General features: G+C 42.4%; 3 protein-coding genes across 3 annotated transcripts; 1 reads left to right on the top strand and 2 right to left on the bottom strand.

The window, feature by feature from the left end:
* The first annotated feature begins 6,623 nt into the window (after positions 1–6,623).
* LOC147897493 (G-type lectin S-receptor-like serine/threonine-protein kinase At1g34300) lies at positions 6,624–42,832 on the top strand. Its single transcript, XM_087380030.1, has 4 exons — positions 6,624–6,755; positions 6,839–6,957; positions 8,599–8,695; positions 40,094–42,832. Exons 1-4 carry the CDS (start codon positions 6,624–6,626, stop codon positions 42,830–42,832), a joined length of 3,087 nt encoding a protein of 1,028 aa, XP_087236156.1.
* A 16,349-nt stretch (positions 42,833–59,181) lies between these two features.
* On the bottom strand, positions 59,182–60,218 carry LOC147897492 (uncharacterized). The gene is made up of 3 exons (XM_087380797.1): positions 59,979–60,218; positions 59,782–59,860; positions 59,182–59,600 (listed from the first exon to the last, which is right to left on the bottom strand). The coding sequence occupies exons 1-3, from the start codon at positions 60,131–60,133 to the stop codon at positions 59,532–59,534; spliced, it is 303 nt and encodes a 100-aa protein (XP_087236923.1). The 5' UTR covers positions 60,134–60,218; the 3' UTR covers positions 59,182–59,531.
* A 13,700-nt stretch (positions 60,219–73,918) lies between these two features.
* LOC147897491 (RAD3-like DNA-binding helicase protein) lies at positions 73,919–115,051 on the bottom strand. Its single transcript, XM_087380419.1, has 9 exons — positions 114,853–115,051; positions 114,143–114,730; positions 99,525–99,613; positions 77,067–77,417; positions 76,590–76,910; positions 76,250–76,504; positions 75,829–76,050; positions 75,045–75,585; positions 73,919–74,882 (listed from the first exon to the last, which is right to left on the bottom strand). The coding sequence occupies exons 1-9, from the start codon at positions 114,968–114,970 to the stop codon at positions 74,680–74,682; spliced, it is 2,688 nt and encodes an 895-aa protein (XP_087236545.1). The 5' UTR covers positions 114,971–115,051; the 3' UTR covers positions 73,919–74,679.
* Between the last annotated feature and the right edge of the window lie 29,128 nt (positions 115,052–144,179).

The following is a 144,179-nucleotide window of genomic DNA, read 5'->3' as shown; positions in this document are numbered from 1 at the left end:
TGCACGATACATGTTTCCTCGACATCGATCACACAGACATTTGATTTTTTGCTCCAACCACATTTCGCGATGGTGGATACGGAGGGATTCATCCTCACTGGAGCTGCTTGTTGAAGATGGAGACATCCTACAAACAAACAACCCACCAAATTTGCTCTTCTTCAAATGCTTAAAAACTCTGTGTCGCATCTATCTTCGTGTCTATCGTCGCGTCTAATGTCGCGTCTACCTGCACATCTAAATGCCCGTCTATTCAGTGTATTTAAATGCGCCTGTAGATGTGCTAATAGACGCGACTATAGACGCATTTACTCTGTGTGTTCAGACACGACTATAGACGCGCTAATAGACGCGACTATATCCGCGACTTTTAAACCTGCTTTTCGGCGCACCGCTCGCTTTGCTTTTCTTTTGACTACTTAAACTTCGCGAGCGGCTTTCTTCCTTCTTTATTAGCAGTTCTATAGATTCGAAGCTTAAGAGAGAGCCTCCCATACACAGTTCCAAGCTTTCACTCAAGACAAAGGGACCGTACCTACACAGCTTGCTTCCAAGCCTAAAGAAGAGGAGGAGTACGAACAAGGAGAAGAAACAAGTTTGAAAAAGAAAGATACTTCCATACCTTTTTCCAAGTAAGTCCTTTTGAAGTTGTTCTTGCTTGCTCTTTCCAGTTTTGTACTTTTTCGCATCCACAAAACGCAGCATCTAGGTATGAGCGACACGTTCTTTTGTCGGGCGAAACGTCCTTTTCCACTTTTGAGTATTCTCGACTGTCGGAGCGCATGTATACAGGCGTCTGAGGGCACGTCTAAATGCGCATCTACAGGCACGTCTATACGCGCGCGTCTGGCTTGTTACAGACACACACAGACGCGTATATAGACGCTCAAACAGACGATCTGTTAAACGGTGTTTTAAACGAATTGTTAGACGTGCTTTTAGACGCGTTGTTAGATGGATGTTTGGACGGACTGTTAGACGCGATGGTAAACGCGCTTTTTAACGCACTATTAGACGGATGTTTTGACGGACTGATAGACGTGCTTTTACTTGAACTGTTAAATGCTCTGTTAGATGCGTTTATAGACGCGAAGATTAGACGGGTGTATAGACGCGCTCTGACAGAGCCTCTTTTTTTTTTTTTTCCCTTTCTTCTCAGCTCCCAAAGTAATAGATTTGTTTATTTTTTTCTAGTTTAACATGTGGGGAGGAAGTGCTTCTAGCTCACCTGATCCGCGTGAATCGATATGGAAGGATTTATATAATATTTTAGGGCACCCTCCTAGTCCTGCGGAGTTATACGAGTACATGATGGGTACCCTTAACACTCCTCAGGAGTCGGCAGTACAGACTCCGAGCCACCCCACACCGCCTGAGATCACCCCAGCGGAGTCCGCACAGCCGTCTTATGCCCCGTCTTATGCCCCTTCCCCCGTACCGTCTTATGCCCCTTCCCCCATGCCGTCTTATGTCCCTTCTGCCATCCCGTCTTATGCCCCTTCCCCCATGCCTTCAGGAGGTCCTTCTGCCTCAGCGAGCCATCGACGTACTCCCCAGCCGTCGAGACTCGGTTCTCCAGCTACGAGTGGTCAGCGTAGTCCCGCGCAGTTCCCAGCTACGAGTGGCCAGCGTACGAGCTCGACACGACAGGGTGGCAGGTGTAGTAGCAGGGAGAGCGGTGGCGGATGCATGGCACAGTGCTTTGGGCCATGTGGCGGTGAGGCCGAGGATGATGATTCCGATGATTTAGACGTGCCTCTGGGTGATGGTACGATTTATTATGACATCACCCAGACAGGAGGCATCTTGATGGATGCACGGGGGAAGGATATAATGGCCTTCATGCGCTCTGTAATTGCTAACAATTATAGAGATTGCTTTATCCACTATAAAGACCACCCAAAGAGGTTGGCTGATGAGACCCTCGCTACTGTTCGCTCTAGGTATCCTAACCCCCCCAATCGCCAGTTCACAGATAAATGGGGGAAGTCAAAGATTGTTACGATACTTAGCAATAAAAGATCTTCCCTTAAGAGGCAGGCACTAGCGGAGCTTGCCAGACTTGAGGCAGGTCAACCTCCAAGGGGCCCGCCCCACACCGCTCAGAAGCGTGAGTGGAAGAAGGCAATGAAGTCAGCGAGGGAGGAGCCCAGTCTGCAGCATGTGGAGGCACGGAGGATCCAGATGGAGGAGTATGGGAGCGCGCATTTTGGAGCAGGGGGTGTTGAATCATGGGAGGCCCAATTTGTAAGTATCGATCTCAAATTATATTGCTTATGTAGTTTATTAGGAGGTTGGTTGTTTCTTTGTACTAATCCCTCCACAAAGTGTATCGCGGTCATGCAGCTTGAGATCGTGGGCAGATACCCTACTCCAGTGGAGACAACCTACCACTGCCACCATCGCAGAGGAGATACATGGAGGCACTTCTATGATGACGGGTTGATTACTGAGGAGCAGTATACCCAAGCGACTGGACAGGCCCCCCAGGTATTTGAAAGTAATTAAATAATGCCAAAATTATAAGTAAAGATTTGATTTTTCATACATTGATATATGTTGTCCCTTGTTTACAGGGTGCCCCTGCACAAGACGACGAGGAAGACGAGGAAGGAGGTGCAGAAGGGAGCGCAGAAGGCAGCGCGGAAGGGAGCGTGGAAGGCAGCGAGGATTAGTCGTAGAAGTAGCACTTGCTACTATTCTTTTTTGTACTTAAAGCCATTGGCTTGGCTTGTGCCTCTTGTATATAGACTCCTCTTATTTTTTGTACTTGAAGCCACATGACATGGCTTAGCTTCCTTATTTTTTGTACTTGGAGCCACATGACGTGGCTTAGCTTCGTGCTATATGTATATACAAGCACTTTTTGAGCTTTCAATTTTATTGCGTTTTGGAGTTGTAATATTTTATTTGGAATTGTAATTAAAATGAGGTTGGCTGTAAGAATTGAATTACAGAATGTGGATATGGGATTCTTGTAACTATATAGCATACACAACATACACAATATTCTATAAAATTTAAATTAAAAAAAAAGGCGCGTCTATCAGTGCATTTACAAACGCGTTTATATTCGCGTCTGTCTGTTCAATTTGCGTCTATACGTGCGTCTATCAAATCGTTTACATGCGCGTCTATTTACGCGTGTATGAGCGCGTCTATACGCGCGTAATTCTGATATATAGACGCGCTAATAGACACGGGTCTCCTGACACGCAAATAGACGCGCAAATAGACGCACCCATAAGTTTTTTATTTAGTTCATGAAACGCGTCTGTGCGCGCGTCTATGGGTGCTTTGTCTTGTTGTGCAAGATGATCCATCACGTCACCCAAAAAATGCAACATGTACATGAACTTAAAGTTTGCAACCAATTTAAACACTCTTGTATTCTCCTCTTGTAAGCATACCAAAAGCGACTTATACATTTCACAAATCTTGGAAATTACCTTAAATCTACACAACCATCTCATCTTTTGTATCTTTTCCATCCTCAAGCTTGGACAATCAAGATGATTAGCCAACTCTGCCAATCTAGATGATCTTTTAGAGCTTTTCTTAAGAATTCCAGTAACTTCATTCAACACACAATCCACATGTTGTGCATCAGAATTTTGTTTAAAAGTGTCAAAAACACATAAGTGAGTTCAGTGTGCCACACAATGTATCGATGTCATGAAAGGACTCCTTCTCTTCAACAATGCAGCCAATCCATTTGTAGAAACAATCATTACAGATGCACCATCGGACCCAAAGCTGACCATTTTTCTCTCATCTATACCATATTCTCTAAAGAATTTTATAATTACAATTTCCAAGCCCCTAGCTATCCTATCATGTATTTCAAGCAAACCTAAGAAAGAAACCCGAGGCTCATGATCGTAGATGTAAGTGGCATACACAATGAGATTCTCCATGACTGAAATATCCGTAGACTCATCAACTAAGAGACCAAAAAACAGTGATTTGTTCAGCCTCTCTATTGTTGTGTGCAAGATAGACTCACTAATATAAGTGGCAAATGTTGCTACTGCTTTTTCATTATGATATAACTCTCGGGGCACTAATACACTTCCACACATATGCAATAAATCCAAAATTGCAGGAAATTTCAGAAATGCCATATCTTCCTTCGCAACATGATAAGAAGCTCGAAATAAATTCAAAATTCCAGCATCAACATCCCCTAATTGCCATTGGATACCTTCATGGAGGGCTTTTTTCCCATAGTTTTGTGAGTATGATGCCCACTTGTGCTGTTTTGAAGCGGCATGACATCGTATCGCACTAAGCTGAATATTCACCGATCCAATAGTGCCAAATTCACTACGACATTTTCTCATTTTTTGGCATGTTGTACAAAAAATATGCCCAAGCTTTTTGTCAAAGAATGCCCATTCAAAAGAAATAGCCCAAGAATCATTCCAAGCCAAACAAGCATTTTTAATTCTTAAGACATCATTTTCTTCACCCAGTCCTGGTATCTCTTCTAGATCTGAGTCACATGTCACATGAGATGATGATGCTACATCAGACAAGGATTTTCTCACACTCTTTCTTTTCACAGGAGGGATTAATTTGGTCATTCCAGGAAAAGCAAAAAGAGTTGTTTGTCTTTGAGTTATGGTTGGGTGTAAATCTGTAAAATATTGCAGTGCAATGACTACTTAGATGCTTGCAAAATTCAGGTCAAACAACAAGCAGTTGAAAGTTGAATCAATAATTCTACATTTATTATTTAGCATAAAGTTCATGCAGGTCAAAGAATAGATTCAAGCTCTCAAAAAAAACAAATGCAGTAATCAGGTTGCAGTTGCAATCATATGAGGTAAAAAGGAAGCAAAGATGGCCTAAGAAAACAATAGACCTGATACTAAGGAAAAAAACATCATAATAAGTACAAAAAACTTGCCTGGCAACTGACTAGAACTCCGACTGAAGCTTTATGAGAAAGAAGGAGCTGCCCCAAAGCAACCGTCACTGCACAAACAAAAGACAACACATAAGAAACCCCCTTTTAGAGAAACCAAAAGAAAGTAGTCGGAAGAATTTATAGTACTTGTATATCCAATAATGCAAAAACAGCATTACAAAGCTAAAGTATAGCAAACACATGTTTTATTAGATGTCTCTATGGAAAGACCAACTGATGCTTTTGTAACGACCATCAGATATCTCCAAAAAGACCAATAGAGATATGTATCCAAAAAGAAACCAGCAAAATTATGATATGGTAGAAGGTAGTCTCAGTAGCCTGATAATCAAGAGCATAACTCCACCTATGACATATAAAGTGTGGGTTGCATAAAGTCTAAAGACTAGTCCAAAGACAAAGGAGGTGCAAGATCGCCAGCTCAATTGAGGGAGTTGTTTTGCATCAAAAATTCAACAGTAAAAATGGCCGCTCCTCCAAGGATGAGCAGAGTATTTTTGAGAACTTGACAAGTTTCTAGACTCACAAGAGTTAAACAATGGAGAGAGGAAATTTGCAGGGTAATAAAATAAATTTTATGGCTGCTCCATCACTGTATCTCCACAGTCCATGATCCATTGTCCTCTTCTTCTCTCTTGTTCTTATTTGTACTCCACCCTTGTGCATGCATTCATGCTTGCCTTGTAATCTCTAGACACTCTATGTCGCCTCACGTTTCGTCTTTCCTTTCGCTGTCAACCATCCCCTACCTTCATCATTGCCAAATTCTAGCTGGCTTATCTTCTTCATACCCATCATGGACAGCATTCCCAATACATGGCACATCCGAAGGCAAGCCATCAGAATCCACAAGGGTTTTGTCATACTGGTTGGGCAAGTAGAAGACAAAGGATTTATACAAGCTATACCTTAAAATATCACTTGATGATATTGGCATAGAAAAGAAAAGCTAAATTCATCCCACTTGTGATAGCCAATATTGCATTGCATTGCCCAAGAATCTTGGGAACGTTCCAAGCGTAAACACTCCCTGCTTTATGTTTCTACATTACAAAAAGATAAGCTTTTATGCAACATCTCCTTCATATCCAAGACAACTTAAGAGAGGGAGTGATACGCATGTCTCTAATAAGTCAAACTCATCACAACCATTTTCCACTCAAGGGGGATTGGGATGTAAAAATACTCATGATGACTTGGATAAGATTGTGGGTTTGGATAAGACACTCATGAGTTTTCTATGCAAGTGCTTGTGGTCTCTGAGTGTTTGGAATTTAAGGAGCTGCTTGTCAATGGAACATATGTCTATGCTTCTTACTATGAATTTGAAAACTAGCATTTTCAATAGACATATCTATACTTCAGTCTTGCAGCCTGCATTAAAGAATAGGAACAGAAAAGGGGGGTGCTATCGTCCTAGAAACGAATTCCAAGGCTTGAAATCTCGCATAAGATATAGGTCAATGATGCATCCATTTTCGCAAATTCCACATGAACTGTCAGGCAAATAGAAAAATCAAACTACAGCGTTCCATCGTGTTAGATATACAAAGTGGAGGAATAGTAAGCAAGCATAGTAACAAACATTTAATCTGATGAGCAATTGCATTATTGCTCATGCAGATCCAAAGACACATACATTCTTGAGCTAGATTTCGAACCGTTCAATGCTTCCTTCCCTAAGCTAACCATGCCGTCTTCCATTGGGAATGGAGTACAGTTCCTTAATCATCACTTGTCCTCGAGGCTCTTCCATGACGAGTACCCTGAGAGCATGCAGCCTTTATTCGACTTTTTACGAATGCACAAGTATCAGGGACAGGTAACTGTCACTCGCTTGTAGCTAGGTAGTTGCAAATTCATGTTTTGTCAATACTGAGCTAATTACTTCATTTCTGTGGACAGACACTCATGGTCAATGAAAGAATCCCAACTCTACAGAAGCTTCGTGTAGCCCTATTGAAAGCAAAAGAGCAGTTGCTTAAACTTCCAAGCAACGCTCCATTTGAAGAATTCGGCCACAGGTATGTTGTTGGCATCCCGATTCAATGCACCTAATATTTGGTTGCAATATCTGCCATGAAAATAACGCTCTAATCCAAATCATCTGCATATTCTTAGACTGCAAGAACTGGTCTTGGAGAAACCTCCCCCTCCCTCCCTCCCTCCTCCCCCTCCCCTCTCCTGCCCTCCCCCTCCCCCTCCTCACTCCGTCCTCCCCCTCCCTCCCTCCTCCACTCCTGCTCCTCCTGCCCTCCCCCTCCCTCCCTCCTCCATGCCTGCTCCTCCTCCCCTCCCCCTCCCCTCCTCCTCCACCGTTGCTCCTCCTCCCCCTCCCTCCTGCTCCTCCCTCCTCCCTCCCTCCTCCATGCCTACTCCTCCTCACCCTCCACACCTGTTGGTCTGCCCCCCTTTCCTTCTCTTCAACTATTGGTCCTCCCTCCCCCATTCCTCCTCCTCCTCGCCCTCCGTCTTCCTGCGTGTTGCTCCTTCAAGCCTGCATCTCCACACCTTCTCCTTCTCTACACTCCTTTCTACAGTCATGGCACCATTCGACGACGTCTCCAACAAGTACCAAGTTCACTTAGAGTTGGAGGCTGAATATGCAAGCACACGTAGTCTAGGATTTAGAGGAGCTTCCAAAATCCACAGTCTTCATTCACAAGGAAAGAAGAATCTCGACCTTTGGGTAGAAGGATCATTGTATCCTTTAGATCTTGCCAACGAAAAGAGCCCTCCTTTCCATACAGTGCATGAGCTAGTTCAGTTTGTTGGAAATGGATATGCGGGGTCACTTGGTTATTGCAATCGGTTAAACAATGCTCAGTCAATGGCTATGCAAGCAAGTGAGATGTGCAGAGCCCGAGCAGAGATGCTAGCACATTTAGGAAATAGCACGATTGTGGCAATGCATAACTCTATGTAGGATCTTCAAAGGGAGAACCAGGATCTTCGTGACAAAGCCAAAGCATTGGACTTGGAGCAAAATGCATTGGACTTGGAGCAACATAAATTAGAAGAGTCACTCTGTAAGCTAGCTGAGTCCAAAAAAGACTTGGAAAGATCTATATACAATCAAGTTCGACGAGCCATAGAGAAGGAATGAGAGAATGCAGAAGAACGAGTGCAAAAGAAATACCTTTGGGATTGAAGGAGAGAAAAAGAAGGTACTTACATAACATGGATGCATTGGCACCGACTGGTGGTGCTAGATGGCCCAAAACTCCGAAACGGCACTGGAAACGCTGGAATCGGACCTTCGAAAACTTGAAAACGGCCAAAAAAGGCCGAAAAACGCGATTTGCAAAAAAACACAATTTGGTACCTTTGAAGACCCCAAGAACGGCACTGGAAACGCTGGAATCGGACATCCGGAGACCCGGAAACGGCCAAAAAACGCGATTTGCAAAAAAACGCGATTTGGTACCTTTGAAATCTGCCGAAAAACGCGATTTGCAAAAAAACGCGATTTGGTACCTTTGAAGATTTCAAAGGTACCAAATCGCGTTTTTTTGCAAATAGCGTTTTTCGGCCTTTTTTGGCCATTTTCGGGTCTCCGGATGTCCGATTCCAGAATCTTCAAAGGTACCAAATCGCGTTTTTTTGCAAATCGCGTTTTTCGACCTTTTTTTGCCGTTTTCGGGTCTCCGGATGTCCGATTCCAGCGTTTCCAGTGCACTTCAAATCTTCAAAGGTACCAAATCGCCTTTTTCTGCAAATCGCGCTTTTCGGCCTTTTTTGGCCGTTTTCGCATCTGCGAATGTCCGATTCCAGCATTTCCAGTGCCGTTCTTGGGATTTCGGGCCATTTGAGACGCGTCTGCGGTGTCAGAATCACCAAATTCTGCACAAAAAATAAATTTTTTAAAGATTCAAATTAGATCACCTCATTAATGTGACATGCTTCTACGAACATATAGTACTATTTCTTTTTCTTATTTTCATCTTCTTTTATTGAATTTTCAATGTTACGTTGGCCCACTCCTGATTGGTTGAGAGCCTATTTTCTCTCTCTTCTAAAAGGCCCCAAAATGAGCTCCATTTTTTCCTAATGGGTGGTGGTGTCACTCGCAGCAATGCATTGCATGAGATGTTCGACTAGTTTTTTATATGTTTACTAGGAAGGACTTTGAAGTCTGAAAAGGCAAAGGCATCAGAACTTGCAAAAGCAGTTCAAATTGTATCAAAGAATAGAAGGCATAGTGCTTGGAAAGCGTCCATAGGAAGTCGAGGAGTCGCACATTGGTTGCAAGCTAGAGTGAGAGAAGGGAGCAGATGGGTCCAACCACCAACAAAAGCTATGGTGTAATTGTATACAAATATGAAATAAATATATTTCTTATTTTGACCACAATTTGTGTACTCACTCTTTAATATCTTGCTTATTTTTACCACAATTTTTATACTCACAACATTGGGAAAAGTGGGGACATGGTGAAGGAGGGGGGAGAGAAGGGAGGGGCATGGGATGGGGGGTAGGGCGAGGGCGATGGGTGTGGGCAGGGCAAGTAGGGGGAGGGCAAGGAGGGGGAGGACGACGAGGGTTGGGAGGGGGTTGGAGAGGTTAGGGCGAGGACATACTTAAAACAAATAATAAAGGCATGTAGTCATGTATCCATTGAAATAAGGTCATCTATGAGAATCACCATCGATTTCTCCCACCTAATCATCCTAGATATGTTGCCCCTTGGAATGAAGTTCTCGCACAATCACTCACCGTGGGAGATTGAATGAGAATTTGGGATGGTTCCATGACTCCTCCACCACTTGGCATGAGCCGGTAAGGGTTTGTAACTATTGTGTGCTATATTGGCTGGAAATAAAGATTGCCTGCTAACACTTTATTTTGTTTAGATACTCCATTTTTTATCGTTTACCATATTGGTCCCACCTCAAGATCAATCACTTGCTTGATCCCATGCATATCTTCAAGAATGTGGCATCTACCATTTGGGAGCATTTGAATGGGACACGAGATTCCGTAAGCATAAGGGAGGATCTACATACCATAGGGAGGATGCGTGAAGCTTGGCCACAAGAGAGACCAAATGAGTGTGTTTTTTTACCTCGTGCACCATGGAGGTTATCAAACCTAGAGATGGCGGTGGTGAAGCGCACTATTACTACAATTCATACTCCCACTGGATGCATGAGGTGTTTGAAGGGAGCCTTTACAAAGAGTAAGAAAAGAGGTGTAGAGCAATTATATGGCTTGAAATCTCATGATTGGCACAAGATGCTCCAAGTAAGTATTTTATGTGCATAATATCTTTTTCCTTTCAAATTTGTGAGTGAATAATTATAAGCAACTAATCAACCACCTCCTCGTGGGTTTAGTTCATACTACCTACTAGCATTTCACGTAGTGCATTGAAGGACCTCGTGGGTTTAGTTCATACTACCTACTAGCATTTCACGTAGTGCATTGAAGGACGTGAAAGATTGTATTTACAAGATGGGTGAGCTTGTGAGGTACTTTACATGATACAAAATATGATGCGTATCAATGCTCCATGCAAGGTGTTCATATTGCTAATATGGTGTACTTTTTCATTTCTAGGTATGTGAGCTCAAAGGAAATAGATCCCACCATGCTTGAGAATGCTCGAGTTATGTCAGTGGAGGTGGTTTGTTTAGTGGAGGAGACATTTCCACGTTCTATTCTCATAAGCCAACTACATCTTATAGTGCATTTGGTGGATGAGATTGCTATATGCGGTACTATACATGCACGATGGTTGTTCTTCCTCGAGCGCTTCATGAAGACCTTGAAGGGCTTCGTGAGACAAAATGCAAGACTCGAAAGTAGCATGGCCGAGGGTTGGCTGGTACAAGAGTCACTTGTATATATTTCTGAGTTTCTTGTTGATGTGGATAGCTCTCTCCCACGACTATGGAGAGATGATGAAGACCTAAGGATGACCTCTATTGTGCCTCAAGGGAAAGGATGCAACAAAGTAATAGACACAGAGTTGCATAATAGTATCAACCTCTATTGCGTGCTTAATATAGTGATGTGATGAAAAGATGTGTAACAAGATATGAGGATGCAAAGGCAAGAAGACAAGAAGAAAGGGCCCTCTTTCGTACACACCATGGATATCATGTGCCATACCCTCAGTATCTAAGAGCACTTCCAAAGGATATTCATGTGGATTGGCTACTTGATGAAATGGAGAATGCAAAGAAAGACGAGGGGATGCATTTCACAATGGAAGAATGGGAGTATGCTAGGGGATGCATGAGCAAGGTCGGTATATAGAATGTTATGCATAAGTTAGGAGCTTTCAATAATTTAGATTGCTTATTTAATTGATTTTTTCTTGGTGTAGTGCACTATGTTCAATGCTATATGGTGTGAGGGCAAGCATTTTCAAACACAACAGATTGATGATAAGAGAAACACACAAGATTGCAGCACCATTGCTAGCTTTGAGGGAGCCAATGGAGCCATGGATGATTATTGTGGCATTATCCAAGATATTATTAAGCTTGACTTTCGATGCTTCTTTGTATATGTTTTGGATGTAAAGTGGTTTAAGGACGTGGTGGAAAGAGGCCCTAATGCAACAATCAAATGCCATGCAAGTGGCTTTGTAACTATTGACTCCACAAAGTTTTGGCAAAGTAGGAAGGACACACTAGTACTACCGTAACAATGTGAACAGGTACTGTGCACACATATGAAAATACTCGCTTTTAAATATTTGATGCAAGGAAAATAACATGATTGTATTTGTGTTTGAATTAGGTTGTCTATTAACCAATGGTGGATAATAATAGATGGTGGCATGTCATACCTATTATGCCACGTTCCAAAGTGACATATAATACATTTACTAATATGGAGCATATGGAGGATGATCATGGCCATGGACATGATGATGACCGTGATACGAGAGAGGAGGATGATCATGAGATAGGAGATACAGATATTGAGGCCATTACCCATGAGGACGAGCCTACCATTGGTGATGCTGATTTCAATGAGCACATGAGTAGCACAAGTAGTAGTGGGTTGAATGTATTTGTAGATCTAAACACTTGTTTGGATTTTGAAGTAGATAGTTTGGCAAGGGTTGATCTCATTGAGGATGAGATTAAACCATAGCCCATCATTGATATTGGCAAAACTATTTTACATATTGTCTCATTCTCCTCACCTCACTTAATTCTTGTATATGTGGGCTTGCAAAAAAGCATTGATGTTTTTGTTAAAATTATGTGCTTTGGTAATCATGGGCAATGTTTGGAAAGCAATGATGTACACCAAAATCTCACTTTCTGTATTCTCTGTTTTGCATCTAAATACGCGTCTAAATATGCATCTAATTCTCAGTGTAAACGTGCTAATAGACGCACTAATGCACATGCAAATAGACGCGCTAATAAATGCAATGTTAGACGGGCCCATATTTTCTCAGTGTAGATGCGCAAATAGACGTGTTAATACACGTGCAAATAGACGAGCTGTTAGACGTGCGATTAGACACACCCGTAACTTCTCTATTCAAATAACGCCTATAGATGCGCTCGCTATTTTGCGCATCTACCAAGCACGTCTATAGTTGCTTTGTGTTGTTGTGTGAATGTTCGATCCAAAGGCATTGATAGTAGCCAGGCAGTGTACCAAAATGACTTTGTCGACATTCCAAGTAATGTTGGAGTATCCGATAGCAGGCGATAATGCCTTGCACTTCAGTAGCTTCGAAGGACCTCGAGGAGAAAATTTGCTGTGAAAGACCACGATATGCTCTACGACTTTGCCAAGGTAATGGGCCAAAGAATGATCTCGCCCAAATGTGCCGCGAACATTACCTCGTCGAGATGAGAATTCATCAAGCTCAAATGCATCTTGCAACAATTCAACAAACATTAGAAGATCGACAAAACAAATTATACTGAAAGAATAAATAATATTGTTTGAACTTACCAGTACAATGTCGTCGGATTCTATCCCTTCCTCATTTGCAATGTTGACAGAACAAGGTGCTATGTGATGTTCCATTTGGGAGGTGGATGCTTTCTCCTGACTCGTGTTGGAGGTGGAAGCTTTTGCATGAGAGGGTTGTGCTTCGTATACGGACATGTCTACATCCCTCATTGAAACCAGCGTCGTCAAGAGAAAGTCTTCCATTGTCTAGTCTTTGGTACCTAAAATCCCAGGATCTTTGACGCTTGTGTCAACATTGAACCCCGATAGGACTCTGAGTGCCTCATCCTCTCGTAGTCCAAAAAGAATCTCTATGTCATGGAGGAATGCGTACTCTTCTCCATCCATGATGAGGGGGGACAAGGACCATAAATCTGAGTCTGGGTCAACAGTCTCCGATGCATATTCTTGCTCTATTGGGGGCTCTTAAAGTAGGCTCAATGCTTGAGCTACTTCCATCTCCTCTATTGGATCGTCAAGACTCTCTTCCATGTAGATGTCTGAGTTTAGGTGACCAGATCAGCAGTTCTACTAGAGGAGGTGCTAGACAATGAGGCTTCTTCCTCTAAATTTCCTTCTTCGAGAAGGAAGATGAATGTCATCTCCCATGAAAGGAATTTGGTGCCTGTATTTCCTGTGATCCCTGTGTCTAGGATGTCTTGAACTTCAACTGTCCTAAACCCTTCGTCTGTAAGGTTGTCACAAAAGTGGGCCAAGCGCTTTACAAACTTGGGTTCCTCTACGAACAGATACTTTATGTAATCTATGGGAACCCATCTCTTTGAAGTGTGGTCAAGTGTATAGGCAAAATTTGAGAAATTATCTTGCATGTAAAGGATGAGATTTGAGAAGTCAACTTGGCTTGCATATATGTACCTAGGATATATGTACCTAGGACATCTAAATTCCTATCAAACACTAAAAATAGCTCTTCCTCACGATCTGCAAATGCAGTTCATGAGATGAAGTCACAGAGTGCAGTTCTAGCTGAATCGATGGCAAATAGCAGTTGATGGAGGGAGTAACTTCCGAGGATCGGAGTTTTTATGGCTCTCCAAATGTGAGTGAGAATGTGATGTAAAAAGGGCGCTTACTCCTTAATATATATCAAAACCCTTAAAATTAAAATTAATCATAAAGTCCTCAAATTTTTTGAAAAATATTTACCATGAACTGAAAGGAGAAAATATTAAAAGAAATAACATTTTAATTTAATTGTCCATCATCTTTTGAAGCAATAACTAGGATTTAACAGACAAACCATTAAATGCTGCACTAGTCAAACACATTGTTAGCAATCTTCAAAGTTGTAGGAGGAATGAAATTGGCACTATGCATGCACTTCTCCACATGGCGACTGATCTTACCACCATTTAAGGTAAAGTAGAAGGACTCTGACATGATGTCCTCCATGACCAATAGGTGTTCTCACACATCCCTTAGATCCATTGCAATGTGACATTCACATTCTTGACATCTCCCTCTTCAACATCAATAGACAAACTTACCCCCATATTGTCTTCATCATTAGAGTCAAGGGGAAGCCACCGGCCATTTCTTTTCTTCCAGCGCCTGTACTGAAAACCTAAATACAACATTTGGCATGACAAATGGTATCCAATAACCACATTATCTTTGCATGCATGATATTGAAACACATCACCCTTTTGGTCGCCTAACCTGGTTCCCCAATTCATCCCAAGTAAATTTTCAAGAGCATTTTCATCTACACGCTTGCAGGATCACATAGTTTTTGTTCTATGCATATGTATATTCTAAAATAAAGAAGCAAAAATGTGCAGAGGCATAAACCAAGATAACTTTGCCCATTTGGATCCAAATGTAAACTTCATGGCCATGCCCACATCCTTTGCAATCTTGTCCTTGTACGATTGCAATGTCCTCGAGTCCACATTGCTGCAATCCATGTCTTGAAGTTGTAGTGGTGCAATGGTTTGCAGACGGCCATAGCTTGATGATGTTGTTGGAGTGATGTATGTTGCATTATACCAATACACATTCTTCATTTGCAAGGAGGCCAACTTCTCATGAATTGCAGTGAACTTGCCTATGAATGATTCAACAAGTTCCCACTCCTCGAGGTCCAAAGGGAAAACATCTTCCACCATGAATAAGAGCTCTTAGAGACCAAACACAAAATTTCCAAATGGACTCATTACACTTACAAGTGAAAAGGTACATAGATAGAAAGTCTCACAGTGTGATGGTATCCTAGATTGATTGAATGATGGAGGAAGCCGCATATCTAATTTTCCCATGTAAACATGTTGCACTTTTGCAAGCCATCCTTTCTTCTCAAACTTGAACTTCAAGATGCGCCCCTTCCACTCATGCAAGATGTCACATCTCTTGCTCTTGGGAAGCTTTTGTGGACCTTTGGCCGATCCTTTCATCACTATCTAGTCATTTATGCTATAGGTGTAATGGACCCACTCATCCAATGCATTTCTAGTGTTGTGGAAGACACAAGAGGCCACAGCATTGCGTGCTCTTGTAGCCTTTCTCCTCACCATGCTTGCAGAGGTTGCAACAGTAAGAATGGGACTCCTACACAAGGCAATGAAGCTCCAACAGAGGCACAAAAGAGGTAGAAGGAGAGGGACAGAGCAGCAGCAATAGAGGCACATGAGAGGGAGAAGAAGAGGGACAGAGTAGCTCCAACAGAGGCACAAAAGAGGGAGAAGGAGAGGAACAGAGGAGCAACAACAAAGGCACAGGAGAGGGACAGAGCAATAGCAAACAGAGGCATAGGAGAGGGAGAAGGAGAGGGATAGAGCAGCTCCAACAGAGGCACAGGAGAGGGAGAGGGGAGAGAGAGAAAGAGAGAGAGAGAGAGGAGCTGCAGCAAGCAGGCTAGAGCAAGAGGGAGCAAAGAAAGAGGGGGAAGAGGGAAAATGCATGGAATTTGGTTCAAATCTGAGTGATTTGGTAGGCTAGACCAGAATAGTGGGGGGCAAAGGCCCTAGAAAGAGGGAGGGGAGAAGAAAATTTCACCATTTGGACCCTACCATCCCATTGAATGTAGCTTTGGGCTCATGTGGGGGAGGTGCACCTGGTAGGAGGGTCAAACATGGGTTAAGAGGGGAGGGATGGTTTGGGTGGTCCTTAGTGTAAGGGGAGCAACCAATAGGGGCTCTCTGTAGGCCTACCCACCCTCCACCTCAACATACCATTGCCCCACACCTTTTAGCACTCTCATTGGTACACCTCAAATCACTCTCTAATCCCTTGAAATTAGGAAACACTAATTGGAGGCCCTTTTGAGACCCCAATTCTCCCCTAATGGTTTAATGTTGCACCAAGATTTACATCTTTTCTTTCAAATTTTGGAAGAATATTTATCCCTCCTTAAATAAGAACATGGGCTTTATTATGTAGCTTTGTGTTCAGAATTGGGCACACCATTGCTCTTTATAATGATTTATTATGTGGAATCAAATCGAAAGGACTATGACTACATCAAGAAGACTCCATTTGGTAGAATGGACTTAATTTGGTTGTTTCCCTATGTGGATACAAAGTCTCTTTACATTTCAGTCACTTCTGAGAAGAACGTTTATGATATCATTTTCATGCATTCCATGGAAGGAAGCTAGTAGACCCTTCTACTATCATCTCACACACATTTTCATAACTTATAAGCTAGTTTATATCTCCCATAACTTATAAGCTAGTATGTTTTACCAATATGCATCTAGCTCTCCCTTAAAGATTCATGTTTCATGTTTATGAGTTAACCCCAGGGAGGCAAAGCTACATTAATGTTGTGAATGGGGAGTCCGAGCTGGATGCCGCATCATGAGACAAGGCCACAAAATTAGTGTCATCAAGGAGGAGTTCAAGGACACCACATGAGTCTTTATCAAGGAGGCTCACAATTACTATTAGAAAGACCTTATTAAGATTACCAAGAGGGTCATTGTTTGCTTAGGTATAGCCATTTTTTGTGAGGCTCAAAGACTTTTCCATATATAGGTATCTTGCATGACCCATAACTTATGCATTGCTCAATGGAATTCGAAAAACTTTGTTTTCAAGTTGTAGTTACATTCCAAACTTAAACATGAGAGCAAAAAATTATGGAATAAGGATTTTGAACGAGAGTGTTAAAGCATTACAAGTGCTATGTTGCATGTGAAGCATACATCATGAAGACTATAGGATATAGCAATTTATTCAAAAACATCAAAATTTTGTTCTATCGATACATGCACCAAGTAATCATTCAAAAGTACACTATGTGAGCTTCTCCTCAACCCAAGGACCAGGCATGGGTTAACAGGTCTCCAATGTTGTGCTAAAGCGATGCATAAACATTTGAGGGCATGCTCCATAACTTTTTTTCAATTTGTTGAAAATCAAAATGGATTGAAAATTTGGAATTCAAACTAATGGGACTACTGCATGGTGCTCTTAAATAGTTGTTGGTATTGGTATCTAAATTCACCCTAAAGTGGAAGAAGTAAAAAAATTGTAATTTCTACACATGCAAAGATCTAATTTTAATAAACCCAATACTATTATTGTTTCTTTTTCCATGAACCTCCTTGCTATATGGCTCATAAGCATGCCAAAGGTCATTGCATTTCATAATACATAGCATCAAACCCAATAGCGTGCCCTTTGGCCTAGGTGTTTTGAAGCATTTTAGGCCACATTGCACTTGTTTGGGATATCCAATTCTAGTGACATGTATTACTAGAGGGGGGGAAACCAACATTTGAAATTTTTGCTACTCCCACGAATTTCAAATTTTCACACCTCCCGCCCATCAAATATTGGAAGATTAAGTACCTACAACCTACCCCTGCCCTGCAGACTCCATGCAACCTGCACTCACCTTGACGTGACCTTGTGTAGACTTTGGTTTACCATTGTCTTCTTTCTGGTAAGTTGTCTTCTATTCTTTGCTTGCCTCACCAACTAGCTTCTCTTGGTCTATTCTAGACTGATTGTGGCCATGGCGTCAATAGCAACATTCAGCTTGCCATGGCTTACAAGAGAAACAGATAGAGGCTGCGAGACTCTCATGAATTTTAAATTTTCACACCTCCTGCCCATCAAATCTTGGAAGATTAAGTACCTACAACCTGCCCCTGCCCTGCAAACTCCATGCAACCCACACTTACCTTGACGTGACCTTGTGCAGACTTTGGTTTGCCATTGTCTTCTTTCAGGTAAGTTGTCTTCTATTCTTTGCTTGCCTCACCAACTAACTTCTCTGGGTCTATTCTGGACTGATCGTGGCCATGGAATCAATAGCAACATGCAGCTCGCCATGGCTTGCAAGAGAAGCAGACAGAGGCTGCAAGACAGGAAACTTGAAAAGCTAGGTCAAGGCACAAGGAACAGATTGTGGGTCTCGGGGGGGTCACTCATCATATGTAACCCTATCACGTGAGTTCAACAGAAGGATATTTTTTATTTCTAAAATTTACAGAAATAAGTATACATAAGGGACTATTTAAAATAGTTTTGGAAAAAATTTACAGATTTGTATAGAAAAGGGGTACATTTTATTAATGAAAAATTTACAGATAAGGGATTTTAGAAATATGCCTTGAACGCACGTGGTATAGAGGGTTTATACATAGTGACCCCCCTGAGTTGTGGGTCGAGAAAAGCGTTGGCATGGTATTGAAACAACAACAAAAGACACCCTTGCAACATCTGCAAAGGAGTTTTCGAAGGGATAGTCGCTCGCAGTGCTAGGTCCGACAAGAGTCGGGCCAGGAGTAGACACAGGAGTAGGCCCTTGAGGTGTTGCCTGAGTGGAATCGAAGTCATCTGGAGAGTAGAGATCATGATGTCTCCTCCTACGAGGGTTTCTGTACTCGTCGGACGTGCGACGTGATCTCATGTCTAATTTGGAGGGATTTGACAAACATAGACACAAACACGAAGATAAAAAATAAAAAACAAAAAACAAGAGCGGGTAAGAAGCGGATAGACAATTCATGCTCTTCAGCGATTATGTACTCGCAATCCACGAAGGCCTCCACACAATCCATTATGTCCTTTACACAATCATATTTGAGGCTCCACCGGTCATGGCAATCTCTCTACAACCTTCAGAGATCTCGTAGGTTGTGTCGTGTTCCTCAGTCCCCCTTGCTCTACTATCCTTCGGCTTGGATCCCACCCAAGCGCACGCACCACCACATTGTACTGTGACACCAAAAATTGATATTTTTAACTTGGCATTGATATTGTTTTTGTCTATGTTTGATAAGAGTTTGACTATCCAGTGATAGCCTAGCAACTCTCACTTATTTCTATTTTCTATGATATTGTATGGGATGGAGAGGATGAGTGGAATGGCTCATTGTAAATACCATAGGTATGAATTATAAATACCTTGGTATGGGGTGAGAGTTATTTGTGTATGGGATATTATGGAGTTTTTTAGAAAATAGGAAGAGTGAGTCATAAAAAGAGGTGGGCTCATGTCCATGTGTACCAATAATATAAGAGAGGCCACATGCCAAGCGTGTGGAAGGCATGTGGAGGAGTGTGAAGTCAAGAGGAATCCTTCTAGAACTCCTATGTGGAATAAGGAGGATGTGGACATGTGGAAAAGAGAGGGTCCCTATGGGCTCCATGTGAGGAGACTCTTGACTTTCTTAATATTTTAAGAGTCTTGAGCATCTTTTGATGGGACACATGGCAAGAGTAGCCAAAAAGGACATGGATGGTGACATACGTGCTTAGGTGATTGATGGGGAAAGGAATCTACAGGCAGCAATTGTAAATGGGTGAAGGAGGGTAACAAAATCTCTATAAAAGGAGCCCTCCTCTCCCTTGTTCATCGGAATCTCTTCCACCATCGGGCCTTATCACTACAAGGCATAGGCCATTTTCCGACGGAAATACCGACGCTTTTTACATTAAAAAAATTTTTTTTCACGGGCGCAAAGGTCGCTATAAAAGTCGTTAAAATCGTCGAAAAAGGAGCGTCACTATATAGCGACGCTGTTAATCGTCGCTATATAGCGACGATGCAAACGTCACTATATAGCGACTCTGTTAATCGTCGCTATATAGCGACACTGGTAAACGTCGCTATATAGCGACGATTAACAGAAGTAAAAAAAAAGGGTTAGTGGGGCTAAACAGGGCTTCCTTTTGGCCCTGTTTAGCCCCACTAATCCTTTTTTTTTTTTTGTAATTACAAAAAAAAGTTTTTTATAACAAAATTTCCCTTGCTTGCAGGGTGATACAAAATTGTTCTTGTGAACGATGAGGAAGAAATGCATATACATATACAACTGTGTTTGTAACAAAATTACCCTATGAAAGGGCGATGCAAAATTGCTCTAACGAGCGGATATACAAAATGCTACTACCACTACTAATCCGAATCCGAATCCGAATCGTCTTGTTGGCCTGTTCCTTGGTCCTCGACACCTGCGTCTTCTCCCTCGTCCCCGACACCTACGTCTTCTCCCTCGTCCTCGGCACCTGCGTCCGATCCTTGCCCCTGTTGATCGCTCGTCTCTGATGATGGGACGCTTGAGCTTTGACCCTAAGAGTGAACCATATAAATCGAAAATTAGATTGGAACTTAAATTAAAAAGTGAGATTACAAGTAGGAGTAAACTTATACCGTGCGAGCAGCCACCTCAGCCCAATCGACTGTCGCTCCCATTGCCTCTTGCTCAATGAACCACGGCTTTGTTCCTATCCGAAATGCGTGCCGTGTCTCTGCATCCGTAGGAAGACGACCCATCACAGCTTGCTGTGGATCCAATTTACGAGAGTTAGAGTTAGCTAAGTGCATGTAATATGTAAGTAAAACAAATAGAACAATACATTAAATGGGAAGAAGTAGACTTACCATGGTTGCCTCGAACGCATACCGTCCGCCTGCACCAAAGTGCGAAGTACCTACGACGTCCAGTCGTCTCTTCGCAGCCCTCCTCTGACCCTCGAACATTTCGGGATGGTCCCTATGTTGCTTCTTGAAGTACTTCCAATCAGCTTTGTCTGCCCAGCTGGGTTTAGCCAACCCCTTTGTAATGGAAGTACGCATGGTTGATATGCGATGCTTTAGGACCAAACCCATGCGCTCGAGCATATAATTGTTATTAAACTCCACATTTGGCGGATTAGGATATCTTTGTTTTAACTCATCGATCACCGCCTGCTTCTTTTTTGGGCATCTTGATACCGCCAATCGATATTTATGCCGCTCTTGAAGTGATGACTCATCAACCGCCTCATGGCGGCCATCACTGCTTTGCCCTTTTTGTCTTCTATTATCTCTCCGACAGATGTGATTTGATAGGAGAGATCCCCTGATGAGTAAGGGGGACTGACGGTAGCAGAGTCTGAAGGAGTGGAAGCTACGCGACGGCTTCCGGATCGAGGAGTAGCTGTGGGAGTAGGAGAGGGAAAGGGACCTGACTGATACTGTGTCTCCGGACCAAGTGGAGACCTAAAGGAGCGTGAGTGTGCTGACTCGTCTACATCTCCTGAGTCAGCACAACATGAGCCGCCCATCCTACTCTTCCTTCCCTTGCGGGAGGCATGCGCAGGTGATGATCCCGCGATCGAAGGGGCGCGAGGGGATGGCTGGGCAGTACGTCCACCCGTCGGTGTAGGGGAAGGAATTGCGGAGGTCCTCTGAGAGAGCAGAGAGAAGAATCTCGCTGCCTCCTCATCGCTCATCTGCGCTACAAACTCGTCGGGAGTCCCGACAAAGCCATGCACGGCTAGCAAAGGAGTCCCCTGAGGGGTAGTCGCAGTGCTACACGGAAGAGGGGTCGGACCAGGGGTAGTCGCAGTGCTAGGACCGAGAGGAGTCGGACCAGGGATAGTCCTCGGGGTAGTCGCCTGAGAGGAATCAAAGTCCTCTGGAGCATATAGATCGTGAGCTCTCCTCCTGCGAGGCTGTCCGTACTCGTCCGATGAGCGACGTGATCCCATGTCTAACATAGACACAAACACGAAAACAGAAACAAAAAACAAACATGAGCATTCTCATAGGCATAGGCATAGGCATAGGCAAGAAGAAAGAAGAGGGAAAGGAAAGAAGAGGGAAAGGAAAGAAGAGGGAAAGGAAAGAGGGAAAGAAGAGGGAAAGATAAGATGTAAAGAAGATGTAAAGGATAAGAGCTTATGCGGAAAAAGAGAAAGAGCTTATGCGGAAACTCATTCTCTATTTCCGCATAAGCTCCTTCTCTTTTTCCGCATGAGCTTATGCTTATGCTCATGGGTGAGCATGAGCTTATGCTCATGTTTCCGCATATGCTCACGCAAAAGAGAAAGAGAAGAAGCTTATGCGGAAAAAGAGAAGGAGCTTATGCGGAAACTCATTCTCTATTTTCGCATAAGCTCCTTCTCTTTTTCCGCATGAGCTTATGCTTATGCTCATGCGGAAATAGAGAAGGAGCTTATGCGGAAAGAGAGAAGGAGCTTATGCGGAAAGAGAGAATGAGAGAAGCATAAGCTTCTCTCATTCTCCATTTCCGCATAAGCATATGCAGAAACTTACGCATAAGCTCATGCTTATGCTCATGCGGAAATAGAGAATGATCTTATGCTCATGCGGAAATAGAGAAGGAGCTTATGCGGAAAAAGAGAATGAGAGAAGCATAAGCTTCTCTCATTCTCTATTTCCGCATAAGCTTATGCGGAAACTTACGCATAAGCTCATGCTCATGCATGAGCATAAGCATGAGCTTATGCTTATGCTTATGCTTAAGCATAAGCATAAGCATAAGCTCATGCTTATGCTCATGCGGAAATAGAGAATGAGCTTATGCTCATGCGGAAATAGAGACTTATGCGGAAAAAGAGAAGGAGCTTATGCGGAAAAAGAGAATGAGAGAAGCATAAGCTTCTCTCATTCTCTATTTCCGCATAAGCTTATGCAGAAACTTGCGCATAAGCTCATGCTCATGCATGAGCATAAGCATGAGCTTATGCTTATGCTTATGCTTAAGCATAAGCATAAGCATAAGCTCATGCTTATGCTCATGCGGAAATAGAGAAGGAGCTTATGCGGAAAGAGAGAAGGAGCTTATGCGGAAAAAGAGAATGAGAGAAGCATAAGCTTCTCTCATTCCCTATTTCCGCATAAGCTTATGCAGATACTTACGCATAAGCTCATGCTCATGCATGAGCATAAGCATGAGCTTATGCTTATGCTTATGCTCATGCAGAAATAGAGAATGAGCTTATGCTCATGCGGAAATAGAGAAGAAGCTTATGCGGAAAAAGAGAAGGAGCTTATGCGGAAAAAGAGAATGAGAGAAGCATAAGCTTCTCTCATTCTCTATTTTCGCATAAGCTTATGCGGAAACTTGCGCATAAGCTCATGCTCATGCGGAAATAGAGAAGGAGCTTATGCGGAAAGAGAGAAGGAGCTTATGCGGAAAGAGAGAATGAGAGAAGCATAAGCTTCTCTCATTCTCTATTTCCGCATAAGCTTATGCGAAAACTTACGCATAAGCTCATGCTCATGAGGAAATAGAGAATGAGCTTATGCTCATGCGGAAATAGAGAAGGAGCTTATGCGGAAAAAGAGAATGAGAGAAGCATAAGCTTCTCTCATTCTCTATTTTCGCATAAGCTTATGCGGAAACTTGCACATAAGCTCATGCTCATGCATGAGCATAAGCATGAGCTTATGCTTATGCTTATGCTCATGCGGAAATAGAGAAGGAGCTTATGCGGAAAGAGAGAAGGAGCTTATGCGGAAACTTACGCATAAGCTCATGCTCATGCATGAGCATAAGCATGAGCTTATGCTTATGCTTATGCTTAAGCATAAGCATAAGCATAAGCTCATGCTTATGCTCATGCGGAAATAGAGAATGAGCTTATGCTCATGCGGAAATAGAGAAGGAGCTTATGCGGAAACTTACGCATAAGCTCATGCTCATGCGGAAATAGAGAATGAGCTTATGCTCATGCGGAAATAGAGAAGGAGCTTATGCGGAAAAAGAGAATGAGAGAAGCATAAGCTTCTCTCATTTTCTATTTCCACATAAGCTTATGCGGAAACTTACGCATAAGCTCATGCTCATGCAGAAATAGAGAATGAGCTTATGCTCATGCGGAAATAGAGAAGAAGCTTATGCGGAAAAAGAGAATGAGAGAAGCATAAGCTTCTCTCATTCTCTATTTCCACATAAGCTTATGCGAAAACTTGCGCATAAGCTCATGCTCATGCAGAAATAGAGAAGGAGCTTATGCGGAAAGAGAGAAGGAGCTTATGCGGAAAAAGAGAATGAGAGAAGCATAAGCTTCTCTCATTCTCTATTTCCGCATAAGCTTATGTGGAAACTTACGCATAAGCTCATGCTCATGCATGAGCATAAGCATGAGCTTATGCTTATGCTTATGCTCATGCATGAGCATAAGCATGAGCTTATGCTTATGCTTATGCTCATGCGGAAATAGAGAATGAGCTTATGCTCATGCGGAAATAGAGAAGAAGCTTATGCGGAAAAAGAGAAGGAGCTTATGCGGAAAAAGAGAATGAGAGAAGCATAAGCTTCTCTCATTCTCTATTTCCGCATAAGCTTATGCGGAAACTTGCGCATAAGCTCATGCTCATGCATGAGCATAAGCTCATGCTTATGCTCATGCGGAAATAGAGAAGGAGCTTATGCGGAAAGAGAGAAGGAGCTTATGCGGAAAAAGAGAATGAGAGAAGCATAAGCTTCTCTCATTCTCTATTTCCGCATAAGCTTATGCGGAAACTTACGCATAAGCTCATGCTCATGCATGAGTATAGCATGAGCTTATGCTTATGCTTATGCTTAAGCATAAGCATAAGCATAAGCTCATGCTTATGCTCATGCGGAAATAGAGAATGATCTTATGCTCATGCGAAAATAGAGAAGGAGCTTATGCGGAAAAAGAGAATGAGAGAAGCATAAGCTTCTCTCATTCTCTATTTCCGCATAAGCTTATGCGGAAACTTACGCATAAGCTCATGCTCATGCATGAGCATAAGCATGAGTTTATGCTCATGCTTATGCTTAAGCATAAGCATAAGCATAAGCTCATGCTTATGCTGATGCGGAAATAGAGAAGGAGCTTATGCTCATGTGGAAAAAGAGCTTATGCGAATGAGAGAAGGGGGAAATAGAGAAGGGGGAATGAGAGAAGCATAAGCATAAGAGAATAAGAGGGAAAGGAAATAGAGAATAAGAGGGAAAGGAAAGAGAGAAGAGAAAAGAGAGAGGGGGAAAGAGAGAAGGGGGAAAGAGAGAATAAGAGAAGAGGGAAAAAAGAGAAGGGGGAAGAGAGGGTTCCTACGCCCATCACTGCAGCTAGCGCTTAAGGCACTAGCTGCAGGCCAATGCAAATAACAAAAATATTAAATGGAAAGAAGAGGAAGCACTTACCTGTAAAAGTATGTCCCGCTCGGTGTAGTGGACTGGCCCCACAAAAGAGAGAGTATGTCCCGCTCGGTGTAGTGGACTGGCCCTACAAAAGAGAGAAAACAACCCATTTTTTGAAATAAGATGTTAGTGGAAAGAGGAGATCACAAAAGCAACTTCTTGAAAGGAGACAAGGAAAGAGAAGATTGAGGAGACAAGGAAAGGAGGAGATTAAGGAGACAAGGAGAAAGAGAAGGAAGAGAAATACAAGAAGAAGAGGTGAGTTTCTTTCTTTCTTTCTTGAAATTTCATTTTTTGTTTCAATCCTTTCAAATCAAGCATGAAAACTAGTTTAAAACTTTAGCAATACAAGTAGAAACACTCACAAAACCAAAGCTAACAAACAAACAACCTACATTGTTGAAACAAACTCACCTCTTGAAGAACTTTCTTTCTGGAAACCAGAGAGGGAAAAAGGAGAGAGAGGGAGTACAAGAGGTAGGAGAAGGGTGAGGAGTGGGAAATAGAGTAGGAGGTTGCTTGGAATAGATGGGAGGTCGTCGAAAATAGGTGGGAGGAGATTTTGGGTTGCTTACTTGAGAGATTAGGAATGGCTTGAGCAAAACGCCGCGCGTTTCGGGGTTTCGGGTTTTAACCCACAGCGTTGCTATATAGCGACGCTCTTTCGTCGCTATATAGCGACGTTTTTAATTTAAAGCGTCGCTATATAGCGACATTTTAAATTAAAAACGTCGCTATATAGCGACGGAACATAGCGTCGCTATATAGCGACGGAACAGAGCGTCGCTATATAGCGACGGAACAGAGCGTCGCTATATAGCGACGCTTACTATTTATTTTTTTGTATGGCCTCTTGTGAAGCTCAAACATGCTATGCTTATAATTGTCAATATCTCCTCTTACTATATAGGATTTTTTGTTTCAATCCTTACTATATAGTGACGTCATTCTTTTTATATGGCCTCAAGAGAAGCTCAAATTAAACATGCTATGCTCATAATTGTCAATATCTCCTCTTCATGCTTATGTTTTGGTTTTATAAGTGTAGATGGAAGGGACGAGTGGAAGCTCATCCGATGATGCGCCAATGCCCGGGAGCACGAAGTGGCTTACGGAGAGGTTATATTGTCATTGCACTCATTGCAAGCGAGAAGTATGACATCAACGTCGTATTATCATGCGCCACTTGCGGATGTATGGGGAGGAGCCGGAACCAGTACCCCCCGTTGGTGTTGCACATGTTGATGGATCATCGGTAAGTCAAAGCTATTTAAGTTCGCAATCTTATTGTATACCCGGAAATAGAAGATCTTCTATTTACACGAATGAGCTTATGACAGGATGACGAGGGTGACGAGGGTACACATATACCTTCTCACTTTCAACAAGACTATAGTCTCCCGGATGACGATGAGGGTATGGTCGACATGATGGATTCCATTTTTAGGGGCACTACATCCCACGTACACATGATGTCAGAGTCTGAGGTGAAAATGCGAGAGTTGCAATCAACACAATTGTATGGGGGTGCTAGGATGTCTAAACTATGTGCTTGTCTCTCAATCTTGAATCTACAAGTACAGTATGGGTGGTCGGATACAAGTGTCTCGGCCTTAATGAGGTTAGCCCTTGCATTAATTTGACTCATTATTTGGATATTGTTTGTTTTGAGAATCATCATTTGGATAGTGTCTTTGTCATAGGTTGCTCCAAAAGATGTTGCCTGCACCAAATACCATGCCCGCATCAAGAGATGAAGCGAAAAAGATGCTAACAATGGTGGGTATGGATTATGATACCATCCATGCTTGCCGTAATGATTGTATTCTCTTTCCTCGTGAGCATGGTAATTTGGCTAGTTGTCCAAAGTGTGGGGAACAACGATATAGAGATGACTTGTAGGGTGAGAGGATACCGGTAAAGGTCTTAAGACACTTTCCCATCATTGCAAGAATACAACACATGTTTCGATGCAAATCCATAGCGGAGTTGATGACATGGCATGCATCTCATCAGTCCACTGATCACACATTGAGGATTCCCGCAGATTGTGCAGCTTGGAAGCACATAGATAATCAGTGGCTGGACTTTGCGAGAGAGCCACGCAACTTACATCTTGGGCTAGCCATGGACGGCGTGAATCCTTTCGGGTTACGCTCGACATCTTGGTCGACATGGCCCATAGTCGTGGTGAATTACAATATCCCACCATGGCTAACAATAAAAAAGGGACACCTCATGCTTGCACTACTTGTGCCAGGAAAGTACAAGGCAAAAAACATGGACGTGTATATGGCACCTTTGATAGAGGAGTTACATATATTATGGATAGGAGTGCAGGTCTTTGATATTTCCAGAGCTCCTAGGCATACCAATGATATTTTGGTCAGGGGTATCTTAATGTGGACCATGCATGACTACCCAGGATATGGAGAGTGCGCAGGTACGTGGTTATGCCTTTACATGTACAATGAGGGATTATGCTTTTTTTACTCTCTTTTGCACGCATGTCTTGTACTAACATATTCATGCACGCGTGCATAAAGTACAGTGCATTATGGTCATATGGACGACATTTTTGCGTGGAACGCATCGATTCAAAGAGAATCACGTATGATTGTGGAGTCATGGCTAACTTCACACAAGATAGCCGAGCAAGTGCTTCGAATACCAATCTTCTCTCCTCACAGTTGGATTATTGTGGAACCATACGCGACATCTATGAAATTGATTTCAGACGATTTACTATTTTCATTCTTGATGTAAAATGGTTTAGAACTACTTACAACGGTCCCCATGCGACAGTGAGAAAAGATAGTAGCGGTCTCTTTGCAATAGACTCCACCAAACATTGGACCGATGAAAGTGATACTTTTGTTCTTCCCGAGCACTGTGAGCATGTGCATACTAATGATTTAATTAGTCGAAGCTTTCGTTTTTTAAGTCCATTGATATATATATAATTGACGACATTTGGCACGTGATTTTTCATCTTCAATATAGGTGGTTTTTCATCCGGATCGTTCTGATCCAAGATGGTGGTACGTGATCCAAGTTGCACCACGAAGTAAGCAGATTTTTGAAGATCGAGATGTGGATATGGAGATGCCACTACCAATGCCGGATCCAATTGATGAATCTAGCGAAGAAGATGTAGATCACCATATGAGGCAAGAGGAAGATGCGCATAATGACATCGCACGGGAGGAGGATGGAGATCACGATATTGACGAGGAAGACAACAATCATCAAGATCAATCACCACACTTAAGCTTAATTGAAGAAGATGATCAAATACTTTTAGGTGAACGTACGATACTAGAGTACGATGATGAAGTACGATGATGATATAGGAGATCAACTCAGTATAGAGTTGGAGATAGACTTGCTTGGCGCCTTAGACTTGGCTGAAACAGTTGATGTAAATGCTCTTATTTGATTTTTCTCATCTCAAACTTGGACATGAATATATGAGCTTCAAAGGCTTGATGTACATGCTCTCATTTTTTAATTCTCTATGAGCTCAAACATGTATGAAAATTTAAAAAATTTTGTCATTGGAAAAAAATAATTTTTAAGGCCTAAAAAAAAAAAAAACCTCTCTGTAAAACGTCGCTATAATATATTGTCTCAGTGTCGCTATATAGCGACTTTTACTAACGTCGCTATATAGCGACGTTTAGCAAAAGTCGCTATATAGCGATGATTTACGACACCCGATTTTTATACCGACGATTAACGCTAAGCAGGCGCTAATCGTCGGTACGTAAACATCACAATAGGATGCGTGTGTAGTAGTGTATGTTGCTGTAGTTCTAGTCTCCCCAAGCCTCTTCCATGAGCCTTCTCTTCCTCTTGTAGATATTCTCTTATGTAGACTCTTGAGTCCTTCTCTCTCTAGTTTATTCTCTCTCTATGAGTAGTCTTGGAGCTTCCGCTCCCTCTTGTATGTATGAAACGTATGTATGAAACCTCTTCTTCTCCCTTGTGTTTGTAGTGTTGAGGTGGATTCTCACTCTATTTGTAATGAAGGTCACTTCAGGTTCTCTGTCTCTTGAGTGTCTCTTCCCTTTTTTTTCTTTCAAAGCCTTAAAAGTTCTTTCTATTCGGCTGCTCACTGTGCACACATGGTCCATTTGTTTCCCGAGCCACTATGCAAACTTCTTCCCCTCTTCTAGATGAAATCTATGAGGGGTGGATCGTTGATGAAGGTGGAGTCTTGAGGAAGCATCCTGCTCAGGCGAAATTAGCCTGGGTGGAGGGTAGTTTTCATGATAGTTTGACCCCCTGTTAGTGTTTTGCTCATCACTTTCTACTCGATAGTCCAATTGTAATGAAATTTATATCAACGCGAAGCTCTCTTCAAGGCGCATGTTGCTATATAATCAGATCTTGAATCAGATACTGCTGCAAAAAGTTATGAGTCTCTGTGTTTGATAGTCTGTTTTCATGATAGTTTTTACCCCCTTCCAGTAAACTGTCCATATCTCTTCAACCGTCTGTCTGTTTTCAATGAAACTTATATCAGCGCGAAGCCCATCTCAAGTGCATCTCTTTGTGTACTTAAATCTTTGATATCATGTCTCTACTGAAAGTTATAGGCCTCTATGTCTAATGACAGTTTGTAGAGTGTTTTGAGCTAAGTATAAAGGTGTCTATGAAGGAGGTGCAATGTTTTCTCGGAATCTACCCATCCGACCTAATCAGCCCCTTCAAACTCCTAGATATATATCAGTTCATGTCATGTTGAGCCGCAAGATCTTCTTTCAACAACGTATCGCTCTTCTCTTTGGTGTAGACTGGCTCGCTGAGATTATGGCCTCTGCTGATCCTTTCCTTCTCCCTATGCTTGACTACAACATCACTTGGGATGTTACCATCTTCATTCTCATCTAAGGAAGCAAAGTATGGTGTGGTATCTTGGCATAAAAGCTTCTTTCTAATGTCTCATTCTCAATGATAAGTATCTTTGGCAGTCAGTTCGAATGCTGCAGGAAGTGAAGAGGTGCGTGAAGTTTTTTACCCCCAACTTCATGTCACATCTTTTGGTGGAGACGCCGGGTACGTTTGGTATTGGATTCATCCCACCTTACTAAACGGTCTCAGGTGTACTTGATTGCATGTTATGCCTAGAAGAGGCATGTGTTTGTATGAGATAAAGAAGACGCCTAAAAGAACTCCGTTAGAAGAGATTGCAACCCGTTTAAGAGACTTGAAGATTGTGAAGGTGATGCTCAAGCTATTCGCACAGTCACCATGATCATATCCTTTATGTTTGCATTGTTGAATATGTTGGTGAATCGACAATGCCGGCAGCAGGCACAATGATAAATTGGGGATTGATCCATGCACTGGCAGCTTGGTGTGAAGAAGAGTTGAGTCTTTGGGTAGTTTTTGACTATAACAGTGGAGTGGTGATTCTTAATGCTTTCGACTTCTTTTGCTATGCAAATGATGAAGATTACAATATCTTGAAGCTTTTATGTGCACTTCCTATTGTGAGAAGGGTGATTCTAGAATGCATGTATACACAATGTTTTCATGGTGCTGGTTGGTTACTTATTTTTGAAGATTTTGTTGAGGATCACATTGTGGAGGGTTTTCAACAAGTGGTTATGCATAATAAGTTGGTCTTGGTATACTAAGGCTCTGTGGGATCTTGTTCGGATCTTGTTTGGGATATTATTTGGATCTTGGTGTTTCCTTTTTGTGTTTCATCATGATGAAGATTCCAGTGTTTCGAGGGACCCAAGGGGAAGACCCGAAGTCTTATCTTCGGGATTTTGTTCGAGGATGCCAGCTTTCTGGATGGTCCATGAAGGATCGGGCGGAGATTTTGCCTGATTTTCTTGAAGGCGTAGCCTTGAGTTGGCATGAGACCTTGCCGGACTCTACCAAGGAGGACTGGGACCAAGTGGTGGCAGCAATGAAGCAGAGATTTGGGGCAGTGGAGTCGCCAAATGCTTTGATGTTGCAATTGGACCGGTTCTATCAAGGAGAGGGTGAGTTGGTCTCTGCGTTGGCAATCCGATATGAAACTTTATGGACAAAGTCTGAAAGGACAGCTTTGCGAGCTGTGGCATCGGCATCATTGGCCCCTCAAAGTCTCTCAGGGATGGAGCACTTAAAGATGAGCAAATTTGTTATGGCTTTGGAGCCTCGTCTTTGTTCAAAGGTAATGAGTAAAGATCCAACAACATACATGGAGGCGCTTCGCATTGCGACCAAGAAAGAAGCTTCTCTTAAGATCGAATCCTCTTTTGTGTCTTCAACAGCTTCAACTTCTAAGGTGGAGGTAATGGGCACTCCTCAGGTACCAAAGTCCTCTGAGTTAGATCATAATATCTCCCAATTGATGGCAGAGTTTGCTGATTTGAAATTGCATTTGGTTAATGCACGACAACCTAGAGCACCAAAGAGTGAAGATAGGCCTCGAGATAGGAGTGGGGTCACTTGCTATGAATGTAATGAAAAAGGTCACTATCGCCCCGAGTGTCCTAGATTGAGAAAGAAAGAAGAAAAACAAGTATCCTTGCTAAAAGCTTCTTCAGGGGATGAGGAAAGAGAGGTAATGATGGCTAAACGGGGGCATGGTAAACCAAAAGAAGAAGAAGAAAGCAAGGAAGAAGTAGATGAGGAACATCAGGAAGAGGAACACCGTAGTAAGAAAAAGAAGGCATCTCGAAGGAGAATTAGCCAGTCAGACTTTCCTTTAGGACAAGGAATTGGAAGCTATGACTTGTTGTCCGACCTTAAAGAAAAGGAAGCTCATATCACCTTTGGTCAATTACTTGCTTTGTCTCCAAAACTACGGAAGGAATGGGGAAAACTAGCAAGCACAAGGGTGTCAAAGAAGAAAAAGAAGAAAAGTGTCAATCCTGTTGTTCAAAAGGTAGATATAGATGTTGGTGATGATGTACCTGTGGTTGATGTGATCATTGATGGTCAAGTGATTTCTAATGTGTACATTGATGGAGGTGCATCGATTAATGTCATGAGTGAGAAGACCATGATAGATGCTGATTTAAAATACTCTAGTACTACCTCTCCTTATCGCATCAAATTGGTTGACAACACTAGGGTTAAGACCTTGGGAGTTGTGAAGAATATAGAAGTGGATGTATGTGGAATTTTTGTGCCGACTACTTTTCAGGTGATCCCTACCAAGCCAGATGCACGTGCCTATCCATTGATTTTGGGAAGGCCTTGGCTACGCAAGGTGAAGGCTGTTCAAAAGTGGGATACTGGAGAATTGATTTTGCAGGGAAATGATAAGAAGGTGCGCTACAACATCAGAAGCCGCAAAAAGGAAGTTGTCAAGGAGGAGTCTTCAACATCAGAGAGTTCAAGCTCTGACTTAACCGATGAAGAAGAAGAGACAGGGTGTAGCTCCGAGGAGTCCAACTCAGAGGGTGAGGTGGAAGGAGTGGCCTTTGGTCTTTTTCTTGGTGCTGATCGGGATGAGTCAGGAAGGAACAAGGTGGTGGTGCAAGAAGATCCTGTAGAGACACTTCATGTGGAGGATGTGGAGCACATTAAACGACGCCAACGCAATGAAGAGCTTCTTGGTGATTCTCTATCAGGTAGTGAGAAGCTCCAGTACTTAGATATGCTACTTAGATATGCTAGATGATTTTCCATGTCTCTTTGCAACAAGCTATTCACAGGTTCGGCCAGTCTCTCTTGTGGAGCACAAGATTGAGTTAAAGCCAGAAAGCAAGCCAGTTGTGCAACGCTTAAGGCGATTGGGGGTGATCCAAGCTGAGGCACTAAAGAAAGAGGTAACACAACTACTTGAGGTGGGATTCATCTTTCCTGTTGATGATTCAGAATGGATATCTCCTGTAGTTGTCACACCAAAGAAAGGAAATAAGTGGCGAGTTTGTGTGGACTTTCGTCCTTTGAATGCATGCACTAAGAGGGATCATTTTCCTTTGCCATTCCAAGATGAAATACTAGACCAAGTAGCAGGGCATGAGATGTATTCTGTATGTGATGGGTATTCTGGGTACTTTCAAATTCGTATTCGGGCAGAAGATCAAAAGAAAACATCATTTGTCACACCTTGGGGAGTTTTTGCTTACAGAGTGATGCCTTTTGGGTTGACCAATGCACCAGCTACATTTCAAAGGTTCATGGGTCAAGTTCTTGAGCCTTACTTGGGAAAGTTCATAAGGGTGTTTTTGGATGATTTTTGCATTTATTCTCGGCGCATAGATCACATGGAGAAGTTAAAGATGGCCTTAGCTAGGATTGATGAAGCAAAAGGGTATCTAAATCCTAGCAAGTGTCATTTGGCTCAAACAAAAGTAGTCTTGTTGGGGCATATTGTGTCTAAAGAAGGCTTGCAAATGGATCCTGACAAGGTTCAAGAAATCATGGCATTGCCAAGTCCTGAGAGTGTCACTGGTGTTCGCAGAATTCTAGGAAAGAGCAAGTATTATCAACGCTTTTGTGATGATTTCACAGAGATAGTGCATCCCATGAACTTGTTGACAAGAAAAGGAGTTTCTTTCCAATGGGGTGTGGAGCAACAAGAGTCTTTCCAGCTACTTAAGGAGGCCATGAGTGAGGGCCCAATATTGAAGCCCCCTGATTGGTCTCAAGACTTTTATGTAAATCCAAGTGTATCTTTGCATTCAATTGGTGCTGTATTGCTACAAAAAGGAGAGGCAGGTAGAATGCAACCCATCTATTATGCCAGCCGACAGCTTACAGATGTGGAAACAAGGTATGAAGAAATAGAGCAGCAAGCTCTCTCTTTGGTGTTTTCTGTCAGAAAGTTTCGCTCCTATTTATTACCTCGACCATTTTTCTTCCTTACCTCTCAGTCTGTATTAGCATATCTAGTTCGCAAGCCTAATCCTGGGGGGAGATTTGCAAAATGGTTGTCAGAGCTTCAAGAGTTCTCTTTCTCTTTTGTCACTGAAAATACCACTAGCACCACTATGGCAGATTTGCTCACAGGATGGGAGGATCTAGGAGAAGAAGAGAAATGTAAGGAGAACATTAAAGATGAAAGGGATACACCACCAACAGCTTTTGTTTTGTATTTTGATGGGGCTTTTAGTCCTTCATGCCAACAAGGAGCCGGGGGGATAGTCTTGATGAATCCTAAAGGTCAAGAGGTATGGGCAAGAGGACAAGAGCTTCCAGGTATCACAACTAACAATGCAGCTGAGTATAATGCTTTGATTCTTGGTTTGGAGGGTTGTCTTCAAAGTCAAGTTAAAGAATTAGAAGTAAGAGGAGATTCTCAGCTTATTATAAAGCAAATGCAAGGGCATTACAAGACAAGAAGTCCTCATTTGAAGGAGCTTAATCAAAAGGCTATGGCACAATGTAGTCGGTTTGATTTTTGCAAGTTTGTTCATATAAACAAAAAAGAAAATCAAAGGGCAGATGAGTCAACTAAAGCCATTGTAGTGCCAGACCCGGGGGTGGTTTCTTGGGTAGACATTGGATGGCCAAAACTACAAGATGTTCAGCAATATGTGGAAGAAGGCATGTTTCATCGAGGGTTAACACCACAATGGAAGCAGAGATTGGTTACTTTTGGCCATGACTCCATAAGGATGTATATGAATGTCACGAATGGAACCTATCAGCTTGAGGATGTTGATGGCATGGTGATACCCGAATGCACCAATGAGTATCGCCTTAAATTCTTCTATGCTCGACCACCTTGAGGGCCAGCAGACCCTCTCTGTACTAGAGAGGATCTGCTGGGGGGGGAAAGATGTGACACCAAAAGTTGATATTTTTAACTTGGCATTGATATTATTTTTCTCTATGTTTGATAAGAGTTTGAGTATCCAGTGATAGCCTAGTAACTCTCACTTATTTCTATTTTCTATGATATTGTATGGGATGGAGAGGATGAGTGGAATGGCTCATTGTAAATACCATAGGTATGAATTATAAATACCTTGGTATGGGGTGAGAGTTATTTGTGTATGGGATATTATGGAGTTTTTTAGAAAATAGGAAGAGTGAGTCATATAAAGAGGTGGGCTCATGTCCATGTGTTCCAATAATATAAGAGAGGCCACATGCCAAGTGTGGAGGAGTGTGAAGTCAAGAGGAATCCTTCTAGAACTCTTATGTGGAATAAGGAGGATGTGGACATGTGGAAAAGAGAGGGTCCCTATGGGCTCCATGTGAGGAGACTCTTCACTTTCTCAATATTTTAAGAGTCTTGAGCATCTTTTGATGGGACACATGGCAAGAGTAGGCCAAAAAGGACATGGATGGTGACATACGTGCTTAGGTGATTGATGGGGAAAGGAATCTACATGCAGCAATTATAAATGGGTGAAGGAGGGTAACAAAATCTCTATAAAAGGAGCCCTCCTCTCCCTTGTTCATCAGAATCTCTTCCACCATCGGGCCTTATGTTGCTGTAGTTCTAGTCTCCCCAAGCCTCTTCCATGAGCCTTCTCTTCCTCTTGTAGATATTCTCTTATGTAGACTCTTGAGTCCTTCTCTCTCTAGTTTATTCTCTCTCTATGAGTAGTCTTGGAGCTTCCGCTCCCTCTTGTATGTATAAAACCTCTTCTTCTCCCTTGTGTTTGTAGTGTTGAGGTGGATTCTCACTCTATTTGTAATGAAGGTCACTTCAGGTTCTCTGTCTCTTGAGTGTCTCTTCCCTTTTCTTTCTTTCAAAGCCTTAAAAGTTCTTTTTATTCGGCTGCTCACTGTGCACACATGGTCCATTTGTTTCCCGAGCCACTATGCAAACTTCTTCCCCTCTTCTAGGCAAAATCTATGAGGGGTGGATCGTTGATGAAGGTGGAGTCTTGAGGGAGCATCCTGCTCAGGCGAAATTAGCCTGGGTGGAGGGTAGTTTTCATGACAGTTTGACCCCCTGTTAGTGTTTTGCTCATAACTTTCTACTCGATAGTCCGATTGTAATGAAATTTATATCAGCACGAAGCTCTCTTCAAGGCGCATGTTCTTATGTAATCAGATCTTGAATCAAATACTGTTGCAAAAAGTTATGAGTCTCTGTGTTTGACAATCTGTTTTCATGATAGTTTTTATCCCCTTCCAGTAAACTGTCCATATCTCTTCAACCGTCTGTCTGTTTTCAATGAAACTTATATCAGCGCGAAGCCCATCTCAAGGCGCATCTCTTTGTGTACTTAAATCTTTGATATCATGTCTCTACTGAAAGTTATAGGCCTCTGTGTCTAATGATAGTTTGTAGAGTGTTTTGAGCTAAGTATAAAGGTGTCTATGAAGGAGGTGCAATGTTTCCTCGGAATCTACCCATCCGACCTAAGCAGCCCCTTCAAACTCCTAGATATATATCAGTTCATGTCATGTTGAGCCGCAAGATCTTCTTTCAACAACGTATCGCTCTTTTCTTTGGTGCAGACTGGCTCGCTGAGATTATGGCCTCTGCTGATCCTTTCCTTCTCCCTATGCTTGACTACAACATCACTTGGGATGTTACCATCTTCATTCTCATCTAAGGAAGCAAAGTATGGTGTGGTATCTTGGCATAAAAGCTTCTTTCTAATGTCTCATTCTCAATGATAAGTATCTTTGGCAGTCAGTTCGAATGCTGCAGGAAGTGAAGAGGTGCGTGAAGTTTTTTACCCCCAACTTCATGTCACAGTACTTCACCCAGTCGCTCTCTGGTGCAATCTTCTCTTTTACATGGGCTAGAAGAGAAGCTATGTCTATAATCCCTATGACATGGAAAATCAAGTTGGGGTTTAGGGAGGACACCCGTGGGTGAGGGGGTGGTTGTTCCATTTAGAATCTATTTGAAAAAAAAAAGAACCAAATACAGCTAAGAAGCATGTGAAAAAAGAATCGAATACGACTAAGGAGAAGGAAATAATCATAAGCATAGGCAAATGCATATGAGGGAAAGCATTTGAGAGAAGGTCAACAGAAACCATATGCTTATGCTTTTGTATGAGCATATGAGCATATGCTCATGCATAAGCATAAGCATAGGCAAATGCATATGCTTATGAAAAGCAGAGAAGAAGAGAGGAAAAAAGAGAAAGAGAGAGGAGAATAGTATTTTCATTCTGATGTAAAATGGTTTAGAACTATTTACAATGGCCCCCATGCGACAATGAGGAAAGACAGTAGTGGTTTCTTTGCAATAGACTCCACCAAACTTTGGACCGATGAAAGTGATACTTTTGTTCTTCTCGAGCATTGTGAGCAGGTGCATACTAATGAGTTAATTAATCGAAGCATTTGTTTTTAAAGATCCATTGGTACATGTACTTAAGCATAATTTCATATATATAATTGATGGCATTTGGCACCCATCTTCAATATAGGTGATTTTTCATCCGAAACATTTTGATCCAAGATGGTGGTATGTGATCCAAGTTGCACCACGAAGTAAGCAAATTTTTGAAGATAGAGATGTGAATATGGAGATGCCACTACAAATGCCAGATCCAATTGATCCAGATGGATCTAGCAAAGAAGATGAAGATCACAATATGAGCCAAGAGGAAGATGCACATAATGACATCATACAGGAGGAAGATGGAGATCACGATATTGAGAAAGAAGATGACAATCATCAAGAATCACTCGACTTTATTGAAGAAGATGATTAAGTCTTAGGTGAACGTATGATGCCAAAGTATGATGATGATATAGGAGATCAACTCAGTATAGAATTGGAGATAGACTTGTTTAGCACGCTAGACTTGACTCAAGATGAAGCCATTGATGTAAATGCTCTTCATTGATTTTTTTCATCTCAAACTTGGACATGAATATATGAGCTTCAAACTTGATGTACATGCTCTTGTACTTTTATTCTTTCAAAGGATCAAACATGTATGAAAAGGGAAAAAAAATTGTCATTGGAAAAACTATCTTTAAAGGTCAGTATGGAAAAAAACACTCTCTGTAAAATGGCGCTATAGGAAACTATCTCAGTGTCGCTATATAACAACCTTCTACAAGTCTGGCAAGTGTCGCTATATAGGGACTCTGTATAGACGTCGCTATATAGTGACACTTGCCTAGAGTCACTATATAGCGACACTTGACTAAACCCCCTTCGTTTACTAATGATTAGTATCCCACGCACGCTAAATGTCGATGCTTAAGCATCAGAATAGGGTCCGTACGTAATAATGTATTGTCTCTATCATAGATTTTACTAAAAATTATATATTTCAAGAACAAGATGGCATATAAAGTGCTCACTAGTACAACAAGCAGATAACCATTCTTGTGCATATCACGTACAGTCATTTGCTTGATTCTTCTACGCTTGATGCCAATCTGCTTGCTGACTCACAACTTATAAGAGTCCAGGTTAGTGCAACACACATACCATTTCTACATTTCAAATGATAGGAAACATGATACCTTATTTGTGCAGCATGCTTTTCGATTGCATTGGGAATGGCTGAAAAAGGAAAATCCCTATGCAAAAAATATAAAACAACATTGGGTGTGGTCAAATGGTGCTGCCTCTCAATTTAAATCAGCCCGTGGATTTTATCTCAAGGTTCAAATCATTAACCGGTCTAGGCAAAATGTGAAATTTCTTTGGGTCTAACCATGGCAAGGGTGAACATGATGGATGCATTGCTGTTATTAAGCAAGCTCTGTTTAAACTATTAGGGGAGAAATGGGGTCTCAAAAGGCCCTCCAATTAGTGTTTCTTAATTTCAAGGGATTTGAGAGGGATTTGAGGTGTACCAATGAGAGTGTTGAAAGGTGTGGCGCAATGGACCATGTTAGTCTCAAGATTATCCCCAATACTCCTTAGGGAACTCCCCCCAAATTGAAAAAGTGGAAGGGTAGCTTTGGTGGAGGTGATAGAGAGCTCGGTACAATTGCTGGTTTCACATTTGTGAAATATTCAGTACAAGCTGATTGATTTCTCAAGTACAAGTACGCGTAGTACAATTGCTGGTTTGTGAGATATTTAGTAGAAGCTGATTTATTTCTCACGTAGAAATGCGAGTAACTAGTTCAATTGCTGGTTTGCGAGGTACCTAGTAGCTGTACAATTGTGAGATATCTTAGTAGAAGCTGATTAATTTCTCATGTTAACGTGAGATCGATGGATCATCCACCCCAAGAATGTGCTAAGATAATATATACAAATAATTTAATAGCCACAAAGCTTAATTGAAGCTGGCCATAACAATGTTTTGGAGTTGCAATGGACGATCAATCTTTGGTCCCTTCACTCCTATGAGAGAGCAAAGCAAACAACCTGAGCAGACGAAGCGAGCTAGCTACTGTAAAGTGTAGCTTCCTGAGCAGACGACGCAATCTAGCTACTGTAGAATCTAGATTGAGGCTTGCAAAGAGGTTTTAGCTACAGATCGGATAGCTTGGATTGTCTTGCAGGCGGCAGCGATTAATTTAGTAGCACACTTGCTGGTTTGTGAGATGTTTAGTAGACGCTGATTAATATCTCAAATACAAGCGCCATTAGTACACTAGCTGATTAATTTTTCAAGCTCGACTTGAGATCGATAGATGATCCACCTCGAAACTGTGATACAAATAATCACAAAGTAGCTTCAATGTTGAAGCTGGCGACATATAGCAACGTTTTGCAACGATGGTAGTTGCATTAATGGACAAGATCAATCTTTGGTGGCTTCAGTGCTCTGAGAGAGCAAACAAACTGAGCAGACGAAGCGGCTAGGTAGCTACAGTAGAATCTGGCGCATTGAGGTTTGCAAAGGGGTACGGAGTAGACGAAGCGAGCTATAGCCACTGTGAAATCTAGATTGAGGATTGCAAAGAGGTTTAGCTACAGATCATCGGTTGATGTCTCGGATAATCTTGCAGGGCGGCAGGGATTTGTCGTTGTTGCCTTGCACATCCGTAGATCTTCACGCCGATTCTTCAAAGTGCGCATGTGGACAATCCATACGCGACGCAGCAAGCTGCATCAGATCCATCGACCATTGCCGGCACTCGCTATCAACGTACACGACGCAAGGAATCGCCACCCCAGGCCGGCAGCCCCGCTCTTTCGCAACTTGAGACGCTCCCAACTTCTCTTTGTAGATTTGCTGTGGTTCCAATGCCAATGCCATTGACCATCGCCTGCAAGACCGTGCTGGCGATGGCTGCAGCTGCACCTTCCAGCTATGGCAGTAGCCCCTCCCTCCTCCTCCTCCTCCTCCTCCTCCTCCTCCTCCATACCCACAGCCTTTGCAGCTTGCCTTCCCCTCCCTCCTCCTCCTCCTCTCCTGATGCCTCCTCCTGGATCCACCTTCACCTCCTCAACCTCTCCCTTCACCTCACCAATGCCTCCCATCACCCTCAGCACGCAGCTTCTGCTTCGGATACTCTCCACCCCGACCACTTCCTTCTCCCCGGTGCTATGCTCCAGACCCGTTCCCCTCTCGGCACCTCATACTTCCTCGTTCAGGAGGCCGGTGGTCTCGCTCTCTACGCACAATTGGGCTCCTTGTTACGCCCTTACTGGACGTGGGGATACTATGGATCTACCGATCTCTGGTCTGTTACCCATACTTGTCAGTACGCCACGTACTTGCATTTCCATCGAAACGGGTCGGTGATGCTCGTCCAGAATGAGTCCCTCGTCTCTATTCATACCTCAGTAGACCTGTGCAACTCTTCCAGGTCACAAAGCCTCGATCGCTCAAGACCTTTTAAGACGTTCAGTACTCAGAACTTTCCGAGACGCGTAAAGCTCAGAGAGGATGGTACTCTGATTGGAACATACTGGAACGAAACCCAGAACAGCTGGAGGACTGATTACAATTTTCTAGGCTCTACAAGCACTTGCGTCCCGGACACTTGTGGATGGTATGGACTATGTCACACTAATGGGACGGCCAAGCCGTATTGCACCTGTCCCGCTCAATTCACGTTCGTGAACGAGTCTGACCACAGCAAAGGCTGCTACCATATTGCTGCAGGATTTGAGCACAACCACTGCGAGCAGGAGGACGGGTATACTCTAGCTGAGCTACCACTTGGTGCAACCTACTTCTCGAACGCATTCCTCCCTCCTGATCAGAGCATGTCAAGCCCGGGCGATTGTCTTAGGCTATGCATGTCAAGCTGTAACTGCACGTCGGCATTCTTTGATCACATGACTCAATCCTGCCATCTTGTCCGCGAGAAAACCGCCACGATCCATGTGACGTCTAGATTAAATCTTCGAGGTTTTATCAAGATTCGAAATGCTGTCATGGTCGATCAACCCAGCTCGGGCTCCAAATTGCTATGCAACCAAAAGTGCCATGTGAAATCGACATTAAATCTTCGAGGTTTTATCAAGGTTCGAAATTCTGTCTCGGTGGATCAACCCCCCAGCTCGGGCTCCAAATCGCTATGCAGCCAAAAGTGCCAGATCGTACTTTGTACTCTACTGGCTGTTCTAGTGATCATGGCCGTAGTTTTGTGCATGGTAATATGGTGCAAGGCTAGATCACCCAAAGAGCAACCCCACGACAACGAGGATGACTCGTTTCTCTTGAAGCTCTCCGGTGTTCCCATGCGCTTCTCCTACAAGGACTTGCAGAAAGCCACATCGAACTTCAGCCACAAGGTCGGAAGCGGTGGATGTGCGACGGTGTATAGGGGGGTCCTTCCAGGACGTCGCACTGTAATAGCCGTGAAGCAGCTTGAGTGCAGGGGGTCACAGGCGCGCAACGATTTTCGTGCCGAAGTAGCTACTATTTGCAGTGTCCACCATTACAACCTGGTTCGACTAGTAGGCTTCTGCTCGCAGGGTCCCCATCGGCTTCTTGTCTATGAATTCATGTCAAATGGCTCCCTCGACAAGTGGTTGTTCAGAGGAACGAGCAAGGAGCGTACCCTTCTACAATGGAGCGTCCGATTCAACATTGCATTGGGTGCAGCTCAAGGACTCGCTTACCTGCACGATAAGTGCAAAAAGAGGATCTGTCATCTTGACGTAAAACCAGAGAACATTCTACTGGATGAAAAATTTGTTGCAAAACTTTCAGATTTCGGTCTCTCCACGTTCTTGCTCAGAGATCAGACTGCTGCTCATGTGACCAAAGCTAGAGGAACACCAGGGTATCTAGCACCTGAATTCGTCCTGGAGTCATCGATGACGGATAAATGCGACGTTTACAGCTTCGGAGCAGTTCTGCTCGAGATAGTCGGGGGCCGAAGAAACTACGACCCGTCACAGCCAGGCACGAAAGCCCACTTTCCGAAGTGGGCTTTCACCAGATGGGAGGAAGACAAACTGGCCGAGATAGTGGATCAGGAATTACGTGGGCGATACGATGAGAAAGAAGCAGAAAGAATGGTCACGGTAGCGTTCTGGTGTATGCAAGAGAATCCAGCATCGAGGCCAGCAATGGTGAAGGTAGTGCAGATGCTGGAAGGTCTTGTAGAGATTCCAAAACCTCCTTCGCCCATGCATCTCACTCTGGGAGCTCCGGCTGAGAGCGGAGACCTGGTAGAACCACCCGTAGAGGATGTATGGCAATGGCAATACTGCAGGTGGTTGAATCAAGTAACGAATGGTGGTGCACCCTTGTTTGAAACACCAGCACCGAGGATCTCAGAGCGCCCTCTTTTCGAGGAGGAGGATCAGAGGCATTCGGCGTCATGAAACGCTATTGCAAACGGTGTTGACAATGCCAATACGAGGGACGAGTTCACAATTGAGAGTTCTAGATGCGCAATCGGGCCGAAGGACGTTCGTGGATGCCTACAATCTTTCTTGGTCTGATCAGCAACGATTTGCACAAATACTTCTTCTGCATGCCCAATTTTGTTTATGCCTCTCAAAGGAGCCCCTTTCGAACCTCCTCGTTGCAAAAGCTTGAATATGAAGGATGACTATGCTTTCTGGTGCTTATACGCAAAGACGCAGCTACACAAGAATAAATAAGTTCAGTGACTCTTGGATATGTTCCCCATATCCAAGGTCATGGTTGATAGTTGTACAGAAATTATTGTGCATTATGGAAATGCAGTTTCAAATGCCGGATCCCCAACCGCCTCTTTCATATTATGCAATTTCCTACAATCATCTCTCATCTTAGTACCTCTATTAAGAAGAGGTGAGTGAGCCATGTTTTGGCCAATTGCATATTATGCAATTTCCTACAATCATCTCTCTTCTTAGTACCTCTCTATTAAGGAGAGGTCACTCAGCGATGCTTGGCCATGCATACCTCGCTTCAGGTTTACATTTTTTGAGCCACCTTGGCTAATGTTTCATGTTTTTAAGAAGATTATTATCAAGGTTATGAAGTATCCAATGTGTAACTTATGGAGCCTCCATTCTTCCTTTTTCTCCTCGCTCTCTTGAAGCCATGAACTAGCTCTCACGAAGCCACTTGACAATATAGTGGTATTGACTTATATTCATCCACATGGAATTTGTGGTAGAGGTCTCCAAAACTACTACTTCCAAGCACACATTGTGAGCACATGAACTTTGACTCTTATATCTCTAGTGTGGGCAACAAGCACACTTAAAAGATTTCCATTCCCATGAGCCTTTAGTTTACTCCACTTAGTATCACAGTGCTTGAATCCTATATGTAGACATCTGGTTTTCTCTAACTACTTGGTCTGAATGCACTCATACCCTGATTGCATTGAAACATTTTGCTAGTTTTTTCAATTCCTTTTATCCACAGGGTACATGAGGGGTGCCTACATGGTAAATTTTATGGTTAAAAATACTGCTAGACCTCTCATCCATTACAATCTAGTTTTGCACTAGATATAGCATAATTAGTGAGGGGTCTAAGAGAATTTCTTTTTTAAAATAATTTATAGAGGTACATATTGGCACCCCATGCAACCTACAAGTTTTAAAACTCTTCAAATTAGAATAAAAGTAACATTTCAATTTAAACCAAAAATGCTGCAGTATTTTTCTATGAAATACTCAATTCAATGGTGCAGTCTATACCTTTTTTGTTTGACTTCTTATGACCATTGGGGGCATCGAGGATGGGATCTCTCCTCGCCGCTCTCCTCGCCGGTGGATCTTGGCTACCTTGCATTTAGATGCTAGTTTTCTCTATGCTTGAAGTAAAGACGGATGATTGCTTGATGCCTACCTAAAACTCTTCTTCAAACATCGAGTACTTATGTATTGCATTGTCAATTGCTTGTAAACTAGCCAAGATGCCTCCATTGTTAGAATTATCATTATATTCTATGTAGTGGCCAATGTAATGTAATAAGTGGGTTAGGGGCACTTTCCCCTCTTAGAGGTTTTTCCCCCTAACCACGGTCTAATCTCTAACTATGGTTAGTGATTAGATAGGGTTTTGTCACTTAGACAAAATGCTCATCTCTTTCATTGTACTTCACTTCAGTTCAGTACACTTCGGGGAGTGAACTACGTTAAGCTTACTCTCTCCATTTTGCTCACTCTTGCTCTTGCTTTCTTTCTTTCTCACATTTGGTATTAGGGCAGCTCTCCTTCCCAGACCTGCTCCATTTCCCAAAAAGAGATTTTACTTGGTCAGTTTGCTGTGTTTTATGAGATTATAGATCTAGCAAAAATGACTCAGAACAACCCCAATGAGGTGTTCGGAGTCCTCACGCAAGAGGATAAGTTGGATGGCACCAACTACTCCTTGTAATGTTTTATGGTTCGTAACATCTTGATTGGCAGACATCTTTGGGATTATTTCAATGGAGATGAAGCAAGAACAGATACAATGGCCACACCTCTTACTCCTACAGTTGGAGGCAGGACTAGAGGTCAAAATGTAGCACAAGTAGTTGGAGCTGCCGCTCCAGGAGCTCCCACAACAAAGCAAAAAAGATGGGATTCTAGAGATGCACAAGCTCTATCAGTGATTTCTCTCTTTGTCAAGAGGTTCATTATACCTCACATTTGTTCATGCAAGACATCAAAGGTAGCTTGGGAGATACTAGAGAGTATGTTTGCAATAAGAAATGATGCCAGAGTTTCCTTTTTGAAGTGAGAACTTTCTCATACGCATATGGATGAGGGAGATTCCACGAATTTTCACCTCACTAAGCTTCAAGATTTGAGGGAACAACTACTAAATATTGATGAAGTCATTCCAGATTCAAAGATGATTACCCCACCACTCTAAATTCTCTTCCTGAGTCCTATCTCACTTTCCACACCTCGCTGAATTTGTCATTGAGGGGGGGCAGCAATCCTCTCTTTTTTCACGAGTTGGTAGTACTTCTATTGCAGGAGGAGAAGACACGAAGAAATATGGCAACCCGGGTTGGCGAGCATGCCATGCTTTCCAAGTTCAAGCCCAAGGGCAAAGGGCAGCAAAAGCAACATGCCAATCAACCACACATCAACATAAACCTGATTTAGGGTAGCCCTCTTATAAGGCTAAAGGTGATGCAGATAAGTAGAAAAAGAAGGGCATTTGTCACTATTGCAAGAAGCCGGGTCATCAAATTGGAGAATGCAAGAAGCGCATAGCTAAAGAGAAGAAAAGGGATTCCGGTATGGCTGTATCAGATGCATCAGCTCCTCATTCTCATGATGGGGGAGATATTTCAGCCAAGTTTGTGAAAGAGCACTATGCCTTTCTGTCTTGCACTTTAGATCTTTTAGTGGGACATAGTTCAAATGCTACAACTACTAATGATGATGACCCATATGCTTTTTTGACTTGTAGCTATGATCCTTCAAAGGATGCATGCTCTCTCAGTGTCAATGAGACACTATATACTTGGTATTTTGACAATGGTGCTTCAAAGCACATCACTTCCAAGAAGAGTCTTTTTGTATCTCTGCATCCTCCACCTACCAAAAAGAAGGTGACTTGTGCAAATAATTCTTCTTATTCAGTGTGTGGAGTGGGACATTATTCTCACATCCATTAATGGCACAAATTTCAAAATTTCAGATGTACTCTATGTGCCACGCATAAAGAAGAATTTGCTTTCAATGTCCTCTCTCAATAGAGGAGGATTTCAAGATGTTTTTTATGATGTTGTCTGGCACTTTGTATCGGGGTCTTTTTCAACTTGATCTATATGAAAAAAGATCCAATCTTGCATTATCAGTAAGCACTGCCACTATTGCGATGAAGAATGCGGAGTTATGGCATGCCAGGTATGGGCACATGAGCTATAAGCTTAATGACACTTCAGAGGCATGATATGGTTGATGCATTGCCTCCTTTAGATCACCTCCTCCTCATGCATGTGAGGGTTGCATCCTTGGCAAGATGCATAGACTTCCTTTCAAGAAGAATGGTGCAATAAAAGCTACACGAAAATTACAGCTTATTCACAGTGATGTTTGCGGTCCCATAAGGACACCTGCTTTTGGGGGTTATCTTTATTTTGTTACATTCATAGATGACTTCACAAACTACACTTGGATCTATGGTCTCAAGGCAAAATCAGAAGTGTTTATGCATTTCAAACACTTTGTGGCTATGGTTGAGAATGGGACAGGACTCAAGGTGCAGAGTACACTTCGCACATATCAAGGGGGAGAATTTATGTCTCATGAATTTGAGGCATTTTTTAAGGAGAGAGGTATCACGCATCAGCTTACAGTGAGGCTTACACCTCAACAGAATGGCAAAGTTGAGCAGAAGAATCGCACTGCTATGGAGATGGATAAATGCATGCTTACAAGTAAGAAGTTGCCTCATAGGTTTTGGCTTGAAGGCCTCATGCGTGCAAACTATATTTTGAATCAGGCTCCCACAAAGGCTTTAAAGACAATCACTCCCTATAAGGCATGGCATGGGAGAAAGCCTTTAGTGGACCATTTTAGAGTTTTTGGTTGTGTTGCATATGCCCACGTGCCTATGGAGTTTCGACACAAGTTGCCAGATAAGGCACTTAAATGCATTTTTGTGGGATATAGTTCACAAAGCAAAGGCTATCATCTCTACAATCTTGCTACACGCAAGATTTTTTTGAGTAGAGATGTTATATTCTCTGAAAATTCAGCACATACACATGCTAAATTTCATATTCCAGCTTCTCCAGATGATGTGTTTGAGGGGATTCTTCCCACAGCATTTGGTTTTTTCGCTGAAAATCAGAATTTACAGCAACCTCCTCTTGATCCACATGCCCCGATTCAGCCATCGGCTGATTTTGTACCTCCATAAGGTGTGGATGAAGTTGTCAGGCAAGAGATTCAAGAGATATACACAGCCAAAACAATCCCGAATTGGTTGCTACAGACTCTCAGGGAGAGTAGGCTTGAAGCCCCATTGCCTAGCAAGACTCGTAGTGTAAGACACCCATGGGGGGCTCTTTCAGTTGAGACAGCTTATGCAGGGACTCTTCTTGATGACGAGGAGCCTGACTCTTTTGAAGCAAAGGATAATGTGCATTGGATGCATGCCATGCATAATGAGTTGCAGTCCATAGAAAAAAATCAAACTTGGGATGTTGTGGATTTGCCACCAGGTAAGCATGCCATTGGTACCAAGTGGGTTTTCAAGGTAAAAAGGAAGCCAGATGGGTCTATTGACAGGTACAAGGCAAGGCTGGTTGCCAAAGGCTATGCACAAAACTGGGCATAGATTATGAGGAGACTTTTACTCCTACATCCCGTATATGACCACCATATAGTCAGTTATTGTAATGGCTGCAAATTTTGTTTGGAATGACCATTAGTTGGACATAAAAATAGCTTTCCTTAATGGGGATGTGCAGGAAAAGATTTATGTCAAGCAACCTCTTGGATTTGACTTTTTGGCAATGCACTTCAGGTTTGGTTTGCAAGCTTAGCAAAGCTTTATATGGGCTTAAACAAGCCCCACGTGCATGGTATACCAAGATAGATGCATTCCTGGCAAGTAAGGGATTACACAATAGTCCCACAAAAAGCACCCTCTACATCAACAAGGATGGGGGGGATATTTTGGTCATCATTCTTTATGTAGATGACATGCTGCTCACAAAGTCAAATGAGGATATAATTGCAGATTTCGAAGCTGAGTTGAAAGACGAATTTGACATGACAGATTTGGGCATGTTAAATTTTTATTTGGGGATCCAGTTTATACAAGACAAGCGTGGCATCGTTATGTCTCAATCCAAGTATGTGCAAAAGCTCTTGGATAGGTTCAACATGCATGATTGTAAGCCTATTGCCACTCCCATGGAGCCGGGGCTGAAGCTTACTATGTATGATGCAGGTGAATCAGTGGATGTCACACTTTACAGCCAGGCTATCGGATGCCTCATCTACTTGTGCGATACACGGCCCGATATTCAGTATGTAGTATCTTAGGTGAGCAGATATATGCATAGCCCAAAGACAACACATTGGCAAGCTATAAAATGCATCTTCAGATATTTGCAAGGCACAAAGTCTTTTGGCTTGATGTTTTCCAGGGGAGGTGACTTGCAGATGCATGCTTATAGTGATTCAAATCGGGTTGGAGACTATGATACCAGGCAGTCCACTAGTGGTAATTGTTTCTTTTTGGGCAACGCTTGCATTTCTTGGATGAGCAAGAAGCAATCTACAGTGGCTACTTCCTCATGTGAAACTGAGTACAGGGCAACTCTCACAGCAACAGTTGAGTGTGTTTGGCTGCGACCTTTGTTTCGCTGATCTTCGTCTCATATTGGAGGGTCCTTCTACAATTCTCACTGATAGTCAGAGTGCTATTGTAGTGGCAAAGAATCCTATGTTTCATGCTCGCACGAAGCACATTGAGGTTCATTATCATTATGTTAGACAGAAGCTACATGTAGGGGAGATCAGTATAATCTATGTGTCAACACATGACAATGTTGTAGACATCTTCACCAAAGCACTTCCACGTGAGAAGTTTGAGGCATTTCGCAGTGCCTTAAACTTATCTCCTTTTGGTGATTGATCACTACCTTGTACACCACATTAGCACTGCAGGGGAGTGTTAGAATTATTATTATATTCTAGGAAGTGGCCAATGTAATGTAATAAGTGGGTTAGGGGCACTTTTCCCTCTTAGAGGTTTTTCCCCCTAACCACAGTCTAATCTCTAACTACAATTAGTGATTAGATAGGGTTTTGTCACTTAGACAAAACCCTCATCTCTTTCATTGTACTTCACTTCAGTTCAGTACACTTTGGAGAGTGAATTACGTTCAGCTCACTCTCTCCAGTTTGCTCACTCTTGCTCTTGCTTTCGTTCTTTCTCACATCCATGTCGATGATGCTAGTGTCATCGAAGCAAGAACTCTCATTAATCTTTAGATCGGTGTCGTTCGTTCCAAACTTTCAATGACAATTGTTTCTCATTTGGCAAAGTGCCTCATTCTCTTGCAGACTGATAGCCTCTAAAATGCCATACTCACCTTCTATTGCTAGGGGATCAAACAATGCAAAGTGTGGCCTCTATGCTAAAACATAATTTGTGAATCATAGATGGAAGAAGGCTCAGCACGATTTGGGCATGCTAATAAGATGATGTCACTTCAATCCTCTCTTACTGAAGATTAACTCCTTGTTTTTTTGGCTTGATCTCTAGGTTGATGGTAGATGGTATGGAAGTAGACGTTCCCTCATTCGCCTTACTGGGATCCTCCTCCAATTTTGAGGATATGCTGCATATAGCCAAGGCTACATCTCTCTCTAACAATTAAAGAGGGGCAATGGAGGTATCTCTTAGGGGTACAAACTCCACACAAACTCTTCCTTGAGGGCTCAAGGGATCTTTTCTAGGGCTTTTTCAATAACTTTATTAAAGTTACATATAGGATCACAAAGTATAATACATTAGGAACACATTCACACGAACAAAATGGTGAAGGGAATTTGCTATTTAGATATAGTTTCCTATTAACAATGGGTAGTAAGCAATGTTTGGCCATTCATGCCTCACTCCAACTTTTCCTTTTTTGGCTTTTCATTTTTGGAGCCAACTTGGCTATTTTTCCAAGTTCTTCATTTTAAGAATAATATTATTATCAAGGGTTATGAAGCTTCCATGTTTCGGCATCCCAGCCTCAATTCTCCTCTTTTGGAGCTCTCATAAAATTGCAATGGAGAAAAGTACCAAATGGAAACATGGGAAACATTGGCTTCGTGAGAGCTCCAACTTCCTTTATTTTTGCTTTGCTACTTTTTGTTTGTTTTATGTAAGTAATAGTTTTGATGCTTTTTGTGCTAGCATTTAGGGGCGCTAACTTATACTGATTCAAATCAAATTCAAGGTCTTGCAAGCTACAACTTGCAATGATGTTCGGCTCTTTAGCCCCTTAACCTTGGTATTCATCACCACAGGGAAAAAATCTCTCCAAGTCACCCGTTTGTCTATTAGCCTCCTAAAGGCCTATCTTTCACAATGCATATGAGTAAGCATCCACCTTGTCTCAAAGAACCCACACCCATCTTATCTAAAACAATGCACTACAATCAACCTTTCTGTTAGTTATGCGACACTAGTAGGATAGTATTTGCTACTTAGTTGTAAGCTCCTTGTCTCAAACATGATCATAAGGGAAGATCGAAAGCCAATTTAAGCTAGTTAATTCACTATGTCCGTTAAGGAGGAAAGCTATGAAGCATTCCCATGCTCAACCATTTCTAGCCATGATTGTGCTAAGCATTCTAGGACATTAGTGTAAGGGGGAATATAAAAACTACGCAACTCTATATTATGATGATGTGATACTAGAGAGAGAGAGAGAGAGAGAGAGAGAGAGAGAGAGAGAGAGAGAGAGAGAGAGAGAGAGGGAGGGAGGGAGGGAGGGAGGGAATATAAAAACTACACAACTCTATATTATGATGATACGAGAGAGAGAGAGAGAGAGAGATTCATTTGTGCACAAAGTCAACATGCCCTAGGAGACCAAAAGGTACTTATATTACATGAAAAAACAAGCTAGGCTTTGCCAATATTCATCCCCAACAAACTAAGGAAAAGAATAGATGCAACTACGGTAAAATTTCCAACCTCGTTGCCTAAGGAAGATCGCCTTTTTCATTGCCCAGGGAAGATCACCTTTTATATAAACCTTGATACTTTTGAACTACCTACCTTGGCAAATTGATTCCTTCTTCTAAGATGAACTAGAACACAATTACCAATTTTGTCAATGGCCTCTAAATAATTGCTATTCCAATTAGAAGACCTCCCATTCTAAGATTTATGCCCTGAACCTATTTATTCCTTCACATCCATGTCACCATCCTTCGCAGCAACCACTCTAATATGATCACATCCACGCTTTATCCTCATTGACTATAACATATGTACGAGATCAACTTGGACTCTACAAATCAAGGCCCTCAAATTAGTTCCCTTATCATTAGCGACTAGGGAGGGAGGGAGAGAGAGAGAGAGAGAGAGAGAGAGAGGGAGAGTAGTCCTCTTCACTTGAGGCAAAATAGTTCATTAATTCATAGCACATTCACTCCATTTAAAAAGTCATGCTTTTTTATATAAGAAGTCTAAGTTCATATATGCACCAAGGTCTTTAAACAAATCAAGATTCATGTTAACTAATACAAGGACGACATAACAAAAAATGAAAGAAAAGGGATATCTCCATCTTCGAATTGCAACTTATCACTGAAGATATCCCTTCAATATGAGCAAGGACATCCACTTACATTGGAGCCTTCACCTCTAGTATCAACTTTAAGTCCTCTTTTAGCATGCACATGTAAAAGGTTGATGTCCCTTAATGCCCAAAATGGCCCTCCTTTGGTGTAGTTGATTTACAAGAAGTAATTCTAAGTCATGGGCTATAGTATTCCCTAATTGGTGGCACAACGAACATCACAAGAGTGTATAATCGAGCACTTGCATATCTTTCTACATATGTTCCTTCTCCACTCCTACCATTTGGGCCTCTATAGGAAAGAGGTAGAGAAAGGGTGCTAGAGGGAAACCTTGTTGCCTGCACGCGTGATGAGCAAGTAGGCAGGGGCAAAGGAGGTAACAAATGGAGGAGGCAAGAGATTGGAGGCACAAAGCTAAAGGTGTACAAATGAGCCTTCTGTGTGCAAACTGTTTAGCCTTCTTATACCTACTGTGGTCCGCACATTTCACTGAGACTACATTTTAAGTGAAACTGGCCATGAGATGTACCATTTTTGCACACAGAGCTCATGTGTAACAAAGTGTACATGCAAACTGCTTCTTGTATTTATTGTGGTCAACACATGAAATGCACTTACTTGTGTGGCCAAACATATCATTAGTCTTTAGGTGACACTAGCCATGAGATGTGCCACTATTGCACATGAGCTCATGTATAACAGCCTTCTATGTGCAAACTATCTAGACTTCTTGTACGTACTATGATTCACATATTTCAATGAGACTTGTGTGGCCAAATATATCATTAGGTGGCATTGGCCATGACATGTGCCATTTTTGCACATGAGCTCATGTGGAACATTGTCTAGATTAAGACTTTATTCTTTGACTCCCAGACTGCCATACATTTACCATTCTTTCTCATCATTTAACATGCTCTAGATTAAGACTTTATTCTTTGACTCCCAAGCTGCCATACATTTACCATTCTTTCTCATCATTTATGTACACATTCAATCGCGATTTTTAAAATGTACACTTTCTCTCCCTCTAAAGTTTTGGTATTAGAACTCCTTCTTAGGTGTAGGATGACCTTTGTGTGTGTACGTGTGTGTGTGTCTGTGTGTGTGCGTGCGTGTGTACCCACCTTTGTAAGACTAGAATATGTCCAATTGTACAAATTCAGATTTTTGTTGTTTTGAAGTTCAAAATTGAAAATAAAAGAGAAAACGAAAGAGAAGAAAAATGAGCTAAGAAATTTTTTGAAAAACAAAACAAAGACATACCTAGCAAGCAAAGCAATCCTTATGTCATCATGAGTGCCTGACCACAAGCAACTATAAGGTTTGTAAAGACCCATCGTGTCTCTTGGGCGAAACTAGTACTTACTAAAATACGTCAATTAAACAAAAGGGAAAGATAACAAGAAACAAAGAAGAAAGGAAGAACGTAACTAATAAAGACCCACCGTGTCTCTTGGGCAAAACTAGTATTTACTAGAATACGTCAATTAAACAAAAGGGAAAGATAACAAGAAACAAAGAAGAAAGGAAGAACGTGACTAAGCAAAAATAAACAAACATATCAAGAAATGAAAGAGAGCAAAAATGAGGAGTAATCTCTCTCTCTCTCTCTCTCTCTCTCTCTCTCTCTCTCTCTCTCTCTCTCTTATATGTCATCTCTCTCTCTCTCTCTCATATATGCATGACAGAATGAATTAATTATTTAAAACATAAAAACTAAAGGCACACTTACACTTGTGTACCACTTCCTACAAGGATGGCCTTTGTGTCTAAAAGAAAAAGTAAATCTCATCCCTAGTTGTTATGTGCACAAAATCAATTCTCAACTAGGATACATTCCATGTGGCAGTTTCTAGAATTCATTTTCTATACAACTAGCATCCGCCTGAGTTTGTGGTTAAAAGTTGACTCTCAGGACCCAAGGAGCCTCACTTGTCTTGATCAATTGTAAGTTTGCAGATCATGCATACCTTCCCATTGACAACAGTTAGTGCAAATATGCTTAGCATATTAGGAGTATTCAGCAGTAAATTCAAAACTAAGATTCTGCAAGAAGAGGAGGGTTTGTAAGTTATATTTCCAAATTGTATCCCATAGAAGTGTTTGCTGCTTAAATTCGAGTCAAAACATTGCATCTAGGGCTAATTTCAGCCAGAATGAAGTGTTTTCCCGCACAACATTTCGACAACAAATCAGCATTAGTTTTGATACGCATTATACCAAGAAAATGAAGGGGAATATGTGTTGGATGTCACCTCCCCACCTAAGAGTCCCCCATACAAGGACAACATGATGGGGGAAGATGACCTCCAGAAGGGAAGGGCCTGAGAGACAGGGGACCATGTGGGCAGAGAAGAAGACTACCACAGGGGAGGAAGAGAAGCAGGGATGCAACATGGGCAGCATGCAGGCTGCCATGTGGGCACCAATGTGGCTGCTGCACAGGACCTGGAAGAGGCCGAGTTGCTGGCAACAGCAGCAGCACGTGAAGCAACATGTTTGGTGCTGCCCAGGCCTATTTGTAGGCAGAGCAGGTCGGCAGAGACTGTTGACTGGTTACAGTAGCAGGTACAGGTAGCAGGAGCGGTGACAGTCAGAGCTCAGCCATACAGGTGCAACATGGCCTAATTGGCTGGTCAGCAGGAGCACAGACTGGGTCCCCCGAGTCTGTGAGTCTGGTTGTCTACAGGAACAGACTAGTCGACCAGTCTGTGGGGCATTCCAGCCCTATAAAAGGGCCCCATTGTTGGGGGTCCAGGCATTCACTGGTGTCTCAGATTTGGGCTGCAGTTCCAGCAGCAGGGAGATCCAGCAATCCAGCAAAGAGTGCCTCCGTCTGGCACCTTACAAAACCTGTCGGCCTGCGTACTCTCCAAGAGCTTCAGTGAGCAGGCTGTAGTAATGCCTTTCTGGTACTAAGGGTCTACATCTAGGAAGCACACTGGCCGCTAGATGGTCAGTCGTTTCAGGTTATGTCCTTTTTCGAGCAATCAATTCTACATGTATCCAATATTGGCTGTTCTGTTCATCTGTGCATTGTTCATATATGCACTTGTGTCTACTTAAATAATTACTTCTGTGCACAAACTAAGGAAATTGTGTTTTTTCTGGGCATAGTCCTCTGCGAGATGCTGGCTACAGTCAGCAAAATCCATTTGTTATTATAACATGGTATCAGAGCCCCTAGGAAGACTCACAAGTGCATGCTTTCCGGAAGAGAGGAATTTTGCTTGAAAGGAAGTCAGAAGTGCAGAACTCGTGATCACGTAAGACATTAAGCATAGGAACCTTTGCAAAGAGTGACTAGATTCAAAAAGCGTGTGTGCCTTTGTCAAGTAGGGATTGCAGAGTTAGTACCAGTTGCATCTTTGGTGTAAGGTCTATTCCAGGATTTTCATTCCTTTGCATTCAAGGATGCCTCTTCCCAACATTGGAAAGGGAGGCAAACAGGATGGGGACGATTACCCAATCAAGAAAATGAAGCTACGGAGCCACATGGTGGCAATGAAGGTGTGGAGATTTTTGACAGATGAAGATGAAGCCCCACGACACAATCGATCCAATAGAAAAAGTAGAAAAACTAGCAGATCCACATGAGGTAAAGACTGAATGAAAAGAATGCTGAGGTGCTGTCATATGCAGTGATCCTGCACATTTAATTGGCAGATGCCTCGAAAGAAGCATGGGATAATTTGAAGAACCTATACGATACGAACAACTCTACAAGGTTTCTCAACTCTAGAATCAACTATTCACAATGACGATTGAGGAGGGAGGTGCCATGCACGACCACCCTGCGAGAGGCAGTCGTCGTCGGGGATTGGCTGAAAGCAGTAGGTCACACGATGAACCCAGTCCAGTGCCTATGCTCGTGTTGAATATGCTGCCAAAGAGTTTCAAAACTTTGTGACTACTGTTGCGACTTCAGATAGGTCAAGCCCTCACTTTTGGGGAGTTGGGGCAAAGATTTACAATGGAGAATGCGGCAAGGACAAGGCCTTTATTGCAAGCCCAACAAAAGAATGATGATAGCAAGTTTGAAGAAAACAGGACTCTTCTGGTGGTGGAGGCAAGAAGAAAAAGAATGCTTGTACTGTGATGAGCCTGGATACTATACAAGGGACTGCAGAGAGGTGGATCAAAAGCAGTCCAAGCAAGAGGAGTCAAAATCATCAACAAACACCCAGGCCCTAGAAGAGGATAGAGGTGCTGCTAACAGCAGCAGCATGTTAAGCAGCAGATTGGCACTGCTCAGGCCTTTTTGTAGACAGAGCATGTCGGCAGGGGCTGCTGACAGGTTGGCAGCAGCAGATATAGGTGGCAGAAGCAAAGGACAGAGCAGCAGTCTGCAACGACTGCAGACTGGATCAGCCATACATACCCTCCCCTGCATTCTCCCTCTTAATTTGGAGAGTTCATGCCCACGCTCTTTCAATGTGTTTTGATAATAAAGACAAACCATCATACACCCTACAAGTACATGTACTTCGTACAGAGCCATGCTAGATGACCCGCAATTAGGTGCTGCAAAATCAACTTCTAAAGGCTGATAAGCTAGGAGCCAAGGTAGTAAAGAAAAAGATGGAAGAAGTGGGGAGTGCCCTTGCACCATATAGTTGCCATTTTCAAAATATAAAAGCATGTGCACAGTCCAGCTAGAATGACAAGGGATTTTCAGCATGCTAATTGGATGAACAGCCATCATACTCTCTTTGATGATGTGATTGTTAGAAATTACCCACCCAACAGAGGGTATGCACAACGGAAGACTGATAGAATTGCCCAGAAGCTCACACAGTGTGGTGTGAGGTGTGGAATCACAAACTTCTTAACTTAATGTGCATAGAATAGATGTGCAGACTCATCAATAGACAATGAACCAGCCAGATAGAGAAACCACCAAAATAACATATTACAATACAAAAGAGATAGATCAAGAGTCCCACCAATGGTGTGGTCCTCTGATCTAACCACAAGGTCCTTCTCCTATCTACCGGTTATCTCTAGACTCGAGCCCGCATGCTCTCTCTCTCTTTTGTATTGTGTCCATAGCTTTGGACAGAAATATATTATTTTGGTGGTTTCTATATCTGGTTGGTTCATTGTCTATTGATGCATCTGCACATCTTCCCGTCCAAAGATCTTCTCCACCTTGCTGTCTGGAAACCAGCCTAGGTGGGCTGCCACTCAAGCTCAGTCTGCAGCTCCCTTCAGAGTCACCTTCACCTCCTGTGGATAGGCCCAAGGCTAGCCTGCTTGCTGCTCCTGTCTGCTGTCAGAAGGCTGCTCCAGATGATAAGATATGAGGGCACAAAGGCCCTCCTTATATAGGACACAAGGCCCTCCAGAACCAACCGACCAGCCAGCCCTAATTGGGCCGACTGGCTGGTCTGTAGCAGCCCTAACCAACCGACCAGATGGTTGGCTGGTTGGCTGCCTATCCAGCCCTATATAGGGCCCTTTGCTGGCCCTTTGTTCCATGCAGGGCCCAGCCCCTTTGGACTGTTTACCCCGCCACCTGCCAGCCCTGTTTGCAGGCCATAGACCTCCCCAATACCTGCTGCAACAGTGCGACTCCATGCTGCTACTGATCCGCATCCGCCCAGCGACCCTGGCGCACTCTGCACACCTTCTGTACAATGCCCTGCAGCAGCCCGTACTGATCCATACAGTGGCTGTACTCTTGCTGATGTCACCGCCACCTGTCCCAGATCTGCATCTCTACGCAGTTCTTGCTCCAGCCAATCCCCGCTGGCCACGTGGCATACCCGCAGTCCTTCTGCCCTCCATGGAGGCTGATAACTGCCTGGTATTGTCCTTGGCAGCCCCCTCTCCTTGTTTTTCTCTCTGGGTGTGTTGCCCACATGGTATCCAATCAAATGCCCATTTGGCAACCCTGACCCTAGGTCCACCTCCCCCACGCTCTCCTCATATGGGGGCTTACAGATGGGGAGGTGACCATTCCAACAGTGATACTCTTCTCACTCTCTCAGGAAGACGCACAGAAACCGCATATTTTGGAAAACTTTGGCAGCAGTGAGCTTCCAATGAATATATACAAAACCAAGGTTATGTTGGTTAAGCTTAAAAATGACCACCTGCTAGTACACTTGCATGGGAGCAGTCAAGTTGAGGCCATGTACACTCTTACATACAGGGTTGAGGTCTCTTCCAATCACATAGGACATAGATGTGTGGAAAAACAAATAGAGGCAGGCTGGCAGCAATACTGTGCCATCAAGAAGGCACGCAGATCAACAAACATATGGTGTTGGAGTCTAAAACAATATTTGTTTGACACACTTGTCACACCAGCCTGCTCTATGGGGCTTAAGTCTAGAGGCAGCCTCTTACAAGACAGCTGTAAACAGGTGGAAGGAATTCAAAAACAGTTCTTGACCACTTTTTGGGGGTATGAGAAAGCACTCCATTCTCCTCCTACAAACCAACATCCATCTTCGGAACAATTAGAGATGGAGAGAGTAGTCACATACATCCACAAAGTGTAAGGCATGCCAGATTCCTCACCATTTGGGAACATAGTTTCAAAAAAAGACAGAAAACAGTGCAGAATAGTCACGGTGGATGGTCATCCTCTGAAAACGCAACACAGTTGCGTTTTCAATCTGATGACACTTACAAGGTTGAAAAGCATCCCGCATGGCAGGGGCTAGCTACTATGACATCTCCGTCGACATTATCAGTGCCCAACGGTGGGTGTAGACATCGTATAAACATATGCTCTGACACATACATTGCACACAACCACACATACTCAAGCATCCATTTATACAAAGATCTCTGTACTGAGTTTCAGTCAGCACTCCAGAGGTGAACGGCAGACTCATCCATGACAAAGGCTAGCACTAAAGGAGAAAGCTGAGGCCTTGGAATGTGGCAATATTTATTGAGCCATTATCAACACAGATGCAGAGAGAGATGGTATCCATCTTGATAGAACTATGGGCAATGGCAGGTAACGGGGCAAGATTGGGAAAAATAGCCTCGTCTTCCTTGCACTCAAGGAGTGAGGAAAAGTGCTTCTAAAACATGCAGCGTACTCCCTTATACGAGGCGTCTTGTGCCACATCATAAGAGGGACACAACACCATTGCCCACTTTCTCTCGTCCAAGCTGTATGAATGCTATGCACACTTACATTGCCTTGGTCATGGACCAAACACACTCGAGCAATCAGGTTATGTTTTCACATCCTTGTAATCCTCTTTTCGATCCCATAGGTTGTATTCAACCTCTGATGAACTCGTAAATCATCATCATCATCATCATCATCTCTCTCTCTCTCTCTCTCTCTCTCTCTCTCTCTCTCAACCTGCCCAAATTCAGCTTGTAAAACCAGAGCGGGTAGTCGCAGTTTAACCTCATGATAGTCAACCACAAAATCAAAAAACATACCACACATAGCAAGGACTTGCTACATATCTATCTGAGAGAGAGAGAGAGAGAGAGGTTTGTCACATTGTGCTACATAGCAGTAAAGATCCGTTCGTAGTTGTCATAAGCTCATCAAATAATGTCTTGATCTTAGACTTTAACCCAAAAACTGAAACAAGCTAGCCAATTCGACGGAACATTGGGAAGTCAACCGGTCAAGCTAGAAAGTTCAGAGATGAGAATCTATTCCTCAATAGTAGCACAAGTTCCAAATACAAAACCAAACAAGGAATGTCATCGGGTTTTTTCAAGACAACCAACCCGACCCCTCAATTCAACCTACAGACGCGCGCACACGTCCCAATAAACATCCCGAACAAGTGAGAGTGCCAATGTCATCAATTGTCAATCATCAAGGGAAGTAATCGGCCCAATTGCGATAGTATGCGTCCCGCTGTCTCTTCTTCATAAACTTATTCCACTGCACATACGGGCGATAAGTAAAGAGACGACAACGTTGCTTCCCAAGCAGGAAAACTGTCACTCATTGCTAACATGTGCGCTCCAGGGGCATTGAAATTGACCCGTTGCTGTGCAAAAGGCAAGAAAGTGCAGGAAAGGACTATAGAACGGAAATAAAAATCCCGCTGAGGAGCGTGTACCAGGGGCTCATATTTGGTGTTGTTTTTCAGAGCCTGCTTGAAGCGGTGATTCTCGCACACCATAGCCCAGTCATGCCAACTACAATCAAAATCGTTTGTTAGAGGGACCCAGAACAGCCCAGAAGCTTGAAAAGCAACAAAATGGAAGAGGCAAGCTATGGAAGGAATGCAAAAGCGAAAAGGAGAAGATGGGTGACTTGATATGGTGGTTAGCTTGTTCCCAGTAGTAAGGGCAGGCAAAAGAGTAAGCAGAGAAGGCGACAGCTCCCCAAAAGATGGTGGAGAAGGACTCTTTGTCGGAGTGGGGGATTCCTGGGTCCCCAGTGTAAGCAGGTCCAAACATCTTCTCCATCACTTCACTGCCAAATGTATATGGATTGCTTCCTCTCCAGTCTCCTCTCTACTATCTAGCACCTGCAATTTCACAGAGGGCACATATATATATATATGCAGGGAATGGTCCTCCACAGGCCATTCACCCTTTGGAATATCACATCCCTTTCCTCCACTTGGAATAGAGATCTAAACATTAGACCTAATGTTCACAACCTCATATTGTAAACATTACACCTTCAGTTGTGAAAACATTTCACACTAATCTAAAAAATTCACACTAACATTAGACCTTCAGTTGCGAAAACAGTTCACAAAACATTTCACACTAATCTAAAAAATTCACACTAACATTAGACCTTCAGTTGCGAAAACAGCTCACTCTTATCTAAAAATTTCACACTAACATTAGACCTTCAGTTGTGAAAACATTTCACCTTAAGTTGTGAAAACACTAATCCAAAAATATCATCCTTGTCCCACCATCAAATCTATGGCACACAAATAGAGCTGAATTGCAAACAAGGATAGATTGTCACTTATGAAAGAGATGCCAAAGGTTCAAATCAGATAATGTTTCCCAATGTGATGAAAACAAAGTAATGAGCGTGCAAAAAGAGGCTTAGATGTTATGTAGCCTATTATTATCATGGCTCAATCATTCTGTGAAGTGTTGTCACCCTCTCTCTCCCATCAAAGAGGCATTTGATGATTCAAGTGGGGATGGCTCCCATGTGCATATAGATCTAGACACGAAAGCTACACAACTAGGAATCCACATAATGGCACTCCTTGCCACATCTCCCATAAGTTATACGTCCTAGATGTTAGTGTATCTGCATAATTCAAGAATGCCTTCCAAATACATAGACTACTGTGCCAAGCTATCAATCTAGGTTAACAAATGGCAAATGTTGAGCATGCAGTCCATGGTTGCAACTCTTCTTCCCTACCTATCCAATGGCCAGTTGAAATTCCTACCATTGATGTGATACAAAAGGCAAGCATAATGCTCTTTTCCTAAGTGCAAGGTCCTCTTGAATGATATTTTGCACAAAATTATTTCCTTGAGCAGCCCCACTATTTTGTCTAAAATAGAATTACATGGCTCTTAAATCTTCCACTTGAATGCATCCCCAAACTGATAGTTCCCAAGCCAAACCCTTAACAAGAATGTCAAGACAAATTGAGAGTCCAAATTTCACGTTTATATACCAAATTTAAGCTATCATACTATGTATTCAGTAGCACACCAAAGAGTGCATGAACATCACATCAATATACGATGGAAGGAAGGAAATACATAAGTGGGAAGGGGTATCTCACTTGCAAGACCCATCTTGATCTATCCTACTACGTATGCATCACCACACCAAACAATGCATGAACATCACATAAAGATACGATGGAAGGAAATACGTGTGAGAAGGGGTGTTTCACCGTCAAGACCCATCTTGAAAAACTCTACCCAATTAGACCCTCCTCAGGCTCATGTGCATGGTGGCCTCCATTTGGTCACAAGCTATATCGAGTTAGGGTTGAAGGTGGCAATGATTAGCTAGGACATGTGAACCTTTCTACTACATGTTGCAAGCCACACCACTAGATCAAAACCATAGGAGAGCAGATAACTCTTGTGCTCATGTTTGTTCTTATTTGTAAGGCTTTGCTAAGCACTTGTTGTAAAAAGGAGGGGGAGAGTCTCTAATATAGACTTAGGATCTTGAATTACCTTTGTTCTAGGGGAAAAACTCCCTATAATCAAGGATCTCATTCACTTATGCAAAGTTGACTATTAAAGTAAGCTTGGATAGTTTCATGTCACTCTTACCTTTTATATGGGTCCATCTCATGGTTGAGTCTAATTACATGTATTAATAGAGAATAGTGTTGATCATGTCCTACAAAACTATGAAGCTTTCTCAAGGGAATTCCTTGTCAATGACGAAGACTTGGTGTTATGCCTTGGTATAAAATTCCATACATGACTATAAGGGCATAGGGACAATTCCTAACCTTAACCCTAAGGCATGATGTATATAATTTTCCTTATGTTCATAACATATTTAGTGAATGTATATATTTTTTATTATGCTCATAATACATGCACTCCTCTCTCCCCCAGTTCCTCAATGATCCTAACTTTGTCTTTTATGTTGCTTGGCTACTTGATTGCTTGTCTTGAGGCCTTGGAAAAAAGGTGACATGACCACTAGTGTTCTTTATGTTTCACATCTAATAAACTTACAATATAGTGGCAATGCTTGATTTATATAGTCTTTATCCTCATTCTCTTAGATGAGGGCTATAGCAACCTCATGTATTTTGCAAGTATGGCATCACACTCTGATATTTTTTGTGTGGGAAGATGATTTTTTCATAGGATGAAAGGGTTTGACGCCTTCGACAACCCTCTACCACGATTTCCCCCCTTGAAATTCAGGAAATCCCTTTGTTTCCTCCACAACACAACATGGCCAAGCGCCGTCGCGATGATGGGGATCTTGAACTCAAAGTAGAGGGGAATAATTTCTTTAACAATCGCAATAATTTTGGCAACAATAATAACAATCAAGGCAAGCGCCTCCTAGGCAAACTCGAACTTCCCAAATATAATGGTAGGGGTGATTCAGCCCGATTCCTCCAGCATTTTGATGCCGCATGTCGAGCGGGTGGAGATCAACCTTCACCTTTGGGAACAAAGCCTAGAAAATAGGTCAAAGGGATGAGTGAAGAATGACAAAAAGAAATTTTGCCAAGATCAAAGACTAGTCGATCAAAAGGTGAGTGTGTGACTGGTTGCATATTGAACATTTCAAAGCTAAATATGTTATCTCTCTCCATGGATTGTGCAATTGAGTGGTAGAAGACTTCAAATGTGAAGGTGACTAGTATAGCTAAGAAGGAATCATTTGGTAGGTCTTGACATACAAGGGCGGCACTAACCAAAAGAATTAACAGCAGAACAGCAATGCTGATAGAGATACGTTGCAGCATAGTAATCTTTGTTTATATGATGTAGGGTCACGTTGATGTAGATGAAAGTACCTCCTACTGAGGGCTTAGCATCAAATATGTATGATAGAAATTTGCAAGTTGATCCATACTAGCATATGATGCATGTGTGCCTGATCTCTCAAGACCTATGAGGTTCAAGTTGGTGTCATAAATTGGTAAATCCCTTTTGGCAATCAAAGGTTGGAGTAGGTTCTCTCCCTACTCACTGATCTCATCTGGAGTCATGACTAGTATATCATCAGGTCAAATCTATGAGGGAAGATGTATGGCTTCATGCCAAAGGTCATCTACTGCTATGTAATAAAAGCTTACCCATGTACCACCAAGAGTGTCTGGCCATGAGAACACTATGAGTTGCCATTGTGGGGCTTATGCTTGAGCTTCTACTTTAAGGCTTATGTTGAGACTATCAATATGTAACACTGTAATACTCCCTCTCAAAACAAATTTTTTTGTAAGCATGATTCAACCAAGTCAATATGAGAAGAGTACTCAAGAAGTCTATGAACCAAGTCATGGTGGAAGCAAAGATGATGACACCTATTTGTCAAGAATATCCAAAAGTCTCTACAAGGTTGACATATGTGTAGGAACCAATGCCAAAGATAGTCAACAATCCATACTCTCATTGGCATCACTTGTACACCTAATGTATACCTTATCGTTATCCAACAAGGATGGGTACTCATTGAAATTTTTTTCAAGTAGGCTTGCATAGACCATACTTGAAAGTTTTTTTTTGCTTTCTCCTAGAAATGTTGTCTCAGTTGCAAATATGTTTTCCCCTAGAAATGTATTGTATCATAGGACCTTCTACAACATGGATTGATGGGGGCTAAAGGCCAATGGTATTGTGGTTATTAATTATCCCATGTCATTTGGACATGTTGAATCATGTAGGATGATGCTGTGATTTATAATTACCACATCTCATTTGCACACAATGGACCATGTACGAGGTCATTTTTTGCATTTAAGCATGATCCTCATGCATCATCCCTTGTAGGTTGATGCCCTTAAGAAGAGAATCTTCCTATATCATCCATATTTGGTACTGAGTAGTTGAAAGACATTAATGAGCCTTCCCATGGTGGGGAATGATTCCTTCTCAACCTACCACATTTTGAGGATTTAGGGGGCCCAAAAATCCACCCTTATAGTTCTCATATACAAAATGTTTGTAAAAATAGAACCTTTGCATCATTACAAGTGTAGAAATCATGTAAGACACAGAACTTGCTCATTTGTAGGTGTGCTTAATAAGGTGTTATTGGTTGTATCTTGAGGCAACTTTTGGGATTGAATCCCACACCATTCTACTCATGGGAATTGGATCTAATTACCCCCATCGAGATTGAGTTTCACTTGATAAAGCATGGGAATTGGATGCAAATACCCCCATCAAGATTGAGTTGCCCTTGCTAAAGCATGGTGCATATTCTTGACTCTTAGGTTGTTGCTTGACTCTACATCGAGTTTGCTACCTAGCTTATGTGAAGTCCGTTGTGTTGATGCAATCCTTGCATGTTGTGTAACTTTGTGTGGAGTGTGCTATCACCTAGTTGTGTTGTATTTATTTGTTTGCAGCTATTGTTGTTGGTGGTACAGTTGTGGGTTGGTCATTGTAGTCACCACTAGTGTTGTACAATAGCTTGCCCGTTGTGTGGCATGTTATCTATGCCAGGCACTTCCTATTCCCATGGAATGTAATCTCAAATTGTTAGCACTTAACAATTCTCTAGCTTTGGATCCTTTGTAGTACAAACAACTCATTGGCAGCATCATATACTTGACTATCACTAGGCCCGATATCTCAAACTAGTTGGTGTGCTCAATCCCAAAAAGACTCAATACACTATAGCAAAGATAGGACTCGGATACTCCATGGTACATGGAATTATGTACTACACCATGCTAAGACATTAAACCTACACTTCCATGGACACACTGACGCTAATCGGGACTGAAATTGTAAATGATAGAAGATCCAACAGTGGATATAGCTTAGTCTTAACTCTGTAAATGATAGAAGATCCAACAATGGATATAGCTTAGTCTTAACTCTGTAGCTTTTCCATGGCTATGCAAAAAGCAACGAATAGTGGCCTTGTTTTCCACTAAAGCAGAGTACAAAGGATCCACCAAAGCTACTTTTAAGCAATTTGAGTCAAATGACTTCTTTTGGGGCTTGAGATCCTTTTTGGAGACCTTATATTGCTCTATTCATCCAACTAGCAAAGAGCACAAGCTTCATGCCAGAACCAAACACATTGAAGTGCATTAGCACTTTAATTTGTGAAAAAATCTTCATTGAAGAGATTAACTTGGTTCCCTATCTGACACAAGAGTAGATCACATATATCTTCACACAATTTCGACAACTGCTTATTCTTTACCAATTGCAACTTAAGAGGGGGAAGTAATGGATACATTGTACAAGATGTACTTCCCTTATGTAGTCACTTTGCCCAACACATATTATGCTGATCTTTTTGCCTATGTTTTTCCACTCTTGGAAGCTAGCATATGCCCCAACTGAAATCACAAAAACATATCTTGGACATAGACCCTTTGCTCATGCAGTGCAATATAAGAGGGGGTTTAAAGGATAATCTAAATTGCACTCTTCCATAGAATAGCATAAATTGAACTCTTCCATATAAGAGGCTGTAATCACTAGGTGAGTGGATTTGGCGAGCGTAGTTGTCGGATACATTGGCTGGAGCGTAATTGCATGCAGATTTGACAAGAAGTGGAATGGGTGTCTATGCCACCAGTGCAGGTGTTGATGTATTTGTGTTAGGAGGGTTGAAGAGAGGTTGAAGATGTGTTAGTGTTTTAGGGACCGTCGTGTTTGGTCACATTGATTCCAAGAATATATGACTAACACTACATCTTGTGAGCATCTGCATGTCTAATGCAGTCTGTCCATTGAAGGGCTCCAGCTTGTTTAAGGTCCATGGACTTGCATGAGATATATTGGTGCACTTATCCCATGTTTCATCCATGTAGAATGAACAAAAGCATGACAAATGTCTAAACAAGGCTTGTGTGGGATCTTTGTTACTAAAACCCAATATGTAGTGTGTTGAACGACTTCCTTTAATGGTTTGGCAGTTCCATGCTTTAGACCTGTCAACATCACCAACCTTTACTTCTACGAAGAGCCTTTGTTTAGAATAATCTCCCATCTTCCATGCCAACCATTCCACAACATCGTGTGCATTTTGTAGCTTTGCACCATTTACATCCAATCGCTCACTGATTAGTGCACGCTTTATTACTACACCAGCGTTCTCCCTTGCCATGATAGCTTTCGAAAAAGTTCCACATCATCCAAATGCTAGTCAAAGAGCAATACCTAACATAACAAACAATAGATATATTGCATTTTAAAATATGCAATATCTTCAGCATGATGTAGAAAATAAGGAGATAGTGTCCAATGTCTTACCTTGCAACAAAGTAAAATGGGCCAGCGGCCTTGAACTAAGATGCTGCCCGCATCATGGTTGGCTACAATGAAGAAAACAAAGCATACAAGCTGTATGATCCCGTCAACCGCAAGGTCATTATCTCCAGAGATGTAATCTTTGATGAGGAATTAGAATGAAAAGCCTCAAACACACAGGAGATAGACACACCGATTTCACAATCATCTACAAAAAAGGTTGATGAAGGAGAGCAAGGATTGCCAAAAACACCCCAACAGAGCCACAACAGCTCAGACAATCTACTAGGGAAAGCAGACCAACAGCCAGATTAACATATGCTCAGAAAGGCAAAGCAATTCAGATTGAAACCACCAACTATGCTCTTATGACTACCATCATGGCTATAGAAGAGCCAATGTACTTCGAAGATGCAGTAGACAAGCCAGAATGGCAAACTGCCTATGAATGAAGAAATGGAAGCTTTGTACAAGAATAATACTTGGGAATTATGCGACCTTCCACCAGGAACGAAGGCCATAGCAAACAAATGGGTATACAAAGTGAAGTACAATCTAGATGGAAGTATTCAAAGATACAAAGCCAAATTAGTTGCAAAAGGATTTGCACAGCAATATGGTCAGCCTAGGATTGTCCCACGTGTGTAGGTAAATGTGCCGATGCAGACAAATCATCAATCAAAGGTCATGACGAAAATATATGAGCGAATTAGTGCAAAAAGAGGCCCACACAGAGGTGCAAATTAACGAGTGCTAGGGATGCTGAAATGGTATGCAATGGGCTGGAAAATGGGCCCATAGCATGGTGTTTTTGTGTATGAAACTGTAGTTCAAACGAGGTCCAGTTTGGGTCCCAAACGGGCGAGATACGAAGGATTAAAGTACGGATTAAATTTGCCCTTTTTTGTGTTGGGGAGGGGGGGTGTAGTGGGTCTCAATGGTGACTCACATGTCGTGGGGTAGTTGAAGATATGCCGACAGAGTCTCCACTCCCGGCTACTCCTTATGGGAGCAATGCATAGCACGAGTCGTCCGCAAGTGTCACTCAAGCGGCCTCCGGATTATTGCAATGTGGTTTCACGCGAGAAAGAGGAAAGGGGAAGAGGGGAGGGGAGAGAGAGGAGGGAGAAGGGGGGGAGGAGGAAGGGAAGAAGAAGAAGGGAGTGAAGGGGGATAGAGTGACAACCGCAAAGGCACTACAATGGAAACAAGAAAACACCCAAAACACTCTCTTGGAAGAGAAGAGGGAGCTTGTATTTAAACTTGTCCACCAAACAACACTGAAGAGCAAAGTCAACCATTTGGCCTTTTATACAAATCACCTTTTGAAGGGAGGGCCAACCCTAATCTCTTTATACCACTCTCCCTTCTCATTCTTTTACCATCCTCTTGGGCCCATCTAGCTCCAAGACACAACCCTGGCTCTACGGACTTGCCATTGTCCATCAAATCACATCACTTAACCAATGGTGGCGTATTGTTAACCAATCTAACTGAGGGAGAGTAACTGACACTCAGTGCAGTTACTCTAACCTAACTAATGGGGGTTACCCTAACGGAGTGTGGCTAACCACAGTTCGTTTAGTTGGAACTAAATAATCGTAGTTAGTTGAACTAACGATAGTTAGTCTACTAATTAAACTGTAGTTAGTATTAACCTAAGGTTAACTACAACTAACCATGAGTCCACTAACTTAAGTTGCATGTAAAACTAACCTAAGGTAATTCTAACCTAACCTAGGTTAGTACTAACCTAACTAGGGTTAGTTTGAGGGGGGTTTAGTGTAAACAAAATCGGGGGGGCGCTAGCGGCCGGCGATGGTTGAGTAGGAGGAGGGGGGGGAGGCTATCGCGGCCGAGGGGGAGGGCCAGAGGGGAGTGGGGAGGGGGGTGTAGAGAGGAGGTAGAGAGGTGGAGAGGAGGGATGGTGGAGAGGAGGCAGTGGTAAGAGAGGAGGAGAGGATGGTGGAGCAGGGAGAAGGGGGCGTGGCGGGAAGGAGGGGGAGTGGGCGAGGCACAGGGAGGCCCCCAACTGGGCCGTTCCGCCACCACGGGCAGGCGTGCCATCGTTGGCGGGTTGGTTGCACCGTCACTGGTGGTTTCACTACCGACGATTGGCTACACCGCCACCGCGTGCGGGTTGCCATGCAGAGCAAGGGCTTATGCCCTTAGTTAGATAGTGTAGGGAGAGTGGGGTGGGCAAGGAGTGAAGGGGGGGGTGGGGTGAAAAAAGGGGGGGGAAGGAAGGGGGGGGGTGGACAGGATGGAGAGAGGGGGGGGGGGGGGTTGGAAGGGAGAAAGGAAGGGGGGTTGGGGGGTGGGAGGGGAAAGGAAGGGGGGGCGGTAGGGGGTGGATCGGGGGGGGGGGGGGTGGTCAAAACTTGACGGACGGAAAACATTGATGAAAATTCAAAGAGAAGAGGAGATGGTCACCTACAACGCTGTCCAACTCTTTCTCGATGTAACAGGATTGTTGAGGGCAATTGGACGGTGGGTGGATGCCTAGGTTATCCCTACGAGAAGGGCTCAAAATAACTCAATGTGTGAGGATGGGAGTAGGGTGGTGGTCGATGAAGAGGGAGGAGGGTCTTGCGTAGGGCTCAGAATGGGAAAGAGGATGGAGGCTAGATGTGAAAGAAGAAGAATGAGGGGGTGGAGTGGGATTTTATAGGAATGGGTGTAGGGTTAGAGTCAACCCTAAACTCTTCTTGGGCCATAACTTTTCATGGTTAGCTCAGATCGCTCTTCTGTAAAAAGGTGAAACGTTCAAAATTGCAAGCTCTATGCATTCGTGTCCATTACCTAGCTATATTTGTTCTTCAAGTGGCTTCTTTTTAAGAAATAAAGAAAATTTCTTAAGGTAGTAACGCTTGGGGTTCATATGTTTGGCTAGAGTTGGAACAAATTTTACTCTACTTGCCCTTGAGTGTTATGTTTGTGAAAGTTCATACTAGATTATTTTTTACACATACTTGCATATGTTTACTCGTTACTTGAGATGCTAGTCTCCCCAACAACGGTGCCAAATGTTAGCTATTTCCCACAGCTTCTGCAGGAAGAGTAGGGTATTCTCAGTATGTAGGGTTCAGAGGATTTTTGTCACCTACAGATATATTGGTGTTGTCATTTGTAGTATAAGTGTAGCTTAGGACATCCAGTCGTATTCCGTTGAGAGACGTAGGCTTAAGTGTGGTAGGGAGGTTCAGGGTTTAGAAGAAGGTTCCAAGGTTTAGAAAGAGGTTCCAAAGTTTAGACGAGGTTCAAGGGTTAAAAGGAGGATCCAAGGTTTAGGGTAGAGTAAATGGTGGAGAACTCATCTCCCTTGTCAAGGGTTGAGCAACCAAGGGTTTAGCGAAAGCATAGGAGTGGGAGAGGAAGAAGGTTTAAGAGCATGGGGGGGAAAGGGAGAGAGGAGGAGGGAGGAGGAGGAGGAGGGAGGAGGGAGGAGGAGGAGGGAGGAGGACAAGGGAGGAGGACAGAGGAGGGGGAGAGGGAGAGAATGGGTTGCAAGGTTAAAGGAGAGGGGAGGAGGAGTTGCAAGGTTAGGACATGCTTTTGGGCGTGGAGCGCAAGGAAGCATGGACACTTGGAGATGATTTCTTGGAATACCAAAGTAGAACCCAACACAATGCCCCAAAGAGTGTGGGCTTCATTCCATTATGGGGTATTTATACAAGTTGGAGAGCTTCTATCTTTGCATGTAGGAATTGTAAAACATTCTCTCTCTACATGTAGAACTTACATATAGAAGTTGCATGTAGGAGTTGCATGTTGAACATGCATGTAGGAATCGCATGTAGGACTTGCATGTAGAAGTTGCATGTAGGAGTTGCATGTAGGAGTTGCATGTAAAACATGCATGTAGGAATCGCATGTACGACTTGCATGTAGAACATGCATATAGAAGTTGCAAGTAGAACTTGCATGTTGAGGATTCCTAAAAGAGATTCTTCTTACCCTTATGCAAGTACAATTGGAGCTTTGCCACTGCTACTCTACACACCCATTTTGTGCTACCTAAGTCCATGTTGGCACAAAGACAACACCAAGTAAGTGCAATCCCACAAAGAAACCAGGCGAATCTGTGTTTTCTCTATTGCATTCACTACATTCAGAACATCTCTCCGCACTGCTTTGCTGTAGCTCGAAGCATTCACAAGGCATTCCACATGCTCAATCACATGGCTTAGGCTTACAAGCTCTGGTATTGCCAAAGACAAGAAATTTTTCTTCCAAGAATGGTATTGTTACAAAAGTCTTCTTTTGCTTCCTTGTACAGCATGCAATGGGAGCTGTCAAAGGGCTCAAGACTATGAAAGCTTCTACTACAATCAACTATGAAAGCTTCTACCACAATCGACTATGAAAGCTTCTACTACAATCACCTTGAACGAATTCACAGTCATTCGAGGCAAAAACGTCTGTGTTTCATCTCCTATGGTATATGAATGATGGCAATTGACCTAAGATGAGCTTGTGACAAGCAAAATGACCATGTCTTTCCTCATGAATGGCACCCCCCAAACCTGTGCTAATTCTAGTCATGCCTCCACAACTGTTGAGATGGAGGCTTGCAAATCTCAAAAGGTTCTTTAAAGCTGAGTAAACTCGATTTATGCTTCAAGAACACTATGGCAATTAGCAACTTTTTGATTAGTCGTTGGAACTTGGAGCTGGTGCTATTGGCTACTTCTCAGGGGCAACGCCAAACAGAGTTCCAAGACCTTGAGCAAAACACTGTGCACCACATCTAGAGAAGGGACCTGCTTGAAGCTCCTCTGCTGAAGCTGTCACATGATACCAATGGTAATTCTTTGCTTGTTCTCTTGAGTGTGAAATTGGACACACATCCTATTTCGAATTTTCTCTTCTACTTGAGCCTTATTCGTGCAAAAATGAGCTTCTCTTTGTTGCTTCGTCTACTTCTATGTTGCAAAAACCAGTACGACTCTAGAGAGCTGCTCACTTAGTAAGCATGAAAGGTTCATGTTTTTTTTATGTAAATTGCTCACACACACCCGCAAACCCTAATGAGCTCTCATACATGTCAAAAATGCGACACAAGTATCATGCACCCACACCAACGTAACAAAGAGCTTCTTGGGCTTTGTCTATTATTTCTTTCAAGTATGCTACAACATGAAATGACTAAGTGTGCCTTATATACTCTAGCACATATTACACACACTACATGTAATCTACGAGGTGACGTGTCCCACTTATTTACACAGTACATGTAATTTACAACATAACATGTCCTACTTATTTCTCACAACTCGTGCTCTACCTTAACCTAGATGAGCTAGTGGATAGAGACATGTATCACCAACCCTCTCAACAATCGACCTCCATTGATAACCAAAATTTGCACCCCCGCTTTGAGAAAAGATGGATAAGGCCCTCTTTATAAGTGAATCAAGCATAGCATAAAGTCTTAAATGCTCTATAGAGCTCCGACGATATGATCACTAGCCCAATTAAAACCTAATGAACAAAGTGAGAGTCAACCCAATTAAATCAAAACAATTGCCCTTGTGAAAAGCAAAAGAGCAATCCTGAATTTCAGATTGATAAAATATATACCCATTGCACGAATAAGGAAATTGGGCACACATCCTATTTCGAATTTTCTCTTCTACTTGAGCCTTATTTGTGCAAGGACACTCATACCCCATTTTACTCATCCTAATATAACCTACCAAACTATCTTCCTAGCATCATCTTTAGCAAGAGTATTAAGTTATGTAGTAAGAAAGGAGGCATATCTCAAAACAATGCATGATGACATCACGATCGAGCAGTAAAACCCATCACAGTCAATCAACTAAGAAACTATATCTAAACCACTTTAGAACCAAGAGTAGAGAAAAGTATTTATTGACTCTCCCATCTAATCCCAAAAGAACTGCCATGCATGAAAGGCATACTCAACTCTCTAATCCAAAAGAATCTTATTGTTAAGTCCTTGCTAAAGTAAGATGAGCAAATTCTACTATAAGACTGATAAGTATGCCAACCTGACATCTCTCAATACTAACAGTGGAGTGATAGAACTCACTAATACCAAAGAGGACTAGTACCACATTTAAAAGTGATCACATACCACCTTGCATATGAGATGTTCGAATCTGTAACACTACATCTCAAAGGCCCTCCTTTGCAAACAGAGCATCCTAATAGAATAGGTGTGTGTTAAAACTACCACAAAGTGATCCAAAGTGGAGACCCTTGGAATAATGCAAATAGTGAAAGCTCTATCAATGCTAAATCATTGACATACAATTTATTAATACATGCATGGATCAATGTCTAGCTTTTGATTCGAGCAAGAAAATAAGAGCTAAGAAAGCATAGCATGAAAAGCATCAAATATCTACAAGTCTCTGTCACTGAACTGAAAAAGAAAAGCATTCCAAGTGGTTCTCTCAAGAGAGTGAAGGCCTCCTCTTCCTTATCTTCTCCCTCATTTTTAATTGAGGGCAAGTCCACCACGTTAAAGTCACTCCCAATAACCCAAGAAGACAAGTCCTCTATAATTAGGAACGTAGAGGTTGAAAAGATCAACCTTAAGTCCGCCAATCAAAAGTAAAATCCCATAAATCCATTAAAACCTCAATAACTCATGAAATGAGAATAGAAATAGACCCTAAGTGAGCATCAATTTTTAATTGAGTTACCTAGATTTGTGCAATATTATTGTATAAAAAGAACCAACTATGAGGACGTTTTACTTAATTGAGACCCACCTTTTGTTGACTCCCAATAAACATATATCGATGGTTTTGCTTTCGCACTTTGCACAAGATTGAGGCTTCCTTGGAGTTTGGTATAAGAAAATCCATTAAGTTTTCTTCAAATGATCCACTAAGTCTTGAGATGACAAATCAACCCTCTTTAAACAAGCTTGCCAAAGATAAACAACATAAGCAATTTAGTAGTGCTTATGCAAATGTATCAATATGGATTTCAAGATCTAATATTCAACTTGAACACTTAAACAATGACAACAAGGATGCAGCACTCAAAAGATCCAATACAAAGTTCATCATGACATGAAATGACAAAAAAACCTTTCCATGGACATCTTGAAACCAGCTTGCTGAAGATAAACAACATAAGCAATTTAGTGGTGCTTATGCAAATGCATGAATATGGATTTGAAGATCTAATATTCAACTTGAACGCTTAAACAATGATGACAAGGATGCAGCACTCTCACGATCCAATACACAGTTCTACATCTTGACATGGAAATGACAAAAAAAACCTTTCCATGGACATTTTACATTAAGTACAGCCTCAATCAGAGATGAAAACAGTACTTGCATAGCCAATTGAAGTTATGACCAAATAAATTGACAAAAGTCTAGCTCCTATATACATGCATAGCCAATTGCCTATAAGGCTGTGCCACATCAAGGCTACCGCCACATTTTGATCCCCAACTCACAGGTTTGCCATAAGCTTTTCACATGGATCAATTAGTTAGTGGGTTGTGTGAAACATCTTTACAAAGCCCAAACCACAAGTATTGATCTAGAATCATTGCCAAGTGACTCCAAGGTACCATAAGACGGTTGTAGGACCTCCTTACATGCTTGGAGTGAACAATCTCAATTTCCATCCGTGCATGTGGCATCAATTGGCATTATTCATCACTGACCTGGTTGTAGTCTACCAAGCTTTCTTACCTTTTTCTGCATGTTGCCTTGACCCACTTGTCAAATATGTTCAAATCTCCAATCAGTGAAACTAATTCGTAGGATTTCTTACATTTCTCCATAGGTTGCTTTGGTGCACAGTCGATAGTTGTGCAGCCATGGACACCACATCTGCTTTACCTACCCTAAGGTTGCTTTAGCTACAGCTGAGATGGCACGGCCAAGGGGTATAGTATTTTGGTTGGTATTCCACCAATTGAGAAGGATCCTTTGTGAAAAAACCCAAGAAACCTATAATTTGTTGGAAACATTATTCCAATTCACTATTCTTTGCCATCATCTTCTAATTCAATTTGTATTATAACAGTTCGTCTACAATTTGTATTATAACAGTTCATGTACAATCAGCGCAAACCTATGAGCACTGCTGATGGATTATTTCCCCATCCTGTTATGCTTGAAAAAGTGGTGCAATAGCTTGTGCACCTCCCCAAAGTTTCCTGTCACCTTAATCAATTGTTCTTTGATCCAACTAGGTAATTTGGAGGCTGGTCCTGATGTTGTTGAAGAGGAAGATGTGTAGCGAGCGTCCACCAGCAGAATCGAAGCATAGTCGTTCATATGCCTGATGGCCCTACCTGAAAAACGAATGATGAGCCTGGATCCCAGTAACTTCAAATAACATTAAAATGGGAATTATATAAGAAAAACGAGACATCATATTATTATCTGCATGAAATCATACGCATAAATTACACATTTTATGAAGGATGAATGAGACCAAACATAAGTTGAAGTACCTATAGACTGATTCACAGCTTTCATGCACAAGTTTTCATAGTAATCTCTTCCCCGATACCCACAGCAATGCAGGAGTTGCACCTCATTCTTTTGGACACAACCTGATGGTATAATAGACTTTACAGCAGATGCTGTAGACAACTGATCGATAAATTTCATGCGCTCTTTGAGCTCTGGATCTGAGGGACTTGGATATGGCAGACCAACCATTACCACACATCTCCCCATTCCATCACTGAAATTGATTCCCTCAGACATCTTCCCCCCTACAACACACAAAATAACAGCTCCAGTTTTGTCACCATTGGGACTAGCAGCACCCACGACAGTATCCTTATATTCCTGCAAGGTGAGCTCAACAGATGCGGCATCTCTGGGTTCCCTAAATACAATTTTCTTTCTCTGAAGCTTGTCAAGAATGCCTGAACTCTTCCAGGCAGTGTACAGCTGCTGTTCATAATCAAACGATGGCAAGAACACAACCACCCCTTCAGGAACAATCAAAGATACATTGAAAAGCAATCGTCCTAACTCTTCCATCTGCAAATCCCACAACACAGGAATAATTAAGCTACCAGCAGAAAGTTTACTTCATATCAAATCCCCAAAAAATCTATTCCTGGCATGGGGTACAGCTGCAAGAATCCTAGTTAGTTGGCAATTCCCGGCTGTGAGCAGAGTGGAAACAAGTCAATCTGTATAACCAGAAAGAAAGGCAAACTCGACCATGAAAAATGGCAGGAACATATGAACATAAGAATTTTAATACTAAATCTTAAATACCATTTCAGGCAAGCTTCTAGACTGGTAAGTAAAATCAAAAGTCCTTCCTGTGGGACCACGGGCAACAGCGATGGCCAAAACATTCTCTGGTGGAACAATATGCCCACATGAAAACACATGAATATGGGTCTCCTTGAGATGAGGGAATAATCGGTATCGAAGCTCTTCTATGGGTTGAAGTGTACCTCCTGCCAAGATGACAGCATGGGCCTGATCTATCACCTACATACACATTGTCAAGCCTTAATACAAACCCACTTCAGAAGAAGGTAAACTTCTTTAAGCATATGGAACGGTATTCCTTTCTTCCAACACACGTTACACACTTCCCCCAGTAAATGCTTGTTCAGAATTGCATAAGCATTGGCTAGCGTCGACCGCTCAATGACATACGCCATATATTTCCACACAAGACACTCACCTCTTGAAAGGCTCGCGCAGCATTGAGCATGACAAACTTAATATGAGGCTCATTTTGCCCTTCAAGGTCATTGAAAGAGTTATATGGAACAACAAGGACTCTACCATCAGTATCTGTATTCATTAATGCAAGAACCAGCTCAGCCAGAACATGGAAGCTTGTTATAGTACCACCTCCTACAAGAGAGCTGGTGGTGGTACCCATGTTCACAGAGTTTTCTTGCTGCAAAGAAGCCTTCTCGCCATAACTGCTCACCTGTCAAGAACAGAAAAAGGTAAATTATCTATTACTGAATTCCAGCCAAGAAAGACCAGAGAGAATGAAAATAAACTTGTCTAACCTTGTGCACAATATTGCTGGCTTTAATATATTGCCAAAGCTTGAACATGTTGATATTGTCAATATCTAAAGAAAAGAGGAAGTCATTGATGGTCATTATTTCCACCTGTTTATCCCCACTGATCCCAATTGCTCTGTAAGTACTCTTATCCCCACTGTCCCGGCTACACAGCCCAGCTGCATCTCCAGCAGCAGCAGAAAGACAATTTAAAAAAGCTTGGATAAGAATCAATAATGTCTCTATATAACGCCGATTTCCAGCACCAAGGTTCTCTTTAAACTTGTCCAGATATGCAGAGAGCACTGATTGCACTTGTCTAAGCTGTGATCATTGTACAAGTAAGGAATGATTAGACTTTTGTGTGGCATATCAAAATGTCTTCCAAGCTTTGTTTCTATGCTTCATACTGTGGGTCAAACAGCACGGGACAGCGTTTTCAAGCTAACTTCAGTAACAGCATTCAAAAGGCTGTCTTGCCTGTGATGCTGAAATTCGGTAGCTATGCATGTTGGTGATTGAATCCACCAAGTTATGTGCCTCATCAATGACCACAACACAACCTTTTAGTTTGACTCCAAGAGACTCGCGAGTAAGGCCATGCAGAAGTGACTGGTATGGTAGCACCACAAGATCTGCTGATGGCACCATTTTCCGTGAGCCATAGTATGGGCAGGTACCAAGATTTTTCCCCATGTGGACCATATCTTCTATATCTAAAACTTCTGATTCCCAAGCCTTCTCTTTGAACTTCCTCTGAAGGCCCTGCTTTTTCATCATGGGGCACCCTGCACTTTTCTTGCCACATCTCTTTTGTTTATTCGCTAAAACCTGCACCAAACTTTGTAAAATTGAAAGGCACTGAGCAATCAGTACATACTGGAAAACTTATCTTGCATTTCTGTGCAAACATTTACAGGAATAAACTAAAACAGACAAATTACACACACGCCTATGCGTGCATGCGTGCACGTGCACACACTCATATGTGAGGAATCAAGAAGATCTATATAGGTAGTGCATACTACCCTTTTCTTAAGAGAGGCGGAGCATTGCATGACTAGAGAATCAAGACCTTAAAATGAGGATACCACCAATCCTCAAACATTGCCAACAAGGGAACAATACTACAACATCTCATCGTGGACGATCAGTTCCATCAAGCTATCAAAACTTGGTTCATGGAGCTGGATAGCATACCTACGTCTGAGACTGATCTGTTCAAGGTCATAACCAAGCTGAAGAGAGTGCAAAAGGCACATTACTAGGACATGTAATCCCAAGAGTTTCACGGACGATTGAACAAGAGATCACATCATCCAAGAAGAGCCACAGCATCAGCTTGATGAAACCAAAGGCATCATCCTTGAAGCTGTTCAAGAGCTGAATTTATCAGCATTAGAAAAGCCTCGTACTGCCTGAGTCAACCCAAAGTCTCCCATCGAGCTCATAGACAAAGTCTTATCATTGTTCGCCAATAGAGAATACGATTGATACTTGATGCACCCAATCTGGCAACATTAGTATTGGATGAATCCCAACTATGCCAAAAAGGAGAAGGAAGAGGGACCAACTGCTCCGAGCAAGATTCATTTATGTTATGGGTCGTTGTGACTAGCTATTCCCTATTGGGTGCACTACAAGAAGCTCAATGCACAAATTGTACCCTAGATCCATTCCTATAACTTTTACGAACGACATTCTTGACCAAGTTGATGGCCATGGCATTTACTCATCATAGATGTATAACCAAACCTTAATTGTAGAAGAAGAGCAATCATAGATAGTCTTGTCACTGAGCGGGGTGTCTGTGCACGTCGTGTCACACTTTTTGTGCTAAAGAGTGCACTAGAGGTTCAAGTGGGAAGTTTTCGAGATTGCTTGATGGAGTTAATGACTATTTTCTTTCGTGCCTTTTGCGTTTACACAACCAAGGCAACCCATCTCGCATGCTTGAAGAAAGCCTTCCAAATATATCATGTCATGGACATATGTCAAATTCCACCAAGTGCGAGTTTAGTACATTCAAGGATTTTACTATGCCATACGATTTCCAAAGTCACCATCATGGCTAAGAGGTAATACACGCAATGTCAAAGCCAACATCATTATGGGCTTTATCGACTAAGGTCGTTTATGGACTTTATCAATTTTAACAAGCAATTTATTAAGGATCTTGTTGCAGTCATTGGACCTCCATACAAGGAACTTGCAAAAAACTTGATTCGAAAGAGCCAATGAATGAGACTAAGATTTTCAAGAACTCAAGAACTGAGCAATGCAGTTGCCAATATTGCAACAACCAAGGTCGGACATGATATTCCATGTCCATATAGGCTATGTAATTGAGACTATTCTTCCACGACTTAAAGGGGAGGTGGATTGCCTTATGTCTTATGCCAAGAGAAAATAGTTACCCGATTGTAACTATAGCACCACTGAGCATGGAGCCCTAGGAATGGTATACAATGTCCAAAAGTTTAGGCAATATATGCTAGGAGACCTGTAGTAATGTGAATTGTTAAACCTTGCTTTTGTTTGGTCAATCATTGTCGTCGTGACGTGAAAAGTGATGTAAAGTTTAATGTAACTCAACCCGAGGTTAATCGTGGTTAAGTCTAGTAATAGTTTGGCCGTGAGAAACTGGCTAGAGGAAGTGCAGAAGTCCCTAGGGGCAATTTCTAAGTGCACCCACTAGGTCCTAAGGGCAAGGCATAGGCATTTAAGAGGGGCTATAAAGTTGGTCCCAAGGACAACCAATGTTGTCCTTGGTATGGTGGTTAGGACTTTAATGAAGGGCCAAGTGGCATGCATGCAAAGCATGTGCTCCCCTCAACCTACCATCTCTCTCCCTCACCCTCCTGAAGCATTCCAGGGTCTGCAGAAGGAGCCTGGAACAAAATTCTCTGCCAGCTTTACAATTTGCTTGCCTTTTTTGCTATTGGTTGCTCGCCATCACACTTTTGTTGGATTCTACGTCCTTTTCTGCTGCTGCACGCAGATCGAGGGTATAGGCACGCATCCCTAGGTTGTTGTACAACTGCCATACAGATTGTACGAACAATTCGTACAGAGTGCACGAACTTTTGACACGACTCTCGAGGTGACTGAAAAAACTGCTAGACGTAGATCCCGAGCATAGTTACCAGCCGAAACGGAAACGGAAGAAACGGAAACGGAAGAAACGGAAGAAACGGAGTTTCCGGGCTCCGCCGAAACGGAAACGGAAGAAACGGCAATATGATACAATTTATGTATAAAAATTTATTTTTTATACATAATATAATTATCAATAGAGTGCAAATCATACATAATACAAATTACAATTATCTATACTTGAAGGCTGAAGCTTCAGGCTTCAGCCTTCAAGCATCAATGCATCATTCATGGTTCATGCCTCTATGATTCTAAATTCTTGAATGATGCTTCAATAATCTGAAATCAACATGTATCATGAGTCATGACTAACAAGTTTGGCATTACAAGAATCTGAAATTTAGAAGTTTGAAGTACTTAAAGTTTAAACTTAGCACACAAGTTGAAACTTGAAACTTGAAACTTGAAACTTGAAACTTGAAAGTATTCAATGTCCAGACTCCATAGACGATCATGATTCATGGTCCACAAATTTCATGATCATGATTCATGACTCATGACTCATGAGTCATGCAAGACTCAAAATAAAAGCACTCATGGATGATATAAAAAAACAGCAGGACTACTGATCATCTGCATCATCCATGGCCTCCTCGTCATCGTCATCCTCTGCGTCCTCAGATAAGTTCGAGGCATCTGTGTCACTGTCTGAAGAAGAATCGTCAACATCAGGATCAGGACCATCGGGTGCAACTGAAGTACTAGCACCATCTCCAGATGGTTGAGTGTATGATCGTGTGTGGTGTGCTGGTGCTGACAGCTCCTCATACAACATGGTGTATATGTCCAGCTCCTCCCGTGGGATATCTGGGATGACCTCCATCTTCTCCACGTCCACCTTGTCTACATTTACTTGGCGAGGTTCGGGGCAGCCGGCGGTGAACTCAAGGAGACGGAGGTTGCAATGACAAAACACCAACCGCTCCAATTGAGCCGTGCTCAATCTGTTCCTCTTCTTTGTGTGAAAGAGGGCCCAAGTGCTCCAGTTCCTCTCACAAGGACCGGAACTGCAGTCCTGTGAGAGAACACGTATAGCAAGGCGTTTCTGCCATAAGCCAATTAAGCCGAGATAAGTATCAGGAACTTGATAACTTTAAACATATTTGTAGTAGATAAAACTTCAAATTACTTAACGACTAAGCTCCAACTAGTGGCGTTGGAACTTGTCTCTTAGACTCTTACCAAAGTAGGAGTACAGTTGCCATATTTCTCCCACCAGGAGACAGGTTGCAACTGTGTCTCTCGGAGCCTAGCTGTAGGTCGACCAAAGGAGAGGCTATGATTGCGGAACAATAGAAGTTCATCCTCCAGTCTTCGTTGCATCTCCAAGTCACCACCCGTCCAATTTTGTAGATACTGTTGCATCCCCTCCTCCAACTCGTCATTCTCATATTGCTCTTGACTGCGCCAGAGCGGATGCAATACATGTGCCACCGCATGGATTGGGCGGTGGAACCAATTCCACCGCTTATTCCATATAGCACGGATGGACTCAACCCTAAATCATGCCACAAGAAATTAGAATGCATTATGCATGCAAAATTCATAGACTATAGATAATAGTAGTAAGTACATACATAATATATATCTGAAAATTCCAGGCTTCATGATAACAAATTGCCATTTAGTAACTGCAATAATTATACATATTACAAAAGTAAAAAGTCTTACTTATCAGGCGATAGGAAAGTGTTTCTGTTGAGGGCCTCTCCAATCTTGTCCATAAACTCGTACAAGAGCCCTAATGTGCTTCCCTCCATGTCTGTGATGCGAAGCACCGTGTAGATAGGATTAATCGATTTGATTAATGCCTCTGCCTCATTCCACCAAGACTCATCCATGATCATGCGAAAAAATTTGATAGACTTTGCTTGGCCTCTATCATCCCAATCTCCCCACTCCCGAGACACAACCGTGCGCAACAAGCCCTGGCGCACTCGCACAAGCCTCTCCACCACTATGAACATGTAAGCAAACCTTGTGGTTGGAGGTTTCAATAGCTCAAGGTCACTGTAAGCCCGATAGATGCTGAGGACTTTGGGTCTCTTCGTGACAAACTTCACGATACTGCGGGCTGTGGAGAAGATGGCATCAATCCAAGGTATCTTCCCTAGGTCCTCGATCAAAAGATCAAGGCAATGTGAGGCACAGGGTGTCCACACAATCTTAGGGAACTCATCTTCTAACATGGCACCCATTGACACACAATTGCTGCCATTATCTGTCACCACCTGCACCACATACTCAACACCTATCTCCATAATGGCTGCCCGTAAATGCTCCCAAATATACAGCCCTGTAATCACTGTACCTGCAGTGGAAGCATCTATGGCTCTCAAGAACATGGTTCCCTTGCAAGAAGATACTAAAATATTGTACACATTCCTCTTGCGTGCATCTGACCATCCATCGCATAAGAGTGTGCATCCATATTTTTTCCAAGTCTCTTTCAAGGGCTTCATTTGGTCTTCCACACATTCCCTCTCTCTTTTTAGCTCTCTTGTCCGCAAGGCCTCATATGTAGGCCCTTCCCATTCATACCCAATGCGGCTTACGGCTCTCATGGCCTTCCTCCATCGTGTAGTCTTCGCCACATGAAAGGGTATTGCACATTGTATGAAGAGCTTTGTGAGCTCACTAGTGGCCTCCTTCACTGCTTGCTTTTGCAAGCGTGCTTGAATGCTAGACCTTTGCAGTGATCCTCTTTTCCCCGCACTAGCATCCACACTAATTGATCCATGTGGCAAGGGTGTTCTTGTGGCACTAGGACCTGCGCTCGATGTAGTTGATGCCCCTCTACTTCTCTTTGCAGAACCCAATGTGCTGGCATCATCCAATGGCTCAGTGTCAGCAGCCTCTTCTTCATCTTGCAGCCCTTGTCCTCCACTTTTTGCAGCCAAGGCTGCCATACGCGCACGCTTCCATTCTGCTAGGCCACCTTTCACTGCAGTAGGCACGAACTCACAAGGTCCTACATCCTTGCAGGGAACACCTGCTAGATGGTCTTTCACCCGTGTGACAGACCCCGTCTTGCTTACGCCGCAATAGTTGCATCTCCACTTCTTGGAGCCACCGCCTCCTTTATAACTATCCAGGAGGGAGACATGGACCCAATAAGCATCTCTCGGCATTGCGGAGGATGGAGAGGTGAGAAGGAGGATGGAGAGGTCACAAGTGACTCGTGAGTCGTGAGAAAGGATGGGAGGTAGATTGTAGAAGGAGGATGGAGAGATAGAGGTAAAAGAGGATGGAGAGGATGGAGAGGTAGAAGTGAAGGAGAATGGAGAGGAGGAGGATGGAGAGGTAGAAGGTAAGATTAAAGAGAGGATGGAGAGAAGAAGGATGGAGGGATGGAGTCAGGAGAGCAGGCTGCCAAGGATGGAGAAGATGGAGCAAAGGATGAAGAGGATGGAGAGAGCTCAGAGACGGATGGAGGTGAGGGCAGGTCCAAGAGCAAAGGATGGGAATCGGGATGGAGAGAGCTTGAAGGATGCTGGAAGGAGGCGGATTCTGGAAGGAGGCGGCGAAAAACGGAGCAGGCCGCGGCGAAATCCGAAAGAAGAGAGAGAAAACCCGTTTTTAGGGTTTCTGAAAAAACGGCAGAAACGAAACGCCGTTTCTTGACGAAACGGCGTTTCCGTTTCGCCGTTTCCGTTTCCTGTCACGAAACGCACGTTTCGTGCAACTATGATCCCGAGGTGATCACAACAAGGCACAAATCCCGAGGCAGATCGTTCTTTCTGTACGAATTCTCCTTGCCATTTGAGGGAGATCTATAAACCCTAGCCTCTCCAGTTCTTTTCTTACCTTGCTTCCGCCTTCTATATGTTCTTTCTCCCTTCTCTCGGAGGCTGGAAGACACGTTGTGTGGATAAAAAGGAAAAATATTTTTCACTTGTTGCATGTTGCTGGGTGAGTGCATCGCTATGTACATAGCTAGTTGGTTGTGGAAATGAGCTGTGGGTGGCCTCATGATGGACTCCACACTGATGACATATTGTCTTGAGATGGAAGACGCTTCTACATGGACTTCTGGGAGATGATGAAAAGCAATGTGGGCGCATCAGGCACTTGAGCTTCATGGACTCGCGGTTATATGTGGCAATCAAATAATAAAAATTTGCTTGAAGGATATGTGCAAAGGTGGAGTGCCTAAGGTTGGATAAGGTGCACTAATTGCCTTAGTGTAAAGTTTGAAGGGAAGGGGGAGAGTGGTGAAAAAGCAAAAGGTGACGTGGCCATAATCAAAAAAGCATGCATGCAGGTGGCTACGTGATGAGGAAGAGAAAGCTCTCGACAACAAGCTGGCATGAACGTGAAGTAGGACGAGCTTGTGGAAGGATCGAGGGAGAGCAAGGAGCTTCTTATATAGGGGAGGCTCTTCTCGATAGAGGAGAGGCTAGAGGGAGCCAGACAAGGGGGGGGATCACGAGAGAGAGAGGCTCGTAGTGTGGAGGGAGTCGCAACTGCAAGGTGGGAGACTCCTGGAGGAGAAGCGTCGCCAATATACGTGCTGGAGAACAGGAGAAGCAGGGAGCTTCTGAGATAGGAGGGGATCTCGATTATGGATTGCTGGGGACTTCACGTGGCAAAAAGGTGAGCTCAGAGGCTGCTGGAGAAGTCGACTGTGGCTGGTGTGGGGAGCTTCTAGTTTTTGTGTGTGCTTCATGAGCAGGGGAGAAGCCACGAGATAGTATGAGCGCGTGAAGGCTCGCAGTAGATACACGACAAGCAGCTGCAGTCCCTCATACCTGCATGTGGTCTGTCGTTTGATAGTGGGAGGTCCATGCAAAATTGACGAACAGGTTTGGCCTGTTTTATGTACAAGAGAAGCCGGAGGTCGGTGTGCTCGGTGGAGCTGAAGGGAGGTTCTTCTCGATGAAGGTGACGGCCAGAAGGAGCTCAGAAGGAGCTTGAAGACCGGACGAGCTAGGGGTACACGACAGTGGGGAATCCCTCAACAGAGCTTGGTGAGGACAACAGGACTGTCGGGGGCTGATGGAAAAGGATTGAGAGCAAAAGAGTTGAGGGACTCGAAGTGATGAGCAATCAGTTTCAGGAGGTGGCGTCTCAATTTTAAAAGGCTGTTGGTATCACGTAAGGGAGTCTGTGAGCTAGTATGCTCTGTGAAAAGAAGTTGCGATGGCAGACTGCGTCAAGAGAAAATAACATTGATGAAGAAGACTTGTGAGAAGAGAAGCTGTGAGGTTACGAGGACTGTGTGGGCTAGGAGGACCTGAGACGACGGAGGTCGTTTGTTCTGCAAGCTGGGAGATCTTGAGACGGGGATAGTATCTTTGAGGAGGGACTCTTTTTGATAGAGCGAGGAAGCTTTTGGAGTGGCGACGCGATACAGAAAGAAGAGCTTGAGGGAAGGCCAACACTGAAAGAAGGAGATAACGAGACTTCACAGGGGGCTGTTGCCTTGGGTGGCATAGGTGAGGAGATGGGCTGGCTATGCATCGAGTGAACACACGGTTGCTCGGAGACTAAAGGCAGAAAGTCGTTTGGCTAAGCGGGTGTTTTATGGGCAGAATACCTCGGGTGCCAAAGAGTATGCTCCGAGAACAGTAGGAGAAGCTGCAGCCGGTGTAAGGAGCTTCTGGGGTGATGACAGAGGGTGCTGAACGAGAGCACGGGCTGGACAATCATGTATAGAAGCTGGAGTACCTTGGTCTAAGAAGGCATGAGCTACAACAAGAATGTGGTTGGGCTTGCATGAGATGAAAGAGGCCGAAGTCCTTGCTTGAGATGTCTTTTGTGTGGGCTTGTATGTGGGTGACTATGAGCTATTGCTTAGTAAAATGGCAGGCCGCATCCTTTCTGGTAGTTGATGTTGATCTCGGGAAGACATGATAGAATTTCTGACCGTGGCCATTTTGTGGGTTGATGTCTTGAAGAGTCAAGAAGATAGTCTTCATGTGCATTGTGGGTTGGATGCATTTGAAGCTGAATGTTTTCAGAGTTATTGAAGGAAGGAGTCCGCTTGTGTTGGGCTGTGTGGTCCACTGGGTTTTTGTTTGAGGTTGTCTGGTTCTGGAGAAAATGTATCCAAGTGTGAGTTGTATCAGGAGGACTATAGAGAGAAGAATGTTGAATGAATGCCTTTTGCCTTGTGATTGTGTTGTTCGGGTGTTTTAAACGTGGATGAGGGTGGCTGTGAAGGCGGGGTAGGCTCTACTGCTTTTGTCCATCCAACGTGCTGCTAGAAAATTGGCCAGGGGATAGGCGTGCGGAGATAGGGGAGGACTGAGCTCGCCCCTCTGCCACGAACAATGGGTATTTAGTTTTTGTCTTCCATTTGATTGTTATTTCTTCTTTTGAAGTTATCTGCAGTGTATTTCTTGTGCTTGGAGTCCTTTCTGGTCCCCACAGGCTTAAGCAAGCACTCAAAAGCAAAGGGTGTGCCTAGGAAAAAGCCGGAGGGCCAATGTGATGCATTTGAAAGCCTTGAGTCTGCTTTGAGCACAGTTTGCTAGTGCTTTGGATGCTTTGATGCCTTTCAGTTGGGTCAAGTCAAAAGTAGATGCCTAAAAGTGCCTTGCTAGTTGGATTCTAGTGGTGCACTGTGGAATAGATGCCCAAAAGATAGTCAGAGGAATTGCAAAGAGGAACGGTACAAGGGCGAGCCCCTGGCGTAGAGCATTTCCTTTCAGAAGCCTTAAATAAATACGGTGCCAAGGCATTTGGGACCAATGGGTATATTGTGTAGTGTTTTCACTGAGCGGGAGCATTCTAGCATCCCCATTGTTGTTGTTGAAGTTTATTTCTAAGTACTATTAAGTGGTTGAAGTGATTAAAGCTTGCATTGTGGCTACTTATGAGGTTTATGACTGAGTAGACGAGGATTACTACCCTTTGGATTATTGAAGGCCGGTTACAATCATACTCATTAGGAAATGTGTTTTAGAGCTCTTGAAACATCAAATGTTTCAAGCTCTAAAACATTTCAATGAAATCCTAAACGATAGGCTTTCTATTATAGATTATTGATTTCAAATTTACAATTTACAAAAAAGTAGTTTGTTTGGCATTTCAACTTTCTTTCTTTTTCTTTTCAAGGAGAGGACTAAATAGCTCTTAAGTATTTAAAAAACCCGCGAGAGCAAGATCAACGCAGAAATACATCATGCAAGCATTTAAAAAAACACCCTAGAAGGATGCAATAAAAAACTCCTCAGAGTACACAAGAAATAAAGAGGCTGAAAGTGCCATCTCAACCCTGCAATGGACTCCAAGAAAAACAAGAGCCCCTTAAAAGCTACTCGTGAGGTCCCCTGCAAGCTAGTCCAAATGGCCATCAACATATGAATAGTATCTATTCAAATAATGGCCTAAGTGTGAGCAGGGTGAACCTAGGATTCATCCAAGGGCTCTGTGTATCTGGCTCTCTAGATACACCATGCTGAAATACTCGCCAATATCTCCCGAGAAGAATCCACAAATGCATGCTCAAGCCTAAAGTGTCAGAAGGGAACATCATTCAAAGAGCATGACTCAACTAAATATCACCGTACGTATCGAGAGGGCCCAAGAAGAGTCATGTCTCTCATAAAAGACCTAAGGCCCTAAAGAGAGAGCCAAGCTACCGAGCTTCAAGCCATAAAGAAAGGAAATGGAGCAAGCATACTAAAAATCTTGGCAATCCCCTTCCAAATGATCCTTGCCTGTCTGCAATCCTTTAGACAATGATGAATAGACTCCACAACAGAATGGTATTGAGAACAAGTTAAGTCTACCTCGAACCTAAACCTCCACATGTTCACTACAATCCCTCCATGAATAGAAATCCAAAAAAAAAGAGTGATTTTTATATTCCTAAGAGATTTCCAAAGTCTCCTCCAAAAAAAATTTATGTAAATCAGTAGAAATCTGAAATTTCTCCCACTGAGGAGCTCTGAAGGGCCTCCATCCTCTACAACTAATTTGAAATTTCTTGGCATCACTGACTGTGTAACGAATGAAAAGAATGATCTTCTCTCAGTGCCTTGCATCAATCTGCTCCCAATCTCCAGGTTCCCGCTGTAAAACCTTTATGGGAACTCCTCCGTATAGCAAAATCCTCAATGATCCCAAAGAGAGAAGAAGTGGGTCTGGGTTTATGTACCATTGTGAATCTGAGCTGTGCCCCATATAACCTAAGATCCTGACAAACTACAAAGGAACTCCCAATAGGATATCATGAGTAGGTCTGGACAGCATGCCTTCTCTTTGAACATCGAAGATCAATGTATCCTCATCTGACTATTGTAGTGCTATAATTTGTATGGAAATACCTCTCCTTGTGAAAGCCCCCATCCAAGTAGAGCAAGAAACAAGCTTGTCATATGTGTCAGCCCAATCCATGGGTATGGTTGCATCAATTTGCTCAATTCCCCCTGCACTTCCTCTGAGGTGACGTACCAATTATACTTTACGATCCTCTAGAAATTTTGTGAAAGCTTCCCAAGATCCTGCTAAAGAGGCAAGGCCTCTCTCCCATCTAGACCACTACAATGCCAAGAGGTCTGCCATATTCATCAAGTATGCTATCATTCCACATGATCTTCCAGAGAGGAGGGGAGGATTCTCCGAAGAGTACTAAAGCTGGCCCAAGCTTTTAGGATAGTAGCCATAAGAGAAGAAGAGAAAGACCTGAGATGGGCTGAAGGAAGATCCATCTGATACTATCCATCCAATCTCCACCCAAAGAAGGCATACAAAACCATATGCAGCAAATAAATAAATTTTCCCATGGCTCTATCCCACACATAAGTCCCCTTACCATCCTCGTCACTAATCCAAAAGCCATTGGATGTGTGCACCTGCTGCAGTACAAAATAAATCCAAGGCAGCCCTAAAAGAAGTGAGAGTCTAAAAAGTGGCATCCAAGACAATCGCAGTGTCATCCATCAACTCATTGTCTGAGCGCTCTTCCTCCTGTCGTAGGGGAAGTCTCAACCCCAATATATCAACTTGAGATCTAGACAGTTACTCACAGCTTCAGCCACAAACAAAAAGAGAAAGGGGGCTAGAGAGCATCCTCTGACAGATCTGGAAATTTGAAAATCTCTCCCCTTGATAAGCACTTGGATGTGGGCTGATCTGTACAAGGAGGAAACCCCTCTAATCCAAGCATTTGAAAGTCAAAAATGAAGAAGGGGCCCTTGTAAAAAATCCTAGTTTACCATGTCATATGCTTTTAACTTTCTTTCACTGCTACATGTTTCATTTTGAAGTGTTTCAAAAAACTTGAAATTGTTTTACTAATATTCTATATATTTCATGACGGTAGCTTTAAAAGCTTGGCATTACATGATTTATTGTAGGTCAATTATGCCACCAAGGAGCAGATGGGATAGTACAATGATGGTTGTTGCCCCATGAAAGACATTTGATATTAGAGCAAGTGCATCAAGGAGTGTCAATTGGCTATTTTGGTGCCCAAAAGGTGATGCAAGCAAGGTTGTGGTAGTGACATTGTTTTGAGATGCTACTTACCATTGCTAGCAATGCCCTGCTACCAAGCAATCATGGCTTTGCACTCAATAGGCCATGGGAAGCATTCCAAACATGGGGTCTGGACTTTATGAGCTCTTTTAAGTAAGTTACTTAGCTAACAAGAAATAAATATATAATCATGGCTAGCAAATAATGGGATTAAGGCAAAAGCTTTACGAGATAACTCTAGTCAAAGTACTGACCATATTCTTTTTGATAATAGTGAATACTGAATCAATGGCCCAATGAGTTCATAAATAAATAAGATATGCATTTTATAAATAAGGTTATCTTTGTGCTAACCAAGGAAATCATGGTGATACACACTGCAACTTATTACTAAGGTGAAAGTAGAAAAACCAAGTCCACTAATAAAATATTCAAGGCCATAGCAAGTAATGTTGAGCATTCTGATTGAAATTTTTAGGTTTGAATGCAGCATTTATAACAAGAAATGTAAGAAACAGAATAAGAAGGTGAAACAATTAGAGGAGGAGGTTGCTAGCACTAAGACTGTCCCAACAAATACAAACTAGTGACTAATAGAGGTGACCACGGAACAAGACGCTCTTCATAAAAGTTTGAACTATCAAAGAGAAATGTTTGCTTTTGGGAAAAGAGCTGCATTGAAAGGGCCATAATCAGCCTCATTGGATGCACAATAGGTGTCATGCCACTTGCTTGCACCAAGCCCGAATACCCCTATGGACTCACCTCGTGGGGACACAAGTAAAGTTGCATCCAAGAAAAACATTGGCATATGACACACAAGGTGCAACAAGACAGCCAAGGCAAATATGTCAAGACGCAAGCCGAGCACTCGAATTTCAATGAGATGGGAACATTTACCAACCTCCAAAACATTCCCTAGTGACTACCTGTGATGCTTTTCACCCATGGATATGGGATTTTGGAATGGGAGTTCGCAAGTCCATGGCTATATGAAACCTGGTAACTCTGTAGCATGTACTTTTCTTAGGAAGCTTTTGTAATAATCTGATCTTTGCGAGCTTCCAATGTGAGCCCTTCTATGAAGAAACTTATGTCATGGAGAACTCTTTGGCAACAAAATGTTGTCTAACGATGATAGGATAAAATCTGTATATATTTTTCTCCACATAGATTGTGCATGAAGGTAGACACTGAACACATGATAGTGTTAAATTGCGGGTTGTGTGTGAATAAGCCAATGTAACTGGCTGCACATGTAAAAGACACTTTTATTTTGAACTTGAAAGACTAAAAGCTTTTTGCAGGGACTTATCAGGGAGATGATGAAATGCAATGTGGTTGTATCAGACTTCCAGAGCAAGGGTATCCAGTGTGTGGTCAAGTGAAATGTTTTTGGGGTCATGTAAAGTCAAGTCATGAAGGGTTTTTTTTTTTATATTTTCCTGAGTCAATGTGCACTTGTATGTTACGGGAACTCGACATGTTTTGGTGCCCATGTCAAGGGGCTTTTCATATGTGTATATGGGGAAGCATGCAACCATTAATGTGCATGCTAATGTGTGTGGAAATTGTGTGACTAAAGGTCCAAAATGTGCATTTAATGTGATTTGGGGGAAATGTCTTGAGAGTGGTGAAATGTCACTAGTGAGGTGGCAGATTAGGCTGAGGTGGCTGGACAGATTGAGAAGGCATCGTGCTCATACATGTGGCTACGTAATAGAAGAGGGAAGCTTCTGGTTGATGAGCAGCATGGTACGTGGAGTCGGGGAGTTTGCAGATAAAGGAGAAGAGGAGGAGTCGGTGAGGGACAGACGAGCTATACGAAAAGCTGTGTGCATAGACGAAGGGCTGAGCGCCTATGAAAATATGGGCTTCTACGTGATGAGAAGGGAGCTTTGAGAACGAGGGGCAGCCTTGCATCGGGTAATGTGCGTGGGTTGAGGGCTGGAAAGAACCGTACGAGTGGTACGGACTGAAGTGTGGATTTTTGTACGGGCTGCAGTACGAGATTGTACGGAGGTGTTTTCGTCGATCAGTACGGACTGCTAGTACGGTGCCTTGATCGCAGGCTGAACAGGCACGTACGGGTCATCAAAAGTGGCTTCTACGAGCTGTACGGAAGGTGGTCGTCATTTAATGCAGACTGTACGGATTACTGAATGGTTGTACGGACCTACTGTCGTACGTATGATTGTACGGCTGCTTGTACGGTGAATATACATGCAGTTTTTCAGATGATGGTATCGGCCAGTTCTCCTTTTGAATAGCTTGTGGCCTTGGGAGTCGTGCTGGCCATTGAGCAGTGGGCTGTGGGTTCGTAGTGTTTGAGGTTGACTGCTTTCTGAGATTTTTTTTGGGGAAAAGTGCAGTTCTAAATTAAGTTGTTTTGGGCTGTGTAGTCTCTCCCCTCTTTCAAAGAGTCTGGGTGTGTTCTAGTCGGATTATGTGGGAGGTCGACTTGTCACTTGTGTGCTCTGGATACCCGCTCTGAGAGTCAATGCATAGGCTCTACCTTAAGAGCTACCATATTACAGTACTGATCCCGAAGAAGTCCTGAAAATACGACTTTGCCTCTGGAGTTGGATTCTGAAGAAGTGGATATGATTGTATGGGGGTCAGCGATGAAGTATTGAGTCATTTTGTGTTTGCCTGAGGATAGTCTTGTGTTTCTTTTTTTTTCACATCATTGTGTTGGCGATCCTGCTTGGGAACGGTCTTTGTTTTGGTGAGTGATAGTCCACCCAAGTCAAAGAGTGCTCAGAGAGAGTGAAGATGGCTCAAGATCTTGTAAGATTTTATGGTCTGCCCAGTGAAGATCCGGAGAAGTTCATTGAGAGCATGGAATTTACTGCTCTTATCAAAGACAGGAATGCACCTGAAGTATTGTTGCAAATCTTGACTTATTGCTTGGTAGGGGAAGCTCGTACATGGTTGCAGGAATTTCAGGCCAGTTTTCAAAATGAGCAAGGAGAACGCAGGAATCTCACTTATGGAGAGGTAAGAAGTGGTTTTTTAACATGGTTTGCATGTACCAGGGATGCAGATGGAGTATGGAGGGAGTTATGTGCTTTGTATCAAAGGAAAGACCAAACTGTGGATGATTATGTGAGTAGATTTATGGTCATGTGGAATAAATGGCAGGCAATTCTTTTGCCAGAAGTACCACCTCGTGTCATAAAGAAGGATAGATTTATTGCAGGATTAAAGCCTGAGATACGGGTGAAGGTTGAGGTGAAGGACCTACCAACTTTTGAGGAAGCCCTGAGAGTGGCTAAGGAGAAAGAGAGGAAGCAAAGAAGGATGATTCAGTTGGAGTATGGCGTGCCCGTTGTTCCTTCTGTTACAGAGATGCCTGTGCAGAATGTAATTGAGCCAGTGAGGCCAGAAGAAAAGAAAGAGGGATCAATGAAGGATGAAATTCATGAAATGGCTGAATTAATGAAGAATCTCAGCTTAAACCTTATGGCAGGAAGAGGACGAGGTCGCACTCCAGGTGGTAGAGGAGCAAGTAATGCATCCAATTCAAGTGTTCAAGCACCTTTGCAAGGCGGGAGAGGACGAGGAGTGTACGCTCCGTATGTGCAATGCTTCAATTGTCTAGATTGGGGACATTATAGTACTCAATGTGATAAGCCTCCCAGAGTTGGCGGTGATGTGTACCCACTTCCTTCAAATTTAAATGATAGGTCAACTGATCATGGAGTGGAGATAAAAGAGCTTGGACCTTCAAGTAGTAACGGAGTAAAGAAGGTTCCCTTTGAAGATAAGGGGAAAGGCCAGTTTGTCAGCGTGCTTGGATTGGAAGAGAGTGATTTGGATGTTTTGCCCCTTGGGAAGAGAGACAGGGATGAAGAAGGAGAGCCAAGTGTTAAAAAGAGTAAGCAGGTTGAAGATGTTGTTACTTACCAGAGGAAAAAGGTGAGGAAGCCCAGACAGAAATACAAAACAGCTGATTATCCCTTGGGGGAGGAGCAGGCTGAATATGACTTGATTGCTGATTTGTCTAACAGAAAGGTGGATATTACTTTTGCACAGATGGTTGGGCTTTGTCCAAGGCTGAAGAGAGAATGGAGGAAAGCTGTAAATCCAGGTAAGAAGAGAGTTGTGCATAAAGCACCAAAAAATATTATGTCTATTTCGGAGCTTCCAGATATTTGCCCTTCGGTGGAGGCATGGCATAAAGGACATGAGCTTGGAGAGGCATACATTGATGGAGGTGCCCAGATATGTGTGATGACTCAATCTTGTGTTGAGAGGTTGGGTTTGGAAGTTACTGATCCTTCTCACTTCCGAATAAGAATGGCCAACCACGCCAGAGTGAAGAGTTTGGAGGTAGTGAAGGATTTGGATGTGGAAGTCTTCAATGTGCATTGCAGAATAGATTGTCATGTTATGCCGGCAGGTATGGGCGCTTACCCTCTCATTTCAGGCAGACCTTGGTTGAGGAAAGTGGGAGCTATTCAAAATTGGGGGAAGGGAATAATCTCAATATATACATCTAATAGTAAAAAGTTCAGTTTTGATATGGTGAGTCATGCTGAGATATCAAGCCCAATCGAAGAAGAAGAAAAGCAGAGTGAGACCACGAGTGAAGAAGAAAGTAGTATTACTTCTGACAGTGATGAAGCCCAGGTTGCTTTTATTGAGGGAGTGAACTTTCTGGATACAAGTGAGCAGGCTGAAACTGTACATCAGTTAGAAGAGGACAGATTTGAAACAATGGAGGAGTTTATGCAATCTAAAGAGGCACCTGTCCCAACACAGGAATTAGTACAGCAAATGATTAATCCAGATCTTACTCTGAAAGAAAAGGAAGAGTATTCAGCCATGTTGCGCAGGTATCCCCATTTATTTATCACATCGTATGAAGAGATTAGAGGGTTTAAAGGGAAGCCTTTGAAGATTGAAATAAAAGAAGATGCAAGGCTGGTATTTCAGAAAATGAAAAGATTGAGTCCTGAGCAAGTGAGAGTACTTTGAGAGGAGGTGGTCAAGTTGCTTAAGGCTGATATAATTTTTCCCATTGTACACTCTGACTGGGCCAGCCCTGTGGTTATCGTACCCAAGAAAGATGGACGATGGAGAGTATGTGTTAATTACAAACCGTTGAATGCTATGACGAAGAGTAATCACTATCCTCTCCCACATGTGGATGACATACTGGATAAGATAGCCGGTCATGAGATGTATCGTTTATGTGATGGGTATTCGGGCTATTTTCAGATTGCAATTGCTCCTGAAGACCAGACAAAGACAACTTTTATTACTCCCTGGGGCTGCTTTTCTTATAAGAAGATGCCTTTTGGTTTGAAGAATGCTCCCTCGCATTATCAGGAGAACACAAATGAGGTACTTGCCCCTTTTCTTGATAAATTTTGCAAGGCTTTTATTGATGATATTTGTATTTTTAGTGATCGGAAGGATCATTGTTCCAAACTGGATCAAGTACTTGGGAGAATTGATGATAGTGGAGGACAGCTTAATCCCAAAAAATGTAAGCTGGCACGGCCAAGTATTAAAGTATTGGGTCATGTTGTTTCTGAAAATGGAATAGAGCCAGACCCTGGGAAGATCAAAGCACTGGTTACTCTAGCACCTCCAACAGAGACAAGGCAGTTGCATACTTTCTTGCAAAAGGTGAAGTATCTTTCCAGATTCATTTCTATGCTTTCTCAAGTTTTGTATCCATTACAACAAGCAGTGTGTGAAGAAGGTGCCTTTGCAATGGACAAGTGAATGTGGAGAGGTTTTTGAAGCAGTCAAAGAGATTGTTGGAAGAGTGTCAAGTGTTAAAGCTCCTGATTTCGATAAGACTTTCTATGTCAATCCTTCAGTGGGGCCGGATGCATTGGGAGCCATTTTATTGCAGCAAGGAGAGCAATCAAGGTATATGAGGCCAGTGTTTTTTGCTAGTAGGGTAAAAAGTGAAGCAGAGAAGAAGTATTCAGCTGCTGAATTGGTATTAGCCAGCTTTGTGTTTGCATGTAGAAGATTTCGGAATTATTTACTGCCTCATTCTTTTGTGGTACTTACCAGTTGTACTCTGTTGCCACAACTTGTGAATGGTATTAATTTTTCACGAAGTATGGTGAGATGGGTAGCAGAATTGCAGGAATATACTTTTACTTTCCTGGTAGAGAACTCAACCAGAGCAACCCTGGCAGATTTGCTTACTTACAAAGATACTCCTATTTTAGTCAAGGAAGTGGAACATCATACTGAAAGAGTGCAGGAAAAAAGTTTAGAAAACAGCTATACCTTGTTCTTGATGGTTCTTACAGGAAGAGTATTAACAAAGCAACCGGTGGAATGGTTGTCTATGATCTTGATGGTAAGGTAATCCGAAAATCAGGTTTTCTCTTGAAAGTAAGCAGAAATAATGAAGCTGAATATGCTGCTTTAGCTGAAGGTTTGCAATCATGTTTGAAGATGGGAATAAAAAGACTGATCATAAAAGGAGATTCAATGCTGGTTGTAAAACAGATTCTGGGGGTATGGAAGATAAAGCATGAACATTTAAAGAATTGGGTTAGTATTGTTAAAAAGTTACTCAGACACTTTGATGCATGGTTGTTACAGCATGTGGACAGAAACTTGAATCATGAGGCACATGATGCTGCTAGTAGAGAGGAAAATGTTCAGGTGTGTGTAATAAAAGTTCAAGAACCTTTGTACAGAGGGAGAGAGTATCTTTCGAATGTGGAGACTTTCTTGCTCACAGGAAAAGTGCCAGAAGAGGTTCCGAAAGAAAAGAGGTATAGATTTGTTAAAACTTGTGAGCCTTATTGTCTTATTGACGATGTTTTGTATATGAAGGGTGCAGATTTAGTCTTGAGAAGAATCCCATGGCAAGCTGAGATCATGCATGTACTTGAGGCAAATCATGAGGGGATTTGTGGCGGACATTTCGCATTCAAGACAATGCTAAGAAAGATACTAATGGAAGGGTATATCTGGCCCTCTCTACAGAGAGATATAAAGCATTGATGCAGATCCTGTTTACAATGCCAACAGATGGGAAGAAGAGTATTACATCCAGAGCTGAGAAATCTCATCATAGCATACAACATATTCGAGAAGTGGGGAATTGATGCAATCGGTCCACTTCCCATGACTTCAGGAGGTAAGTGTTACTGCGGTAGAGTATCTTTCGAGATGGGCAGAAGCACGGGCAGTTGCTTCAGTCAATGCTAAACAAGTGAGCAAGTTCATATATGAAGATATATGTTGTAGATTTGGAATGCCTCTGGAATTAGTAAGTGATAAAGGGCCTGGATTTAGGAGTAAGCTGGTTGACTTGTTGTGTGATAAGCTCAAAATTAAGCATAGATATGCTACTCCCTATTATCCTCAATGTAACAGTAAGAATGAATATTTCAACGGAGAGTTGATTAATATGATGAGTAAGATCATGAAGATGTATGGGAAGATGTATGGGAAAAGCTGGGATCAAGTTGTGCCACAAGCACTGTGGGCTTACCGAATAGCAGTCAAGGAAGGTACACAGTTTTCTCCTTTTCATCTTGTATATGGAAAAGAGGCTTTGTTGCCATTGGAAGTAGAAATTCCAGCTCTGAAGTTGCTCATGAAAATGGATGAAGAACCTAACACCGAGTACGAAAGAAGGTTGGTTGAACTACAGGAAGCTCAGCTTGATAGAATGAAAGCAGTTGAACACTATGCTCAGACTCAAGAACAGAATCAAATGAAAGCTAATTTGAAGTATAAGGATAAGAACATCAAAGAAGGAGACTTGGTATTAAGATATGACAATAAACTGGATAGTACTTTCAATACTAAATTTGTGACAAAGTGGGTGGATCCTTTCAGTGTGTTTAAGAAGTATTCAAATGGATCATATCAGTTGAGTGATTTGGATGGAAGTTTGCACACCAATCGAGTGAATGGGTACCGGTTGAAGTATGTGATAAGAATAATGCAAGTGTCAACATGTGGGCCGATCGTGATGGAAGAAGATACAATCAATGAACGTATGACTGAAGATATACTTGCTGCAGTACAGCTTATGTTGGCTTCAAGCTGTCAAACATGAATGTTTGCAGCTTTTTGGTTGGGCTAATATGATAGGATAAAATATGTATATATTTTTCTCCACATAGATTGTGCATGAGGGTAGACACTGAACACATGATAGTGTTAAATTGCGGGTTGTGTGTGAATAAGCCAATGTGACTGGCTGCACATGTAAAAGACACTTTTATTTTGAACTTGAAAGACTAAAAGCTTTTTGCAGGGACTTATCAGGGAGATGATGAAATGCAATGTGGTTGTATCAGACTTCCAGAGCAAGGGTATCCAGTGTGTGGTCAAGTGAAATGTTTTTGGGGTCATGTAAAGTCAAGTCATGAAGGGTTTTTTTTTTATATTTTCCTGAGTCAATGTGCACTTGTATGTTACGGGAATTCGACATGTTTTGGTGCCCACGTCAAGGGGCTTTTCATATGTGTATATGGGGAAGCATGCAAGCATTAATGTGCATGCTAATGTGTGTGGAAATTGTGTGACTAAAGGTCCAAAATGTGCATTTAATGTGATTTGGGGGAAATGTCTTGAGAGTGGTGAAATGTCACTAGTGAGGTGGCAGATTGGGCTGAGGTGGCTGGACAGAATGAGAAGGCATCGTGCTCATACATGTGGCTACGTAATAGAAGAGGGAAGCTTCTGGTTGATGAGCGAGCATGGTACGTGGAGTCGGGGAGTTTGCAGATAAAGGAGAAGAGGAGGAATCGGTGAGGGACAGACGAGCTGTACGAAAAGCTGTGTGCATAGGCGAAGGGCTGAGCGCCTATGAAAATATGGGCTTCTACGTGATGAGAAGGGAGCTTTGAGAACGAGGGGCAGCCTTGCATCGGGTAATGTGCGCGGGTTGAGGGCTGGAAAGAACCGTACGGGTGGTACGGACTGAAGTGTGGATTTTTGTACGGGCTGCAGTACGAGATTGTACGGAGGTGTTTTCGTCGATCAGTACGGACTGGTAGTACGGTGCCTTGATCGCAGGCTGCTTGTACGGTGAATATACCTGCAGTTTTTCAGATGATGGTATCGGCCAGTTCTTCTTTTGAATAGCTTGTAATACCTCTATGTCAATTTAATGTGTACAATGATCAATGATCAATCTATATTTTTCTGAAATTTTTTGGGTAAAACTAGGGTCACGTATGTTTCAGCCCCAAGGGCTGAACCATACTCCAATCATACTTCCGTACTCGTATGACGTATGCGTATGGTAACGTATGGAAAAAACTATGCTTTAGTCTACTGATTTTAAAGCTTGAGTTGTTTGCCCGACCTCTATAATGATGACCCATACCTGGCCCATCCCAGTCTTGGTCAATCAACCCAAACAGGCCTATAAATTGTCCTTACAACAGCCATGTCCACCTACATGCTAGACTACCTCAAATTGATCCCAATAAGCCCATCAAACCAGACAGTCCAAACAATTTACCAAAATACCTCATCCCTGAACAACTTAGAATAGTTAAGGGGTCATTCCAAAGGCAGCCTGGTTACCCAAACTGATGATTTAAACCCAGACATTCCAGTCTTGGTCAGTCAAACCAAACAGCCCTACTAATTTGGTCCATATGACAGCCATTTCCACCTATACACAAGACTGCCTCATTCCCCAACATTTACAAGAGTTAGGAGGGCAGTAGAGGCCTAATACCAGCTCCAATTGATCCAATGAGGTCCTACGAATTCGAATACTTAGGGGCTAAATCCAAAGGCATCCAGAAAGAGCCTCAGGCACATTTCCCTCTTTCGGTACTCACACTCCTTCTCTTGAGCAGGGACTACAAATCCTCTCATACTTTTGAAAGCAACAAATGGAATTCCCGGCAGCAAGCTTAGCTAGTCTACACACTGCTAGATTATGGGTCAAAACCCTTGGATAAGGTATTACGGAGAAAATAGGTTTAAGAGAAGACAAATAGAAAGAAAATCATTGAGCCTTACAAAAGGCAAGCAATAGTGACAGCGGCCTCGAGGAGACACGCTTGTAGGAGCTTTTTATGGACTAAAACCCTTAAACAAGCTATTATGGAGAAAAGAGGTTCAAGAGGAGACAAGCATTGAGCCTTACAAGAGGCAAGCAATGGTGGCAATGGCTGCGAGAAATATAAAAAATACTCTTCAAACTCCCCAAATTTGCCAGGCAATTCGCCACAAACATCCTCTCATAAGAGTTGAGTTTACCCCATTAAAAATTTGAGCTCAATTTCATGCATAGCTGTAAGACTGCCCTTAAAATAATGCAAGCAGTTCAGGTGATGCAAGGCTGCTTTACTTATGTGGAAAAAACAAGAGGAAAAGCACATCTTGCACCTTATTCCCAATAGCTCGATTCTGCTTGTTCTTTTGCAACTCCAAGCACCGCTCATTTATTCGAGAAGGGTGCCCTAACTTCAGCACATCTGCATTTCCATCAAAAGAAGCAATTAAGAACTTGACATCCAGAAATTTGAATAAGAAGTCCCCCTTCCATATTTATCCATTCCATTGGGCAAATGTGAGCCTTCTTGACTTGAGCATACCTTCATTGTCAAATTTCAAACCCATAAGTAACTATTTTGGGATGGGTGGGTCGGTGGGTCGGTGGGTCAGTGGGTGGGTGGGTGGGTGTGTGTGCGTGTGTATGTGTGCATGTGTGTCGGCATGTGTGTGTGTCGGTGCGTGTGTGTGTGTGTGTGTGTGTGTGTGTGTGTGTGTGTGCGTGTGCGTTTTTTCATCCACTTCCTTTGGGAAGAAGTTTTGGTTGTTTGGAAGAAATGTTTCTATCCCAGAGTATGATCATTTCTTCTCCTAGTGTCACTATTGGGATCTTTGGTCGTGGTATTCTGCTCATACCATTGGATTGTATGAGCACTCTTCAGTGGATGTCTTCCCATACTATGAAGCTTCTTTGCTTCGGTCTCTACAGGATGCTCATTCTTTTGGAGACCTTCTCAAGCCTTCTTTTGGAGACCTTCTCAAGCCTGGTTGGATTTTTTTTTCTCAATGTTTTTTGTTATGAGTATTAGCTGTCGCACTTTGGGACAGCAGCTATGAATGGAAATGCTTTCTTAATGCAAAATTTCTTTTACAAAAAAAAAATGCGTGTGTGATTTCACCAAAAAAATGTGTGGGTACGTGTGTGTGTGTGTGTGTGTGTGTGTGTGTGTGTGTGTGAGAGAGAGAGAGAATTCAGATATGCTTGGATGCGCTGCAGCCAGAGGGTCCATAAGGCCCAGTATCTGATCCAGTGGAAGAAGAGAGAATACTGTGACAAAGAAGCTGATAGTTTGCCATACATCCAGAAAAACCTGTAGAACCTGTGTGCTGGAAATCTGAGAGAGAAAAAATAGGAGATTATATCTAGAAGGCCTCTGGAATATGAACAAAACCACAATAAATGCAGAATACTCTCCGATGCAAGGTGACATCTTGGACAGAGAGGTGAAGCTATTCGTCGTTTAGCCAATTTCAGTCCCACTGGGAGAATACCAACAATACATCTCCATAGGAATAGTCTTTGCTTCAATGGCATTTTCAACTTCCATATCATTTGCAATCTTCCTTTCCACCAGGCTAATGATTTGTTCAGATGCCATAAAGAATTAGCATGATGGGCAATCCAAGGAGGAGGTAATATTAATCTATAAGCCTGTATAGATGTCAATGACTGCAAAGGCTTAGAAGAAATGCTTGGACTTGAAGGCTGAAGGTGCCAATCTTGAAGCCTGTCACTGCCATTCAATGTCGGAATCGGAACCAGAGGAAGTAGGAGATCAGCAATAGCTCTATTTTGAGCACGGCCTGGATGTAAATGAATGTTTTATAATATAAGTATCTTGGTTTTACAAAAAAAAAAAAAAAAAGTGTGTGTGTGTGTGTGAGAGAGAGAGAGAGGTCCAAATACTAGCCAATGTGTGTGTGTGTGTGTGTGTGTGTCTCTCTCTCTCGTGTGTGTGTGTGTTTGGTGTGTGTGATAGAGAGAGTCGTGTGTGTGAGAGAGAGGAGCCAGCCCTTGCAGATCAGCCCAAAAGCATCCCGTAACCAGCCCGTGAGCATCAACCCCCTGTTGCGCTGCATCAACGCCTTGAACCCGATCTTTTGGAGCAGACATAAGCTGCCGTACAGCCCGTCAGACCTCCGTACAGCTTCCGTACAGCTGTACGGCCTGTACGGCCATTTTCGCCTGCTGCAGCCTGCTGCTCCTGCATCATCTCTGGTTCCTGGTCTGTTTTCTGTGCAAGGTTTTGCATCCGGACTACAGCCACGCCCTGATCTTGAAGGCTTTCGCTCCCATCTCTCTCCTCTTCAGTCTCTGGGTCTACTGCACCTTTCCCATCGGCAAAATCTGCTATTTCCCTCTGAAATATATTTCATTTGGGATTTTTCTGCTGGTTTTTTCCTCTTTTTCCTCTACAAAACTGATTTCTATCCTATCTTGGCCTCTACTTCCTTTTTTCCCTTCTTTCTCCTTACAAATATACTCTTTTGCTCTTCTTTGTGGGCTTCCTGTGGGCTTTTTTTGGGACTGGTTTTTTTCCTCCACTACCACTTTACAGGTATCTCCTCTTTGAGCTCCACCTTTTACAAAGCTATGGCTGAATATTCCTATGAAAAGACATTTCAAAAGGAACGTTTGGTTCACTGCAAGAAGCAAAAGCAAGCTGAGGGTCAGCATGACCCGGTACATGATACTCTTGAGGCCCAACTGGTATACGATGTCATGCATGAAGGATTTGCAGACACCAGGAAAGAGTGGAAAGACTCGGTTCCATCAGTTGACCTCATGGTGGAAGTAGATGAAATTGTGGATCCTGTCAGAGAATATGCTAAAAATGCAGTAATTTTATTTTTTCCTGGCCGGATGCCACCTGCTGTAGAGATAGGCATCTAACAGACGTCCACTATTCTAAAAAGTAGAAAAGGACATGCACCCGACAGAAAAACGTAACACTGATACCAAAATCATTCTTTCTTGGATACGACAAAGGACAAATCCAAAGAGAGCAACTTCCAAAAAGGATCAACTGTAAAGAGACTTACCTTGGATAGAGGTATAGAAGCTTCTTCTCCTTCTTCAAAGTTGCTTCTCTTCCTTGTTCACCCTCTTCTCTTGTAAGCCTGGAAGTAAGTGTGGGTGCCTTCCTCTTAAGTGTAAGCTTGGAAGTAAGTGTGGGTGCCTTTCTCTTAAGCATCGAAACTGTGGATCTATTAATAGCAAAGCAAGCAAGCCATGCGAAGTATAATTAATGTGAAGAAAAGCAAAGCGAGTGCACTAAAAGTAGATTTGAAAATCGTGTCTATAAGTGTGTTTGCTCGCACACTGGCTGGCTCGTTTGTTCGCAAAGTGCACTATGCAACCAGGGGTTTTTTTGAGGTTATTATGGCGGATGAGCTACACAGACAAATGCTTTTGGAACATTCGCCTCTTTTTTTTGGGCAACAAATGGTGCATGTATTGCCATGGTCTCCCACAAGGGATTATCAGGCTTTAATCCGACATAAATGCCCGGTCTGGGTTGAAGTTGTAGACTTCCCACAATGCATGGCCTCACTCTTGCCTCAAATTGCAACTTCTTTAGGCAAAGTGGTCTGCCCACCACCGCCTAATGGCAATTCAAATCGATTTTGCATTCTTTGGGATACTGATAATCCCACACCAGACTCTTATTCAGTCACCGTGAATAATGTGGACATGGGAAGTGCCTTTTACAAACTGAAATGGGGATTATTTGCAGGGGCTTGTTTTGACTGCAAAAAATTTGGACACATGGCTTCACAGTGTCCAATGAATCAGCATAAAATGCCTCCTGCTGTTTTACCGGTTCAAATGCCTACCAAGGATGCTCCTACTTCTATTGCAAATAAAAACAAAGGTAGTAGACAACTTTCTAGAATTCAGGATAAAGGCAAAGCTCCAATGGTTTCAAATGGGAATGTTTCTTCACATTTACCTCCTGCTATTCAACCCTTGACAAAAGGACAAAAACCTCCAATTGATGGATGGCAAAGTCCAAGAAAAGTTATTTCTGCTAGAAGACTTCCACCCCCTCGTACTTGGAATGGTGCGTCTTCCAGTGGAAACACCCTAGAGGTCAATACAGGAATTGGGATCACATGGGCTGCAGTGACAACCAACAGAACACTCTTCCCTGAAGAAGAGGTTGCTGCTCTGCTGTCTACTCCTCAAGTGGATAATTCTTCTCATGGGAGAAGCATTAACCCTGAGATAGAAATGCAGGGTTGACATCATGAAATTTGCTGTTGTACATAGTTGTTATATTACTATAAATATCTGTAAATATGACTGCTCATATCAAATGTTTTACACTCAACGTCTAGGGGATGTGTGACAGTAGGAAATGGAAAACAGTGTGGCTGTACATCAATAGATTTCAGCCGGACATAGTGGCATTACAAGAACATAACCAACATGTCTATGCAGGAAAGACAGGACACTACTGTGGCTATGACATTTTCTATGCTGGAGAGCACTCTTTCTCAGGGGTGGTCGTTTTGATCAAACATGAGCTCGAACCAGTTATTGCTTTAAATGACCACAAAGGCAGATGGCTTGTTCTTCAATGCATTATTCAAGGAGAGGTGTTTGAATTTGCCTCTGTTTATGCACCTCAATCCTCTAGAGAAAGAACAGAAATTTGGGATGCCATGCAACAATATCCATGGAGATATCATGCCTTTATATGTGGGGATTTTAATAATGCTCCTCAACAGGGAGACAATACCTCGAGACAGACATACTCATATGTTAACCCCTGAAAGGCATGCATGGTCACAATTACTGATGCATCTGGATTTGATGGACCTTTGGAAGGAATTGCAGCCTTTGTCACCCGGATACACATTCCAACATAATGCTCTTTCTTCTTATCAGGCACGTCTGGATCGATGGTATAGTGTAGCTTCGCAACAAAATGGGGATTTTACATGCAAAATGTGGATTGACTATGCCTTTGTGCATTCAGATCATGCACCTCTATGGTTGCGGTTATCCTTTCATGATATGCCAGATGATAGATTGCCACAAAGGCGCCATTTGATCGTGAACAATAGCTACTTGCAACATGCTGTGTTCAAGGCCATGGTTACTGAAGCATCTCACTCTCTGTCTTCTCGCAGCCATGTTCATATTGATGATGCCTGGGATTCTTTTGTTTCCAAAATGCAAGTTGTGATAAGAAGTTACGACAAGTCTTACATGAAGACTCTGAGGGAAACTATTGCTCAAGCCAAACTTACTTGTCAGGACCTCACTGAACTCAGCCATCTTCGTTAGTTGTCCCTGCATGAGCAAACAACACTATGCGAGGCCGGACATTGTCTTAAACTCAATGATCATAGAAAACTGGCCAAATGGGAGACTAGAGCCACACAAAGAGCCTTTACAGATAAAGGCTGCTCTTCCAAAGAATTTTTCAAAAGCTTGCATCAGAGAAGATTAAAAACAGAAATTTACAGGGTGCTTATGCCTAATGGATCATACACCACCTTGAGGTCACAGCTTGCTTCTGTTTGTGTGCAACATTTTTCTCAACAATTTGGTTCTGTAGTTCCTCCCTCAGAGCAAGCTTTGGTTGCACGAAATTTGCTGTTACAATATGTTTCTCCTATTATTTCCACTACTCAAACTTTGGAATTGGAGGAACCTTTTACTGAGAGGAAACTGTTAGATGCAATCAAATCCTGCGGAAGATGGAAATCTCCAAGATGGGATGGTCTTACGGTTGAGTTTTTTCTAGAATATTGACCTCTTTTGAAGCATACATTGCTGCATATGGTGAATTCTGCATGGCAAAATCAGAAAATGCCAGACGCATGGAAGAGAGGTATTGTTAAACTCCTTCCAAAAAAACAAATCTGTGAATCTTTGGCAAACTGGAGACCTATCACCCTTATGCCAGTCATTTACAAAGTCACTACCAAAATGATTGTCGATCGGCGAAAGGGGTTTTTACATGATGGGTTGCATTCTGCCCAATATGGCTTTGTCCCGCATAGGCATATCACAGATAACATTGCTAATGCCTATGTTGGAATTGAATATGCCAAATACACGCAGCAAGATGTTTTATTATTGCAAGTTGATATTGCCAAAGCCTTTGATACGGTTAAATGGGATTTTATTTCATCGACTATGCACGCATTGGGATTTGCACAAAAATGCAGCAAGTTATCACTTGGCTATATCAAGATAGTAAAGCTGCCTGCATACTTTGAGGGGATATTTCTACATCCTGGACTCTTAGCTGTTCTGTTAGGCAAGGATGTCCCCTAAGTGCTTTACTTTTTGCAAGAGCCACTCATACGATGCTTCAATATCTGGACCACCTTTTGGACACTAACCAGTTGCATGGTTTGGAGATTACTGGCAGTCGCAGCATGATCGCTCAAGCATATGCTGATGATTCATTCTTTACTCCAAAAAATACTCAGAGTGATCTGTCCATGATTATGCAGGCTCTTTCTACATATGGATTGGCTACTGGTCTTCGAGTCAATTTTCAGAAATCAAAATTGTTGCCGTTGCATGAACAGGAATGGCACAGTCTTCTCTGGCCTGGGGAAATTGTCCCCGCCTCTCAATTTATTCGACATCTCGGCTATCCTCTAGGTTGGGAACTCACCCGTTCCCAACAAACTGATTGGGTGTTGACAAAGTTGAGGGCAAAACTTGAATATTGGAAGCTTACAACTTGGCCACTACATGTTCGTTTGCGAATCGCATAATCCATTTTGATAGCATACATACAGTTTTATCTACCTCTCATTATGTTCACTAAGGCAGAGCTGAACTCCTTTATGTCAGCTATCATGGAAATTTTCTGGTGTGCTAAAAATGGCAAGAAAAGTCTCAGATTACTCTCTATGCATTGTCTCTGTTCTCCAAAGATGCACGGGGGTCTGAACATTCTCAATATTCACATGCATTTCCTTGCTCACAGAGGAAAAATGATGTTGCAGTTTATGCAAGGAGATCAGCCGTGGGCTTTAATGATCCGCTCTCTCTTATTACATATTCATATTTCTGCATTTGGGCATTGGCAGCCCACTCCGTGAGATTTCATATTTGGCTCTATCCAAGGCAAGATCAGAGGCTGCCCTTTTGTTTCTCGCCTGCTTCTTGATTGGAAACATATCTTATCCCACTTGGAATGGCATGGCCGAGACTCTTTGTCGGGAAACTCCTTGAGGGCTGAGAATATTTATTGGTCTAAGGTATTCCACCCTTCTTTGGCCATTCAAGAACCAAGATGTTCTTACTTTCTCTCCTTCAAATGCATCACTTATGTGGCAGCTGTACTTCAGGATGATGGCACACTTTTATCCTTTTCCATGGCTGCCAGCAAATACGGTTTGGGAGCTCATTATCATCCTCTCTGGCATCGGATTTCAGCAATGCTTCAACCGTTTTTGCCAGTACCTCGCATGGAACTTCAGAACAGGCTTGAGGATTGGATTTTACGCTCTTCTTACTCTTCAGCCCGTCCCTTGAAGTTCACATATTACAGTGCCATCACTGTATAAAGTGCTATTACTTCCGCCTTGGATTTCTGACAGAGCAAATACTGTTTGGCATATGGATCGCCCACTAAAGTGGTGGAGCAAAAGGCTGCGTCTCCTTTGGCATTACAACGTCCCTCTTCGACAACAGCTTTTTCTTTGGCGAGTCCTGCTTGGCATTTTTCCATCTGGCCAGCTACTTGCACAGACATATTGCTCCAGCTGTTTGTCACAGATGCTTACACCCCACTAAATCTGTGCTACAGATTTTTTGGTTCTGTCCACATACTTGCACCTTCATTGCTCTCATCCGACAAAGGCTTCGAGCGAGATTTCCTACTGCTACTTTTGGCAGGCTTTTCTGGTTGTTTGGTTTTCATCCACCCAGATAGGGTTTTGATTTATTTTTTATATGGGTACACTACTGGGCACTATGGACTTTATGGATGGACAGAAATCATAGAGTCTTTGGTGATCCCCTTCTTTCATCCTTTATCTTTTTCAAACAATCTCTGCAGCAATCATTCTATGATTGTGTTCAGACTCGTTTGATTGATCAGGATGTGTATACAGCTTATACTGAGATCTTTAGTTGAGTAATAGTTACTTCAGTTTCGAAGTAACTATGAATGTAATTATTTTACAGCAATAAAAGATTTCTTCACAAAAGTGAGAGAGAGAGAGAGAGAGAGAGAGTTTTCATTGTAAGAGAGAGATCTCGCGCCAGCCCATGTGCTCCCACGCTACAGCTGCTTGTTTCTCCCTCAGTTTGACACCTTCGAGGTTCCGTTTGACGCCCGTTTTGTGTCCGTACGCTCTGTCAGAAAATCCGTACGATCAAAAAATCCATACAATTTTGTTCGTACAGTCAGAAAAATCCATACAATTTTGTCCGTACGGTCAGGAAACCCCCCATATAGGAAAATCCATACAGTTTTGTCCATACAATCAAAAAAATCCGTACAATTTTGTTCGTACAGTCAGAAAAATCCGTACAGTTTTGTCCATACAGCCAAAATTTCCGCATAGTTTTGTCAGTACAATCAAAAAAACCGTACTGTTTGAAAATCCGTACTGCCAGATTTTTCGTACAGATTCGTCCGTACAGTTGTCCGTACAGTTTCTCCTGCTGTTGTACATGTTGTGCTTTCCTTTTTGTAAAGCATTGCTGCTTCCAAGCCTTTTCCTTGACTCGAATGGCAGATTATTCCTATGAGAAAACCTTTCACAAAGACAAGTCGGTTTCCAACAAGAAATACAAACAGGTGATGGATTCAGATGATTCCCTTCATGACTCTGCTGAGGCTCAGCTTGTTTATGAGGTTATGCATGAAGGGTTTGAAGACACCCGCAAGGGTTGGAAAGATCCACTTCCCACCACTGGCATTATGGTGGAAGTGGATGATATCTTTGATCCAATTAAGGAGTATGCAAAGCATGCCATTATAATTTTCTTCCCAGGACAGATGCCTGCTGCAGCAGATGTTGGGAATTGGTTGACTCCAACCCTGGGTGGTTCTTATGTCAAAAAAGTTCATTATGCAACGAGGGGCTTTTTTGAGATCATCATGGTTGATGAGGAGCACCGTCAGATTTTATTGGAGCACTCTTCTCTTTTCTATAGCCAACAGATGGTCCATGTCTTGCCCTGGTCTCCCACCCGGGATTATCAGGCATTGATTCGGCATCATTGCCCTGTGAAGCCTTGGTCTCTGATGCTATTCAGCCTCTCTCTCGTCAGATACACATTGGTTTGGATTATGCATGGCAAGCTTTTGTTGCTCGGATGCAAGCAATTATTCGAGATTATGGCAAATCCTATATGCAAGCCACCAGGGAGACTGTAGCACATGTCAAATTTACTTGTGAGAGTTTGATTGAGCTTGCTCATCTTCGCCCTTTGTCTACACAGGAAAGCATGCTCTTATGTCAGGCTCAATTCTCTCTTCAATCCAATGATCGTAGAAAGCTTGCTAAATGGAAAACCTGATCCAGACAACGAGCTTTTTTGGATAAAGGCTGCTCTTCCAAGAAATTTTTTAAGAGCTTACACTACAAAAGACAGGCTGCAAATATATGTCGGATCCGGATGCCTGATGGTTCTTGGTCAACATCTCGTTCAGAGCTTGCTGATTTATGTGTGCAGCACTTCACTCATTTTGGGCATGTGGATACTCTTTCTTCTCAAGTCGTGTCTGCACGTCAGCTTCTTTTACAGCATGTTCATCCAATTCTGTCTAATGCTCAAGCTTTGGAACTTGAACATCCCTTCACTGAAAGGGAATTATCTGATGCACTGAGATCCTGTGGCAGATGGACATCTCCAAGATGAGATGGTCTCACTGTTGAATTCTTTCTTGCTTTCTGATTGCTTGTGTCATGGAAAAAGGATCTTCTCAAGCTGATTCCAAAAAAGCAGCTATGTGATTCACTTGGTGATTGGAGGCCAATCACGCTCATGCCAATCATTTACAAGATCATTGCCAAAATGGTGGTTGATCGTATTAAAGATTATTTGCATGATGTGTTGCATCCCTCCCAATATGGCTTTGTTCCATGTCGCCATATCACAGATAACATTGCCAATGCTTAATATGCCAAATACACACAACAAGATGTTCTACTCTTGCAGGTACATATTGCAAAAGCCTTTGACACAATTCAATGGGATTTCATCTCGCAAACTATGCGAGCTTTAGGATTTGGACCAAAAATGCAGCAGGTTATTTACTGGCTTTACAGAGATAGCAATGCCGCTTGCATTCTTTCTGGGGATATCTCTGATGAGTGGACTCTTCGTTATTCGGTCTGCCAGGGATGCCCTCTCAATACTTTACTGCATGCCATTGCCACTCATCCTATGCTGCAATATATTGATCATCTTGTGGCTACAGGATCACTTCATGGCTTGGAATTGGATGCTAATCGCAGAATATATTCAATTTTACTTGCCATTGATCATGTTCACTAAGGCAGATCTTACATCTTTCATGTCTGTCTTTATGGAAATCTTCTGGCAATCCAAACATGGCAAAAAAAGTCTCATGCTGCTTTTGATGCATCACATTTGTTCTCCCAAGATGCATGGTGGATTGATCACGGATATTCATGTGCATATCCTTGCCCATAGGGGGAAAATGTTGCTGCAATTTCTGCAAGGTGATCAGCCTTGGGCTCTTATGATTAGATCTCTGGTCACTCATATCAGTGTTTCTGCATTTGGTCATTCGCATCTCGATCAATGGGATTTCCTTTTTGGCTGCACTGATGGTACTTTACCTGGCTGCCCTTTTGTCTCCCGCCTGCTTCTTGACTGGAAGCATGTTCTTTCTCATCTGGAATCGAATGGCCGACAGTCTTTGCTTGGGAATTCGTTAATAGCTGAAAGCATTCATTGGTCAAAAGTCTTTCAGCCTCCCTTAGCTTTACAAGAACCTCGCCGTGCCTACTTTGTCTCGTTTAAAGGCATCACCTCGGTTGCTAATGTTATTGATGATGCTAGTACTGTGCTTCCTTTTTCTCTGGCAACCATCAGATATGGATTGGGCTCTCATTATTGTCCTTTGTGGCAACAAATTACTTCTATGCTTTCACCTTTTGTTCCGATTCCTCCTTTGGAACTTCAAGACCGGCTTGAAGATTAGACTTTGACTTCTCTAGGGTCCTTTGAGGCTATCTCAGATTACTGTGCTTGCATTGTATAAAATCCTTTTGCCTCAACCTTGGGTTTCAGAGAGAAGTGATTATGTTTGGCGAATGCATCGCGTGGTGGAGGAAAAGATTACAACAACTTTGGGCCTATAAAGTACCGCTTTGGTAACACGTTTTCTTTTGGCGAGTTCTTTTGGGAGTGTTTCCATCTGGACAGCTATTGGCTCATCGACACATTGCTCCTGCACTTTGTCACAGATGTTCTACTTCTTCGGAGACTGTGCCTCACCTGTTTTGGCATTGTCCGTGCTCTTGTGAGTTTTTTTATCTGCTTCGACAGCGCCTGCGAGCGAGATTCCCATCTGTTCCGTTTGGGAAGTTATTCTGGCTATTTGGATTTCATCCATCCAGACTGGAGTTTCATCTTTTCTTCGTTTGGGTTCACTACTGGGCACTATGGACTTTATGGACATATAGGAATTGTAAAGTCTTTGGTGATCCTACTTTCTCTCTGTTTGGCTTTTTCAGCAGCAATCTTTCTCTGATTGCTTGCAGACCCGCTGCATAGATCATGAGGTCTTTTTGACATATACTGAAATTTTCATATGATGTAATTGTAGCACCTTGTTTTGAGGTTACAACTCATGTAATACAATCAATCAAAGATTTCACCCCAAAAAAAGTGTATGTTATCTAAGAATGTGTATACATGTATGCTCACATGTATACTTAATTAACTGCATACATACAAGCACACATGCATGCTCACACGTGCACGCACACACACACACAAAAACACACATTTTTACATTTAAATGTGTCTTTGCTTGTGCCCCTCTCTCTCTTAGTGATACAGCGGAGATGACGCAAATGGATGTCCGTAACTTCGAAATATTTCAAGGTTTCTATCAATCACCTTGGATGAGTTTGATCTCATCATTAAGTTCACAAACCTAAATATGGAAATGTTGCCATTTGATGCTTACCTGCAATCCAAAGCTTCATCTATGGATCCTACTAACCTGTGTGGATTCTTGATCGCTTTTTTGGGCCCGCTCGCTTTTCCTCGCTCGCTCTATCGACTGCCTCGGGCAAAGCTTGCTACAGTCAACCATAGGTCGTCTAGGAATTCAATGATTCTATGACTTAATGAAATGGATGTTTCATTGGCCTAAGATGAAGGACAAGATTACTGAGTAAAATGCTAGCAGTATCAAGTGAGTAAGGGAGAACGCCTTGAGCTAGAGGGTTGTTGCATCCTCTAAATATCCCAGGAAGTAAATGGGAGAGGTAGGTGCTGGTGTACGAGCTCCGTCGAGAAAAAATAGTAGCATCCATGTACTTCAACTTTGTCACTTATCCACCACTGGCCGAGTATGCTCTTCACTTTTGGATGGATGAGTATCTTGTCCCACGGGATGTCGGCTTCCTCTCTGAGCCATGTGCTTTCCAGCCAGCTTTGGGTAATCTCTATTGTGGTGTGGCACTTTGTGATCATTTCATGGATCACAATAGTGGTAAAGAGTTGGCAGAACATAGAAGAGCTACGCCAAGAATGGTGATGGAGCAGCACAAAGCTTTTGCAACAAGCAAGAAGATGGTGGGAAGGAGGCACGACTTGCTGGCAATGGTAAAGAAGCTCAAGATGACCGCTAAAGCAAGGGAGCTATGTGGGAGAGCTGGTGAAGCCAGAAGTGAGAACACGATGGCTGCTGTAGGCACAGGATGTCGAAGTTTGCTTATGGCGAGGAGAAGATGAAAAGCCATTGTGGACGTTTGTTTTAAAAAGGCCGTTGGAGGGTTTCGTGCTTTTGCATGCACCATGACTAATGAGGGTAGGCAACGCCCCACGAACTACAATTAAGCGACCTTTGGAATGGATACACATCGTCTTGGATTGGGCGTCATTTAGTGGCTCTATACATCCACATGTGCAGAACTAACAGTTGGCATTCCCTATGGTTCATCTTGAAATGGGTAAGGCAGCATTTGCCCGAAATAGGACCTAAGCATACCTTTGTAAGACTAGAATAAGTCCAATCATACAAATAAAGATTTTTTTTGTTGTTCTAAAGATCAAAAATCTACACAGAAAATAAAAGAGAAAATGAAAGAGAAGAAAAAAAGAGGTAAACAAAAACTTTTATGAAAAACAAAAGGAAGACATACTTAGCAAGCAAAGCAACACTTATGTCGTCATCAGTGCCCAAGCATAAGCAGCTTTTTTAACTTTTTGCCTTGCACTATGCCTAATAAAAAGATGTCATCATAGAAGAGAATGTATCCATGAACTTCATTGTGGGATCACCATGAAGCCAACGAGGGCATGATGCTATCACGGAAATTTTTACATAAAAGGACAATCACTAAGGCTATTGAGCTGGCTCATCAGTTTGTTCAGTAGTTGTTTAGGGTGTATGGGTTGCCTTCTAACATAGTCAATGATAGAAATCCAAATTTCTATAGGCACTTTTGGTAGGAAGTGTTTTGGTAGTTTTTTCTTGAAAGATTTGTGTCGAGAAGACCAATATGGGGGCAAGGCATACATACAGTGTCTACGGATCCAACGCTCATCTCCTGCTTCTTTGTTGTGTGCTGGCTATTGTGCTATGATGTAAACGCTCTCTCTCTCTCTCTCTCTCTCTCTCTCTCTCTCTCTCTCTCTCTCTCGCCCCTCGTCTGTGCCAGGTTGTTAAAACTGCATATCGACATCATTCATCATCATCTTTCTCACACACACAAAGTTCTTGGAGAGTTTTAGGAAAAAGGGAGGCAATCTCTAGCCCTAAAATTAAATGAAAAAACTCTCAAATTTGGAGCTGGGGTGAGAAAATTCCTACACATGACACTAGTACAGACAGCAGTTGTTTATGGATGGTGGGGCAAGCCTCGCAACATTGCAAGAGGTGCAGAAGAGATTGTAATAGAGCTGAGAGCTAAGGTTCAGAGTCCATACCCAGGAAAGACAAGCTGGAATGAGAAGCTCCATGCCAGCACAGTCGCTACCTTGTTACAATTTCAGAAAGACTTCCTTGCAAGGCAATGGAGGTGACAAATCATAATGATGATAGCAGTAGGAATTGAAAGGATGGAATATTGGGGGATAGATAAAGACCTTGTCATCTAAGGAATTAACCCAATTCCGCTTTATGGGAGATAGAAGTAAGAATCTCTCTTTTAAAGAGAGAAAAAGCTAGATCCAGCTCTAAGATGGAAACAGGCAAATGGAAGAATGTGCAAAGAGAAGATAGAGTATGCAACATACGAACTTGAGGATGAACACCATGCACTTCCCGCCCACGTCACACACCCCTTGACAAGATTGGTCATGAACACAAACGCATAAAAATATGACTATAGTATTGACAGCTATCGGTAACGCTTGTCACCTTTCATAGGCGATCCTGAAGCGTCTGTTAATACTCTCTCTCTCTCTCTCTCTCTCTCTCTCTCTGGATGTAGATTTGTATGCATGTCTGTGAACATGTATGTATACACGCATGTATATATGCAGGTTGCATATCTGTATTTAATTGTGACACAGTCTACACAACGAACAGCTATGTCAATTCTTCACCGATGTTTCGTGAAGACATCACATTTCTTCATCTGACTACCAGACTACACAACAGTTCTATTAGAACTTACTCGTATCATACTTCTTTGCGTTCGATTTCCTGCCTCTGACGCAATAGCGCAACAAAATTATGAAAATTCCAAATATATTCTGACTGAAATTGCGCATACGAGAGAATTTGTGACAAGGTCAAGTCGAATACCTGGATTAATGCAGAGAGATTTTCTCGAACCCATAGAAACGGTTTTCAATGTTTTGGAGAAGGTAGTACGCTGTAGTTCTTTCACGAATTGTGATAATTGAGAGTGAGTTCTACTACAGAAAAAAACTTTTAGTGGTTGGTCCTCTTCCTCCTCCTCCTCTGAATCCTCGTCAGTAGTACTGGAGGGATCCTTGAAGCCCTTCCGTTTCTTTTCGCCAAGAACAGCAGACTCATCATCGCTCTCGTATTCGTCAAGAAGGAATCCTTCCTCATTGTCCAAGGTTTGACGTAAGTCAGAGTGCCTTGTGGGCTTAAATTCGTCGTCCTGCGTATTCTGAGGGAAGAAAAGTGTCTGTCTGCTTTTAGCGCCTTTTTCCGTCTTGTTAATGCGTGCTATCCTGTGCTTTGTCTGACTCTTTAACTGTTTTTCTCTAATGTCCGAGAAGTCTCGCATCCAATCAGGCTCACGAGGCGATCCGCTGTGAGCTGTCGGTAATTCTGGTGCGCAAGACTTCGAATCGCTGGACGATCGTTGATCAACTAACCACTGAAGCACGCTACAAATCAAACTGAGAGTCTTTCCCGTCCCTGGAGAGGAGCACGTGATGAGCAAAGTTTCATCGTTGGATACAACTCAAGCATTACAAATCGCACTGAGAGCAAATTAAATACAGATCATAGGCGTCGCACGAAATAAATGAATAAATTACCTGTAGGGCTCTCGACGATGGAAACGCCACCGGTCTGAAGGGCATTGTATACGGCAGTCATGAGCTGGACCTGGATGGGGTAAGGTTGGAAGGGGAAGGAGGGAAACTGGGGATCCATGGCGAAGAGCTACAGAGAGAGACGAGATTGTCAAGGAAGGAAGAACAAGACAGGCAAGGGCAGCAGGTGATCCGCCATGAAAGCTCTGAATCTTTGCAGGAAACACCAGGAAGAAGAAGATTGCTTTGCTTTGCATGCATTTTGGCGGGAAAACTCGATCTAGCACACGTGGAAGTAAGGAGTGGTCCCAAGTTCCCGACCGTCGCCGGGAGCTGGTTTCGTCGGTGCCGGTCTCTCGCCAGTGCTTGACCGGTACCCGGCCACCGAAGCCGATTTTCGAAAGGAAACCGAAACATCGGCGACCGTCAAGAGCCAATTTCACCGATTTTCGACCGAGACCCAACCATCACAGGATGTAGGAGGCCATTGGATGATTTGGCAGTGCTTCGAGCGGGATGATGCGTTGGCGCGGCATGTGTTTGACGCTTGTCACATGCCATTGATGATGTAATGATTGGATGGCCAAGATTTAACTATTGTGGTAAGTACTCTGCATCACGCCACATGTACAATTTGCTGCAAGTCTGGCGCGCCAGAATTGTGTGACGTTGGATCGATGTTTTGATCCGACAATGGCGGACAAGCACTCATTTATGACCGGTTTGTCTCGGTGGATTTTGCAAAATGTTGTAATTTATCTGGTTAGGCTATCAACCACTCCTCGTTATGAGGGTGTGTGAATCGGATGGTTAGGATCTGCCCTCCGAAAGCGCCGTCGACGGGAAAAGTGCACCGCACGTGGAAGCGGGCCCAAAACTCACCCTCGAATTATGTTTCAATGCCACCATATCATCACCATGCTACCAATGTTCGGCTATTGTCACACATCGCATGTCTCGTGCACCTCACCACAAGTTGTCGGAATCCTTTGTTACCAAGCACTAAGTGGAGCAACGGTCAATTACAATGGGCGGGCCACTTTCCTTCTATGAAAGTGGCCCAATCGGATGGTGGAGATTCATCCTCCATTGACCTCAAACCTTTACACTTTGAAGCACCTTTCCTCTACTGACTACAAGAAGTAGGGAATCGATGGGGCAAGAGGCCTCTCTTTGTAATTTATTCTACTAGCCTTTTTACAAATCTTCTCATTATCAATGATATCAACACAGTTTTGTCTAGGCACCCTTATGTTTCTAGGGGGCTAGCCACAAGGAGGAAACTAGGGTTGGGTAGGCAGCCTTTAGATTAGGCTTAAAAACTAGCTAAGCAAGAAAGCACAACAGATAGTGCTGTGAGAATGTCTCTTTAAATGGCTAGTTAAGTAGCAAGATGCCCTAAGAAACAGTTGGTCCTTGGCATTTACTCATTCATTGATCGCTTCATATATTTCACAGTCCTTGGCATGCATTCATTCGTTTTTTTATTCATTCATTGATCACTTCATTGTTTGATTTTCGTAAAGAGCACGTAACTACCATCTTGAAGTTGAACTTGAATGCTACCATTTTATTAAAAAATTTAAAGGAAAAAAATAAGTAAAAATATGGACATGAGACACGACACGAGGTCCATTAGGGCTTGAATCATCCATGCACATGTCTGTGCAGAGGTGGTGCTTTATTATTGACTTGGTGATGTCCAAAGATCATTTATGCATTTTATATAAGAGCTCATAATCCATCCTTCTTGGAGTCCATCTAATATTGTGATGTGGATTACAACCATATGAATAAAGGTGTTGTCATCCTTCGATCTTGCATAATTTTTTGCTCCCTCGCATCGGGAACATGCATCAAAAGAGGAATGTTATAAAAATTTAGATTGAAAACAAGCAAATTTGTATGAATGAGCTATGGGTACTGAGCAACAATGGAGATTTAACAACAAACACTCACACAGAAAGAACTGAAAACAAGAGAGCCGAGAGAGACTTGCACAAGGATCTCAAGAAAAGCTCCTCAACTGTTGGAGAAAACCTCAACCAAACTGAGAGAATAAGTGACTGCTGAAATGCCTCAAGTGGGAGAGACGGGGCCCTATTTATAGGGTCACCCCCTGCCCCAAAACAGCCGACTAGGAGGGGCTGACTAGGAGGGTAGGTGGCCGACTAGGGACTGCTGACCCTGGTCTGCAAGAAACCGACCAAGTTGATCGGGTACAGTAGCCCTAGTAGGAGGCCAAATGGCCCGCCAAACAAGGCACCACCTAGGTGCACACGTGTGGCCTGGTTGCAGCTTGATGGCACCCCCAAACAGGCCCAAAACGGGCAATGCACACCCTCGCACCCTCTTGTCTACTCCACATCAGATGGTGGCTCCCACAAGATTTTGAAACAGGAGCAAACGGCTCCGAGCAAGTTCGTGTACATCTAGGCCACCATGGTGAACCCCCTTTGCCTCTCCTGGGTGGGGGCAAACCCACAACAAAGGCCCTAACACTCCCTCACATGGTCGGGCAGACCCACAACCAATGCCCTCACTCAGTGACGTAGGAGATCACCTCTAACACCCCCGCTCACCTCCTGAATCATGAACTATCCTAAGTGACTTGGAATGATTGCCAAGCAACTGCTGTGCCAAGGGCTTCGTGAAGAGGTCCGCCTTGTTGTCCTCCATCTTGTAGTACATCAGTTGGATCACGTCATCCAGCACCATCTCGCGGACATAGTGGAATTGGATTTCAATATGCTTGGTACAGGCTTGAAACACAGGGTTCCGAGCAAGGGCAGCATAGCTTTGATTATCATTGTGAATGATTGTCGAGGATGTCTGTTGGAACCCAATCTCTCCGAGCAACCTTTGGAGCCAAACTACCTCACAAGTACTGAAACACGTAGCACAGTGCTCAGCCTCAGTTGAAGACAAGGGTATTGTGGATTGCCGTTACTACTCCAAGTCGTGCATGTGCTGAACCGAGAGTAAAACAATACCAGTGGTGGAATGATGAGTGTCTGAATCTCCTCCCCAGTCGCAATCACTCCAACCTAAAAGCTAGATCCTGGAATGCTGCCTTAACTAATAGAACAACCCTCGATTGTGAGACCCTTGAAGATAGCGAAGGGTCTGCATACCAGTGTCCCAATGGGTCTTCTCAGTTGTCTGCATGAAGGATCTGAGAAGACCAATAGAGTTACATAGATCCAGTCTAGTATTGAGGAGTCAAATCAGGGAGCTGATCAACTGGGGCGATATCTACTTGCATCCACTAGATCACTATACTTGGACAATTTGGTACTGGGGTCCATGCGTGAGGGAATGGCATGATAGTCTGACATATGAAAAGCCTCCAGAAGCTCCTAAGTATAATGTTTCTGGGATGCAAAATATCCTTCTAGACCCTATGAAATCTCCAGACCCAAGAAGAAGTGTAGGAGACCGAGATCGGTCATCTCAAAGGCCTGGGAAAGACCTGCCTTGGTCTCGGAAATATGAGTGGCGTGACTTTTTGTAAGGAACAAATCATCAACATACAAGATGATAAGGGAAGGCGCCCCTGATGGAAAATGTACAAATTGGGGTTAGAGTCGGTGATGTATAAAAAAACTTTCGAAAAAAAGCTCATCAATTTTATGTTTCCATTCTCGAGGAGCTTGCTTAAGCCCATATAAGGCTTTCTGTAACTTGTAGACCATACTTGTTGACTTGGTAAACCCAGGCAGTTGCTCCACATAGATCTCCTCCTTTAAACCGCCATTGAGAAGTGCAAATTTAACATCCATATGATAAATGGGCCACTACTCATGCACTACAACTGCTAACACTATATGAAGAGTGGCCATCCTGGTGGTAGGAGCAAACGTGTCATCATAGTCAATCCCTAGGTGTTGTGAGTATCCCTTAGCCACAAGTCGGGCTTTGTGCTTATCCACGATACCACCAATCCGGGGGATACTTGGTCTTGTAGACCCATTTGACACCAATGACTGAACGGTGCTTGGGGCATGGTACTAACTCCTAGGTCCCATTCCACTCAATAGAGTCCAACTCCAACTCCATGGCTTGCTTCCAGTGCATCTGAGAGAGTGCGTCCCGAACATTCGAAGGCTCCTTGTCTTTGAGGATGCAGGACATCAAGGAGAAATTGACCTGAAGTGGAAGCACCTCCAGAACCTTTCCCTTATTCTACTAGGATTGTCACGGTCCATCCTCCTCCTGAAGCCATGAAGAAGGTATGTCACTGACACCTAAGTCACAAAGGGTGTCAATCAACCAACGGGGTACTTTCTAAGAGCATGACCTGAAACTTTCCCCTACTGCCTAGGGAGGTGGAGAAACATCTATATCACTATCGGAGTCACACTCAGGTGGAGGATTGGGAAGAGCTATCGAGGCTGGGGGCAGCAGTGCAGGAACAAAATCATCACTACTGTCATCATCCATGGTCTCTGGGAGAATAGGTCGCTCGACATCAACCATAGAAGATGGAATCTGCTCATCAAAGATAACATCCCTACTGAGGATAATCTCCCTCTTGGAAGGATCATACAGCCGATAACGTGTAGATTGAGAATTGTAACCGACAAAAATCGTCTGGGTGGACTTCACATCTAACTTCCCCCTCTGCTTCTTTGGAATGTGTACAAAGGCATCACACCCAAACACACGAAAATAGGAATCATCAGGCTTCTTGCCAAAATACACCTCAAAAGGAATGGATTTGGGAATAACAGACGTTGGAGAACAGTTGAGGATATGTGCTGCAGTGGTAGTGGCCTCGGCCCAAAGAAACTAAGGAACCTCCCAGTGAGCCAACATGGTATGAGACATTTCAACCACTGTGCAATTCTTCCGCTCAACCACCTACTTCAGAGGTAGTGTTGGTATTGGCAAACTCTGGCCGAATGCCCTTTGTCACACAAAACTCCTCAAATGGATGAGAACAAAATTCACCACCTTTGTCAGACCAAAGGGTTTTCACATGAAAGCTAGATTCATTCTCAACTAAGGCACACCGTTCCTGAAAATGAGAATACACAAGAGACATGTGGGCCAAAAAGTATACACACATAGACCTCTTGAATTCATCAATCAGTACCATGAAATAGAGAGCCCCGTCAAGAGTGGCAACAATCATAGGTCAACAGAGATCAACATGGACCAACTCTAGAGGTAAGGAATTCCACCATGAGGCCTACTTTGAGAACGCATCCTAGTGTTTCTTTCCTTGAATAGATGATCGGCACTGACTGTGTTTACTGCTCACATCAAGTAAGCCGAGAACCATTTGGTCACAAGTAGCACAACGGAGCGTTTCAATATTCAAGTGACCAAAATGAAAGTACCATAGGTCACCTTGAATAGAAGACATGATCATGGAAAGCACAGACAAAGTATAGATGCCATGACTTACTATACCAGTCTATACCCCCTGACAGAAAGCCTTATCCCAAACTTCCACAAAGTTTTCATCAAACAATACTATGGAACCAAGTAGGCAAGTCTCATAAACAAACAATAAATTGAATCCTAGAGAGGGAAAAAACAAAACTCGAGAAGAGAGCATCCCTCCATTTCCATTGGGAATGATGTCGAGGTTGCCTTCACCATGAACTTTGATGATAGAGCTATCGCTAATACAGACATCCCCACTAGAGATCACAAAATCCTTCAGCCCAGCTAGAGAAGGCCTCATATTCTAGGATGCCCCACTATCAATGATCCAAGTCCGAAAGTCCTTTGCTTGGAGAGATAGAAACCCTCTCCAACAGAGGAAGCAAGAGAGTCAATCATTGCAATATGTACAAAAGTGGGAGTGATAGCAGTAGAGGAAGAACCTAAACACTTGGAAGAACCGAAACCTTTGTTGTTAACCCAATAAGGGCAGTTCCTCTAGTAATGGCCTTTCTCGCGACAGTGATTACACGATTGCTCCTCCTTCAGTTCTTCCTTCTCTGCTTTAGTCCTCATATCAGGGGTTCGAAGACCTTGATTTTTGTGTGACTACAGAGATGCCAGAGCATCAGAGCTATTGCCATGGGGGGAGCTTTGAAACTGCTCCTCTTGGTCTAGCACCATAAGTCATCCTTCCACTAGTAACCAGTCAATAATAAAAAGCAAAGTACTGGGAAGTGAGATGAGAGAGCCAAGTAATGGCCATATTTCATATGAGATCTCCTTCTCGGCCTAAAGGATCTCCTGTTGAAAATCCTAAAGCTTATTGATATGTTCCCGCATCGAAGAAGACTTAGCAAGATCCAATATCCTCATCTGAACCTCAAGAGAGACCCTCTTCATAGGGGAAGTCCACTTATAGAAGGAGGCCTGATGCTCCTGGATACTCTTTGTGGCCGACATGTGCTTTACATGATTAATAATCGGAGTAATACAGTTCAAGAAGATGAATGAATGGACCCTTGCATTGATAGTGTCCTAGATCTAGGCCAGATTCTCAGCCTTCAGATCGTCTAGAATACCTAAACTTGCATCAAGGGGATCTGGCCTTGTGACACCTATCAGAATGAATCCGCCAAGTCATAAGAGTGTAATACTAACTCCATCATAACATGCCACATGCCATAATTGTTCCTATCCCGTTGATGATTGATAGGGAACGTGGGTAAAACGGGGATCTTCACCTTGTTTTCTCCCAAAACCTATAGAGAAGCCATGGGAAAGAAATGGAAAGAATGGGGAAGATCGGGGAGGAGGATACAAGAAGGGGATGAGGGAAGAAAGAGAGGAGGAAGGAGAGACGGCTGAGAGGATAGAAGAGTATTCTTCCTTCAACCTCCAAGTGGCTGGTCTTCACACACTTCTCTCCTTTGATATGGAAATACCATTCAAACTAAATGCCATTGTTTGGACTCCAAAAGACAACTTGTACCTTCTTAACTTCCACTATGAACAACTCCCAAAGAGGTTATGGCTTGTTGCTTCTAGGACCTCTCCACAGCTTAGGTGTTCTTAGCCAACCTTTGGCTTTAATACCACTTGAGAAGTGCAATGGTGCTAAGCAAAAATGGAGACAAAACAACAAACACTCACATAGAAAGAGCTGAAAACAAGAGAGCGGGGAGAGACTCATACAAGGATCTCAGGAAAAGCTCCTCAATTGCTGGAGGAAACCTTAACCAAACTAAGAGAACAAGTGATTGCTGAGATGCCTCAAGTGGGAGGGAGGAGGCCCTATTTATAGGATCACCCCTTGCCCCAAAACAGCCAACTAGGAGGGGTCGACTAGGAGAGTAGGTGGTCAACTAGGGGCTGACCCTATTCTGCAAGAAATCAACTAGGTGGGTTGCGTACAACAGCTCTGGTAGGAGGCAAATGGCTTTCCAAACAAGGTGCCACCTAGGCACACACGTGTGGCCTAGTGGCAGCTCCAAGGCAGGTTGATGGTGCCTCCAAAGAGACCTGAAATGGGTGCTACAGACCCCTGGAACCTCCTGTCTACTTTGTGTTAGATGGCGGCCGCCACAAGACCCTAAAACAAGAGCAAATAGCTCCGAGCAAGTCCATGTACATGCAAGCCACAATGGTGAAGTCCCTGTACCTCTCCTGGGCAAACCCACAACAAAGGCACTAACACTCCATCACATGGGGCGGGCAGACCCACAACAAAGGTCCTCACTCAGTGATGTAGGAGATATGTTCCAAGAGATGACCTCTAGCATGAGCAATTAAAAATATTTGTATGATAATAGATAATATAATTATTATAACCACTCATAGTGTGGACGGGGAGGTGGCATGCTTCTTTCCCCAAAGAATTATAATCCAAGGGAACGGGCCCTTCCCTAGGCATCGAGATTGAGAACATCAAAATGTTTAGCTTTGGCTAGCATCATAGATTAAGTCTCATGAATGGATAAGACACTTATATATTACCTGAATGTTAATAGTCGCATCCTGTGGCACCAATCACGTAGATCTCTTTAAGTTTCTGCAAACATGCAAATATATTCAAAATTGAAGGCATATTAAAACATGTTATCCATTATTCTTGTACTCACGCATGGCTTCACCTACGATGCACACGCTTTTGAATGTGCATTGTGGTGGCAACCTCTTTACTGTATATAAATATGCTAAGTTTATCCAAACTATGATCAATCATGCTACAAGGAAGGCACATAAGGTTTGGGGGTACATAAGAAGATTTAAAGACATATGACCATCCTAGCATACAAAAAACAGATGTTTTGATGTGTATCATTCACTCAACTTATGAATTGGCAAGCCCACGACTATTTTATTAATGGAATGAATATTAAGGATGCTAGAACAGTAGCTTGTTCCCAACAATAACAAGCTATGAAACCCCAACAGGGAATATGCATTCCTAGAACCTAGCCATGAGACCAAGTAGGCTAGCATCTTAGGTTATAGCTGCTCTTGTACATGGTCCATGGACCACATTTGTTGTGTTGAGTCTTTTATGAAATGTAGTTCACAATTTTCCATTTGGCAAGAGATTTATCATCAATACACATGACTTTTCACTTGTTTTGTGTGTGAATTTATAATTATTAACATTAGTTTCTTTTATTTCTCTATGGCAAATTCATCTTATGGTTTTTCTCTCATTTATAAAAAAATTATTGTAAGCATCAGTGTGCATCTATCTCAAGCGCTCTCACGTGAGTGTTGGATTCTATACCAAGTTCCCTCAGTGTGTGTTGAAATCTATTCATGCATGTGTGCATACATATGACTTTATATGGGTCATGAATTATGCATGCTTTAGTAAAACTCAAGCTCTTTGCATCTTTCATAGTATAGTGTATGGAGGTAATGTGTATATATTTAATTTCATGTATCAAATTATTTGGAAACAATGATCTTTGTAGCTTGCAACATCCAAGTAATTTTTGTAGCATACATTAGAGCATCCAACTTGTGCACAACCATGTTGCAAGGGAAGAAGTCTCAACATAAGGACAAGAAAAGTTCGAGGAGGCATGCAAGCATTTGATTACACAATTGCAACTTCATTTTTTATCAGCAATGATTGCTCACACATTTGAAGATGCAAATTCTTTGGGTTTGAGTTCTTTAGTAGGCTGCTTTCATAAGAATATATCTTTTTTCATAATAGTACATTTCATTTCATAATTAAATATTGCCACAGAGAGAAAGAGAGAGAGAGAGAGAGAAGGTCACCCGCCACTCCATGTTGTATATAGCTCCTCACATGCATATGCCGCCATTTTCTCTAATTAAGCTATGAAGGCTCTTTCCCTCCCTTGATGGGGTCTCACCTTTTCCCTCTCTCTCTCTCCATGACCCCACAAAAGTAAATCATGAAGCCTTATCACCTCTAATCACTCATTAGTAATCTACTGGAGCATGCAAGCCCAGTGGCTCGTAATTTTTACTACACTCGTTCATGCATGCTTAAACTCGTGGCTGATGAGAGCCACCACCATCGGGCAGTAATTCCCACAAAATTAAATCATGAAGCCTAACCTATAATCACTCATTGGCCAATCACTCTAGTACTCTACTGAGCATGCGAGCCCAGTGAGACTAGTAATATTTACTGCAATCGTAGTGATCATGCATGCTTAATCCCAGTGGTGGGTGAGTAGGCCACTGCGGTGGCTGGTATTTAACTATTAGCCTCAAGTTCATCTCAAACTCTTTCTTTAATGATGAGGCAAACATCCTTGCATCAAAGTTTTCAAGGCCTTTGTTGGAAGATGCGCAGTATGCACTTGCAGCGGCAATATTCTTTTACAAGATTGTCATTGTCGATGGTAGACAAGCAACCATGGAAACATGCATGGAAGAAGATTGGTGAATTCAGTCCTAGTTTCACTCCTCCATCTTATCACAATTCCAGGCATTCTTTGCTAGACAAATGCTATGAAGAGGTGAAAGAGAGAGTCAACCGAGTAGTCTTAAATAATCTTGATCTTTTGGGATGTACAATTGTGAGTGACGGTTGGTCAAATGTACAACATCACCCTCTCATCAACGTAATGGTTGTCTCACCTCGTGGTGAACACTTTTTAAGAGCTGTTGATAGCTCTAGTCAAATTAAGATAATAGTAATAGAAAGTCGTTTTATGGTAAATGCAACATCGGACACTTTGCTCATGAAATCAAGCTGGCGATTGAATTCATGCTTGGAAGAGACATAGGGTGTGAAGATACACGGGCCTTCTAAAAACATTTTTTTGATGCACTAGAGATTTGCTTAGGTCCTCAAAACTTGCTATAAATGTGTCAAGACAGTTACTCCCAAACTATCATGAAGCATGAGAGAGAAAGATATGGATTGACAGCAAGATGTAGAAGGGGAGAGCATAGAGAGGGGGGAGAACATAAGTTCAAGAAAGAGCAAAGAGGTGAGAGGTGCACTTGAGTGGAGGGGAAGGGATGGCTGAGAGGATGGGAAGGAATAGGGAAAGAGGGGGAGGACCACTTTCCCACTTGGAAAATGGCGAGCAAGTGGGCAGCCTGTGAACCACTTTCCAAGTGGGAAAGTGGGAATCCCCCACCTTTCCCAGCCGTCAAAGCCTTTGGGAGTCATTTTTAAGCAGCTTGGGCAGCTAAATTCAGCTGGCACAAATTACCATTATGAAAAGATTTTGATCCAATGATTGAGATTAAAATTCGAACGAACGACTGAAGGCTTTCATAGAGTAGAGGAGAGTAGGAGATGGGAAAGGGCATAGAAAAAGAGAGAAAAATGAGGAGCCAGTGGATGACAAGAAGTTAGGCTGCATGAGGATCCACGTAGCAACACTCCACAAGCCAACGCTTAACAAGAAGAAGCATACTATAAGCAACGTTTTGTGGATCTTAAATTGAGCATAGAAAGAATTTAAACAACTAAATAGGAGGACTTGCAAAGTTGAGATAGATTCTTCTTCTTCTACACCACCTACAACAACATGAACCTGAGCCTTTAGGTGACCTTTTAGCTAAATTCGAAATTCTACCATTACACTTCTACTTGTCAAGAGCTTTCATGCCTCTTTCCCAATCTCAATATTGTGAGAGACAACAAATGGAGGAAAGAGGTAGAAAAGCTGGATGCAAGAAGCGAGAGCTAACAAGCGATATACTTGGAGCAATGCAAGAGATAAGTTTGTAAACAATTGTGTGCACGTTTAGACATCCATGTGTGCCTTTTGTAGAATAATTGTATTGCACATGTTTAGATGTCCAAGTGTGCATTTTGTAGAACAGGTGTGTACAAGCAAAGAAGAGCGAGAAATCCATTGCCATCTATTTCACTAATCTGCTAATCCTAAAAGATCTTACAATCCCCCAATTAATTGAGCATGGAGGGAGTTTGGGATAAGCCACGCCTTGGCACAAAAATTCAAATCTATCCTCCACAAAGGTTTCGAGAAGAGATACACCAACATGTTGGAAATGTTACAATATTGTAATTGGAGATGACCACCCTAGTTTAAGTCTCATATATAATGATATTGTATATCCATGTGTCTGCTACATTGTGCTAGTAGTTGTTCTTGCTAAAGAAAATACACTTGTTATGGTCATTATATGGAATTTTCTAGAAGGGAAAGCTGGCCCTCCCCCACTTTCCCTAATCCATCATGTATTGGTCCAACTTATTCATAGCGGTCAAGATGTCAAGTCTTATAGAGACTATGGCATACCTGTTATGATCAGTATATGGAATGCTTTCATCAAAGTTGACCCCAATCTTGGAAGGTAACGTGTGAATTCATACATGTTCTCTTGTTGTGGTGTGGCACACAGAAATGTACTTAGCTTTGGTAGGGGAGAGTGCGAGAGACTTTTGCTTGGTGCTTGCCCATGAGATTGGGTCTCTTGCTAGGAAATAGACATACCCGGTAGTTGATCGACGATCATCTATGTCACTTGCCCAATTCAAGTTAAGAGTGAAGGAAGTAGGAAGTGCCGAAGGTAGATATTCCTTTTAAGTATTGAAGAACCTGTTTGGTTGCATGGCAATGAGCCATGCCATTAGGGGAATGATGATCTTAGCCACAGTTGGATGAAAATTTTTAATCTCAAACCTACCCTGGAGGGTTAATCCCCCGCCCTCCCCTCCCCTCCTCTCCCATCTGCTCGCCTCTCCCCTCTCCTCCTGCCTCCTCGCCTCTCCCCTCCCCTCCCGTCTCCCCTCCCCGCCCCTCCCCTCTCCTCCTCGCCGCTCTCGCCTCCCCTCCCCGCCCCTCCAGCCCTCCTTCCCGCCCTCCCCCCCCTCGCCTCCTTCCCCCCTGCCTCCTCCCCCTGCCCCTCCCCCCGCCTCTCGCCTCCCCCCACCTCCTCCCCTCGCCCCTCCCCCTGCCCCTCGCCTCCCCTCCCCCTGCCCCTCCCCCCCCTCTCGCCTCCCCCCCCACCCCTCCCCCCGCCTCTCGCCTCCTCCCCCCACCCCTCCCGCCCTCTCGCCTCCTCCCCCCGCCCCTCCCCTCGCCCCTCGCCTCCACCTCTCGCCCCTCCCCTGCCCCTTGCCTCCCCTCCCCCCACCCCTCCCCCCCCTCTCGCCTCCCCTCCCCCTGCCTCTCGCCTTCCCCCCACCCCTCCCCCCGCCTCTCGCCTCCCCTCCCTGCCGCCCCCTCTCGCCCCCCCTCCCCGCCTCCCCCTCTCGCCCCCTCTCGCCCGCCTCCCCCCTCCCCGTCGCCCTGACGGGTGAGAGGGGGCAGCGGGGAGGGGGGGCAAGAGGGGGCGGCGGGGAGGGGTGGGGGGGGAGGCGAGGGGGGGGAGGGGCGAGGGGAGGGGAGGCGAGGGGTGTGGGGGGAGGCGAGAGGGGCGGGCGAGGGGCAGGGGAGGGAGAGGGGAGGCAAGGGGCGGGGGAGGGGCGGGGGGGCGAGAGGGGAGGGGCGGGGAGGGGAGAGATGGGGAGGGGGGGATTAACCCCTCCCAACCTGTTGCGTGTGCAGCAGATTGGCCCGTGCCAATAGGAAAGGAGGGGAGGGGAGGGGAGGGGGAAGCGAGAGAAGAGGGGAGGGAAAGCGGGAGGAGAGGGGAAGGGAGGGGAGGGGAGGGAGGAAAGGAGGGGAGGGGAGGGGAGGGAGAAGCGGGAGGAGAGGGGAAGGGAGGAAGGGAGGGTAGAGGGAAGTGGGAGGAGAGGGGGAGGGAGGGAAAGGGCAAGCGGGAGGAGGGAGAGGACATGGGAAAAGAGGAGGAGGGGAGGGGAAGGGAGGAAGCATACTTGCTTATCTTTGTTACAATATGTAATACTTTGCAAAAGCCGACTTTGTACAAAACTATAGTATCATTGAATCCATATCATTTTTCTACTTTAGCAACCACCAGATATCCATGGTATGAATCCATGATATGGAATACATATTTCTTATGAATATTTCTTATCACATACTTCTTCATTTTTTCTGATACACCATGCAGCATGAATGTAAGAAAATATGAATGGGTGTGCTTGTAGCCTATGTGCTTATCCCTAATTAGTAGGATACTTTAACTAGGTAGACTTATAATTACTTAAAGTAAAGCCTTTGCAAAGGATCATACCTAGTATTGGATATATCCAACCTGTTGCACTAATCAAGAAAATTGCACAAATCAATAATTCTATTGATTTGTGCAACAGATTGGATATACGGTTGGTTGGATAAACTTTAAACAATTAATACCAAAACATCTTAACTCTGCCCAGCTGGCTTTAGCCTTCCCCTTTGTGATGGAAATACGCAAGGTTGGCCTACGATGCTTCAAGAAGACCCCCATGCGCTCTTTCATGTAATCTGAATTGAACTCTCAATTTGGGGGGTTAGAATATTGTCTTTTCAATTCATCGATGAGGGGAACTTGCAAAATCCACAGTCTTCGTTCGTAAGGAAAGAAGCATCTCGACCTTTGGGTAGAAGGATGCTTGTATCCTTCAGATCCTGCCAACCAAAAGAGCCCTCCTTTCCATACAATGTATGAGCTAGTTCAGTTTGTTGGAAATGGACATGCGGGGTTGCTTGGTTATTGCAATCGGTTAAACAATGCTCAGTCAATGGCTATGCAAGCAAGCAACATGCGCAGAGCCCAAGCAGAGATGCTAGCACATTTAGGAAATAGCACCATTGTTGCAATGCATAACTCTATGTAGGATCTTCAAAGGGAGAACCAATATCTTTATGATAAAGCCAAAGCATTGGACTTGGAGTGACATAAATTGGAAGAGTCACTCTATAAGCTAGCCGAGTCCAAAAAAAGCGTGGAAAGATCTATATACAATCAAGTACGATGAGCCATAGAGAAGGAACGAGAGAAGGGATGAAAGCAACACCTTTGGGATTGAAGGAGAGGAAAAGAAGGTACTTACATAACATGGATCCATTGGCACCCACTGGTGGTGCTAGCGTAAATCTTAAACTTTAAACATTTAATTCCTAAACCCTAAACTCCTAAACAATAAATCCTAAACCCTAAACTCTAGATCCTAAATCCTAAACCCTAAGCCTAAATCCTAACCCTAAATCCTAGATCCTAAACCCTAAACCCTAAACCCTAACCCTAAAATACAACCAAAATTTAATGAATTTTTTTGATTTGTGCAACAGGTTGGATATTTCCCCCAACCTGTTGCTTGAGCAATAGGTTGAGGGATATATCCAACCTGTTGCACAAATCAAAAAAATTGCACAAATCGAGAATTTTCTTAATTTGTGCAACAGATTGGATATACGGTTGGAGGTGCACCCCCCACCTATTGCTTGAGCAACAGGTTGGGGGATATATCCAACCTGTTTCACAAGTCAAGAATTTTCTTAATTTGTGCAATAGGTTGGATTGAGCAATAGGTTAGGGGATATATCCAACCTATTGCATAAATCAAGAAAATTCCTTGATTTGTGCAACAAATTGGATATACCTCCCAACTTGTTGTAAGAGGTTGGGGGTGCACCCCCAACCTGATTTTATTGATTTGTGCAACAGGTTGGATATCCCCCAACCTGTTGCTCAAGCAACAGGTTGGGGGATATTTACAACTTGTTCTACAAGTCAAGAATTTTCTTGATTTGTGCAACAGGTTGATATACCCCCCAACCTGTTCCACAAGTCAAGAATTTTCTTGATTTGTGCAACACATTGGATATATCCCCCAACTTGTTGCTCAATCCAACCTGTTGCACAAATCAAGAAAATTCTTGACTTGTGGAATAGGTTGGATATATCTCCTAACTTGTTGCTCAAGCAATAGGTTAGGGGTGCACCCCCAACCGTATATCCAATCTGTTGCACAAATCAAGAATTTAACCTGAACCCTACATCATAAACTTTAAACAATTAATACCAAAACATCTTAACCATCGTAAATCTTAAACTTTAAACATTTAATCCCTAAACCCTAAACTCCTAAAAATTAAATCCGAAACCCTAAACCCAAAACTCTAAATCCTAAACCCTAAATCCTAAATCCTAAATCCTAAACCCTAAACCCTAACCCTAAAATACAACCAAAATTTAATGAATTTTTTTTATTTGTGCAACAGGTTGGATATATCCCACAACATGTTGCTTGAGCAACAGGTTGGGGTGATATATCCAACCTGTTGCACAAATCAAAAAAATTACTTCAACCTGTTGGGGGATATATCCAACCTGTTGCACAAATAAAAAAAATTCATTAAATTTTGGTTGTATTTTAGGGTTAGGGTTTAGGATTTAGGATTTAGGATTTAGGGTTTAGGATTTAGAATTTTGGGTTTAGGGTTTCGGATTTAGTTTTTAGGCGTTTAGGGTTTAGGGATTAAATGTTTAAAGTTTAGGATTTACGATGGTTAAGATGTTTTGGTATTAATTGTTTAAAGTTTATGATGTAGGGTTCAGGTTTAATGCCTTCTCTGCTAGTTTTAATATAAAAGTTATTAAGTAATAATAAGCTCAATGATTATTTATTGTGTCTTTTTTTGAGTTACTAATCTATTTTTGTACATAAAATAGGTATTCACCCTAACAAAGGGTATGGATGTGGTGTTATATAAGAAGAATGAAGTGGTGGCTTTTGGACGAATTCATAGTCTTGATCCTATGAATGTATGTCATTTCCAACGTTGTGGTGAGAGAAGATGTGTAGTGATAATCACCAACGTTGTAAATCCTGAAGTGCATTTAAAATATCCACATGGAGACTTTGAAACATTGGGAGATATCTTACAATGTGACATATTTGATATGCAAGCACACAGAACGCTCTGGGACCAAGACGAAATTGTTCCAAAGACATACTTTCAAGATATCAAGAAAACTTATTTTGAGGGGGAAAAAGTAGAGATGTTATCTTGCTCCAGAGAAGTTTTAGCAATTGGCAACTTTAAGGGCTATGCTCAGAGTTTTCTTTGTATAGTGGAGATAACTAAGTTGACTAGTGCAGGTGTCATTTAAAATGCAATGGATAGTACTTCACATCTAGACATCCATAATACTACGCCTCATCTACAAGTTCATAGTACTTGTAAATTGGGGTTAGCTTTCTTGAAATCAAGTTTTCCCAAGACAATTTCCTTCAATGTCATGGAAGACACAATGGAATACTATCAGAAGAAAAGGACTATAACACAAATGGGATCCAAATACGACTTGGATAAGGAATTATGATACATTTTTCAACATTATATCCATGCTTCTTTTTAAAACTTCGTGTCCTCGATTTCCAGCAATGAATAATGCTACTGACTTCCACCTCTGTTAATCCCTCATTATTTGGAACCCATTCATGTTTCTTTTGCAAGCATCCCTCATAGAGTTGTTTTATTGTATATCTTCTCGGGAGATTTTTCAATGGCCTTGGTTCATACCATAAAGCTGTGAATGTTATAGGAGTTCCCTTGTCATCCCTTTCTATCTTAGTAACCTTTGCAACCCAAATTGGGCCACCTTGGTCATCCAACTCTGAACCTAGATCAGATGCCCAAACTGCAACAAATAGACCCTCTTCAATCTCATTAGATGGTATAAACTCTGGTAAGTGTTTGTCTCCCTTCCTACCACAATATTTTCGAGGTAAAAGGCATTCCTCTACTTCCTTCATATCTACTAACATATTTATATCCAAAGGAAAACTTGGTGACCTAGCTTGTTCCGGCCAAAAGGATTCACAGTATTCAATGCTCATTAAGTTTTCTTGTCTTTCTATGTCTTTCTAAAGATTGGATAAGTGCTTCAGTTGATTTAATTGTCTCCAAATTCGTAGTCGATTGCTCTGGATATTTTTGCATCATACTTTGAAGATGTTTAATGAAGGCTTTCAAGCCTTTCATTTCATCTATGTCAAGTGATTTGTTTTTTGCAAGAACAAATCTAGTTTCCTCCAATGGAATTATTCGTTGTAATAAAGCATATGACTCACTCCATAAATGATCTCCATCTACTGAGTAGTGGTTCCATTACATCACTGGAATATTATTATGCATGTGAAACTGAAAGTAGTGTGGATTTGTGTGTCCTATTAGGGCATCATCTCCTGTTTGTAAATGTGGCTCTATGAATGCTCTCCAATCTACCATCCTCTCTAAGATAGCCACTTCTGATTCTTCCTTGCGAGACCCTCCAATTTTTTTCCCAATTCGAAATAGCATATCCTCCACTGTCAAAACATCCATTGACTTCAACTCACCGAGATAACACTGAAGATTTGATCTATGTCTTCATGTGTATGGCTGACAAGAAGAAAGCCAACTTCCACTTCTTCAAATATTTTCAAACCAACCAACATAGAGCATAAAGCAAATATATATTTATTCTTGTTCTCTCTCCAACAATTATCAACTTGTATTCGCAATGTGTCAGGTAAACATTCGCGAGCATCTCTGACCTTTCTTATTGCTTTCATGATTGATGTAACAACTTGGTTACTATCATGGTCATGCAAGCTATCAATCCATACATCACAAAAGATTCGGTATCCATGTACTAATACTCCACACAAGTGTGTTTTTAGTCCACGTTTGCCCTCCAATGCCGGTGGGATACGTCTACATCGTGGCAAAGTTGTTGTATTCTGGTCTATGCCATTAATGGTGATGCAGATGGACTTATCGACATGTGAAATAGCTTCCTCTCTCCAAGAAGCATACAACTTTCGAGCATCCTGCACATGACATAAATGGATTGATCGCCATTTAATATATCTTCCTTGTTGCTACTCACATTTACTATGTTCAATGGCATTTTTTAATTCATCATGTCTTACATTTTGACATCCTTTGCTTTGATGGTGTCTTGACATGGCAAAAATCTCTACACCAAATTTTGTACAAGGTTGACCGTGGAATCATGCTCTCATCTCTGTCTTGTAAAGTTTTATTGACAGTTTCTAGGACGACCTTCTTTGTCATTCCCAAAGGAAGATGTTGTTGACATTCGACACATCCATCTAGCATTGTTTGTTGAAGATGAGGCTATGGTAATGCATGGTCTTCAAGAACTTACTTTAATATTGCAGTTGCATTTATAGTGCTTCCATGGCATTTAAGCTTTTAGGTATTTCCATGAATTGTATGAACCACTTTTTCTTCACCTTTGCCCAGATGGTCCAGTATGTGCCATGTGATAGTCCAATTAACCATTGATATCCTCGATTGCAAATGGGTCTCCCATTAACCATGGGTTTCAATCTAGGTTTATAGTGTCTTGTGCTCAAACCTTGATCAGTGCCTTGATGAAGAAAGCATGAAAACTCTTGAAGAAGATAGTTATGTCTATTAGGCATTGTCTTACTCCAATATACCAAGGCGTATGGCTGCAGAATCATCTTTCCCAACTTTTCTAATGCAAAGTCTCTTGCAACAAACTCGCATAAGCATCCTTTCCATATTCTCCTCGGATAACATTACATGTCTCTTTGGTTCTAGAATTGATGCCATGATTCTTCGCCTCTTCAAACTCACATACTTTCTTTTTGTAAATAGTGTCTTGCGTTCTGTTCGAGTCACTTGTAACACATGACAAGTCTTCTATACCAGTGAGTGTATTTGAGTCACTTGCAACACAAGAAACCTTTTCTACATCAACATCTGTTACTATAATGTCCTCAATACCTGTGAGCATGCCACTATGATATTCTTGATCACTACTATAGCTTTAAACATCATTTGGCAAGACTTGACCCATCAAGCGCAAATACATTACATGACTCTGATGACTCTGAATGAGATTCAGATGCATAAGATAATGTTTTGTATGCTTTTTTCCATACAAATGGTGTATCTATACACCACCAATAAGATAATGTATTGTATGCTTTGTTTTTCAAAAAAAGGGTGTATCTATATACCACTTATATATTGAATTCAACAAACTCTTTTTTTTTTTTTTAATGGTGTATCTATATACCACTTATTTGTTGAATTTAGCAAACTCTTTTCATATGGTGTCATATTTTCACTTTATCAGTATAGTGTTAGCACTCAACATGTCCAAATGTCATTTTTAAGGGATGAAATTCCTTGCTAAGGATTTGCTACTCGTCATGTCTTACAACATCAAGATACCATAATGCATGACACCAAAGTTCAATCCTAGGCTCTGTGGGCCTTATGAAGTCTTGTATGTACTAGATGCATTGACTTACAAGTTGAAACTACCACGAGATCACCATTCATAATGCCTTCATGTACTATTGCCATGTCAATATTCTACCTAGAAAATAGGTTTGGTAGAGACGTCCATTTTTCATTCTCTAAAATTATAAGCTTGCCATATGAGCCACAAGAAATCTTGAAATATCAAATGATACAAGGAGTGTTTCTATGTATAGTTTAAAGGTACGCCCATGATAGAATGTAGGTGGATTTGAGAGGCGAATATGATTGCCATGAATCATGATAGGATTGTAATATTCTACAATGTGAAGAGGGCTTCAAGCTCATTTGAACTATGGAGAGTATACAAGAGCTCCACCTCCAGTAGCAACCTGTCACCCCTCTTATATATTGCCAATTTGAACTGGGGAGAGCATATGAGAGCTCCAAGTCTCAAGTAGCAACTCGCCCCTTCTCTTATATGTTGACCATTTGTCAATATATAGACTTCCTTTAATAATTATGCCTTAGCATCATGGTATTTGATTTCTTTGCAAAGCATAGAAGCACACACTAAGGAAAGCTAGGATTCATGCCACAACAAGAGGAAGAGGGCACAAGATCCAAACAAAGAGTGGAGACCACTGCACTACACGGGCCCTAGGAAAGGGATTTTCAAGGAGGCCTAGCTTTTTCATCCATTTCTTGAACCATTGTGAAGGGTGCATTGAGTCCTTCAAGCTAGGGTATTGGATGTCTTTGAGTCAAAAGATATTATTATAGAGACATGTGGAGGGCGATACTAATGTACATGAGGCATTAGGTCTTGTCCTAACTTTTTGCAGTAGCTAAGGGAACTCTATGGTGGTAACTTAGGATATAGCAAATCTTAGGATATAGAGATTCTAGATGGAAAATGATATTTGTAGAACATTACATTGACATTTTTTAGGATTGGTTGGTGAGTGGATAGGTAGCAATGGAGGTGGCAATGGGGATCCTTTAGGATTGAGATATTTTAATCTTTTAGGGCTAGTTAGTTTACAGATAGCTAGAAATGGAGTTGGCAAATGGACAAGTCTATTGGACTCACCCTTCTTGGCTTGTACACACCTTTTCTACAAAAGGCACACATGGATTTCCAAACAAGCACACATTTCTTTAAGGACTTATCTCTTGCACTTCTCCAAGTATATCGCTTATTTGCTCTTACTTGTAGCATCACTTTAGGCATCCATCTTGTTCCCTTTCTCCTCTATTTGTTGTCTCTCACAAGGGTTATGGACCCACTCCACTACTCTTGCTAATAGCCTATTGATCGAGTCTTTTGGAGACAAACCCCAACTCTCACCTCCTTTCTCGATTCCATAAATCACCATGGCGTTTGACATTCCTTCGACCCCTTTGCTCTTCTCAACTTCCATGTCCTTGAAAGTTTGGAAGGTCCCAACTATAGATTATGAAAAGGAAAAATGTATATGATACTTAAGGAGAAAGAGATTTGGAAAATTGTCACTGGAGAGGAACAAGATCAACGGCCCATCCTTGTAAACATCGGTAGTGGTTGGACCATTCCAACATCAAGTCAGAAAGCCCGTGGTGGCTCCACCATCCTAGACACTACTCAGCTCATCAAATCAGTAGCCATAGCCATACAAATCACCACTTGATGTATCTCACATATGGCAACCTTTTGAGAAAGGGATCGTTGAGATAGATTGATAATCTACTTGACTTAGAGACATCTTGACAAGCCAAGTCAAAGAATGCAACACCATGAATTAAGCATGGGAAATACTTCGTGAGACTTATGATGAGTGCAATGTTGATAGCATCCTCACTCTCCACAGTGTCCTCAACTCTCTCAAACTAAAGGAGAGTGACCCCCTCGCCCCAGAAACACTCGTCCCTATGAATCAACTCATGTTCACCATCCTGGGAAGTATGCCATCCTCATATGATCCAATGACCATCAATGGACATGGGGAAACTCTCATGGTTTCCAAAGTCACTAATCGCCTTCTTCTAGAAGAGGCCCATATGGAAACGCATGACTCATCTTCATGGCTCTCATCTCATTGAACCAAACATCAGTTTCAAGAAACCGCATTTTGTCCAAAAAGTCTAGACCCAGCCCAAGCAAGGATCCGGGGACCATCCACACAACATCAAACCCACCAGTTGTTGAGATAGGCCACCAAGTTCAGAGGGCATTTTTCATTGTTGTGATGATGCAAGACATCTCACACGAGACTTCCCCAAGGATGGAAGACATAAAAATGAGGGAGAAGGTGCCTGCAGATCTTGCTCAAGGTAGAGGTGGCTTTGATTTAAAATATTCAAGCTTGTTCAATCAACACTCATGCTCAGACTAAGGTGCCAATTGCCATGTGTGTTTTGACTTCCATGCATTTTCTTCATACCTTGACCTCCATTGGGAGTAGGATGTCATGATTGGTGACAATGGCTCCATAAAAGTTATCGAGGAGGGCATGATTCATATCTTTCTTCCCATAGGAGAACACACCATTATTTATGATGTTTGCCGCATCCCCCATTTGGCCAAGAATTTAATGTCCATCAAAGTCCTCAACATTCATGTCCTGGAAGTTCTATTCCAAGGAGGGCACTGCTTCCTCATGCATAATCACTTTGTTTTTTCCAATGGCACCGAAGCAATGGATTATACAAGATAAATGTCACCTAGTGCCTAATAATCCATAAGATAAATGTCACTAGTACCTACCATCCCTCTCCCAACACAAGCCCTTGCAGCTGCACAGGTCCCAAATCTTGCCACAATGAGATGTGGCACCATTGTTATATCCATCTCAACACCTCCAAACTTGATCGATTGGCCAACCATGCCCTGGCAAAAGGTTTTGATTATCACAAGGGCACCGAGTTAGCACTATGTTAGGGACCCATGTATGTCAGGAAGGATCATTAAGAACCTTTCCAATGACATGGTGGAAATTAGGTTATAGGTATACTCGACCTTCTGCATAGGGATGTGCACAAACCGTTTCCGACACTTTCCCCTGAAGGCTCAAGTTATTTTGTCACCTTCATAGATGACCATTCTTACTTCACGTTTTATTGTTTTCATCATGCACAAGGAATATCTACCTTCGGCACTTCCTACTTCTTTCACTCTTAACTTGAATCGGGCAAATGACATAGAAGATCGCCGATTAACTAGCGGGTATATCTATCTGCTGGCAAGAGACACAATCTCATGGGCAAGCACCAAGCAAAAGTCTTTCACACTCTCCCCTACCAAAGCGCACGCAACATGTTGGGGGGTTAATCCCCTCCTCTCCTTAAGTGGGGGTCCTTTGGGGCTTTAAAAAACTAAAAAAATAAATTTAATTAATTTAATTTAAAAATAAATAAATAATGAAAAATAAATAAATAAATAAAATTAAAAAATTAAATTTTAAATATATAAATAAATAATTAAATAAAATAAAGAAATTAAATTAATAAATTTAATTTAATTTAATTAAAAAATTAAATTAAAAAATTTAATTTAATTTAATTTAAAAATTAAAAATAAATAAATAAAATTTAACATTTTTTAAATTTTTTTTAGAAAAAATAAATTAAAATTTAAATATGTAGATATATAAATAAATAAATTTAAATAAATAAAATAAAATAATTTTAAAAATTAAATAAAATTTTTAAAAAATTAAATTAAATTCGTTTATCTATGTTTATAAAATATTTTGAATTAAATTATTTATGTAAAAATATATTAGATTAAAAAATAGTATCTAGAAATATAAAAAACAATTTTTAAAAATATATTTAAACTTTTAAATTTTCAATTAATTTTTAATATTTAAATATTTAATTAGCAAATTTTTTAATATTTTGAGTTTAAAAATCATTGCTATTCTCATTTTTTGTTTTTGATTGCTTTGCAGAAAACTATGGCTTCGAGTTTTGGTTCCAAGGTGTCTTTTAAATATCTTGAACATGCTTAGTATTTTATGAAGCGCAAATCAAAGTATTTTTTGGTGATCACTGTCGAGAATGTGTCAAGCGTGAAATATTCTCCAGAGGCAGTAAGAAATGGTGGCATGGTCTCAACCATCAACATTAAAGAAAACAATTTGATAGAAGTTGTGTGCAAAGGGAAGAATGATGATGTGGTCTATAAGTTACGAGTTACGCACAAGCACTTCTTGAAGCCCTTACCAGATTCAATTGAGGGATCCCAAGAATTACTTAGTGCCTTGGAAGCATTGAACAAAATGTGGAATGCATTTCCAAGTGGTGGTGTTGTACCTTCAGCAGCAGTAAGTACGCCATCTATAACATGTAACCCTAAAGTTGTACCACCAATATCTGTGGCGATAATTACAGTATCTTCGGCAAGAGTAACTACAATATCTGCAGTAGTAACTACAGTATCTCCAACTGTACCTACACCATCGATTGCTGCAACTACAGGAATAAGGAGTGATCGTGGAGCAGATTCAAGTTCCACAGCTATTCCCAGAAACAAAGCAAAAATAACTCCTACTCCATGTGCAGATAGTTCAAGTGCAGGTTATTTAAAACCAGGCGAAAAATTAGATAGTGATGATCAGGAGGATCCACAAGAAGAAGATACAAGTCTCGCAGACTTTTCTATAAGTGTGGCAGACTTATATCCTCCAGAGGATAAGGGGTACATTTGGGGATTTTTACAATTCAGCGTGGCCACAATGTTACATAGAAAACCATCAATTAGCAACCATACCTTGCAAAAAGCTTTTAACTCCTCCTTTTGATGTCGCTTTGTCACAAGAGAACACCTTTTTTATTGGTAATATCAGTTGTGAGAACTTGGTTTTCTTGATGCCCTCTTCCAAAATAGTTTGCAAAGGTGTCTATTGGGTTTCCAAGGTGAACCCTTATCCATCTCCCTTATGATAATGCTCCACTTACCATTATGCTCTATTTCCATTTTGTGACATTGATCTTGCCTTACCTGAACCATAAAGAAGAGAAAGTGTCTTGCAAGGTTTGAGGAGGATTTGCCTTCATCAATGTTCTGCACTTCAATGTGACTCTCCATAAAGATAATTTTGGCTTAGCTTTTCCATTTGATTGATCTTAGTTCATGGCAATCATTATTATTCAGTGCTACTAGTAGTCAACATTGTATTCTTACATGATCACTCATTGCTTGCTAAGCACAACTTGCATTCTTGCAAATGACCACTCATTGCCTCATCACTAGTACTTACCCTCCACTAGCACACACTTTCATGTGCACATTAAAGTCGTGTCTCCATTTCATGCACATTGCTCATTGCATTAAAAATTAATCATTTTTTAAATTTATTTCATCCATAGTTAAGGCCTAAAATCACTTATTTTCAACTATCCATATCTCGGTTGATTTGCATCCAAATTGAGAATATTGAGGTGTTTTGCATATTGAAAGGACATGTTAATAAAAAAGAATGATGCTATTTTTGGGCATCATTATTCATGGCAATTAGTGCACCAATTAGGAAGCTATTTTTAGTTATTTTGTCATATCTTTGTCAATTTTGCTTGGATTTTAGTGTCGTCTTCATTGACTTGTTTAGCATATGACATGACTCATATGCAAATATGCTATAGATCAAAATCTAGTAGTAGTAAAGGGAAAAAGAGTCATATACAATCAACACGATGTATGCTTGATGGAAAGAAATTCGACGGCCATATCAAGCAAACACTTGTGAAACATCTACATATTTGAAGAATAGAGGTCTTGCTACTTTCTAGCAAAATATGACATTAAAAGAGGCACTCACAAAAATTAAGCCCTCGGTTAATCATCTTCAGTGAATATTCAGCTTCATATGTTCTAGAAGAACTGAGGAACACAAATTTTATGTTAAATCCATCAAATCACTCTACACAAAATAAGAATATAAAGCATACAAATTGTATGATCCAATTAATAAAAGGTTGATAATGTCTAGATATGTCACTATTAATGAAACAACATTGTACCTTGGTGAGACTAGAATAGTCTCGATACCTACTCTATCATTAACTCTAGTAATATAAGAACAATGTCGGCCATGGTCATCAGCGATATGCCAAAAATTCTACTGCAAATGTTAAAAATCCTAGCACAAATGTCAAAAGATATTCCCATGAGAGGAAAGAACTAGAAGAGTGTAGTCACATAACTAACTCTGATTATGTTCTCAAAGGTCAAGAGTAAAAAGTTTGTAGAATACCCAAATCTCTATATGGATTTTAATAAGCACAAAGGTCATGGAATACCCGAACCCATAATCAGTTTATTAGTATGGGTTTTCAACCATCAGACTCAGATCCTTCCTTGTACATATGGAAGATATCATGAGACATTGTTCTTGTTGTTCTTTAAGTGGATGATTTAATCATCACAAGATCCAACAATAGCAAGCTTGTTTCACATGACAAAAGTAAGCTCACATAAGAGTTTAACATGAAGACATGGGATACCTCCATTTATTTTCTTAACATAGAAATAAGGAGAGATCCATATGGTATTATTTCAACACACAACAAGTACACTTAGAAATTCCTGAAGCATGTCCATACGCATGCTTCGAAACCCTTGCCTACTCCCATGGATTCAAGCATAAAGCTTTTAGCTTATGATAGTGAAGTTTTATTTATTTGACCAATATTAAGCTCAACATTTCATACTCAATTGGTAATCCAAGCCAATACATGCAAAATCCCAAAAAGGCTCATCTAGATGTAGCTAGAAGAATTCTCAAGTACCTTCGTGGTACGTGAGCTTATGGACTTAGATATTCTACTGATGCAAACTAGGTTGGTAATGTGGACAATAGGTGTACAAGTGCTTTATGCTTCTATCTAAGCTCAATAGCCTTATCATGGCAAAATAAGAAATAACAAGTCATCACTAAAGCAAAATACATATGATATGCCAATGCTATTATGAAATAGTTTGTTTTAGAAGGTCAATCTCCAAACTTGATGTTTCATTAGGTGATCCTACTACATTCTACTTTAACAACATGAATATATAGCATTCAGATGGCAAAGAGCCTAGTAGTTCATGCTAGAACAATGCATATATCACTTGATCGATGGGGAAGTCCTCAATGGTGGTGAGATTGATCTTGTTCATGTTCCAACACAAAACAAGTTGCAACGGTCTTCACCAAGCTTGAAAAATTGAACCGCTTTGACATTAGCTTGGTATCCTCCAAAACTAGCTACAATTAAAAGTGATGGTTAATTTGCACACACTTGTGTATAATTTTTTTGCTACACTCTTTACACTATTTGTACATTGTGCATATTCTTTGATTTTTCTTCTTTATAACCATTGTTGCCATAATACAACTTTTTAGTTTCAAAAATCCACAAATATTCGTTGTGAAGACCTGTTACTTATCCTTTAAAATTTAAAAATGGTTGTCGAGAATCATTTAATTTGCACCATTTAGAGAGGACTACAAAGGATTCACATGGAAAACCCTCGGAAAACCCCGGTCCATTACCCAAACAGTTGAGTGCATGCATGCAGGAACACACACACACTTTTTTTTTGTAAAACCACTAGAATTATATTATGAATTTAGAAATGTACAAGAAGAGTTGGCTCCAATGTGGAGTCTAAACTTAGAAATAGTGGAAAAACAACTGTAAGCAATAGACTAGTAAAACACCCCCATGACAAGCATTGTATATCAATTGCCGCAAGGAGGCCTGCAAAAACTCATATGATTATTGTAGTGTTTGATCCAAAAAGGCACGATTATGTTGTATCCATATTGTCCACAAAGCCCAAAATCTCACCCAATGCAGAAGTAGAGAATATTGGGATAGTGGAGTAGGAAGCTGACCAAACATCCAAAATAATTTCCCAAATCTATGAGATGGTAAATGAAGGCGCAAATAGCTAGAGATCCTATCCAGAAGAGAGGTGTGTGTGTGTGTGTGTGTGTGTGTGTGTGTTATTATGGATAAATTTGTCTAAGGAAAAAGGCATTAATATGTGTGTGTATTTGTATGTGTGGCAATAGTATAATAAAATATGGTGTGCATAGGGCCCAGGGTTGAGGTGGCAAGGCATGACCATGTGCTGCCCTTCCACGTAAGAGGACCCATAAGGTGTGATCCATGGTAGTAATATTATAAAATGTAAGGTGGCATGGCTCCTCCATGTGCCACCCCTCCACCTAGGCTGCATTTAGTGAGATATGGCTCAAAGTCCATGGGAGAAGTAATATAAAATAGGTGGAGATGGATATTATATTGGGTTAAACTAGCCTCTGGTCCTGATTTCTTTTCTAGCTAATAGAAATGGTGTAGCTGCTGGGATCAAAATATCCATGGCTAGTGGTATAAAATCTATTACTCCAACAACTGGGTGCGGCACTGCAGCCTCTTCCTTGCACAGTTCTCTTCTTTTGCGCCTCCAAACTGCGTGCCTTCCCTGTCTCTACGGCTGCAAAACCGCCCTACTTCTGCGCCTCCAGTCGGCCTGCTTTCTACTTGCAGTTCCCATGTGTATTCTGGCTGGCGAATCTTCTGCTCATACCGATCGCAGCTACAGAACTGCAACATTTGTTCTCCTGTGCGTGCATTCGCACATCCACTATTTACACCCGCGCGCATCGCAGATAGATCGCGACGTTTTTCTGGGCTCCTGCGTCTTCTGGTCGCGGATTATTTTTTCGGGTTTCTGCAAAACTGTAACAGGTCCCACGCCCCCCCTCCCTTCTCTCCTTCTTCTTCTCTTTCTCTTCTCCTTCTCCTCTCCTCTCCTCTCTTTTTATTAAAGAGTGGGATTTGAACCCTAGACTCCCCCTTCACAAAAGGGAGACTTACCATTAGGCCAGCAGATAAGAAGTGATGAAAATTTAATGATTTTTGCTTATATATTGAAATCTCGAAAACTGTAACTCTCTAACCGTAGGGAGTTTTCACATGCTGTAAAAAGCAAAAGTACTTCACTTCATGTGCTCTACTCATATCTCCTACTAGATTGCAGATTCTGAACTTTTTCAAGTTCACTTCACGGATACACCACACAAAAAGGGCGGATATTTATGTCACTTCTCGATGAGTTCAAGGATTTGGTGCGTGGTCCTCCGCGCCTTACGGCTACCAATGGGCGAGATCTCTTTCTTGATCTTCATGTCGATCTGCAACAGTTGATTGTACAGTGCATTGCTCAAGGAGACGACGGGTGGGATGATACACCGTGGATGATTCAAGGTGAAGAACTACTGATACGCTAGGAGAACTTTGACTTTAATTCTACTCATTGTATGGTGGTTGAGCTACTTGCTACTTCAGAGGTAATTAAAAGGGTGTTCTTCTTCGAAGGGTGGGATGCTCCCCAAGCTTGGGGGGAGATTTGGTGCATCTGCTTATTAATTCCTGTGGATAAGCTCATCTTGAATGGTTTATTCTCAATCTCACTACAAAGATTTCTAGGCCTTGGCTATGGTTGGTAATGTTTCGACCAAGAAATCCATTTGTACCTAATCAACCCTTTGTGCCTCATTTTGAGCTTCAAGTTGTAATTCTTTTTGGTCTAAAGATAAACTATCAACAAAGGATTGCTAGTTTATTTGGTACTGAACATTTGGCTCAAGTATTGAATTCTCCCCACCCTCTCCTTCTACCTATCTTGGACTACCGAGAAACTTGGGATGTCTGGATTTTAGTCTTGGTGTGATGACATCTTGGATCCTTCAATTTGATGGAGCTTACAAACCTTTAACCAAGGCTACTGGCGTGGGTGTGAAGCTCACTTCACCGGGTGGTGAGGAGTATTGTTATAGCAATTCTGCACCTGCAAGTACATGCAAT

Source organism: Dipteris shenzhenensis, chromosome 10 (genome assembly GCF_047967505.1).
Source record: "Dipteris shenzhenensis isolate YYH24624 ecotype China chromosome 10, Dip_SZ_1.0, whole genome shotgun sequence".
NCBI lineage: Eukaryota > Viridiplantae > Streptophyta > Polypodiopsida > Gleicheniales > Dipteridaceae > Dipteris > Dipteris shenzhenensis.
The sequence above is the reverse complement of the archived record's forward strand: the minus strand, read 5'-3'. Positions and strand labels throughout refer to the sequence as shown.

What these genes read in the sequence shown, in the direction of transcription:
- LOC147897493 (XM_087380030.1), top strand. Translation starts at nt 6,624, where the DNA reads ATGCCGTCTTCCATTGGGAATGGAGTACAGTTCCTTAATCATCACTTG. An exon ending in TTTGAAGAATTCGGCCACAG is followed by an intron (nt 6,958 to 8,598) that starts GTATGTTGTTGG and finishes GTCCGATTCCAG; the next exon opens with CGTTTCCAGTGCACTTCAAA. An exon ending in CCGTTTTCGCATCTGCGAAT is followed by an intron (nt 8,696 to 40,093) that starts GTCCGATTCCAG and finishes GCACATCCGTAG; the next exon opens with ATCTTCACGCCGATTCTTCA.
- LOC147897492 (XM_087380797.1), bottom strand. Translation starts at nt 60,133, where the DNA reads ATGGAGAAGATGTTTGGACCTGCTTACACTGGGGACCCAGGAATCCCC. An exon ending in CAAGCTAACCACCATATCAA is followed by an intron (nt 59,861 to 59,978) that starts GTCACCCATCTT and finishes TTTTGATTGTAG; the next exon opens with TTGGCATGACTGGGCTATGG. An exon ending in ACACCAAATATGAGCCCCTG is followed by an intron (nt 59,601 to 59,781) that starts GTACACGCTCCT and finishes CCGTATGTGCAG; the next exon opens with TGGAATAAGTTTATGAAGAA.
- LOC147897491 (XM_087380419.1), bottom strand. Translation starts at nt 114,970, where the DNA reads ATGGATCCCCAGTTTCCCTCCTTCCCCTTCCAACCTTACCCCATCCAG. An exon ending in ACCGAATTTCAGCATCACAG is followed by an intron (nt 76,911 to 77,066) that starts GCAAGACAGCCT and finishes CAATGATCACAG; the next exon opens with CTTAGACAAGTGCAATCAGT. An exon ending in AGCTGTGAATCAGTCTATAG is followed by an intron (nt 74,883 to 75,044) that starts GTACTTCAACTT and finishes TTCGTTTTTCAG; the next exon opens with GTAGGGCCATCAGGCATATG.